Genomic DNA, 144,179 nt, shown 5'->3' with positions numbered 1-144,179 from the left:
GGACATGGATTGAAGGTCGGGATAGGATACGGGATAGTGGCAGAATGTTGCAATAAGCTAGGGAATATGGATGAAAGGTTGTAATAAGCAAATGGATAAAGACCAAAAGCTATGATGGACTAAAAGCTACAAACAAGATACGTGATGCTCATGATGATCCTCAGCCTTGTCAAGATCAAAAGGTGGAAAGGGAAACTAGACATGAGGGACAATAGGATATGAAGGGTAATGACAAGGGTTCGATAGGATAATGGAACAATGAAGGACAAAAGGATATGATAGGATAAAACCTATCCCCAAGTGCGGTATGCAAGAAGTTCATAGATTACGCATGATGCCTATTTGCCAAGTTTTCATCATGGTACTTGCCCAAGGCGCCTGTTTGCCAGGTTTTCACCAGTGGACGAATTATTTTTGCTTTACTTTTTTTTCTTTTTTTCTTTTTTTTTTCACTTTTTTTTTTTTTGTTGTTGTATTTTGACTTTTTCAATAGAAGATGGACACATGATAGGGGATGGAATGACTCAAGCATCTTTTTTTTTTTTTGGATAGTAGCCTTGAAAAAAAAATGGACCATGACCTTTAAAAGTATGCTCAAAGACATTGGTAGGATAAGGACATGGAAAAAGAGATGAAACTAAGGCAAGGATTTATGCAAAGGATTGGACCAGAGGGATGGAAGGATGGAAAATATGCATTAGATAATGGATAGGGTATTGGAAGAACTGTGCTTGAGTGGATAGAAATGTTGGCAAGATTGACATTGGCACACACCTTGAGGGGTGATGGACTGATGGAGGAAAAATGGATTTCAGATTGTGAGATTTGGATGGAGGGATAGCTTGGGATTTTGGGACATAAGGGCCCAAAATGGAAGAAGGAGGTGATGGAGGAACAAATTTGAGAGGTTTGGATGGAGGAACAAATTTGAGAGGTTTGGATGGAGGAATAGCAATTTTGGATGCCAAGTTGGATTTTTCTTTTTGTGCTTCAAGAAGCTGCTTAGGGATCCACATGGTTTTTGATTTTTCATGCTTTTGTGGTTCCTTGGAGTGCATTGCTTGCACAAGGGATTTAGGAACCCATATATATTTTGACTTTTGTTTTTGATTTTGCTCAGTGGGCCTTTGTGGCCTTTTGGATATTTCTTTTTCTTTATAGATCATATTGTTCTTTGTTTTGATATGTCGATTATATTGGACATGTTGATCCTTGAATACATGTGGATTTCTAGACTTACGAATTTTATGCTTGGCATCCAAATTGTTGGGAGGGGGAAAGGAATGCATGGATGGATATGAATGAAATGGAGTTCTTTTGGTTTGATGAAATTTACTCAAGGATGTGTGCCTTTGCTGACCTTGCATAGAGGACAAAGGGATATAAGGACCTAAGATGGATGGAAAGTATGATGGGGAAGGTGTATGTTTTGATTTTGATGGAGGGATACCAACGTCTTGAGAGTGAGTTGTGTAGACATGACCCTTAAGATATTCTTTGATATGGAGGGATTCTTGCTTATGGAGATCTACTCCTTTGCCTTTATGAATATCTAGACTTGTAGGATACTCTTTTCGTTGGGAAGAAGATGCGAGTCCATTATGAGGTGGATATGATATGAGAGAAATAATGAGATCTTGAAGTGGATCAGATTGGACCAAAGTGGAAGAACCCATTATGCATGTCGAGGGTTCATGAACATCTTGCATTGACACATTAGAATCATGAGGGGGGTCAGGATCATGAGGGGGACTAGGATTGTGTAGTGAACATGGTTCAATGACAGGCTCTTCAAGAGATGGAATGGGAAAAATAATGGGATCATCAAAAGAAATGCGATCTTGGAGTGTATATGGAGCATTAAGACAAGGAGATGGAGGAACAAAAGGATCTTGTGGAGGATTTAAAGGAATAATTTGATCTTGACAAGGAGGAAGATCATTGGAATCCTCTTTAAAGGTGCTTTTCTCTTGACTTTTAATGGGATCATCGGAAAGGATGGAAGGGATATCTTGATCTTTCTTAGGAAGTGGAATGTCAATGGGATTTGAAAGGACATTTTGTTCATGAAATGGAAGGGGATCGTTTGAGATTGGATGAAGTGGGATATCTTGATCTTGCGCGGGGAATGGAGTGTCAATAGGACTTTGGATAGGATGGACAAGAATAGGGGAATCATCATGAGTTTCTGGGAAGATGAGATCCTGGTCAACAATTGGATGGGATGATAAGGTTTCAGGATCTTGATCTTGATCTATTTTAACACGCATTTCTTTATGCTCTAAATTATCCTCTTGACATGGGGTTAGACTTTGGATATGCATGGGGGATTCTGACAAGGGATCAATGGTTTGGCATGAAGGAAATGCACTTTGAACATTTGTGATGGATTCTGGCAAGGAATCAATGCTTGAACATGAGGAAGAGGGACTTCGAATGGGGTCCTCTAAAATAGGCAATGGCAATAAAGTGCATGGTGGCATTGGGTCTTGTATTTCTAAAACATGACAAGGATGTGCATCATGAATTGGATTATCTTGGCAATGAATTATGGATAGCCCTAGGATAATTGCATCTTTGGGTGTATTGTTTGATGAGGACAATATGGAAGGTTCTTGTGAAACTTCTAAAGGTGTAGGGATAGATGCCACTGGAGAGTCAATTTGCTTGTGGGGAGATGAGGCATTGCTAGACATAATTGTATTATCTTGATCTTCCTCAAAGAACTCACTTGGTAGTTTCCTTAAGATCCTTGCAATAAAGCCACCTTTCTTTCGAGGTTTTGACATGGTTGTATCTGGAATTTGAACATGTTTTTGGTTTGATGTCATGTTTTGATATTGGACTTGGTTCAATTGTTCTGACATGTTTGAAACTTGGCTTGGTCTGTGCTGCAACCTTTGTTTTTGAATGTTTGGTTGTGGTTGTTGACATTGATATGTTGATTGAACTTGTTGATATTCCACCATTGGTTGAACCATTTGTGGACATTGTATAGTTGGTTGGACATATTGTTGAAATTGGACCATTGGTTGTATTGGTTGTATATGTTGAACAATTGGTTGAACCATTGGTTGTAATGGTTGAAAATCTGATTGACAGTAAACACCTTGTTCTTGTTGTGGAAGCACATAATGTTGAAATTGATGTTGTCTCTTTTCTTGAAATTGTTTCATCATCTCTATTTGTGAGAGGAGAGCTGGTATGTCTGATCGTTCAAGAAGAGGTCTTACATCAATTGGCTCAATCTTTGGATTTCGACCTGGAAATTTTTGAAACATTTTGGACATTTGTGATCTATTCTTCTCAATGTTTTTCACTCTTTGTTCCAATATCTCCTCTTCTTGAGCTAGTTTCTCCTCTAGTTTTTGTATTTGGACATTTAAATCATCATGATAAGTTTGATCCAAGCTATGAGACATGTAGAGATTGGATTGACATGATTGATTTCTCAATTGTGATGACATGGCTTCATAAGAAGGTTGAGACCTCATTTCAACAAACATGTCACTATGCAATGCAACTAATGGGATTGACAAATGCAACCTAAAGGATGACAATGCAACTTAATGTTTTTGTTGTTTTTCAAGATTTTGACAAAATTTTAGGGATGCAAATCTAAAAAGAGACCCTTAGGAAATTGAAAAGATGTCTAGACCTCAAAGGACAAAAGGACCAAGTGACAATAGGACAAATCAACAATGTCTCACCTATATTCTTGGATACTAAGCTAGGTTTGACCAAATGACATTGATGACAAAAAGACAAAAGTTTGATAAGGTCTAGACTTCCTAACAATGACTTAGGGTTTATCAAAGATTTGGATTACTCATGTATGACAAAACCTAGTTTTGACACTATATGCTAAGGGACAATTACTATGCAAGTGACCCTAATATGATATGATAATGACTTAAGCTTAATGAAGAAACCTAGGGTATGCAAATGCAAATGTATGACAATGTCAACCTAAGGCAAAACCTAAGGTTGAATTATGAAATGGTATTACTCTAATGCAAGAGGACACATGCAAATGAATGACCCTTATTGATATGCAAAGGAGTATGACCTAGGTGAAACTTAACCTTGGTAGTTGACAATGAATTTGCAAAATGCAAACCTAGGATGAACCTAAATCTAAGTGACATGAATGTTGAGACAAGATTTTGAAAAATGTTTTGACAACCATGTTTGAAGGTGTTTTGAACTTTTTTGAATGAAATACTCTTGTGTTTAACCTTGTTTTGAATCAATTTGTCTTGTTTTTGAAATGAGACAACTCAACTTTTTGACAAGCAAAGAAGACAAGATATTTTAACTTAGACTCAAGACAATCATGCTCATTCACACATTTCTTATGGATGGCAAGGGCAGTAGGTACTTGAGAGGTAGACTCATTATGGGATTCAAGGAGAATACATAGATGCTTGACCCCACGGGCTCCCCTCCACAGCACTCACTTCTCAGGGCAGCCACGCATCAGTCCCCATGGAAATCTCCCCATGGAAAACTTAGTGTCTCTTCCAAGTATCCAAACTCCTCCTTCTCAAGCAACTAGAAGGATTTTTGGCCTCTAAATACAAGGTGTTTAGTAAGGATTTATGTTAAGCGTTACTCCTTGGTGTCACGCAAGCATGATTGAGACATTAAGCCCACCAAGATACCAAACAAATGTAGTCGCGCAAGCACAATTTAGACCGTGAGGCCCTACTTAGATGCTGATATGAGAAAGAGTCCAAGGGTCATCACTTCCCAAGTAACTACAATTCCCACGTAACCCTTCCTTCAAAGCTTTCGCCCATCAGGTATTTATTTATAGTGAGTTAGAATGCCAGGGTATTCTAGTTGTACTCACTTTGGGTCATTCCCTTCTCACGATTGTCACTTGCTTGCAAAAGAAAGCAAATGGTCAGGAAGGCAAGCCCTCTAAAGGTAACAAATAATTCGAGCCATGAGAATGGTATCGAAGATCTGGATTTCTGATCACCCTAAGAAGGATGAGAGCATACTCTCCTACTCCAATGTCAAACTCGACAATCAAAGAAAACACACGTTCATTCCATCCTACTTAGCAAACATACTAGGTGCCTAATTATGAATTACAAACACAAAGTTTAGTTGGAGTACAAGGCAACCTGCAAAATCACCAAGTCAGAAGTTTGATTTGTTTGATCTTTGACTAGTGAACCTACATAAGATCTGTTAGTAGTTTCATTTTTGTCTTTGCCATGCGTAATGCCAAGGTGCTGCACAAAGAATCAGTACCAAAGAAAAACCAAAATGCAGAAACAGAATGCAAAACAAAGCAATTTGCAAGTAAAAACAATGCCTTTTACCTCTGTTTCTGGCCTTACACAGGTGCAGAATGTCTTACACAGGCACAGAATGCAGTAACATAGGCGCAGATCCCTTTGACATAGGCGTAGAAGTCCTTGACATAGGCGCAGAATGCTTGACACAGGCACAGATTGCTCCTACACAGGCGCAGAAGTTCTCAGAAAGCCCTGCATTACCCTGTTTCTTGGGTTTTTTACATGCAAATCGTCTCAAAAGAACTCAAAATCATGGTTAGGGGGTTAGTTCACGCCGGGTTCACCAATTAATGTGAATAGGAATCTGGAAATCATCAAAGCAAATAGAAAATTGGCCTAGCTCAATCACGAAAACTCAATTGCAATGACCAATCCTAATTACACTCAATGAAAACATGAAAACAAGACATTCAAAATGAAAACTAAGCAAACCAAATGCAGATGTCTCCTTCATGTGGCTCCATTATCCTTCTTTCTCCTTCAAATAGCTTTGTTTTGTGGATCTCACCTTCAAGTGCATGAGTATAATGTGAAAGCAAGATGACAGCATAAGGGTACTAGAAGCGTGATTGATTCGACCATGGACCTTGATTGAAGAAATTCATCCAATTTATAGACAAATTGGAGAAAAGACAAGATTAGCATGAGGAGATTCAAATGGAAATTTCAAATCAAGAATGACAATTATGACAAATTATGACAAATTGACACTTTCTATGCAAGATTGATTGATTGACAATTATGACAAATTGCTATGTCAAAATTGATTGATTGTCAATTATGACAAATTATGACAAATTTGCTATGTCATTCCCATGAAATTAGGAGAAATATAGGAGAAAATTGAAATTAGATGAATTAGAAATTAGGAAATTAGAAATGAGGAAATTAGGAATTAGGAAAATTAGAAAATGAGGAAATTAGGAATTAAGTGAATTAATTAACAATTTTTCATTTATTAATTAATTCACAAAGAGGGAGGAATTAGTTAACCAATTAAATAAATATTTAATTGTGACAAGAAGACTTAGGATAAATAAATAAATTATTTAACCTAGAGGGGGAAATGACAAACAAGGTTAAATGACTAAATCATGAAACCCTAGAAGATGAATTAGAAATGCAAGGATGACAATTAGGTCTTGATGAAAGATAATTGATATCGATTCGATCATGATTTTGAATTGACAAAGGACCAATGTTGACAAACGATTTGATTGATAAATGTGCCAATTGACGAGGAACAATGACTAATTGATCCAAATTGACATGATTGAGAAGGACGACGATCGATGACAAATCGATCGCAAGATTGAAAATGACAATGATTGATAACAAATTGATCGCCAGATGACAAGATTGAAAATGACAACGATCGATGATAAATCGATCGCAAGATGACAAGATTGAAAATGACAATGATCGATGATAAATCGATCGCAAGATGACAAGAAAACCCTAATTCAAAAGCGATAAAAATGAGGAATGCAGAAGGACTCGAAGCTCGCAAATGATAAAGACCAAGTACGCAACATAGAAGAAATGTTAATGCGATGCAAAAACCCTAAAATAAGGCAATGCGCAAATGTTAAAGTATGACTCCACAAGCGTTGACCATTTTTAGATGTCTACAGATATTATTGTAAATATATTGAGCCAACATGATGCATCACATCTAGACTTATTTGTAATTGATTTAATTGTAATATTCTTAGTGAGCCAACCTACACATTTGGTCTTAGGTTTTGTATATATGTAAGATCTCATTTGTGAGATGATAAACATGTAAGATTATGGTATGTTATTGTAGCATGGTATGTGTGAATATTGAAGATCATATGATCAGACCATAGAGAAGGTTCAAGGAAGGTATGAAGGTGTTTATCAGAGCTTAACTGGTACTAAATCTAGCATTGGAGATGCTATTTTGAGTGGTACATTATTCTAGGATTTGACCATCCTACTGTAGTCATTGCGACTCCCATTTGAGCAGTGTGCTCTAGGTGGTTGGCCTTTCTGCATGTGCAGACCCCATTTGTATACACATACTATCTGCAGTAGTATCATTTGATTGTGGGTAACGTTTCCCACCATGGTTTTCCCCTTACAAGGTTTCCACATCAAAATATATGTGTTATGTGTTGTGAATGTTGTTTCTCTTTCTGTTTCATGCATTAATCTTCACCGGTATAGATATTAACTGCTAATCTATTAACTGGCAATAAGTTTGGTTTACTAGTATTAAGTATCAAGTTTGATTAAGTTATAATTGGGTTAAAATTCATTGACAAGTGATTCACCCCCCCTCTTAGTTGCCCTTCCAGTTCCTAACAAAAACCACTAATTTTTCTTAGGGACCAATTACAAAAAAGAGGGGTGAATCCAATAGATCTAGCTTAAATCCAACAAATATAGTATTGAGAATTTTGATTAGATTCACTGGTTAGAACTTAATTCCCTCTTTTTAATTTGAAATATGAAAATGGTTAAATCAAGGTAAATATGAAAATGTTGAAGAGATCAAGCATAAATAGTGAGATATAGTCATCAAAGGGAGGCACGAACTTGGATCTGAGAGATATGTGAATATTTGGATCTATTCCCAGAAGTTCAACCTAAATTGTTGGGACTAGAATGCCTATCGCTCCGGTCCTCCGAACTTTTTGCCATCCAAAGGAGAACCTATTTGTATCTGTGTATTATGTTGATCCTGAAAGATACATCTTTGTTTCGGATCCTACACATAGTAAAGAAGAGAAAATGGTTGGGAATAGGGTTTTTCCTAAGTCAAACCCCAGTTTAGGAATTAACCTTTAATGAATAAATGCAGATATTGAAATATGTGAGATTTTGCCAAGATCAAGAGGCAATGGAAAGCACAAATAAGAGAGAACAAAATAGATGATAGGAATAAACTGTATTCTATCAAGATGCAAAATATGATCAACTGGATCATTACAAGATGTTGATTTATTGCCCGTACAAACAATGTAGATGAGCCTTCTTATATAGGCAATGCTTATGGATATGTGAGCACACAAATATGACATGTGGCTCAATAAGAAACAAGGGTAGGTAGGAAATAGGTGTGGGTAGGTAGGAGAAACAATATAATATTCCACATGAGGTGGAATGTAACAACAAGATAAGATCAACACCATAAAAGGTGGAAATTCTCCTACACACACTATCCCAATGTGGCACAAACACCCAAGTGTCTCATACCCAAACTACTATTAAATGCATGTACCTAAGTAAACTTAAGTAAGGTGTAATAATATCCAAGATGAATAATTATTTACACCAACACCCCCCTTAAGTGCAACTTAGGGGAATGCACTCAAGTCTACAATGCAACTAAGAAATGCAAGATGGGTCCCAGCTACAAGGCCATGTTAGGTACCCATGTAAAAATGCAAATGCAAGCAAAACTATGCAATGAAATCTCTCACAAACGAAGAAAGAGAGAAAAACCAATGAGAAAAAACCCTCCCCTAAAAGACAGATGATGAAAGCACATAATGCTCTCAATGATGAATCTCCTGCAAAGATGGTCCAATGATGATAACCAAAATGCCTCCCCATAAGGAAGAAAGAGAGCCAATGCTGCACCAATAATGTCAAAGTGTGACAAAAATAGGTACCATGTTGATGATGATGAATCACTTGCTGCAACAAAAAAGAAGATCAGGCATGGAGACAACATGTTGTGACCATCCTCTAGATACTCAAAAATAGCATAAATATTGGTAAAATCCAAGTCTCATGGGAGCCATGCACAAATGTGTACAATCTAAGTCTCAATTGGAGCCATGCACCAAGTCTCACAAGATATTCCTAATCTACGTGTACAAGAGTATTACATCAAATAGTCAACAATGACAACATACAAACAAGTGTGGCACTTTATGATAGTGCGAGTACAACATTACTCAAGAAAGAGCATACATCATGATAAAATATTCAAATGTAGAAACATGAAAACGATGCCACCAACAAAGAAGCCCTGTAGAATACTACAGATGAGGATGCCTCTGAATGGAATTTCACCAAGAGATATAAATGAATAACTGACCCCCCATAAAAAGATCATGTTGGCACTTGCAAATAATGAAAAAGTGGACTTTTAATTTCAATGATTAGAACTTCTCAAAATGAGATCTAAGAGACTTCAACAAATACTGCTAGTGATCTAAACTGAGATCCAAGCAAAATACAAGTACCAAATAGGCCAAAAAATGACCAAATACTGAAGGTAGTATTTCTACTTAAAATCACTACAAAAAATGGCAGATTATGAAAGTAGATGAAAAAAAATGCACTTTCAAAAAAAACGACACCTGAAAAGGAGTCCATATGAGCCCAAACGAAGCCTCCAAAGTTGTAAAAATTGGGATTTCCCGATTTTCGAACATGTATCTGAAAAATAGAAAAATACTAGACCACTATACAAATCACGAAATTCTACCCCAAAACAAAAAGAATTGCTCGAAAAATAGAGTCCGGATGAGTGAGATATCGCTATTTGAAAATTGCCTGCAAAATTATAATTTCTGGAAAATTTTCATCACGGCTTCAAACTTCATATGCCTCTAGATTTGGCCTCCAAAGTCTGATTTGAATGAAACAAAAGGAAAAACTAACTTTCTTGGACCTCCTCAATCCAATGGTGACCTCAGATTTGACCCATCAAGCTTCAATAATAACCTGCAATAGACAACTCCAAAAGGCAAACCCCAAATAACATCAAATTTCTCTCAATTGACAAACCAATGACACTCTAATGGCTCTGATACCATGTGAGACATGGACCAACTCTGATACCATGTGATATTTTTCCAAGATCAAGAGGCAATGGAAAGCACAAATAAGAGAGAACAAAATAGATGATAGAAATAAACTGTATTCTATCAAGATGCAAAATATGATCAACTGGATCATTACAAGATATAGATTGATTGCCCGTACAAACAATGTAGATGAGCCTTCTTATATAAGAAATGCTTATGGATATGTGAGCACACAAACATGAAATGTGGCTCAATAAGAAACAAGGGTAGGTAGGAAATATGTGTGGGTAGGTAGGAGAAACAATATAATATTCCACATGAGGTGGAATGTAACAACAAGATAAGATCAACACCATAAAAGGTGGAAATTCTCCTACACACACTATCTCAATGTGGCACAAACACCCAAGTGTCTCATACCCAAACTACTATTAAATGCATGTACCTAAGTAAACTTAAGTAAGGTGTAATAATATCCAAGATGAATAATTATTTACACCAACAAAATAAATAATGAAAAGATATACCTCAAATCTACAATCATTGATGATGATGTTTTTCTTCTTGAATGTAATCGCATTTGTTGTATCAAATGGCATGAACATGATAAAACCCTAATCACACACACATGCTTTCATATGAATGATGCAATTTTGCTCCACAATGGTTGAATGACGAATATGCAGGCTTGAATATATCTAAAAATGCTTGAGGATGATTGGTTCACGGATGCAATAATGTTAGGATATGTCAACTTATGATGCTTGGAGTCTTAGATTATAATGAATTAATCAAATGTCTTTATATATGGGTATCTAGGTCATTTATTGATTAGGTCGACCTCCAACATTCATGTGAAGCCACGAAATTGAATTTTCAGTAGAAAGATAGGACCCCCGCCCCATTTAAAAATTGGGCCCAATTAAGAGGGACCAAGGTGTGGGTGCCCTAGTCCTTCTCAGAAAGGGACCACAATTAGGATCTAGGGAGAAGGGCACCCTTCTAAGAAGTTCATCACTAGGTGTACATGGCATCAAAACTAGAGTTTGGGCACAAAACGAACCTAAATAGGAGACATGAGGAGGGGAGACTCTAAAGTAGGGGCACAAACATGAGGTGTAAATTGTCCTGGTGATAATTTATGATGTTATAATACCAAAAATGGCTACAGTAGTTCTCATAGATATTTCCCAGAAGCCTATGACTAAATACAAGAAGTTTCCCTACAAGGGTATATAATTAGACCCTAACAACGCTTTTTAAAGTACCCACAAATGTAATATGCATGGATTGTGTATACAAATAAATTTATGCACCACTCACAAATACTTACTATACAAAATATGAAGCACTCAAGAAAACCCTCCTCCAATCAAGAAAAATGGAATATATTCCAATATAGTAGTGAATAAGGAAAAAATGGACGTGTGGAAGGATTTCACTAATTTTTTAAAAGGATGATAGATCAAAATAATCCTAAGTAGAATCCATGATAAATATTTGTATCTCTATAAACCCTACCACATCATAATGGAGACAATTCAATCAATGATAGGACTAAGTGTACATGAGGAGATCCCACCAAATAAATTTATCAAGAATAACCAAATCACCCAACTAATCAAGATTGTTTATGATAGATGAAGTCTAGATATAAAATAATAACAAATTAATTTGTGTGGTGTGCAACTATATAAATTACACATAAAGATATTATACCAACTGTAGGTATTCTACTATGATAACCTCCACAAATGCCACCCATCAAATACTCGCAGAAGGGAAAGAGATGCATATATGTGAGGTCATGTGGTAATAAATTATGAAAAACATCTAGCACACAAAAAAAAACTACTATTATTTTAAGTGTGGAACCATTATTATATGTCTCACCTTTTATTTCATGAATGTATGGCCAACATAAATGGGGAAAATATGGAAATAATAGACCAGTTTTTGTAAAAAACAAGACCATGTTACAAAATTCAAGGATACAATCTCCTTCACCATGCTCTATTGGGTTTTATTCAAATCCCTACAGTAGTATATGCTCATAAAATAACACATATCTTGATATGGCAAGGAAATACATCAATTATAATGTTTTTTCAATTGATAAGTATTACACCACCATAAAGTCTATTGAACCAATGGTATCTTGGATTCTAAAAATTCACTATGAAGTTATGAATGAGTTAATAAACTCATATATGGTAACCAACCCTATTGAAACCACCTAAGGACCCTAAAGAATTGAAGTTCAAAAAACACCAGCAATACATGGAAAACATGGCCAAGAATAAATTTAGCAAAAACACAAAAAAAAACAAGTTGAAGTTAAAATTGAGTATACCAAAAATGAGCTAGAAGATTATAACATGTATGTACACTCCACTAAGTTCTATGAGATTACCAGTAGGCTCCCAAAAATTGCATCCATGCAATTGAGAGAGAAAGGAGATAAGAAACAAAAGGGTATGGTATGAAGAAAGTTGCCCAACACCAAGTCAAACATTGGTAAAATAAGTAATAGAAGCACTCCTATAGATTAGTGAAGAAAATAAATTGAAGAGACAAAAATAATAGGCATGTAAAAAAGGAAGCATAATCTTGTGCAAAGAAAGGAGAAGAACACACATAAGAGAAGAAACCTAAATTATTCATTGATGTTAATGCCAAATATTGTGATCTATTTGGAAAAGGAATGCCAAAAATGATAACTCAAATATAAAACAAAATGGTGGAGTCAAATATAAACCAAAATGGGGGAGAAAAATAAAGAATGGATTGAGGAAATGATGATGAGATACATGGTAGCTTCAACAATCACATTAGAAGATATGTTAGAAAAAATTTCAGAGTTAGTCTTGGTCCTTAAGAAAAAGAGGGAAACAATGATATAGGTGGAAATTGAACTCAAGGAACAACCTTTACTAGAGATCACTCTCTTGGAAACCTCAAAAAAAAATGGAAGATAGAATAGATGTAGGTCAAGAAAATCTACTCTGGTAAAAGAGTGGACAAATTAATGATGCAAAACTCTGAAACCACATAAAAATTTAAGGAATAAGTATTATAGGCCACTAAAGAGGCCTTTTGGTAATTAAGGTGGAAAAGAAATAATCTCAAAAAAAATATAATGCACCCTTTAGAGGAGATCAATAGGTCAATCAAAGGGACAAGGGTTGCTAAATGCAACTCCCCATACCTTGATAGACCATCCTCCTCAATTGTAACATCACCCATGTAGTCCATCAAGAAATTTTTATAAATTAGAGGAAAATTCTACCTATTGTAACTTCCCTATTACTTCAATTGCCCTTAGTTTGATAACAAGTAGAAATATTCAACATCTCGTCCCTCTAGAAATTCTAACCTGGAGATATTTTCATGTGACTACATGATAGGACATTCTAAAATATGTAGAAAACATAAAGGACTAGAGGGAGTCATAAGTTATCACAACTACCAAGGAATACATCACAACATGTTACACAACAATTTAAGCAGCTAGTGGATGGGAGCATCAAAAAACTCAGACCACCACAATCTATAACAATATCATAGTAGAATTGATAAAGAAAATTATGAAAGAAGAAAGAAAAAATTGTGTAATATCGAACACATAATTAGAAACTAACATAAAAAACATTATAAAAATCTATTAATAACATCAACACACTCTACCAATTCTACTAGCAATGGGAAACCTTAACTAATAATTTGAAGGGAGAAATTGATCACATTAAGCAAAAACAAAAATCTAGATAGACACGAATTGTGATTTCATGCAAGATATGTATGGAAAGGAAAGGGCTTAGTTGAAATCATACTCAAATACAATAACTTTTATATAAAATAGAAGCAATAAGGGAAAAATTAAACAAATAAATTAATTAGTGAGTTTAAGGTTTCCACATTTCATTGGCTTCCTTCGTGATATATAAAATTTGGTACTCTACTTTGAAAATGTTTTCTTTGAAATTATAATGAACGACTTCAGGATGGGAATGAGCTCTGCTAGGGTTTGAGGTTGTGTATTACTTTTTTCAGACCACATTTATTGTGGGACTTTAGAGTTTATTATGTCTCCGACCAACTTTAGCCTAGCAATTGATGTTGGTGTTGGAGTTGTTGTGACAGGCCCTCATGGTGCCTCAGAACAAGTGCCCACGTAAATTTGTTCCAAAAGTGTTTCATGAGGTATGTCCTCACCTAATGTTGTGCTTCCTATTCAAGATTTTGATAATGCCTGTGAGTGGCTTGAAAAATGCACTTTGATAGGTTATTTTGTGGGTAGGATCCCTCCTGAAAGCATGTTTCATGACTAGATCGGCAAACCCTGGTCTCCTCATGGAGTCTGAATTGATGGCATCCAAAACCTCACCAAGGGCTTCTTTTTGTTTTGCTTTTTCGAACCATTCCCATGTTGAGGCTATCCTATCTCATGGCCCATGGACCGTTCGGTCTTCTCTTCTAGTTTTCCAGCATTGGTCTCAAGAATTTTCTATCTCAGATGACAAAAAGTTGCGAGTCTCGCTCTGGGTTGAGTTCCCTGGTCTTCCTTTGCCTTTTTGGCCTTTCATGCAAACTATTGCTCAGTCTATTGGCAAAGTTATTTGTCTTGAACCATATTGGTTTTTTAATGCTCGCCCTCAAAAGAGGGTCTGCGTTGAAGTTGACCTTTCCCGTGACCTGAAAGAAACTATTGATATTCAAGTGGGTGGAAATACCTTCACCCAGGAGGTGCTTTATTTGAACCTTCCCAACACTTTCTATCTGTGCCAATCAGTGGAACACAAAATCAGGGATTATCCCTTGGCTATACTGAAAATAAAACCCCCTGTTAAGGAGACTAACTCTCGATCACCTATGGAGGAAGCTAAGAAGGATGAATGGACCACTGTAGTTTGCAAAGGAAAAAACTATGTGGATTCGGCCCAAAATCCACCCGACGGATCAAGTTCTCAGCCAATGGCGGAGACTCCTACGCAGACACCGTCTGCCCAAGTGGTCTCTACATTGTCCACTTCAGTTTAAAACCCTAGAAAGCAAGGGAAGGATTCATCTAAGGGTGTCGCACGACCCCCTTGGGTTCACACTCCACAGGCTGCATCTGTGATTTCTTCTCCACACTCTCTGTGTCGCTCTCGCAGCCCTTCTAGGTGTGCTGAGATTGCAGATAGTGGTTCAGAAAAAAGATGAGTTATTTCCGATGGGGACTCTCTTCTTGGTCTCAGTTCATATTTTTTGTGCAATAGCTTCTCCTCTCTTGGGGATGAGGATGACATGCAATATTTGTCATGAATTACATCTCATGGAATGTTCTAGGTCTCACAAACCTCACTAGAAAGTATTTTGTTAGAGATGTTTGTCAACATTATTAGGCCTGGATGTTCTCTGCCTTCAGGAAGTTAAAATTGTTGGTTTCATGCTTACTGTTGCTTGTCATGTTATTTGGCCAAATAGACTTGTTTTTTCTTCCCAACATAAAGTTGGTCAAGGTGGAGTTGCTACTCTCATTTCACCTCGTTGGCTTTCTACGGTTATTTCTCATGGTTTTGATCCCATGCAGCACGTTGTATGGTTTTTGTTGTCAATTGATAATCGTTTCATTGGGATTGTTAATGTTTATGCTCTCAATGATGCAGTTGATAGATCACACTTAGGGCGTTGGATTGCTGACAATCTGCCACCTGCAACTTAAGTCATGTGTGGTGACTTGAATATGGTTGAGGTGGCGACTGATAAGGATAGAATTTTACCTTTTCGATGGACAGTTGGTGAGAGGGAAGCCTGGTACTATATGCATAATAAGTTGGGTCTTTTCGATCCCAACACCAACCGTCGCCGCCTAGGTGGGGTCTGGCACACTTGGTCTAATTTCAGAGCTGGCTCAGACATGATATTTAAAAGTCTTGATCATGTTATGATAATTGTGCAATATTTTTTTTCTTTTTCTAAAGATCAATATCTGCTTGTCACTCCTCTCATTGATGTGATGTTGTCCGATCACTTCCCCATAAATTTTAGCATTGAATGGCAGCCAACTAGGTCGCATCCTTCCAAGATGCAGTTTTACCTCAATGCGTCTCTCCTGCATCATCAGGCCACGATGGACCACATTCAAAGGGTTTGGAATTTGGAACCAAGGCCTCATCATCACACTAGTTGGATTGTGTGGTAGAATTATGCCATTACCGCTCTACAAGGTTTCTGGGAATTTATGGTAGACAACTTGCCATGTACCGCAGGCACTCATATGACGTGACCACCAAAGATCTTTGTTTTTCCAAAGAAGCTCTGGCCTCAAATCCTTTTGACTCTAACCTACAACTTCAATTAGCCCAACTCCGTCATCAGAAACAAGTTGCAGATAAATACTCTGCCAGAGGAGCTCAAAACAAAGCTAGGTTACATTAGCTCAAGCTGGGTGACAAGGCCTCCAAAGAATTTCTCCTGGATTTTCTTGCCCATCATACCTCTGTAGGGATTAGGAAAATCAAAGAAAGGCATGTTGTTCTCACTGAGCTACCTGATATTCTGCAAGCCTTTGTCCATCATTATGAGAAGGTGTTCACAGTGTAGGGAACTCTCCGCCTAGAGCCCAAGCTTTACAAGATTGCTTAGTTGTTGTTCCCAAAAGGCTTTCCAAGTCTCAGCAGACCTTTTGTGATCTCTTACTAACCATTGATGATCTCAAAGAAGCTATTTTTTCTATGGCAGATGATAAAGCCCCTGGGTGTGATGGTTTCCCTTGCAAGTTCTACAAAGCCCTTTGGCCTTTTTTTGGTCTTGACCTACATAAGTTCTACCTTGAAGATTTTCACTCCAGTGCCTGGGAAAGATTCTTAATCGGGTAACATCAAATTTATTCCCAAGGCTGGGGATCCGGAGGATATTCGAAATTGGAGGCCTATTACCTTGCTCAATGTCCTGTATAAGATCATTATTAAAGCCTTGGCTCTCAAGATTCATCATCACCTGCCCTTGATTGTTCATCTAAAGCAGACTGGATTAATCAAGTCCAAGTTTATTCTGGATAATATTATTGTTGTTTGGGAAGAGATGGACTGGGTCAGACGCTCCAAACAATGATAAATCTTCCTTAAGATTGAATTTGCTAAAGCATATGATCACATTGAGTGGCCATTTATTTTGGCTATTCTCAAAGCTCTTAGCTTTGGCTCCAGATGCATTTAGTTTGTCCAAATATTATTCGGAGATGCCTCAGCCTGCATCACCATCAATGGCCATCAGTCTGAGGCTTTTGCTCTTTTCAGATCCATTCACCAAGGCTGTCCTTTGGCTCCTACTCTATATGTTCTTGCAACGGAGGGTTTTGGGTACTTACTTGCTAATGCTATCTCTATTGGGTGTGTCCGTGGAATCTCCCTGCCTGAGTCGCCTTCTCAACTTGTCAATGGCCATTTTGCGGATGACTCCTTTCTCACTCTCATTGAGGAAGAAGATAATGTTCAAGATTCTCTTCAATGTCTGGACACTTTTTTTTTACCTTCTGGCTTGTCCATTCAATGGCACGCGATGCAATGTTATAGGCAGTCTTTTCTTCCCACCCTGCCTTGGATTATTCAATATGGCTGGAAATGGCTTCATCATGGAGATTTTTTTTGCTTTCTAGGCATTCCTTTTGCCTTTCAAGCTTCGCCTGTGGATCTTTGGAATGTTGTTTTAGCTAGGATTGAGACAAAGTTAGCCTATTGGATAACCAAGTCTCTCTCTTTGGCTGGTAAATTTCAAATTTGTTCGAAGGTTTTGGCTACCACTCATGTCTATTACTCTTCATGTTGGGATCCTTCTAAGGCCTCTTACATGAAGTTGGAAATACTTTTGTGGGCTTTTCTTTGGGCCTCTAGTTCCGACCATCAAGGTTTTCACAGAGTTGCTTAGGAGTATTGTTGCCTTTCCAAGGAGTCTGGAGGGCTTGGCCTTATTACTACCCAAAAACAAGGGATGGCCTTATGTGCTAAATGGATCATCAAATCCTTATCTAGTGATGAGGCTTGGAAAATCCTTCTTTGGCATTGCATTCCTTCGGGATTTCCTGTCAATAGGCCAGCTTGGAAGGGGATTAGTTTTTAAACCCTACTCATTATGAAAGACCCAGTTTAGATCTAGGGTACTTTTGTTATTAAAAGCATCTGGTGTGCTTGGGAAGCTATTAAGCCTTGGCTTCGGTGGGTGGGTGATGGTTTCCGTGATGGGATTTCCATGAATCAACACAACCTCTAGTGGTCACCTCTTTTCAGGTGCAAGGATTACCGCTGGCCAAAATCCAGGGTGTTAGGGCTTTATGTTTTCACAAACGTGACATTTGAACACCTGAAGATCAGTTTTCCAAAGTTTCTATGAGTCTCCGATCATGGGATGACCTCGAGGTCCAGTTTTGTCTATCTCGACCTGATCGATAGACTTATGACCTTTTGGTTTTTGCCTTATCCTAACATTTGTTGCATAAGCTTAGCATTTTGTTTGTTAGACCTTGGTGGAAGGATTGGAAGTGGTATCTTTGGACTCCTTTCACCAGCTACAAACCCAAAATGGGTTATCTCTGGTTGGTACCTCATTTTCCTATGGTCCATATTCTTAACTAGCGGTGGCATTTGCAATCTTCTCAAAAATCCTGGAGACTCAGGTTTCTTGTTGTCTAGTCTGCCACCACTGAACCCAAGATTGCACACTTTGCTTGGTGTGTGCTTTTTTAGGGATTGCCTTTAGGTTCCATACTTAAGCATTTGAGAGTTCCTGATCCCCGATGCCCTTTTTGTGGTCACCTAGAAACGTTTATGCATATTGTTTGGTTCTGTAGAAGAGCTCAACAGTATTGGAGCTGGATTCATGATTTCTTTCGACCTTTTTGGCCTGAGCCCTTTTCTTGGCATATGGCTCTTCTAGGAGATTCGCCTAGAATCCCCTTCAAGTTTTCCTAGATATGGCATGCTTTTAGAATGGAGATCCTATTTACTCTTTAGGAAGATAGAAATACAGTTCTTTTTACTCACAACTCTTTGGATATTAATGTCAATTTTTATGCTAAAGCTTGCATTTGTAATAATATATTAATGCAGATTCAGGTACAAGTAGATAAAGTGTCTCTTGAGGTGGGCCACTTATAGGAGCTCCTTAAGCATTGGGGAAATGCCCCTTGTGCGGTTTCTAGAGTGCCGCCAGATTCTATTTCAGTTGACCGCACTCCATCCCATCATCGTCATCGTAGCCAAAGTTCCTCTACCCGACGCTCTCAGACCCCACGGTCCCAGGGTCCTCATTGCCCCTCTGGTAGGAGAGATGATGCGTGGAGGCATCGCTCAGCTTCTCCTCCACGTCATGGCTCTACCTTGGGGTGGCCTTCTACTGCTCCTATTACTTTGGCTCCTATTGCTAGTGATGGCTCTGGGTGGCCTACTACAACCACCTCCAAGTTTCATCGCCTGGCTCAGTCTATTTTGCCTCCCAAGCAGGAGGAAGGAGAAGAAGAAAAAGACCCTGAAGATGGATGGTTCGTATTAGACCCGATTCCTGGCTCCGCTGATGTATGGGGCAAGAAAGATGATCCAGATCCTCCCCCCTCGATTGCCTCTGATTTGGCTACTTGAGGAAGTTTTTTGATGAATAGCTTTGTTTTTTATTCCTTCTTGTTGTGTGACTCTCACGGGGTGATCTTGTATCCCCCGACCTTTTTTTGTGAATATGTACTTTAATATTTTTATCTAATAGAGAAGGCCTATTCATCAAAAAAAAATTGGTACTTTTCTCATCTATATTGCCTAAAATTGAGTGCATTCTAATGTAGGTCAATACATAGGTATACATCCTTCAATAAGAAAAACCCCAATGGGATGAAACCTTTATTCAACTAAAAGAAATCTTTAGGAAAATTTGAATATAAAATTAAGTCCTTTATGTGCATCTTGAGGAAAAAGATAATTTTGAAAGAGGGGATAATATTGGCAGAGTAACATCATAAGATAAAGCAACTTTGCAAAGAAGAAAAACCCACTACAAGTTGCTACAAATGGCATGTGGGGCCTAAGGTCAACTAAGACTAATAATATTAGGTATATTATAAGGGATACATCTTAAATCCATTATGCATATAGATTAAACAATGTAAGAGATAAGAGAAAGTAAAAGAAATAGAATAGAAAGTTAGATAGGCATAATAGAGATTAAAGGCTCTAGTGAGATAAGGCAAACTTGTATCAGATGATGTGTTCATACAATATACATATGTAATATTGTGGTTATTTAATTTGATATGTAATTAGGATCTATGGTTATAGTTTTGATTTATCATTGTATTTTGATATTCTACATTATATAATATTTTATCATTCTTTTATTGTTGTTAGTAGGGTACAAATACAACTCTTAAGAAGTCATTGGGTTTAGAACTCCAATCTCTATCCCATTTTTCTCACTAACATTTAGAAAGTAATATTCCTTCTCTTAGACATGTTTAAAAAAAAGGTTGAAGTGTGGTTAGGGTTATTATTTCTCCAATAGAAGTTGATAGTTCTAGGGTTTTCTCTATTTCCACCACCCTCAAAGATAACCCTTTTTCTTAACCTTGTTGAGGATAATTCTCATTTGGAGAAAGGTAAAGAGATATCAAAGGACCCATCTACTAGTTTTATTTCTATACCTACTATTTCTAGGAAGGTTCATACCAATACCCTTTTTGAAGGTTCAACCTCCTTCAATCATAGCCATGAGACCTTATTAGCTAAAGTAGGAAAGTTGGAGGAAGCCCAAAACTTACATAGTTGTATCATGAATTGATTTCAAGTCAAGGAATTTCTTGTCATGTTTGAGAATAAAATTAATATTAAGTTTAATGAGGACCTTTAGTATGATGTTAACAATATTTGAATTATCACTAATGAATGGGAGAACATCATCCAAAAACCAAGTCCCCTAGAGTGGAAACAAGAAGAGATCATAGGGAACTTGGATAAAATCATTTCCTTTAGTAAAAATACTATGAAGAATTCAACTATCAACTTTTCTATCTTGTAAAATGAACTCGATAAAAGAAAATGAGTGCCACATTGGAAGGATCTAGTAGGAGTCTACCAAATTGGCTACAAACAATATATATTTTATAGATACTAGAGACAAAAATCGAGCCATTTTTTGAAGTCCAGGTGAATTTCTATATTAAAGAGTTAAAGCCTTCCTTAGGCCTTTAAAATATCACTATAAAAGCTAGCTACCTTGTTTAATGTTTTTCCTTTTTTTTCTTGTATGGTCTATGTTGTCATTATTTTATTTTTTTTGTTATTGTTGTTCTTAGTGTAGCTATTATTTTTATGCTTGCTTCACACCTCATGGGATAAGTTCATCCTAATATTGAAGTGATATGTTGTAAAAGGGTTGGGAACACCTTATAAAAACCTCTCATGTTAACATTAATAAAAATATATAAATAAATCTTTTTTCTTAATTAACACATCAATAACCATCGATTTTATAACAAAACTTTTATGTATAAGATTAAATATTTTATGTTTGTTAATATGATTTACAACATGCACGCTAGTAAAATAATACATAAACCAATTTTCAAATAACACGCATCACTATTACACATTAATTATTATTGTTTAATAATAAATATAATATTGACGATGCATAAAAAGTAACATGAAATAGTAAAACTATAATAAATGAAGAAAAAATAGTGTATTTATACTATTTTTCATTTAATTGTATATAGTTATTTGTATGCATTGTATTTTTTGTGGTGCTTCTAAGAAAAAAAGTTAAAGTAAATGATTAGTTTTCATTTAATTTTTTCAAAATAAATAAAATAAAATAATATTATTTTAGAATGAAATAGGAATTGGGTAAGATTGAAATGAATAATATATATCTCTTTTCTTAGTTATCTGCTTATTTATGTGTTCATATATTGTTTATTTGGTTAGATAGATACTAGAAATAAAATTATTTCTAAAGTAAAAGTTAAAATGAACATTTTTTTCATTTTTTTCTTTAAAATTTTTGCTAGATTTTATGTTTTATTATATTGCTAAATAAAATAACTTTTAATTAAGAATCAAGATAAATAATATTTAAATATCTGTACTTATATATTTACCTGCATATTTAATGTGTCCACGTCTATATATGCAGTAGTTTGGCTAGCTATTAAAAAATCAATTAATATAAGTTGTAAAGGAATATATTTTCCTTGTACTATTAATCTAAGTTAATTAAAGGCATGTATACAACTGTACATATTTAAAAATAAAATATTTTTAAAGATTTTAAATGATCAAGTAATATGTGATGAGATGTAACAATCTTAAGGATGTCAATAGTCATTAGCCTCAAAGTTCTTATCTACCTACCTATCAAAGTTTTTTAATTAGATATGCTTAAGAATTTTATGAAAATTTATATTCTAGGAATAATTTGTTTCACATTATTTGAAATCTATCAAACTATAAATAAAGTATTTGCCAATAAATGTTTTAATGAGCAAAGTCCAAAATATTAATAGTAAACATGACAAACTAAAATTGAAGAGCACAAAAGCATCACTTAATTACATTTTTAATGACTGAAGTAAAAAGTATTAATAATACAAATGGAAATTTAAGTTTAAAAACATAACCCTAGACACACTTTGAAATATCATGGTACTCCAAGAGTAAAGGGTATAGATTTTTCAAAGTCATCTATGGAACAATTTAGCTTCATCCCTCATTTATTTCACTGTGAAGGGATTTAAACCTTGGTAGGTAGTGTAATAAAGGAACATACCATACCCTCACTAATTGAGATATGTAGTGTCCCTCCTTGATCCATCCTTTGTGATGGGAGGTGTAAGATATTTTGAGACTGTGCTATGATGATTGTTTGATGAGACTATGCTATGTTCATTAGAGCGGATGTATGTATGGTATGATCTATGCATACTAACCTGTGTACTGATATATTTGCTTATCTTAAGGGATGCCTCTTGTATTGGATTTCATTTTATGTGTTTGATTCTAATTGTGGTGTGAGGGGATGATATTTCCTCACTCACTTCGGAGAGACACGGGATGTCACAGTTCCCCTTCACCAGTGTGCATGTAATCGTTATGTATATTTATATTATTTGTATATATTCTTTTCTTTGTGATGTAGGGTTGCAGGTATGAGGCATCGACTCCACCTAGATTCATAGGTCTGAGCATGCCTACATGATCCCAATGGAAGTTGTGGGAGATAGCATAATGGCTCATTACTCAAACTTTAGCCCTTTCTCGGTATTAGAGCAATTTTCTTGTCTTGTTGTAACCTGATCGAAATGCCACATGGGAAAAATCTGATGACCTTGGTATGTTGTGTATGAGTATGCATTTGTGTTGCGTTTGGGTTAATTTGTCATATTGTTTTCAATAGATTTTAATTATAATTCTCTATCATAAGGTTTTGTTTAAATTTATGATAATTTAATTTAAATACATATATTTGCGTGTATAAAAATTAAATATATGTATATGTGTATATATGTGTATTTGAATAATCACTACCTTATTAATTAATTTAATATTCTAAATAATTAAATTAAAATTCAAGCATAAATAATTAATAAATTAAGTAGAATTTAAAAGATGAAATGATTTTAGTTATTAAATAAACATAATGAAAATTAATAATGAATTAAATTATAGAAATATCTAATTTCCACCCTCTAAGCAACTTCCGCTGGAAATACTTCATCAATCACAAAGTCGGGTATGCACTTGTATTTCATGATTTGATTTAATACAACGTGCTCCCATCTTGAACCTTTAATTTTCCTCTTTTAACCCACTCACTAAATCTTTTAATTAGCTACTAGTTTGGATCCATTTCTCAAATCTTTTTTTTCATTTCTAGTTTAACTCTTACTAGGAATTAGTAACTCATTGGAAATTTTCATTATAAAGAACAAGCAACTATTATCTTCTCTTACGCCACCTATTTTTAGATTTTAGTGGATTTAGATTTATCTATTACACTCTTTGTAGAGGATTTCTTACAAATTATTGATTCATCTTTGAATTATACTTAGAATTTTAAAGGCGTCCAATTTTGATGTTGATGTTGCTTTGATAATGTATATTTGGCGTTAGATTCTCATGTTGAAAGGTCTCGAATTTGTTATCTTGTTGAGATAACACTTTATAGGAACACCTTATTGGAGATGTGATTGATGATATTTCTATTTCAAAGGCTTTTAAGCCTCTTTCTATTGCTTAAAATGAGTTCCCTTCCTCACTTGTGATGCCTATTGCTTCTACTCCTTTGGTTGGTAACCCTATTTCTTTAGTTGGTGGTAGTAAGCCTTCTCTTTTTTTGTATTAGTTTCTCAATGATTAACTTCCCCAACCAGTCTTTCCTCTCCTTATGTGTCATCTCTAGTGTAAGAGTTGAAGACAGTCTCTCATCTCTATTTTATTTCAATAGATTTCAATAGTGAGGTTTCTTGGACCATTATCCAACAAAGGAAGAAAGGTCTTCCAAAATATGTCACTTAGTCCCACACTTGAGCCAAGGGTGTATGAATCGTTGTGTTTGGTTATGATATTGTTCAATATTGTAATGTAGTGGTTTTTCCTCATAGACCCATTATAGGTATTTTCATTTGATCCATCTTTCTTTTCTTCGAAAGGTTGAAGGCCCTTTCAAAAAACTCTTTTACCTAACTAAAATTCTAATGAAAAATAAATAAAATATAAGAGAACAAAAGTTAACTAGAAATATTAGTAATTTTTATAATATAAATTGGTATATTATAATATATTTTTTAATTAATTAATAGTAGCTAGGGGCTACACCTTTGTATTAAATTCAAAGAAATTATATTGTTTTGTATAAAACTAGAAACCAACAATCCCTTTTACTACACAACTAAAAATACTATCTGATACCATCTGGCCAAAAAGTCTATCTATAACCACCCATACTAATAGTTATAACAACCCCAAAATGTCTCTTGATAACAAAATGGAGATTCGACTATACACATTAAAAGCTCGAAAAATATTATAGTGACTAACACTAGATAGAGACCATTACATCGCATCATGTACTAGGATTGAACACAAGGAATCAACTTACCCTTTGACTTCGCTTCTGAGAACTCTCCCTGGACTTCACATAATAAGTTAATTGGTAAACTGTATTGTAAAAAATAAAAAAATAAATGCAAGGAATGCTTAAGAATTGAAAATCAAGGACTAAAAGAATAAAATATAGGGGATGGAGAGAGAGAGAGAGAGAGAGAGAGAGAGAGAGAGAGAGAGAGAGAGAGAGAGAGAGAGAGAGAGAGAGAGAGAGAGAGAGAGAGAGAGAGAGAGAGAGAGAGAGAGAGAGAGAGAGAGAGAGAGAGAGAGAGAGAGAGAATGCAATGCTTTGAAATTTCCTAGCTAGAAATTAGAAAGAACTTAATATTATGTATACCAACTCTTCTCAGTTCTTGTGAGGAGGGCATCCATAATCCATTGTGTGCCATTGACTTTTGTGTGAACTTTTTTGGTGTTTAACTTCCTTTCCACTTACTAAGAACTCCACAATTTGGTTTTATTATTTTGCTTGCAATTTGAAAGACAATGATGATCATTTAAAAGAACATAATTTTCAATTTATTCACATTATCTAAAATCTATTTTGAATAGTGTTGGTAGTCCTCATCATTAGATACTTGATTGATGCTAAGTAAATACTCCCTATAAAAAAAATTGGTGATAGAAGGCATAAGCTCTACTAGTCTCTTACTATATTTGTTAAAGTGCCAGCATGATCTTAGACTTATCAATAGAAACTTATGAGCTTATACCTTCTATCGCCCAAAAAAATATTGAGAGATTATATGAGAGCAATAATAGGTTAAAAGTAGGGGTTCTTCCCATAGTGTGTTGGTTAAGTGGTGTTGTTGTTGTTGTAACCACCAAGGTTCAAACCACTATTGGGTCATTGTGATCGCAAGGCTTGTGCCTTCGTTGATCCAATGTGCTCGCAAGTTTGAGCCTTAGCATTGTATGTGGGGAAGAGCTCCCCCATTTGTGACCTCATTGGTTCATAGCTTTGGGTTAAGAGCATCTCACGTGGAGCTAGAGGGTGTATCATGCTGGTGTCACTGACTACGTCAAAAAGTTTACCAAGAACTTAATAATAATAACAGTTTTAAAGTAAATAAAATTAAACTTAAATAAATAAATAAACTATTAAAGAAAAACTCTAATATTTAAAAAAAGTAACCTCTATATCAATCCTTTCTTTTGCTTATTCCTAACTTTGCTATATTTTAACTTATATTCTTTTTATTTCTTTAATTGATTTCTTTTGTTTCTATACTTTTTTTTTAATAAAGGTGTAAAAACTTTATTGAAAATCAAACACAAGAATTACAAAGAGAACCAGAGCCCCGAGGCCCCAAAAAGAATCACAAAACCAGCCCCAGATCAACCATCTTCATATCTATCCATGTCCTCAACAAGAATCTTTTGCAGGTCCTGACAATAATCCGAGGAGAGATACTCCCAACCTTCAACTTTCCAATCACTACCATGTTCCGAGGCCCACTTAGCCAGGAAATCAGCTGCTCTATTCCATTCACGAGGAATGTGGATGAAAGACACCTACTCCATTAAAGAACTAATTTGAAGAATTTGTTGAACAATCCCTATCGACTACCATGGAATCCCACACACCTTCTGCTCAGTCAACAAGTTAACAACAATTTGTGAATCCGATTCGCAAATAACCTTCCTTCGACCCAGCTCCCAAGCACGCTCTAGGGCATAGATAATTGTAAATCCCTCCATAAAGTTATTAGACTGCCACCCTTTATGCACCAAAAAGAGGAAAACCACCTCCCCCAAACTATTCCTACCAACCCCACCAACTCCAGCAGGGCCTGGGTTACCCCTAGAGGAGCCATCAGTGTCAATCTTGATAAACTCATCCTGAGGAGGTAACCAACTTCCCACCCTTTGAACCTTCTTCATAGCACGTCTACCTCTTATAACACAAGCAGAGGCAGGAGACAACTCCTGCAAAACCAACCTACACAAAATCTCTGCCTCTTCTCTACCCAGAGGAAAGGCCACCTCACATTTATCTTCCACTGTCTCCCAGATCATAACAATGATTCTATTCCACACTTGTTGAACAACCAATCTAACCTCACGAAAGATCCTCTTGTTCCTCTTGAGCCAGATCTGCCACAAAATGAAAATGGGCCCAATATACCAGACAGTCTGGAGGAAGGAGGACAAGATAGGAGGTATGCCCAAGCTACTCCAGAATTCCACCAGAGAATCTGCGTCAACACAAGGGTACTTCCACACCCCCCACCAGTAGTGCCAAATAAGCATAGAGAAGGGACATCTGAAGAACAGGTGTGAGTAATCTTCTTCCCCATTACCACACAAAACACAAATAGAAGGCCCCAAGAATCCCCACTTGCGGATGTTGTCCCACGTTAAGCATCTATTCAAAGACAAAGTCCAATCAAAGCAATTACACTTTGGGCAAGAAAAATTATTCCACAGCTATTTCCACCAGTGCACCTCTCTTCCCTCTAGTCTTTGGTTCAACAGTTCCCAATATCCATTAGCCACAGTAAAGATGCCCTTAGGATTTGGATACCAAGCAAGTCCATCCCTACCCTTGAGGGAACTACAATGTCTACTCGTCAGAATGCCATGTAACTCTGCACACTCTTCCTCCATCCCAGCAACCGGCCACTCATTAGGAGCCTTCCACTGCTCCAAATCCAGCCGCCCACACCTATAAATAGCCTTGAAGTCACTCAACCTTGACCACCCTGCCTCCAAAAACCTCTGGCATAGATTCCCAAGGTTACAAAACTGGTCAAGGATGGGGGGTATCCATCCCAAGAATCGTTACAAAAAAGGACCTCTTCCCCCCTCCTGCAAATCCAAAAGAGACCTACCTTAATGAGAGAAGCCCCCCTCTTGAGAGTATACCAAATCATTGAACCTTTTCCCTCAAGTGGATATCTAGGGATTTCCTCCATCAGGATCCTCTGCATATATTTGATGGCCAAAATCCTAGCCCAGCCTCGATCTTGCTCAACACACCACCTCCAGTATAGTTTAGCCGCCAAAGCTTCCCCAAATAAAATAGATTGCCTTAAACCAAGCCCCCTCAACTGCTCCGGGCTACACACCAAGTCCCAATTGACAATACTCCATTTGAAGCCAAACCCTTCAAGAACCACTTAGGAGCCACCTGAAGCATACATCGATAAATCGGAAGAGCCTGAACCATCAACTAAATCAGTTGAACCCTCCCAGCAAAGGATAACCACCTATGAGTCCAGTGTGTAACCTTTGTGCAAAATTTATCCAAGATACCCTACCATTACTCCCTAGGAGGGTTCCCAGGAGAAATAGGGATACCCAAATAATTCAAGGGCAAAGAACCAACTTGGAATCTTAAGATAAGAGAAATCCTCCTTTGAATAGTTCCAAGAGTGTTGAAAAAGAGGATAGAAGATTTATCCTCATTGATCATCTGGCCTGAAGCCGCAAGATAAACATCCAAGACCTTACGCAGATTAGTAGCTTCTCTAATCCGAGCAAGTCCCATAAGGGTTGTGTCATCAACAAACTGCAAATGAGAGTGCAGCTGCAAGTCATTACCCCAACTCCATCCCTAAATAATACCCAGACCCACATTATACTTAATCAGCCTCCCCAGGCCCTCAGCCAGAAGAATAAATAAATAAGGGGAGAGGGGGTCCCCCCGGCAAAGACCCCTAGAAGCACCAAACAACTCAGTATGATCTCCATTAATTAGCACAAAGAAATATGTAGACATAACACAACTCATAACCCATTGGATCCATTCATCAGCAAAGCCAAAATCCCTGAGGATCTTCTGGAGAAAGGACCATCGAACTCTATCATAAGCCTTAGCCATATCCAGCTTGATAAACATAGCTTTTTCCTTGGAGGTTGCTATAGAATGAATGGTCTCTGTAGCAATGACCACACCATCCAAAATTTGGCGTCCTTCCATAAACCTACTCTGCTCCTCAGAAATAACATTCCCCAGATACTTCTTCAACCTATCCGTAATCATCTTAGAGATGATCTTATAAATCACATTGTAGAGAGAGATAGGGCGGAACTGGCCTAACCTGTCGGCCCCATCACACTTGGGGATTAGAGAAATTAAGGTCGCATTCAAAGCCCGAAGCATCTGCTTATTCTTCTGAGACTCCTAGACTACTTCCAGTAAGTCCAGTTTGATGATATCCCAAAACTCTTGAAAGAATTCAACCAGGAACCCATCCGGTCCAGGGGCTTTTCCTTTCCTCATGTGAAAAATAATCATCTCAAGTTCTTCCAGCAAAATAGGACCCAAAAGTTGTTCATTCATCTCCTTGGTGACAAGAGAAGGAATGCAAGCAAGAACCTGATTCTCCTCCATCGATTCCCCTTGAGAGTCTTCACTAAAGAGGGACTAGAAATACTGTAATGACTCCGTAGAGATCTCCTGCAAGGATAAACACTGTTCACCTTTATCATTGACCAGAATAGGGATGGAATTTCCATGTCTTCTTGCTTTCACTGAGTTGAAGAAGAAAGTAGTGTTCTTATCCCCCGCCTGAAGCCAATCAATACAAGTTCTCTATTTCCAGTATATTTCTTCCCTAAGCTCCCACTCCTCTACAACCTTGACAGCCCTGTCTTCCTCCCTAAGCAAGGCCTTAGACAAACCATGCTCTTTGATTTCACTGGTGATGCCATTCAACACAATTTGAGCAACTTTCTTAACCTGAAAAATGTTCCCGAAACCCTGACGCTTCCACTGTTTAAGCTGAAACTTAACAAATTGCAACTCCTTGGCAAAAGTGTACATAGCAGTGCCAAAGGTCGGCCTCCCTTTCCTCCACCACTCCGCTACAAGAGCCTGCAAAGCAGGATCCTGAAGTCACATAAGTTGGAATTTGAATGAAGGAGAGCGAGCAACCCGAGCCGAGGAGGAAACCAGCTTGATGGGCCAGTGGTCTGACCCTCTCCATTCAAGAATCTCAGAACTTTTGGTCCACCCCCAACCAATCCAAAAACTAGAAACCAGAAAATGGTCCAGCCTCTCTACAATCCAATACTCCCCCACCCTCCTATTGTTCCAAGTGAACAAACCATTACCAGGCTTAATGTCAACAAGATGCAACGATGATATACTATCCTGAAAAAGGATAGAAGAAGGTTCCAAACGCATAACACCCCCCTTCTTCTCGCTCAACTCAAGGATGGCATTGAAATCTCCCACCATAATCCAAGGATGAAAAGGGACCAGCCTTCGCATACAAGAAATATGAGACCATAAGTTCTACTTACCCTGAAGATCAGTAGGGGCATATATGTTAGAAAACAAGATGAATTCTCTAGTCTCAAGACTAGAGACAATCCCAGATAACGAAGATCTGGAGGCAACCCACCAGACAGGGCAAAACCTTAAAGGGTTCCAAAGACAGGCCACCCCACCAAAGGAACCCACTGCCCCAATACACTAACACTCGCCTCATCCCCACAACTTTGGAACCAGACCCATCATACTCTCTATCGAGAGTTTAGTTTCTTGCAAGAATAGGACATCAGGTGAATGATTCCTAATCAAATCCCGAACAACTTTTTGTCTAGGGCCACTGTTCAAGCCCCTCACATTCCATGAGAGCACAATCATTTTGGAGGATTGGAAAAGTGAGAATCCAAAGTCTTTATTGACCCTGACTCAACCAAATTCTCTCCCATCAATTTGATCTTATCCAAATCCTTCTTTCTACCGACCTTTGAGATTTTCTCCAAAGCACTTTTCTTAATATCTTTCTGATGAAGACCCAGGTGAGTGGAGGGCTTATTACTTTTACCCCCAGCCGGATCCAATTTCAGAGCTATCGAAGAACCCTCCCCCTTGACCAAATTCACCTCCAAACCAGAGGTGAGGCCCAACTGGACCCCTACTGGCTGATCCATCTCCATATGTTGGCTTCCAACCACTTGCAGAGCCTGGGAAGGGTCCTCAATCACTCTTTCTAGAGCCCCCCCTGAAGCTCCTAGGTCCAAAGGGGTAAACCTTGGGTTCACCTCCTGCTAGCTAAGGTCATCCAAGGCCTCGAATCTATTAAAGGTATCCTCCTCCTATCTCTTGACCTCTTTTGTCCTCGATTCCCGTTCTTTGTCTTAATTGAGATAAAACCATCAACATCTACACCCTCGACTGTCATAGCAGCTTTTCCTTTATCAGCCCCGTGTAGGCTGTGGGTCGGCCTCTGAGGTTGGCACTCCACCGGTTTATATCTAGGTCATTTGCATTGTAAATGCCCATACTCATGACACAGACGACACCTAAATGGTAAAGTCTCATAATCTAACTGCTGAACCCAAGAATAAGAACCCACACACATATCTATAGCATCTAGAATAGGTTTACTAAGATCACTTTCAACACGGATATGTGCAAAGGTCATTACCTTTCTCCCCAGGGTTTGTGTTGAAGATCCCACTGGCTTCTCAAGCAGTGCAACAAGCATCCGGAGCACATCCTCCCGACAACATTCCACTAGAAAGCGTGGTAAACGAACCCAAACTGGAACCCTATTAGAGAGCTCCTCCGAAGGGTTAAACCCTGCATGCCAAGATTTGATGAACAACCCCACCTGGTTGTAAAAATATGGGTCTCCTTCAAAAACCCTATTGCAATCCTCCATGCAGTTGAAAGTAACCATAAAGTAGTTGTTAGCCAGCAACATAATCTCCATCTCCCCTTTCAGAGCCTAAGTCCTCTGCACCCAGTTTTCCAAAAACTGCAAGGAAACCCTTATTCCCAAAAACTTGCAATATAGCGAGTGTTTTGAAAAGTACTCAACATCTTCGGCTATCATCTCTGGAGGAATAACCAGCCTCGGCCTCTCACTGCATCTCTCCAAGCAACCATTAACCGTCATAATGCGAGAGCTACCAGCACTACCAGACCCCGAATCAGAGGAGAAAAGGTTATTGTTAAAATTCTTCATACTCTGGGATGGGGATTTTGCGCCCACCGCAGCACGAAAAATCCATGGCGAGTGGTACCTTCGAGGCCTCACCATCAATACTCAACATTAGATCTCAAGAAGAAAGGAACCCACACCCGAAAGGGGCCCGCTAGAATGAACGACACCCAAGACTCCACCCCTCCCAAGCACCCCAGGATGGAGATCCAACCGAGGCCCCCAGCCCCACTGGAAACCCTCAGCTTGCTGAAAAAACCCCCAAGCCACGCAGCCCACCGCACGACTCCCCACTCCCTCGGCTACTCCCCGCTCTGCGCAGACCTCCACTGCGCACCCCCAACACCCTGCACGCACGATCGATCACAAGCTAGGGCATCGGTGCCCTATCTCGGCCCTCTGCAACTCCCGCCCGCTCAACTCCATTCGTCCAAAAGTTTATTTGTTTCTATACTTTTATCTATATTTATGTGTTGTATTTTATTTTTTTATGTAATCTCTAGAGTAGTTTTTGAGTTATATTTTTTAACAATATACATAGGCCATACAATTTAAAAATATGTATAAATTTACATGTTCACAACATATGAAGTTCTATGATGTCCCTATAGAACTTCAGTGAAATGTTATGGGTAAACATGTTTAAGTTAGAGTCGTCTTAGAATGATTTCCTCTTAGAAAGTCTTGATGCTTATAGACATAATATTTCTACAATCCATGTAAGCCAATCTAAATGATTTTGAAAAAATAAGTGCAATTTTTTTAAACCAATGTTTTAAATCATACTAAATTATTCATCATCAACAAGAGGCAGAATGAAGATGATCATGTAGTTCGATATGAAACATTGATTCAAGAAACTTGCACACTATTTTACCAAAATCATTTAAAAGTCCTAATATTTTACCCTTATGAACATTGCCTAGATATAATAAGTGCTAAGTAGACCATTCATATCAATAAGAGATGGGTTCCTATGCACCACTACTTACGAAACATGAATCAATAATAGATCAAATGTAGGAAGAAGAAGAAACCTCTACTAACGACGAATGAGAACCAATAGAAAGTGATAGATGAAATAATTATGTTAACTATTTGACTTGATGACTATTTACTTTTTTGGGGGGACCATAGACTACTTTGTAGTGCAACTTTTTTCTATTTTGTGACCACATACTTGTTTGCTTTATTACAACTTTACTCATTTATCTTTGACACGTAATCCCATACCACCTTTTTCAAAATTTGACTATATACTTTTAACACATTTATTATTTAAACACATCCTATATGATCATCAAATTTAACATAGAGATAGAAGTATAGCAGAATACATCATACTTTAAATGCAATGAAAAAAAGGAGAATCTTTGGGTAGAAGCCAAAACCAGAACTGTATGAAAATATAGAAGACCTAACACTACACATGCAAAAAAACTGCGCATGCAAAAATTGAACATGCAAAGAAACGTAAATTAAAGTAGTTCAAATGTGAAGAGGGAATTTGTGGGCATGAAATTGTGGACCCTAAAGATATGCATTTTCTTTCTCTCTATTTTATGTGGAGCTTTCATGGTGGCCTTAATCTAAAGGAATATTTATGAAAAGACTATACTTTTTTCAGTTTACCCGTGTAATGTATGCATCTCATTTAAATTAAGCAATATATGGGGAATCTTTTGTTTTGTTCAATAAAAAAAAATATTATATTGAATGTCGTGTAAAACTTTATCTTTTTTAATTTTGTATTTATTGGAAAGAAAAAATGAATGATGGTGATGTCGATGTGCGTTTGTTAGAGAAAGAGACCACAAGAGATTTACTCTTATCTAATTTAAGATCGCCATTCAGACAAAAATGTCATGAGACTTGTATAGTTTTGTTTATAGACATCTTTAAGTTCTCTGGATTAGCAATCCATATGTACAATCAATTGGAGTCAGTAAGATACAGGTAATGAAGGTTTTTTTTTTGTAACGGTTAACTCCTTATATGCAATATATATAAAAAATGTCATGAGAGAAAATGTAAAATGCAACATTTTCACATTTTCAACTTTGTACTTATTAGAAAGCGAAAAAACGAAGTACACTAATGAAGTGGATGTTGGTTTATTAGGAAGATTACTCAAAAAATTTAAAAGTTGTTGAAGATTTATTCTTATCAAAAACTAAGATCATGTTAATTAAAAGAGATCAAAGAAACAAATGTCTAGTACTAAACAAAAATGGAAATGATCAGCTATCTATACACTTAATACAAACAAAGATGATTAATATATGATTAAAAGCACTAAAATTATATTTTTAAATGGAGAGCTAAATTTTAGTTAAAGTATTTTCTTTATGAAATTATTGGCATGCCTCTTTGTTAATGATCGAACAACAATTTGAAGGTTCCATTTAAAATGACAATTTATATAAGAATGGGGTACAAATTGATAAAAAGTTCAACCATGTTCCAAGTTTTCTCAATAGACCCAAATCTACACATAATACATTTAATGTATCTGTAATTTTTATTATCTAAAATAGAATTAATCATTCTAATCATTCTACATGTAGATTTTATTAGAGCCACTTATTTCATAAAAGAGTTCCTATAAAATAGTCTCCTATCTCTCTAAGCCCCTTTATGAGATGGCTCTCTTGATACTCTCATTTAAGAAAACCAAGGTAAATTAACATTACTATATTTTAACATATTAAATTAAATGTTGTGAGATTTTGTTTAAGTGTTTCTAGGCATTTCATAGGTACTAATGATTTCCAAAAATATAGCTAGTAAAAAGAGTGTTTAGCTTCAAGGGAAATTATTAGGTTAAGTTAGTAGAGGTGATCAAGTATGATGAGAAAGGTGGTATCTTAGTTTTGAAATTTATATTTGAGTAAGAACAATGTGAGTAGGAAAGAATTATCAAGACATTAATCAAGAGAGACAATTGGGTGTTGGTATTCAATATTAAAATTTAGGAAATGCTTTCTTAAGAAAAATAAAAACCTTAGAGCAAACTTAGTCTTTAAGTTTAAGGTATTGATATCAAAGGTTTTCATAAATAAATAATTGAGTAACTTCTAAGGAAGAAAATGAATAATACAAAATTGGAGGAAAATACAAGGCCTAATGTGTATTCAAAGAGGGCACTATAACAAAATTCCATTAAGATATTAAAAAGTTCTAAAAGGAACTAGAATCTAGATGGAGAAAGAAAGAGAATTTAGATGGAGAACTTGCTGGGTTTTTGGAAAGAACGTCATTTGGAGGGCAAGATAAAAGATGGTTGATAGTAGAATGCAAAACATAGTGACCAAGGAAATTTCAATTTGTGTGAGAAAATTTTGAAATAATAACAATATTAGGAAGTGAAGTATGTAATATTAATTTTTAGAAAAGGAGTTATTAAATTAAAGAGAGAATCAAAGGTGTTGGCACCCCATTTAGTTGTATCTCAATTTCATCTTGATATACTCTATAGGTCTCTATTTTTCTTCAATTGGCCCATTGCTAATAACCAATATGAGAGATTTTCTATATCGTGTTCCCTTGTAGAAGTGCAACTTAAGAATATTAGGAAATGCTAAGGAAGTTTGTCCAAATAAGTTAAAATGATGAAGAAATTGGCTTGTGATATTTACCTTTCCAATTGGAGCATGTCTAGTTTTCTTAGGTTGTCTTGCATGGCATTGTCTTGTTGGAAATACCCACAAAAGGAGGAAAAACAAAGTGATTTTTTCTTCGAACCTAACCTTCCCTTTTCAAATATAAGTGTCCAGTTCACTTGGGTTTCCTCATATGGCCCTAATTGGTTATATTTCCCACATAAAGTAAAAAATATAAAAAATGGTTAGGCATAGTTTTTAAGGGAACCCAACTTCTTATTGAACTTCAAATTTTGAAATTATTGGTGCAATCACTTACATTTTCTTGCAAGTCTAATTTAGTAGAATATTTCCAAGTTATTATTCATTTTGCAAGAATTGACCTCCCTCATCTAAACTTCTCTATTTCCATAGTGAACATCGATCGCACTTAGACTTTTTTCGCATCCAAATTTTTTATAAACCATATTTGAATGTGTGTAGAAGTTTGTCATCCATCTGAACCCAATCCTTACCAACTGAATATAAGTTGGTTCACTTTGAAATTTACATGAACTATATTTAAGTGGCATTATCATGGAAGATCATAATTTCATCATCAACTCCTCTTGCAACAATTCATTCCCTATTTGAGATGGATATTCTAGAGTTGCATGTCATAATTAGTTTAGTTGTTATGCAAGTCCCACATCATGATGTCATGCTTGAATCATCATTTCTTTATAAAGATTCCATGATCAATTGAAATAAACAGTTTCAAAACTTAATTTCTTATCTAATCCAGTTAGGCTTCCCCACAAAACTAATTTTCTTGCATTTTCTAGTATCTCATCCATTGCTAACATCACCATTTCTTTTGTTGATTTCATCCCACCGTATTGATATTACCATCATGTCATCCCATTGAAATTCATCCAAAACCATGATGATATTATGATGACATCATATTATCCTTTTGTTAACATCATCATCAAACCTTTCCATCTGAACCAAATATTAAAACATTATGAAGTTAGTTGATTTAGTTGAATTTTTTCACAAGTGTAGTTTGAAGGTACTTCTTTGCAAGTTTAATGTAGATAGTTTCTCCTACAATGTCATTAATGCATCTTCAATGCCTACAACTATGAGATTCAATTCAATGATAGCTATAAATTACTTTTTATATGGTTGCATGGATCCATAGAGAAAAAACAAACACTCAACTATCCAAATTCAAACATACCATTTCAGATCATGATTTTAGTATATTTTGTGGGTCATTATTCTAATTTTTTGCACTAAATACCATGAATCATTAATACAAAGGTGTGATAGGGGTGAAGAGAATTTTTTTCAAGCCTCCCAAATGATTAAATTGTATTTGGAATGGAAGCATGTCTATAGAACATTAATTAAAGTGACAACTTGGGTATAGACACTTTTGCAGTTGCAAAGATCATATATTTTCATGATTCCTTGGTACGAGTGCACATATCCTTCTAGCTTCTAGAAATAATTTACTATAAGAGATTCATTTTTTTATTAATAGAAGAGAGGATAACATTTGTATTTTATCACTTTTGACTGGGTCCTTAAGTATAGATGTTCTCTGTCTGTTATTAACAGAATAAGATCGGACCATTATCCCATTTCTTTTGTTGCTGGTTCTATAAAGGGCAAACACTACTTTCCATTTTGGTTTGAAAAAATGTGGATTTCACACCCTTCTTTGAAAGCTTCCATTGCCAAATGGTGGAATATAACTATGGATGGTTCTACCATGTTCAAAGTTGCTAAAAATTTAAGAAATATCAAAGACAACATTAAGGTTTGGAATAAAAAGGTTTTTGGAGATATTTTTGAATCCAAGAGGAAGCTTAAGGAGGAATTAGAATATATTCAAAATTCTATTCAGAAATATGGTTATAAGAATTTCTCCAAGGCTAAAGAAGATGAGGTTCTAGCCAAATTACACAGGACTATTCAAGAGAAAAAATTTATTGGAGGCAGAGATCCAGGGCTATTTGGTTAGAAGCTGGTGATAGAAATACTAAATTCTTTTATATGACATCACTGAAGCATAAAGTGGCAAGCAGAATTTCCAAATTAATTGTTGATTTCAAAATTATTGTCAAAGATGATGACATAGGTGATGAAGTTGTAAGGTTCTTCTCTAACCTCCTGACAGGTAGCAAGGAAATTGACATTGTTAAGTAGCAAGATTTGGTTGATAATATTCCTAAGATTACTGGACCTAATCAGAATAAGATATTATCTGCCACCCCCCTCAGTTGATGAAATTAAAAGAGTTGTTTTCTCCTTTGAAGGGGATAAGGCACTAGGCCCGAATGGCTTCCCCGTGTTTTTCTTTTAGGAATATTGGCACATTGTTGGGGCTGATATGGCCAATGTTGTCAAAGAATTCTTTGGATCCAGAAGAATTCTTAAAGAAATCAACTCTACATTCATTTCTCTAATTCCTAAGGTGGTTGGAGTTGATTCTATGGGTAAGTTTAGGCCAATAAGTCTATGTAATTCTTTTTACAAGATAATTTCAAAAGTCCTAACTTCTAGATTGCTTGTTGTTCTTCCCCTTGTTATCTCTGAAGAGCAAAAAGGATTTGTCCCAGGCAGATTTTGGGTTCTATAATTTTTGTGCATGAGAATATCCATTCTCTTAATGTTGCAAACAAAGAGGGATTTCTCATAAAGTTGGATTTGGCAAAAGCCTATGATAGGGTTGAATGGCGAGTTCTTTTTAGGATCATGGAGGCCTTTGGATTTGATGAGAAGGTTATCAAAATCACTAGAGAGTTGATATCTACACCAAATTTTTCTATTCTTATTAATGGATCTCCGTCCAAATTTTTTAAATCTTCAAGGGGTCTCAGGAAAGGAGATCCTATCTCACCTATTCTTTTCACTATTTTGGCAGAATTTTTGAGCAGATTGATTCAAAAGTTGAAAGAGAACAGGACCATTAAAGGGTTGCAACCCTCTTCTGCTAATTTCTTCTACACACATCAACAATTTGTTGATGATACTATATTGTTGGGATACTCTTTTGTTAGCGAAGCTTCTGCCTTCAAAGGTGCTCTCAGATCTTATTCCCTTGCTAGTGGCCAGCAGGTTAATTGGGAGAAATGTGTTATCTACTTCATCAACACCCCCTTGTTGAGGCAACAAAGGATTGCTAACATAATTGGTTGTAAGGTTGAGCTGCTCCCCTCTACTTATTTGGGTCTCCCTCTTGGTTTGGCTCCTCCAAACTCTTTCTGGAATTCTTTGATTGATAAGTTCAACAAAAAATTGGCTGGTTGGAAAGGCTCTATGTTATCGCAAGCTAGTAAGCTTCAACTTCTTCAAGCTACTCTTCAGAATTTGTCTATTTATGCTCTTAGTTTGTTTAGTATACCTGTCAAATTTACAAAAGCTTTAGAAAGAATTCAGAAAAGATTTCTTTGGTCTAGTGTGGAAGATAAGAAAAGGATTGCTTTGGTTTCCTAGGATAAAGTCTGTGGTCCTAAAAGTAATGGGGGGTTAGGTATTAAATCTATTAAACCCTTCAACAAAGATTTGTTAGCCAAACAAATTTTGAGGGCATATGGTATTAAGAGAGATTGGAGTAGGGTGTGGTTTGACAAATATATCCATAATCAGCCCATTCATTCCCTTCTCTATTTTGAATATATCCCTGTTGGATCTTGTATATGGAATAGTATGATAAAATCTATTAAAGTTGCTAAAGCTGGAGTTGGATGGGTCCTTGGTAAAGGTAACAAAATAAGATTTTGGGAGGATGTCTGGATCAAAGGTGAGCCTATTTTTAATCAGGATTGTAACCATTTCATTGTAGACTGTAAAAGAAAGTTTGGTTATATGGTCTGTAATTATTGGGAGGAGAATAAATGGGTTAGACTTGATGCGGTTTATGCTGGATTTTCTTCGCTCCAGCATGATTTGTTATCTTTTTCTATCAGTAAAGATTCAGATGATGTCTTCTTATGGAAGAGTAATCCTAGGGGTAATTTTACTGTTGCCTCTGCTTACAAAAAAATACCTACTCGGGCCTGCAACCCTATATGGACTAAAGTTTGGAATAGACTCCTCGTTCCTAAAGTTAATATGTTTTTTTTGGCTTGCAACTCACAACAAGATACTTACTATTGATAACCTGGTTTGAAGAGGATTCATGATTCCTAATAGGTGTGAGTTATGTCAGAAAGAGGCTGAGTCTGTGGATCATTTGTTCATTCTTTGTTCTTTTACCTGGGAAATCTAGGGTAAAGTGTGGACGCAATGGAAAGTTGATTGGGTTATGCAGAATAGATTTAAGGAAGTCCTTTGGCAATGGATTTTCCCTACCAAGCTTCCCATGATTAAGACCCTCTAGTCCTTTGTTCTTCCTATGACCTGTTGGCATATTTGGAAGGAGAGAAACAATAGAATTTTTAGGGAGACTAAGTGTTCTTCTCAAGTGGTTTTTGAAAAGATTTGTAGGGCTATTGAAGAAAACATCAATACCATTCACAAAAGTAACAAGCAGTGTAAAAGGATTCTAACTTAATGGAATTTGATACACAATGTCTGAAGTCTGATATGAAGAGTAGAAGAGATAATGTGGTGTGGAGGTTCCCTCCTCATGATTGGGTTAAGGTGAACTTCGACGGTGCAGCTAAAGGAAATCTAGGGAATGATGGAGGGGGAGGGGTCATCAAAAACTCTTATGGCTTTTGTGTTGCTGCAATTGCCTCTCCCTTTGGAGTTCAAAACAACCATGTGGCAAAAGCTCTGGCAATGTTAAAATGTCTTCATCTTGTTTAGAGATTCAATTTTTTTTAAAAATGGTTGGAGGGGGATTCCCTTAATATAATTCATGCTATTAAAGGTATTAGTTCCCCTTCTTGGAATATCCAAAATATCATTGATAATGCTAAAAAATTGTTAGACGCCCTTGATAGTGTGATTATTACCCATACCTTTAGGGAAGGTAATAGGGTATCTGATTTGTTAGCCAATGAGGGGGTCATTTTAATGGAAGATGCTAATTATATCAGAGAGTCATCATGTAAGAATAGAGTCCAAGAGCAATTATTTTATGACAGAATCCATGGTACATATTAATTTCATTATTACCTTTCTGGGTTCGGACTTCAATGATAGATTTTGGATTGAGGCAAATTGTCAGATGATTAACTGTCTCAGGCGTCACGATAATGAGTATAGGTGTGAAGGGCCTTATCATATTAAGTACTGGGTTAATTTGGATGTCTTAAAAGGCTACCTGAAAAACAAGATAATTACCTTGGTTTTCGATTCCAACATCTTTGTTCTTCAACATTTGGTCAGTTTGCGCTCCTTTGAGGGTTTCGACTTGAACAACTATCACATTATGGGAGGAAATCTCAACTGTAATGAGCCCACCAACTGTGATAGTTGGAAGGGTGAAAGGAAAATTTGGAGAAGGTTGCATAGATATGGCTTCACCGATTATATGGGGAAATTGCATGGGAGCAAGAAGTCTGTTTCCCGTGGTTTTGCCAAGGGCTGGAAAAATAACAGAGTTACTCTGTTTGGTCAGCCCTAGAAAGTGGATGAAGATTTGGTGGCTGAGGTGACCGGTTGCAAAAGGATGGCATCAAGTTTTATAGAGACTACAAGTTTTTAGTGGAAGCCATCAATAATTTTCCCAAAAATAAAGAAGAAAGGGCTCAGCTTGCCAAAAAGGATAATGCTTCCTATTATCTCCCTAACCAGGTAAAATCATTTTGGTAGAAAATGTTGAAAGTGTTAATGGAGTATCTTATGGTTGATGGCAGGTTTTCGAAAGTCTACAATTACCATTTTGTTATCCTTAACCACTTTCGCCATGACTCTAAGATATCTCTGCCCTTCTACTTGGCCTCCTCCCTTAATGACAATCTGGCTAACCATACTAAGAAACCTAATTCCTACCCCATTTCTCACCAAGGTCTTATTTTGTTAATATATAAGCATCTTAAGGGTAAAGTTAAGTCTAATAAGAATGATCCCTTTGTGGAGAATGTCCATATTTTTGAGGATTATGACGATTCTGACTTTGATGAGGATTCTTCTAATCTTCCTCCTAAAAAGAAATCGAGGTTAGTGAAAAAGCTAAAGAAGACACTGAAGAGAAGGTTGTTTCTAAGCAGGAGTAGGAGAAGGAGGTGGAAGAAGAGGCAGAGAATGAGCAGGAGAAGGAGGGTGAGGGTGAGAAAGGGGACAAGGTTAATGAGCAGAGAGAATAGGACGTTGAAGAGTCAGAGGTGAAGAAGAATCCCTATGATTCGGACAATAGGGATGATGCTCAACATAATACGGAGGAGGGCAACCCTAGGTCTGAGGATTCTGCCCCGGATATGGAGAATGTGGATTCCATTCTGAATGCTGCTAGAAACCACACTTTGGAAATGTTCAATTTCCAGAAGTGGGTGGTTGATAACATCACTAGCATTCAGGAAAAATAGAGAGATGGATTTCAAAATTAATAATTTGGTTAAGGATATCAACATTAAAGGTAAAGAGGATAATGCAGAGGATACTAGTGCAACAGAGGATGAAAAAGAAATTCCAGACTGGCTGGAAAGTGAGATTATAAAGGGAGATTTGAAGCACTTGGAGGATGTGGTGAGGACTCTCATAGAAAAGGGTGAGTCTGATAATGATCTGATAAACAATCGGATTCAAAAAACTGAGAGTGCTTTGAGGAAATTCATTGAGTATAGTTTGGTTGTGTTGAAGGTGTCCTCTCAAAACATGAATGTGTTGGTTGCTTGCCTAAAGAAGGATAAGAAGAATAAAGACACTGTGATTAGTGATGACGAGCCAACTTCTAGTTCTGTTCAACACTCCTCCAAATGTAGAACTAAGCAAAATGCAAGCGAGTTGGAGCTGAAGACCAAAGGCAATCAATAGGTGCAGGAAAATAAAGACCTGAAAGAGGCAACAAATGTGATGATGATGCTGGTCAAGGATGCACAAGAGACTATAAATATTTTTACTTGAAATGTAATTTTGTTTTAGGTGTGCCAGTCTCTCGTTGGCCTTTTGTTGTTCTTTTCTTTGGCTATTGTCTTTTGTGTTGTTCTTTTGCAGCCTTTCTCTCTTTGTTCTGTCTTCTCTAGTTTCTCTATTGCTTTTCTTTTCGATATGTAAGCGGGTTTTAGGTCCCTTAAAACCTATTTTTCCTTAATCAAAAACATTCGTATTGGAGAGGGATGCGATAGAAAGAAGAAGCATTGACAAAACGATGGGTTCACAATTTTAGATTTAGGTATTACATTTTTGTTATTGTAATTATTTGAGTTTATCTCAAGTATGAAATAATACATGTGACAGTTGTAGATTAAGTGATTAAAGTTAGATTCAACCTTTATTGTCTCCTTGTGTATGGTGTACATTTTAGACATGTTTCTAATTAGTTGGCTAGCTAGATGACTATAAAAATCTATGTAAATATTTTGCAAGATATCTTCTTAGAACAACAAAGAAAATGTATGGATATGTTCATGGATTAATAACTAGACTCATCTAAAAGTACATGAAGCTATCAATTATTATTTTGAATGTATGTTTTGAGCCTAGCTTGCTTGTGCAATCTGAAATACATAGTCTTTTTATATTATTTTTACTAAGTTAACACCTTGTTTCATTTATAACATGATTGAATAATTTAGAGAGTTTTCTTCCAATTAGACAAAGACAATAGTCTATTATTTGTACTTTCTCCCCATCATCATCTACACAATCAAAGTACATCAAATTTAGAAAAAAATATATTTTTATTAGTTTAAGTATATTCCAAATTCTGTGACTGAATGTCCATAACATCAAGAGGGGCTATCATAAAACTCAATCATTGAAATTTATGCAATAAATCATCTATTTAATAAGGTACATCATATTGAATTTTGCATTTAGCACATAGACACAAATTGACAACCAAATTAGGGGTGCACTATGCATTGAGTATGATTTGTCTCAAGGTGATTGTTGCATTCATGTAGTAAAATATATTATAGTACCTTAGGGAAACTGTCTTTGGTCTTGCAAAGTTAGAAGTAAATGAGGTCTTACCCACCTCAATAATTCCAATCCTAATTTTCCCAACTTGAATATAGGTTTTGTGATATTTTTCCCAAGCATAAAACCCCTAGCACTTGGGAGACTATCCAACCTTAGATATTTGGGGTCCACAACTAGATCACCAATAAATTGGTGTAGTTTCCAAGGATATGTTAACTAGTAATGGTTTGTAGGTTTCTTGAACTGCACATTTTGTTTGGGAAAGTTTGGCATCCCTTCAACATATGTTGAAAAATTGGTGATATTTCTAGGATGATACTCGCATTTTTTTTTTGAAGACCTTTGCAACTCAAAATAGGGAGGCACTCTCTTCAAGTGTTTGAATTATTATATTTTTGTTTCTTCCAAGTGAAGAGTGACAACTCTATTTTAATCAACCCAAAATTAACAATTAGATTAAAATACTTTGTGATGGAGGGAAGAAGGCAACCTAAGAACTTGCAAGAAGAAAATGTATCTTCAACTAATGCATGAAGATATTCATCTTGGGGAGCTTTAAGTAATGCTAAATCTCTTAGAGATGACTGCCAAAAAATTAATCTACAGGTAAAAATAATTCATGCCTTGATTTTAGAAAGCAAAACATATGCACTTTGAAAAATTAAAGTAGTAACATAATTAAAAAATATAAATAAATTTATAGGTTTGATTGTAGAGAAATAAATGATATGGTTGTTGTTAGAGGGGACATGGATATATATTGTGTTTATTATACTATTTTCTAGCCTTCCCCTTCTCCTAACACATCATATAATTGTAGTGATGCACTAGATAAATTGTTACTTCAACTTATAATTGAGATACAAAATTAAATGGAAACTAATGAGAAAAAAAAGGCTCAATTAAAAAGAAATCATATGCTTCTTTATATCATGAATATGGATAAATAATATAATGCAGAAAATGTTGGCATGAGTTACATAGATGAAGGAACATATGATACTGACCTATACCCTATTCCTCATAAGATATCATGAAATCAAAAATATAAAGATAAGGTGTCATGTCACCTTTAGAAAGAACAATAACAACTTCTTGAAAATATTAGATTGAGTGAAGCTCAACTTGCCACCCCTAACAATCCAAATGCCCTTTTTAATGAGTAGTGAGGAATGTCTTCCTCATGAAGAGGATTATTTTTAGTATTGTGAGGAAGAGGATGAACCTCCATGTTACTCATACATCCTAGTACAAAATTTAAAGAATGTAGACATCCATACTTGAAAACAAGTTGAGGATAGATGATCTCAATGAGCTTGAAAAGATACATTAACAAAGGGTCAAGGACCTATAATCAAAGAGGTGCCCTACTACTATAGATAAATGAGTTTCTCTATCCCCTATGGTTCTACTTTATTCCATTTATAATAGTTTGACCTTTCTTGGGTTAATTATGAAAGGAAAATTATGAGGGCTTCATTCTACTAATAATTGCCTAGGTCTAATAGGTTGATCTGTATTGTTAGGAAAATGTTGTCTCAACCTTGCAATTATAAAAGGTTATTGTTGATATATGATAAAAAGGGGTTACAAGGAGGATACCCCAATTGTGAGGTCTAGGAGCTACATGCCTCAAGAAGGGTTTGGTGGTAGTGTCCTCGAAAGCCGCATTTTGTGTATATTTTATTATTGTAAATTTGGGTAATTTATCATTAGGTCACATATCTAATGGTAGAGATTACGTTGGTTTTTTTTCCCTTAAGGAAACCCTACTTTATGAGGGCTTTATATTGCAGCTAGACATTAGTGATGGATTTAGAGATTCTGATAGTTATTGAGTTGCCTTTGAATCTCTAGGCGGTGATACTCTTGTGAAAAGCTTTCTCTACAAGTATGTTATAATCCTCGTGATTTTTGAATAATTTATTAGATATCTTTTGGAGAGATTTTTTTTCTTCAAAAAATATTTTCCCCATGTAAATAATTGTGTTGTGGTATGCATGATATTTTTATTTAATTTTTGTAATTATTGACAATATCTAAAATATTTTCCACTAGCCTCCTCTCAATATTACTCTAGGAAGATGTCCCACTACCTTAGCTTCCATACAAGTGGTATTAAAGCTTGATCACCTCTTTTTCCAATTGTGGGTTATTGGTTTTTTTGAACTAACCTAGATTTTAGCAGGTTCTTCTATAGAAAGTAATTTGTGATCTTGTTGCAAGAATCTTTAGATGAAAAATTCATCAAGGAGAATAGAGGAAGATAAGTTTTTTGGTAATTACTTTGAGATGTGGAAGCTAATTATGGAGGATATATTAATAGAGTGAGATCTATAGGATTTTGTTGATGAGAATGTTATAAAGCTTGTAGATGTTACTTTGGCTACTCTACATGATGTTATGGACCATAAAGCTAGAAGGGTCTAACCAAATTATTCTTGGAAAACTCTATTTAAATCAATGTTCATGAAGAGAGCTCTATAAAAAAGCTATAGAAACTTGGTTAGATGTATCAAGCCAAATCTTTAGTGAATAAAATTTTCATGAGGAATAAATTTGTATTTTTCATAAATTGTATACCCTTACAATTTCAAACTCTATTTTGGGCCCTTATTTTAGTGTGCCTCCTCTTGGGTCATTTCAAGCCTATTTGGGATTTATCACATCCTATTGTTATCATATGTCAACATTGAGACTAGATCCTTTGTTCTGGACCTTGGTACTTTGCCACTACCCTTTATAGTCCATTTTTGCATGGACTGTGGCACCTAGCACCCTAGTCCCTCCAAAAGGGGCCCAAATTTGAACTCGTGCAAGTGTTAGTTTTCATCATTTGTGATCCAATTCCAATATTTTCATTTGACTATTGGAAGTTGGCCTAAATTGAGAAATACCTTGAGAACCATATATAAGGCAATCATTTATCATTCATAATCATCAATTCACAATTTACAATTTCTAACGACCAAACATTTGTATTCATTCAAGACCAAATTTGACTACAAGGAGAAGTAAGCTAAAACAATCTATCTTCAAGCTTGATTTCATAATTGATTATGTTATGATTTATTCATGTTATTGCACCAACACTTGGAGGACTTGTATAAAGAGCATTGCATCACCATCATTATCAAACCTAAGGTATAATCTTCATCATTTCATTAATGATTTAGCCTCTGCCTTACCAAAGGTAATCTCTCCTTTTACATCATTATTGATGTCATGGAGGTGAGAACACCAACAAGAGTTTGTCTTAGGAATGCCTCTTTCAAAATAACCATTTCCCCTTCTTACATTGGTGTAGGTATAGATCTAACAACATAAAGTTGCATATTTGGGCAAAAAAGTTTGAGACACAGTGTCCTAGACTTTGAATAGGCAAAAAATCCTAGACTATGCCAATTACCTCACTTATCTGACACTTTTAGGTTAAACTTTGGAGGGATAGAACTGTAGAGTCTCCTGATCTAAAATTTGAAGCCTCGGCTAATGAAGAAACCTGCAAGACTAAGGCATCAATCTCCATAGTTTGACACTTTCAACTCTAGATTTCAATTATAGTTTCTTCCCTATCTCTTGATTCCAAATCTACACTTTGTTTTTTTTTCCAATCCTGTAATAGTTTGTTAATTCTTAATCTTGTCAATTTTCTATCATTTTACCCAGCCATTGCATTTTCATGTCAAACACACTCCTTAAAAAATGGAGCAATTAATCAAAGTGTTCAAGTCTCCTTTTGGACAAAAAATGTTACTTGTTGGTTGTTCCCCAATGAAGGATTAATGAACATGGAAATAGTGAATAAGATCTTAGTTTGCACTCCTAGGCTAAGACTCTTATTTCCAACATTATATTTTGGTGAACTAGATCTATTTTATGTGTGCATTACTTTTGATTTTCAAATTTTTAGATTTGATTTTTACAAGAATTTTTTAGATTTAGATGCAATCATTTACTTGCATTCGTTAATTAATCACATCATTGATATTTATTTGTTATTATTTAGTAAGTAAATTTATTTCATTCAATATCTCATTATGTGCTTAAGTAATTAAGTTTTTTTCACAATGAAGCCATTTCATGGATGAAATAGTTTCTTAGCTCTTCTTATGATCCTCCGTCCCTCTCCTAAAGATCCTCCTATCCATAAGGATATTTTGATGCAAGAGGATGATGATCCTAGCACCTTTCTCAATGCTCTTCCTTCTAAGGATGAAGGATTGACGTATCATGTTTCTCCCTCCCAAAATTGGTCCTACCCATGAGGATTTTGTAGTGAAGGAGGATGATACCATTAAGATTTCCCTTAATAATACTTTGCCTACAATTCACTTTAATGACATATTCTATAAATGAAGTATTGATGAATCATGCTTGTCCCTTTCCCAAAATTTGTCCTACTCATGAGGATATTTTGGTACAACAAAAGGATATCACAAACAATGTTTCCAATGCTCTTTCTTCTAAAGGTGAAGCTTTAGTGAATAAAGAGTCCAATCAAAGTCAAGTCAATACAATTCATGGTTTCAATCATGTGAAACCTTAAATTGTTATCCATCTTCATCAACATGCCCCTCAACCCCAAAATAAACCAGTCATTGTTGTTAAAGGTGTCAAAAATCCAACTAGACCTCCTATTACTATGTAAACTTTGTAAAACAACTCACTCAAAGTAACAGGATTAATCAACAACCTAATTATCATGTAGTAGCTCACACATATATTACTCGTAACAACAAGCAAGATTCAAATGTTCTTCCTACTTCTCAACCTTTCTTCTTCCTCCCCTCATCTTTCACAACATGCTAGTAAGGAGTATGATCTTGTTGAGTAACTTCATGCTACTCTAGCTAAGATCTCCCTTTGGAATTTGATTCAAACTTCACCTACATATCTGAATATATTTGGGTTCACATCTCATTAGATTTTGTGCCATGAATGCTTTGTACTTATAAAAGCAATGATTTTGTCTCTATGGTTTTGGACAAATTTTCTAAAATGACCCATTTTCTCACTTGCAAAAAATTTATTGGTGCAAATAGAATTACTAATTTGTTTCAAAGAAATTGTGTGTTTGCATGGATTGCCAAACTTTTTTATAAGGATGCTATATTTCCAAGTCACTTTTGGAGAACCTTATTAAATAAAGTTGGATATTAAGCTACAAATTAGTTGTATATATCACCCCAAACTTATGGGCAAATACAAGTAGTAAATCAAAGCTTGAGATATTTGTTGTGAAGTTTGACTCACAAAAATCCAAAGTAGTGGGATCAAATTAAATGACACATGCTAGATTTGCATAGAACTGTAGCACTAATAGATCTTCAAGTAAATCTCCTTTTCAAATAGTTTATGGGGAAAATCTAAACGAGTAGTGGACTTGCTTGAGTTATACATGAACAACCCTATTAATCTAATTGCAAAGAGTTTTGCCAAACACATTCATGGTGCATTGGAAGATTAGAATCATTATAGTCCACAAATGAGTGATATAAAAAAAGTGTTGATATTGTATTGAAGGGAAATGAATTTTCAAGAGGGGGAGATGGTTGTGGTGTAATTGTAGAAAGAGGGCTACCCACAAGGTTATTATAGCAAGCTCAAACCTAAAAAATGGTCCTTGTCAAATCTTAAGGAGGCTTGTTGATAATGCCCATCTAGTTGAGTTACCTAAACACTTAAATACCAATCCTATTTTCAATGTTGTAGGCATTGACCCGTTTCAAGATGGTGTTGAAAGCATAGAAGTTGTTGAAGTCGAGGAGTATTGGGCAAAACATCTACCCTAGAAAAGAAAGAAAGTTGAACAAGTATTAGACACAAAGATCACTAGTATGAAGGTTAAAGATTATTTGACACATTTTGTGAAATGAAAAGCTTCTTGAACTCTTATAACTTTTGGGTGATAGAAGAAGAATTACTTGGGCATAACAAGAATAATGTTGTTGAACTAAGAGATTATTATTTTTAAACAAGGAGAAGTTAATAACCCACTCTCTATGGGACTCATAGACCAAATTATAATTAAAAAATATTTAATCATCTTTCTTATTTATAAAAATAATTGAAAGGTATAAGCATATATATAGTGAGCTGCTGGAGAAATTTTTAGAAATGGTTCCTTAGTGTAGTGTAAAAAGTTAGTTTTAGGGAGAAATTTTGAAGAGTTTTTGGTTGGGGTAGAAATAAACCATGCGTCTATTCTAGCTCGAAAATGACAGTACAGAACCGATTGACTAGCCTGTTCCTAACATGCTGTAAGAAAGATCCGTTTTGAAGCCAGAATAACTACAACCAAAATACACATGGAGAGGAATCTACATTGAAGTTTCCATCAAAGAAATGTGTTACAGATAAAAGAAAACTGCTCATGATTTGTGGAAGTATTTTGAAAACATTTTCCATTAAATTAATTTCTAGGTACAGCTACTATTCCCTGACTTTAAATGTTGGTTTTCTGAGTTCGTAACTCTTTTAGCATGGGATTGGTTAAGTGGATTTGCCAGGTTTTGCTCTTCTTTCTTGTGTAGCTTCACTAGATATTATGCTGGTAATGCTTCCTGGATTGTGGTTCATTATTTTTTTTAGTAGGTTATTAAATTTAGCATCTCCACCTAATGCCTGCTGTTGGTGATTTGTTGAGCATACTACCACACAAAGGCTGAGAACCACGTTTAAAGGTTTTGCGTATACCTTTCCCCCCTTTTCTGTCAATTATTAAATTCAAATAATGCAGGTACTTACAAAGTTGTGATTCTGATGAATCTTTTTCTAGGGTTAGTTTTTCTAGGCAATTATAATCTCTGATAAATTTACCGTTTTTCACGAACAAATTCGTTCTAGAGTATAAGCACGAGGCAAAGAGATTGATATAAATTGGAGCAAAGAAGGTCATTCCTTACAATGACTTGAAGCTGAGAAGTCAATATTTAATGAGTCTCGCATCTTTAAAGAACTAATGTCCTCATTAAAAGATCCTTTCTCGATTCTTTTTATTGATGATGATGAATATGGAGTAACCATAGTTACATTTTTATATCAGGACATTTTTATAAGAGACATAATGTTAAAATTTAGTGATGAGCTTATGGTAAAATAGGACCTTGGTAGGCAAGTCAGCTCCCGTACCAGAAGACATCTGGAATTATTTTGAACTAATTTAAACCAATGGGTTTTTCACTTCAAGGAGGAAATGGAGATCAGTCTGCAATGAAAGCCTCGACAGAGCAAAAATCAGAATAGAGAGATCCAATTTTAGTTCTTCCATTGACTAACTATTCCAGTAAAATAATTTAATATTTAGTGGAGCTGCGTAAACATCAACTACAAACCTAATATAAAATAAGCATACTCCATCAACTGCAAAATAGATTACAATGCAAAACACTTAAGATGCACAAATGTGGTTATGGGTAAAGCCAATAGCAAAATTTTACAAACTGAGAATCAGGTTTTTCAAAACTTATATTCGATTCGGAAATGTCCAAATTTAATAATTTTTTTACTTTGACTACAAAATTACAAATCAATTTAAGGAATTTTATGTTTTATATACTTGCGTATATTAACTGTTCCATTTCTGTCTACAACCATATTAGTTTCTTAATAACATGAACCTTTGTCTCATGACAGTCTTCTGGGGTATTAGTTTGGAAAGATACCAATTTTGGACATAATGTGGGTAGTGACTTCATGCACATGTTCTAGCAAACTCTATTATTTATATAGATTTTTAATAGCTTTCTTTTGGTAGTAGAATTATCATCGGCAATGTTAGAAACAATACCAGAGAGCACAAAGGAATAATTAGAAGCAACGAGTCCCCAATACTTGACTCCTGGGTACATGTTCATAGAAATGAGCACGGCCAATCTCCAAATACCCAACATCCAATCCTTGGATTAGGATTCAGCCTTATGCCACTAGAAAAATGAGAAGCCAGACAAAAAAAGATACCAGTAAGTTCCTTATTTTAATCCTTTAAGGCCATCCCAGTGGCTATAAAAAGGAGATAAAGCCTTGAGCGTGTGAACATCTAAGAACTAGTGTGGTCTAGTACTGTGTTCTTGTTTCCCTTTCTTCTCTGCTCACGATCCTCTTGTTTGTGGACTTACTGTAATAATTATGTAATGTCCCCGTTAGCGACTTACCTTGGTTTAGTCCTGAGTCAACAATTCTAACTCAATGTGAGAATTATAAAATATAAATTCATCAATTTTAAAGAGATTTTATTATAATGCTTAATTTATAATAGTAAGAGTAGTTTTAAAGATAGAACTTATCTTGCGGAATTTGTATCGAGGGGAGCTTCTAATTCCTTATTGCCAAGCATATTGATTATTATGTATGGTGTCTTCTTCCTCATAAAGATCACTGCATATTCCCGTCTATTCTGCGACTTCAAGTGCCGCAAATGACCTCCCTGATTATGGGCCTTTGGCCTTCCTCACTTCGAGCTCTTCCAAACTTGATTCCGGTAAAGGCTTTTTGAAGAACAATCCGATTGGATTAGAAAACGATAGATAAATTCCACCGAGGATAAAAAAGAAGAGATAGAGATGCTCCTTCTGCCACCGCAATGCCAAAGGCAACTACTCTTGGAAGAGCGAATCCAAAATGGATAAGAGAATCAAAGATCGACTGATTTTATGATTGATGGACTGTGAACGAACTTTATCTTATATCTTTGTGCAATGGGAGGGGATACATTTTGAGAGACATGTCTCTTCTCTCCATAATTGGTCCGCACCTCTTCATAACTACATTGATCATACTAGTGATTTATGTTATCACCTCTTTAATCGCTGCCACATCTTCACTTATAAATATTGCTCATTAGACAACTAACAACCCAATTAGGATAATCACTGGTTTATGTTATTGTGACTTTATCGACTCCTTTAAATAATTCTCCAACGATGTCCTATAAAATCGTAGCTCTCCTTGCATTAATCGTTCTTGTTCTCCTTTGACCAGTTAATGAATATTGATTAATTTGCTTATGTAGATTCACTGCCTCTATTAATTGATGCTTTATCTAAAACATATCCAATCAGTGTTGGCTGATTTATCAATCTTAATTGCTTCTGCAAGTGCTTCATCGTATGGCTTTATAAATGGGTATATTATTCCATTGCATATTAATATTCAATCTCGTTATCGATTCCTGATTGTTATCACTCCCTTATGAAGGCAATGGCTATCCGATATTGTCCTCTCTAATTGATATATGTAAGTTTATGTCGTTTATCCATAGCATGGTGATACGTAAGCTTCGATTGGAGAGTAAATGCTTCATGGATATCCACATAAGTTACCTTTGTTCAGACTGCCACCTCTTGTATTGAGGTTAACGTCTTCATTAATTATATTGTCATCGTATCCAATTGTATTGATCTCCCATATAGAATGCCTTGATCGATACTTTCATTTATAGTGCTTATAATCGTTCTTCTTAGATATTTGGGTGTACTGAGTTGATGCCGCATATGATATTGCTGTCCATATTATTGAGTATCACTTACGTAGGATTTTATTACCCTTAATGGTTTGTCCCGATTACTATCCAAACTTCGGTGCTTTCCATACGAAACTTTATGAGTGCCATGGGAGCTCTTGTCTTCACCGACCACGTAGCAAGGAAACCCGTAATTGAATTGTGGTAGCCGTATCTTACAAAGGATTTCCGTAATATCTTATTTCCTTACTACTATATAAATAGGTTGCTTCATCCACGGTATCACTCGGTTGTTCAATATTCAGTGGTAAGCAAACTCTATTATTGTTTATTTCTATAAACAATAAGTGATCAATATATGTAGTGTTATGATATTTATATTCTTGGATTTTTGTTTTTTATATAAGGGATTGACATACAATGCGATTGCCCAGTGCAATACGCCCCTTGTAATATAGTCCAGGTTTAGCGTTGATTTATAAGGTATTGAAATATTATAAGAAATTCGTATTGTATATTAATATTGGTTCTATTTATGGTATCATATTAATACGATATTATTCCAAATAATAATTATAATGTATTTTGACAATTTATGTTATATTTTATATTTATTAAATAGCACGTTATATGGTAAGTGTAATATATTCAATATATCTATTTTATGTTTTAATAGTATTTTATGGTAAAACTTCTTTAATAGTTAATATAATATTAATAATTGAATTATGAACGTTACATTAAAATAAAACAATAATAATAATAATCATAACAAATAATAAACATTAATAATCATATATTAGAGGAAAATCGTGAAGTCTCATAAATGAGACGATTTTCCAATATCATTAAATGTTAATTTATAAATGTTTTAATTATCGTATTTATTTAATCCAATGTCCAAAGAGGGGTTATGACAAATTAGTATGGGAGTAAGGAAAGTGTTTATCCAACCTTAATATAGTGGTTAACTCTACAAATATTGCCTAAAGCTAAATGGATTAAGAACAAAAGATAAGGAGCTTAATTCTTACACGGTCTAGAATTGAAAATTTATTGTTGAAAACATTTCATAATGTAATTTGAATAGCACAAAAAACCCAAATAGCTATGATCCTGCACTATGGTCATTTGCTTAAAAATTATAATTATAACAGTAAATTGGAAACAAATATGTGTTTTATCTACATTGCCAATCTTAAAATTCAACAATACCAAAAGTAGTTACTTTCAAGTGGACCTGAAGATGTTGCTGGCTATATATAAATTGATAAAAGCAATCTCAATGAGGAAAAAGCTTAGTGAAGTTGGTCTTAATCAATTGGGATTTCAATAACCTCATAGATTGCACTATGGTCCTTTGCTTAAAAATAATAATTATAACAGTAAATTGGAAACAAATATGTGTTTTATCTACATTGCCACTCTTAAAATTCAACAATACCAAAAGTAGTTACTTTCAAGTGGACCTGAAGATGTTGCTGGCTACATATAAATTGATAAAAGCAATCTCAATGAGGAAGAAGCTTAGTGAAGTTGGTCTTAATCAATTGGGATTTCAATAACCTCATAGATTGCACTATGGTCATTGGCTAAAAAATTATAATTATAACAGTAAATTGGATACCAAAAGTAGTTACTTTCAAGTGGACCTGAAGATGTTGCTGGCTATATATAAATTGATAAAAGCAATCTCAATGAGGAAGAAGCTTAGTGAAGTTGGTCTTAATCAATTGGGATTTCAATAACCTCATAGATTGCACTATGGTCATTTGCTTAAAAATTATAATTATAACAGTAAATTGGAAACAAATATGTGTTTTATCTACATTACCACTCTTATAATTCAACAATACCAAAAGTAGTTACTTTCAAGTGGACCTGAAGATGTTGCTGGCTATCTATAAATTGATAAAAGCAATCTCAATGAAGAAGAAGCTTAGTGAAGTTGGTCTTAATCAATTGGGATTTCAATAACCTCATAGATTCGGCTTCCATATTCTTTATGCCTATTGCAAACCCAAGCAATCTGACCATCATCTGTGTACCGGACTCTCCATAATCCAAACTTCTCTGCAATAGCTTTTCCACTGATGCATTTTTGGGTTTTCAAAAAGTCTACCAACCACTGTTGAGCTGTTCTGAATTGATTGAGATCTAAAGGCCTATAATTGATATCTCGAGATCTATCGTTGATGCCTCTACTCCTGGTTTGTTCAATTTGATGAGCTACCCTTCCAAACATAAATGATGATTCTGCCAATTTGGCAACTTCCCTGCTTAAGTCAGGGACCATTTCCCCCATCCCTGCTACAACATGAGCACCTACCTTGAGGGCAAAGGTGAGCATTTTCATTAATCCATTCACATATGGGACAAGGCTTTGTACGGTTCTATTATCAACTTTCATTAGGTTGATCCCAGGTTGGCCATCGACAACATGCATTTCACGCCTGTATTCACATAAGAGATGCAGTTGGAGTGCAGTCATACCTGAAACGATGTCTGTAACCAGCCTTTTGGTGAGATTCCCATCATCTCTTGTAAAATAAAACATGTGCGGCACTTTTCTCTCTTCAAGCTGAACTGAAAAATTAACCAAATTGTCCATCTTTCTATGAAGTTCCATTAGAAGGCTGTGTTCATAGTATCTCAATCCTTGAATTTCTTGCTTGATGTCTTTGAGGTCTTGCTCAATGATTTTAAGTCTTTGCAACACCTTTTCAACTCCTTTTGCAATTCCAGAAACTGTTGGTGACACAGAACCATCCTCTTCTTCATCTTCCAAACTCGGTTGTGAACTGGGAATGTCATTTGCAGAAGGCACATCCAGCTCAACAGCAAGCCTGTAAAGATCATGATATCGCCTCTGCAATACATCCCTGAAATCATCCTCTGAAAGCAGATCCCTTGAATAATCAAATCCAGATCCTAGGATTACTGACCTTCCATCTACAATTGCGTTCCAAGTATGTTGATAGTTATACATACTCTCAGCTGGAACTGAAAGTAGCTCTTGCTTCAGATGCTCAATGAAAATAAATTGGTTCTTCCGATATCTTGGTGGTATGAGCTGTTCTGCACATTGTGGCCTTAAAATGCCCTCAATGAGTATTACTCCTTGACAGCCTGCAGATGAAGCACAGAGTCTTTGAATGCTCTGAATAACAAGATGGTGCATAACTTTGAGTGTCTCATTATAGTCTTGTGATGAACAAGCAAGGACATCTATGTAGTAGCCCATTTTGCCCCCAAGTTCAACTCGGATCTCAATGCCATTGATAATTATTGAGATAAGGTGTTTTTCAAGCTTGTAAGTGGCACTCTGTCTGTTGCCTGATCCCAAAATTCTGTTGTGAAGATGCACCTGTGACAAAAATAAAAGTGATGTTAGAGCCAAGAAGATGCAAACCCTTCTAGCAAATGTTGATATAAAAATATATGTTATTGCCTGCATTCTCCAATATAGAAGATAATCATCATTGAAAATTCACCATTTGGATAATCTCTTTGCATTTTGACACCACCCAACATTTCCAGTTAGAGCTATTACCTTGTTGCTCAGTCCATGTTCTTCTCAGCAGAGGTGCACTTCAGCAGCAGCATATTGCAGCTAGCCTAATCCTCTTCCATAATTAGAATACTTTTCTGATTTACAAGTCTTAACACCTAGTAATGTAAGATAGGGCACATGCATGCAGATCTAAGTTTAGATTTTTCTTTTTCACTAGCCTTCTATTTTAGATTTAGAAGTTTCAATCTGCATGCATACCCTCAGCACAGAGGCTGTTTTGGATTTAGAAGTCTACGTTTAGACTTTGCTTTTTTTTTCTTAACTCCTATACTTCTTCATCTATAAAAGTTGCAGGGGTGTAATTGATTAATTAATTCCAGTATTGAGCTAGTGCAGCATTTTTTTTCAGATTTAACGAGAAGACACTTCAGGTTTGAGAATTCAATACTAAGTATTGTTGTGACGTTTTCACACATCACCCCATTGCAAATGGGGACCCCCACTCTTTCTGCTTTTTAGGTTAGTTGTAGAGTCGTTAGCTATCAGCCTTTGCTTGGAAGGGGTGCAATGTCTCGAGTGGCTAGGAGGCAATCAAGTCAAGTCTCTCTCTTTTGGATGAGGTAAGGTCAGTTAGTTCTCAAGGCTTAGGAAGTAAATGTTTCATTTGATCATCATCTTGCAAAATCAGAAATGAAGTGCTGAAATTTGGCTAAAGCAAATTGTTTTAGAAAGTCAACTTTTGGAGGGAAGGATAGGCTGTAAGTCCAAATCATCATGAAAAGGCTCAAGGAGAAATAAGTTATCAAAGTTGGCATTTCAATTGCTTCCTTTGACATTGGAAATGTGCGACTTAAGGATTGAGTCACTTCCTTTGCCATTGGAAATGTGTGACTTAAGGATTGAGTGACTTCCATTGCCACTGGAAATGTGCAACTTCAGGATTTTCCACTTTGACACTGGAAATGTGCGACTTAAGGATTTTCCACTTCCTTTGCCACTAGAAATGTGCGACTTAAGGTATTCCACTTCCAATGAAGGGCCAAATCAGCAGCATAAGTGTTTTTGAAAACTTCCTTTGACCCCTCCAATCAGCGACTTAAGCATTTTTTTGCTTCCTATGAGACTCCAAATCAGCGAATTAAGGGTCTTGATCTCCAAAAACCGCTTCTAATCAGCAAGTTATCACTTCCTTTAACCTCCCAATTGTGCGATCTAAGGATTGGCTCTTCCTTTGCCACCTGAAACCAATGGAAATCAGGTCTCTCCCAGGCCTGAGACATAAAATCAGATGTTTCCATGATCTGAAAATTCATTTCCAGATCTAGAGAAGGTAGTAGGAAGCCTGATTAAGTACTTTTTGCAATGTCTTGATTCAAATTATGTTTGTTTCTAGGTTTTGAAGCAGGGAGAATGAACATGCAAAGGAATGTGAAGAGGGTCAAGAATTCAAGGCATGGAAGGCTCATCAGCTCACATACAACATGAAGATTTCACCACATAAGCAAAGACAAGGACCCAAGGAAGACATTGCAACACTTCAAGTCTCAAGCTTATGCAAGGCAACTGACGGTATCATCATCAAAGCACTACAAGGCAGGAGTGGGAGTCATTTACACCAAGGGGAGAACAAGAGGACCCTAGAATTGGAATGAAGGATTTCCACCACATGAAGAAGATAATACTATAGAATGAAGGTCAATGCATTCAAGGTAAGAAGGAAGGTTCAAGCATAAGCATCACAAGGTCTACATCAAATGCAGCACTAAGGCGGAATTTCCAAACGAGAAGATGAAGGGTGAAACGATCAAGAAGAGATATGTTGGAGTAAATAATTCATATATTAATTATTCACTTAATTGCATTAATTCACTAAATAATAAATTATTTAGTTAATTAATTAATTACGAATAATTAATTAATATTTATCTCTATGCATAATGCAAACTAGCAAAAAGCAAACTATGTTAGGTTTTCGAGAGTTTCATGCATTAATTAGTCTATTATGCTATTTATGCATATATGACTGATTCATGCATTGTGTTTCAAACTCTCAGTCTATCTTGTAGACTCCACCATTTAGGCTTTCTATCTTTAGAGTTAGATTTCTTTGTAAAGATGTCACATCCTTCATTGTAACTCAAGCAATACAAGCAATTCAATCAATTTCATTGTTATTGTCTTCAATTATTTTGTTGTTCAATTCTCTCTTTATGTGTGACAAGTATTCTTGCAGAAGATAACTAGGCTTGTTGGATTCGCATTTCACGAATTCTAACATGGTATCAGAGCTCTAGATCTTAAGATTTATGTTCGCTTTTTTTTGGATATTATTTGCATGCACAACAATTGTTCATCTTGGGTTAATTTGGAGTGCACAATCAATTCTAGAAGGCTTGAGAAAGTCAGGATCGCCTTTTGTTTCACTGAAATCGAATACACGGAGTCCATTTTGTAATGGTTCGAAGTTCAAGGGTTTTCTCTATTCCAAAGGGTACCTGAAAATTTGAAGCGTTTTGGGCCCAAATGGACCTCGTCATTGGTTTCAGAAGGCTGATTCCATGAATTTTGATATATAATTTGCCTATTTTCGGTGACACGGGCATTTGGGGCATGATTTTTTATTGACACATTTTTCGAGGCACGAAAATCCGTACGGCCGTACCTGCACCTACGTCAGAAATATTTTCAAAAAAATCAATTGGCTGCAAAAGTACATTGCATCAGTGTTGACAACGTCAACAGTACAATCAGCATGCACGACCCTTTGAACCCTCTTTGTGCCCTAAAAGAGGTGTTTTTTTGTTTTGACCATAACTTGTGTTGAAGAAAATAGCTGCGATAGAGATCTTTATTACTGTTTTTCGTCTCTATTTGCACTTCGTGTTTCTTTTCTTTATGCTAGGTAATTGTGCTTGAAGTATTCTACGCTTCTATGTCCGTGTTGGTGTATCTTATCGTGGTTATTCAATTGTGATGACTGGGATTATGTGACCTGGCATCTTCTTGTGGCTACCATTACTATTATCCATCTTGTTCCACCTTGGTGTCTACTATTTTTCTTTCGTATCTCCTCCATCATATTTTCTAATGCTATGTTGGTAATTCGTCTATGCTTATGTGACTGTCGGTGATGTAATTGAGCCTTTGTGACTGTCGGTGACTTCTCATCTCCCATCATGAAGACTTATTTGTATGCCATTTGATATATTATATATCACGCTCCTTTATTGGCACTTCTTCCTCTCCCGACAGATTGATTCTTGTATGTAGGTCTATGAGCTAAGGAGTTCGATCATCATTGATGTTCTGAGTATTCATTTGTATATTCTGAGAAGTCTAAATTCTCAGTATGGTGTAAGGATTAAAGTCATATTGTTGAAGTGTGTTGTAGAAGTGAAATGTATTTATTTGATAGTATCTCAAACTGTTTGATAGCAAGTAATGGCTATCATTATTTGTACCGGTGATGAAATCTCAATAAAAGTTTTATTTTGTGGGTTGGGTTTTTCACCCTCAGGTGGAGGGTTTTCCCAGGATAAGGGCATGTGTATTTGTGTTTTTTTGTTTCAGTTCTCAATTTATTCTTATATTCTGGTTCAAATTTAACATAGTATCAGAGCGGGTCTAGAAGATCGATCCAGAACCAAATTTTTTTCAAGTTCTTTATTTCTCTCAGTTGTTTGCCTAAGTCATTCATTATGGTGAACAGATTGAAATTAGAAGATAGACTAGATGGTTCGTCAAATTTCTCTTCTTGGAAATTTAGAATTTTGATTACTCTAGAAGACAATGATCTCCTTGACTATGTCTCGAAAGATGTAGAAGAACCTTTTGCTGATGCAGAGAAAATTCAATGGAGAAAGAATAAGACCATGGCTAAGAAAATTCTGATTGACTTTGTTAAGGATCATCTGGTGCCTATCATCTCTAAGTTGGATTCAGCTAAGGAAATGTTTCAGACTCTAAAGGACCTTTATGAATTCAACAATACCAGCAAAGATTTAGCCCTGAGGCGTCAACTGCTGCATGTGAAAATGTCTAGAGGAGAATTTGTTACTTCTTATTTCATGAAGATTTCTGAGTTAAAAGATCAGCTTAGTGCGATTGGAGATACTTTTGCTGATAAAGATCCGGTTATGTTAGAGATGAATGGACTTCCCAACTCTTGGGAATCCTTCATTCAAGGCATTAGTGGAAGAGATGATCTTCCTAAATTTGATAGGTTGAGGGCAGATTGCATTCAGGAAGAATGCAGACAAGAAGTGATCATGTGCTAGCTGCTCACACTTCTAAAGGGAAAGAAAAGAAAGGTAACTTCAAAAGATTTAGAGACAAGAATTTTGAGTTAGCCCTTGATGTCAAGAAAAAGAGAAAGGACCTTTCTAGAATTTAGTGTTTTAGGTGTGACAAATTTGGTCACTTTGTCAGAGATTTGTGTTTCAAGGTCAAAGCCTCATGCAACTGCTGCAAATGTTGAGAATTCTTCTCCTCAAAGAGAATCAAGTGAAAATTCTGAGGGATTCTTATTTATTTCTACACTTTCTAGTAATATTCCTACTAACAATGATATGTGGTTGATAGATAGTGGAGCATCTCATCATATCATTGGTCTTCGTGAACACCTTTCTAACTTGAAAGAAAAGGATTCTCATCTTCAAGTTATTATTGGTGATGATGCATGCTATTCTGTGAAGGGTGCTGGTTCTACTTCTTTTCAATTGGACTCTGGTATTCCTCTTCATTTAAGTGATCTTCTATTTGTTCCTGATATTAAGAGGAATCTGATTTCTATTTCTGCATTAGAAGACAAAGGTTATCATGTTGCTTTTGCTGATGGAAAAGTACTTGCATGGAAGAAGAACTCAAGTATTCAATCAGCTCATGTTATTGGTGTTCGTCATGATAGTCTTTAGAAACTTTCAGCTCATATCATTCAAGTCTTGGCTCATGATTCTTCAAGTTCAAGTGAGTTGTGGCATAAAAGATTTGGTCATTTGAATTTCAGAACTTTGTCTGCAATGGAGAAGATTGTCAATGGTCTTCCAAAGTTGAACCAAAATCATGAAGGTGTTTGCAAGGGGTGTGCTTTAGGTAAGAACATTAAGAGCACTTTTCATAGTAGTGAAAGTAGGGCAAAGGATGCTCTAGAATTAGTTCATTCTGATTTATGTGGACCTCTGTCAGTTGCCTCTCTTAGTGGTTTTTGGTATTATGTCACCTTCATTGATGATTTTTCACGTAAATGCTGGATTTACTTTCTTAAGTCTAAAGAGTCAGATGAAGTGTTGTCCAGATTTAAAGAGTTCAAAGCTCTTGCTGAAAATTTATCTAGCAAGAAAATAAAAATTCTTAGATCTGATAATGGAGAATATGTTTTTGGTATTTTTCATAACTTTTGTGTTGAAGCTGGGATTAAAAGGGAGTTTCGTGTCCCTTATAATCCTCAACAAAACGGTGTAGCTGAAAGAAAGAATAGGACAATTGTTGAGGCAGCAAAGGCTATGATTAATGACCAAAGTCTTCAAACATTCCTTTGGGCCGATGCTTGCAGGACAACAATTCACATTCAGAATCATAGTCCTCATCAGATTCTAGACAACTTGACTCCAAAAGAAGTTTTTTCAGGTATCAAACCAGATGTTAGTTATTTCAGAATCTTTGGATGCCCTGTTTATATCCATGTTCCAAAAGAGAAAAGATCTAAATTAGAACCCTCTGGCAAAACATGCATCTTTGTTGGCTATAGTGAATCTTTAAAAGCATATAGAATATACATTCCAGGACAAAAACAGATTGAGATCAGCAGAGATGTTTCTTTTGATGAAGATGTAGCTTGCAAGAAATCCAAAGAATCTGTCATTGAATCTGATAAAGAAGATTTTGAGCTTCCTCAAGATCTAGAGATGGCTGATCCGAATTCATCTTCAAAGATTCAGAGGGAGAATCTAGATGTAGTAGATCATGTTGATTCTACTAATCTAGTTGTTCCAGCTGATCCAATTGATCCAGTTGACTCTATGGTTACATCAGCAGGTCCTAGTAATAGTTCAGCTAATAAGAAAATACCTTTGTGGGCTAGACACACTATGGAAGATGCTGAAAAATATGCAGCCCCTCGTGGTACTTTCAAAGAAAGTAAAAGACCTCACAAGTTTGCTGGCTATGTATCTTTGATGAGTCGTCTTAGCATCTGAGCCTTCAGGTGTTGAAGAAGCCCTAAATTAGAAAGTATGGAAAGATGCCATAATGGAGGAATATCAATCTATTATGAAAAATGATGTATGGGACATTGTTCCTAGGCCTAAAAACAAATCAGTGGTTTCTTCTAAGTGGCTGTTCAAAATCAAACATGTAGTTGATGGGAGTATAGAAAAGTACAAGGCCAGATTTGTAGCCAGAGGTTTCTCCCAAAAGGAAGGCATAGATTATGAAGAAACCTTTGCATCTGTAGCACGTTACACTTCTATCAGGACTATCATAGATGTTGCAACTGTTAAGGGTTGGAAACTTCACCAAATGGATGTGAAAACAACCTTCTTGAATGGTAAAATTGAAGAGAAGGTTTATATTGAGCAGCTAGAGGGCTTTGTTATTCATAATAGAAAATCTCATGTATGCAGACTTAAAAAGGCCTTATATGGTCTTAAACAAGCCCCTAATGCTTGGTATGAGAGGATAGATCACTATCTTTTGAGCTTGGGCTTTCTAAAGAATGATGCTGATCCAAACTTATACTTCAAGGTATGTGATGATAAAGTGCTGATTTTAGTACTATATGTTGATGATTTATTCCTCACTGGTAATGATGATCTCATTGTCAAATGTAAGGAGTTAGCTTCAGAATTTGAAATGAAAGATCTTGGTTTATTACTTTATTTCCTTGGACTTGAGGTATGGCAAAGACCAAATGAAATTATATTGAATCAAGGAAAATATGCAGTTGATATTTTGAAAAGATTTGATATGTTAGAGTGTAAGTCTATGGTGACTCCTATGGAAGTAAATATGAAGAAATTACATGATGATGCAGCAACTTCAGATTTAGTTGAGCCTACTATGTATAGACAATTAATTGGTTCTTTAATGTGCTTGGTTAATACAAGGCCTGCTATATGCTATGCAGTTATGTAATGTTCCCAATTTTAGCCGCTAGGCTAATAGGTGATATAAGGAGGAATTAATTAAATTAATTTCTTATAAAGTCATTAAAATAAATTAATTATTAAAAGTGACTTTATATTTAATTAATTTAATTAAAAAGTGACTCAAGTATAAAAATTAAAATTAATTAAAAGTCACTTAAATAATATTATATAATAAAGTGTACCTACCCTCTTCTAGAAGGAACCTCGTGAAGGGTGATGAAAAAGGATAAATAGAAGAGGATGTTAGAGGATCAGCAGATTTAGGATTGGAGATTGTTTGGATATGATGAAATGACTGATGCATGGCATTGGTTGAGTCTTTGAGGATGCAAACCTTCAACAGATTTGAGAGAAGGGCTGGACAAAACCCTAGTTCTTCATTTTGGGAGTAGGTTCATGACGGGATCTACATTAGTGCCTACATTGTGAAGTCGTCTTTTGAAGAGAAATTTACAGTTGAGAGAGAAAGACATTGCAGTCTTTCTTACTGTGCATATTGAGTTTGTTATTAGAAATTTTACTTGCTGCTATAGTGCCGCGCTACAGTGATTTGCTATAGTAAAATTGAAGAGAAGGGTTGGACGATATCAACAATATTCATCCTAGACTACTTTGGCGATATCCTATTGGCAATTTTGGAGATAAATTGAAGGCAGATCAAAGGGAGAATAGTTTGTTGTTGACAGAGGTTGCAGACCTCTTGGAACCCATGTTTTCACTTATATCTTCCTATCTATGCTTCGATTTCACTCTTAATTGTTTGCAGATTCAAGGGTAAGCATAGGCGATACTTTTGGAGGCTTTATTTGTTTGGAGAGGCCGAGCTAGCCCTAGTCCGCCATCTACATAACCCTCGACTTCATGCTTTAGTCACTCTTCCTTGCTCAAAAATCATCAAAGGTGGAAGGCGCTGTCTAGGAGGAAGAATCTGCTAGGAGTGAGGGCAATTGAGGAGACATATTAATGAGTTGCAGAAATAACTCTGAAGACAACTTCATCAGCAGCAGATCGGCACCTGTTATGAGCCATTTTTGCATTGATTTTGATCAAGACCTTTGGAGTTTAGTGCTATCCTCTAATGAGAAGATCGGGCCTATTTGAGGAGGAGTTTGGAGTATTATCAGGAGCATATCACAGTGTCCTCAAACTACAGCAGGGATTCAGAATTACAGCAGTTTGACAGTCACATAGGAGGGCCTATTCGGCACTTGGGGAAGTTTGTAGACCACCATATTGCTTCCTACCCCACTGTAGATTTACCAGGTTCATTTCATTGAATTTCAGTTTGTACTGACTTTAATGGCTGCCTTTGTCCTCAGAAATTAGTGTCGTGTGTATGGTCATTCAATGAAAATTACTTAATAGACTTGTATGATCATTTGCAATTGAATTTAAGAAGGAATAAGAATGTTCTTGAATACATGTTTATTTGAGGTTCTATGTTAAATGTTTGACAAATTGACACTTGGCTGTAAGTGCATATGTAACACTGTAAATTCATCCCTATGCATTGGTTAAGGGTCTAGAGTGTCATTTAAGCATTTAGATGACACTTTATGCTTTGTAGTGTTGATTTTCAAGCATCGGAAGCCATCTATAGTCATTTAATAAGGACATATTAGACTGATATAATAGACCAGCAAGCTGGAAGGCTGCATATGAAGTGTTCAACAATATTCCTTGGGTTAGAATACATCATTTTCTACACCTATTTGACCAAGGGATATTACAAGTTAATACCTTGAGTCGGTTCATATGTGAACCAAGGCATATTCACCTTGTGGCAGCCAAACATATTTTGAGATATGTACGCGGTACAATTGGACTTGGCTTAAATTTTTTTTCGTATGTAGAGCTAAACTTGTAGGGGTTTTCTGATACAGATTGGGCAGGCTGTGTGCCTGACTGAAAAAGCCCTTCAGGTTGCTATTTTAACCTAGGTTCAGCTATGATTTCTTGGTGCAGCAGGAAACAATCTTGTGTTGCACAAAGTATAGCTGAAGCAGAATATGTTGCAGCTTGTGTGGCTGCAAGAGAAGTTGTGTGGCTTCGAAAAGTACTTGCAGGCTTGTTTGGGCAGCCTTTGGAACCTATTGTGATTATGTGTGATAATCAAAGCTATGTGAAACTTTCAGTTAATCTAGTATTTCATGATAGATCCAAACATGTGGAAATTAAATATCATTACTTGAGAGACATGGTTCAGCGAAAAGCAGTTGAACTCAAGTACATTTCTACAGAGGAGCAGACTGCAGACATTTTCACCAAGCCACTTCCGAGAGTGAAGTTCTCTTACTTTCGAGAAAAGCTTGGTATGGTGGAGAATGATGCTCTTACTGAGAGAGAGTCTCAGCTTCAGTAATATATTGCCTGTGTTTAATGAGTTCTTCTCTACGAGAGAAGTTCTAGTGACATCCTTGATTAATGAGTTCTTCTCTGTGAGAGAAGTTCGAGGTGAAATCCCTTGATTAATGAGTTCTTTGCGAGAGAAGTTCAAGGTGAAATCCCTTGTTCCACCCTCTGGGAGTAGTGTTGTGACCATTTCACACATCGCCCCATTGCAAATGGGGACCCCTACTTTTTGCTTTCTAGGGTTTGTTCTTTAGGTTTTTTAGGGTTTTGTCAGTTAGCCTTTGCATTTTGAGTGTCGCCAAGGGGATCACCTGGATAGCAGGTTCTGCTTGAGTTAGGTCAAGTTGGTGAGTGATGAAGTCTGAAAGTCCTGATCCTGAAATTTGGCTAAGTTTGAAAGTCCTGATCCTGAAATTTGACTAAGTCTGGAAACTGAAAAACCTCCAAAAACTAGATTTTGCAATATAACTCCCGGAGGTCTGAAACCACTCTCAAACATCCTGAAAGTATATATGGAATATAACTTAAGTATAAGAGAACTTATACTTAAATGTTATATTCCATAAAATTATCCTGACAGAGAGTTCAAAAAGTCAAATTTCGCTCCTGACCCTCTCAGGAGGTCCAAAGCGAATCTCGCCCCTGACCCTTCCAGAGGGTCCAAGGCGAAAATCAACCTAAGACTCATTCCTGGCCTTATTTGACCAAATTTTGATTTGCAAAGCATTTTGTTTGGACTTTGGAATTTATTGAACACCTTGAAGAAAATGATGAATTTTGGCCAAGATTGGGAATTTCGCTCCTGACCCTTGCTGAGGGTCCAGAGTGAAATTCATTGTAGATTTAATTTGCCAACTCGCTTGAATTTGAAACCTTGTTCCTGGCCTTGAAAATGATCTTACCTTGCCCTGTGAAGTGATTTGAAACTAAAAGATTGAGCAATTTAGCCTAGATTGTAAATTTCGCTCCTGACCCTTGCTGAAGGTCCAGGGCGAAAATGTGGTTCAAGTTTATTTCTCGCTAATTTTGGCTAACTTGTTTTGTGCAGGGTTTCCCGGAGAGAAGATTGGACGTTACTGGATGCATTTGAAAGTTTGAAAGTTTGAAAATTGTTGAATTTTGGGCAACAAAGATAATTTTGCCCCTAACCCTTACTGAAGGCCCAGGGCGAAATTCTCCATGAAGGTCATTTTTAGCATTGTTGTGGTCAAGATGAGGTATTAAAGGCAAGAAGAGTGGTGGAATGAGCATGATGAAGCCCCAAACCCATTTGAAGACCAAAGGATGAAGGAGTTTTGCCTAGAGAAGGCAAATTCGCTCCTGACCCTCTCTGAGGGTCCAAGGCGAATTTCTTGTGGACACACTATTTTATCCCTTGTTGGATATAAAAACCTATTCATAGCACGAAACAAGATAACATCTTCCTTAGCCAAGGAATTTCGAGACGAAAAGTGAAACAATTTGATCATGATGGCAAAAAGCGCTCCTGACCCTCACTGAAGGTCTGGAGCTTGATTTTCAAATTTGCACTGTTCTTGCAGGATCAAAGTGATTTTATGATTGGAAGAGATCAAGGAAAGCATGTTCTATCCGTTGAATATAATTTGAGTGGTCAATAAAGGAGGAAATCAACCCAAAAAACAAAGGGCGCTCCTGACCCTTACTGAAGGCCCATGGCGATTTTTCAAGATTCTCCTCTTTGTTTGAAATTTTGAGGCAAAACCTGACTTAGATAGGAGGAAGAGATGATGTTTTATACCTTAGAAGCAATTGGGAGTCTAAAGAATAAGGAAATATACCAAGAAGCAAAAAAGGCGCTCCTGACCCTCACTGAAGGTCCAGAGCGATTTTTCTGAAAGACACATTATTTTATCACTTGTTGGGCTTAAAGATTTATTCATAGCATGAAAAAGGAAAGTTCTTCCTTATCAAGGTGATTTCAAAGGGAAAGGTGAGAGAAAATAGCTTAAATTTGCAAAAGCGCTCCTGACCCTCACTGAAGGTCCGGAGCTAGATTCTAAAAGTACAATTTTCTTGCAAGGACAAAACAAGTTTTGTGATTAAAATAAGTGGAAGAGGGTGTGTTCTATCCGTTGAAGATAATTTGGAGAAACAACAAGGCATGGACAAGCTTAAATTTGCAAAAGCACTCTTGACCCTCACTGAAGGCCCAGAGCAATTTTTGCAAAAAACTACAACTTTTCTTCAAAATTGTGCTAAGGCAAGGATGAGATAAGGCAAAAGGACCCCAAGAAACTTGATGAATATTATATTGCCTTTGAAAATTGAGGATTTTAGTCACAAAATAGAAAATCGCTTCTGGCCTTCACCAAAGGGCCAGGTCGAAATTTGTGGTATCCTTCATTTTCTACATTGCTTGAGCGTTGAAACTTGAAATTCTTAACGAATTTACCAAATTTGCTAATTTTGAGCCCTTTGGAGATTTTGAATCAAATTCACATTAAATTAAGGCATTTTGAATTTAATAAATTAATTGTTAAGCCTTGAAATTAATAAAAATTCCCTTGGAGGTATCTAAAATTAATTTTGGATTTAAAAAAAATTAAAAGTTGAGCGCACAAGGCATTATTTTGCCTTTATTTGACAAGTCGGCCTACTCCTTTTGAGTTTTTATTTATTATTTCACCTTTTATTTGCTAGGTCGGCCTCATGGGTAAGTGGAAGGTGAGCGCTCTATATATTGGAGGTGTTTTTTCACAATTCAAATCATTCAATCATCCTTTCAAGTGCGAATTTGGAGAGCTAATTGAAGGTGCGAAATCTAGCTGGAGTGGAGACTAAGGAGGGCGAAATTCATCTTGAAGGCTATTGGAGAGGCGAATTTCTTGCTAGATTGGAGGATAATTTCCAGATTTTTTGAAGGTATTTGAAGGCGAATTTCCAGATTTTTGAAGAGGCTAGTGGAGTTTATTCTTTTCCAAGCTAGAGGAGGCGCAATTTGTTCAAGAGAAGGCTTTGATCTACACTTTGCCTAGCGAAATCTATTTTTTTTACATCATTTCTTAGAGTTTAAAACTCAAGAGGAGGTATGGCAAAATCATCTTAACACCCTTGTTCAAGGTTTGATTTTTAGACATTTTTTAGAAAAGTCTAAGTATTGCATGGTTAATTAGGCAATGATAACTCAAGATTTATCATGAAGTTTCCTAATTAAAATCTTGAATCTTCCTTTTAAGTTTAATTTCTAGACTTCAAGATATACTACTAATTTTGAAATGTTGTGTAGGTATCAAGATGGCGACTCCAAAGGCTGGAGTATCTACAAGTCGCCCGACTCTCACCAAAGAAGATCAAGCAAGGATAAGGGCGACCTCCTCCAGCCTAGCATCGACAAGGACAACCTTCTTCGATCCAGCATCATCAGGATAAGGGCGACCTCTTCTAGTCCAGTATTCCAAGGCGAGGTACATCATCATCCTGCAAATCATGGACACAAGAAGTCAGAGAAAAGGGTTCGTTGAAGAAGCAGATAGTTTCAGAAGAGTTAATTAAAGCTAGCTTCTCAGCAACATCAAATTGGCATCAACCAAGTGTCAGACGAGTTGGCATCCTAGTCATCACTTCTCCAGTCAGTGTGGTCCACCTCAGCATGTCCAAATTCAATGTACCTAACTCATGGAAGGTGGCACAAACTTCGATGTACCTACCCCAGCTATCTATTGGTTGAATTTTCCAGAGAGGACATGTGTCCAAGCAATACAATTTTATCATTGGTCAAGCATTAAATGTTATGTAATGGTTGTAACAAACCCTAATTAGGGTTTTCATTATTGAATCTTGGCCATTGATCTCAAATTGATCTTAGCCATCGAATTATATTAAGGGCACTATATAAGCCCTGACTCTTCATTTTGTAAAGGCAGTTAGAGAGTTAGAAAGAAGGTAGATAGAGAGTAGTTAGAAGGTGATTAGCTAGTTGATAGAATAGCAATTAGAGTAGAGTAGAGAGAGAAGGCAAAGATTGTTGCCAAGATGTTGTTGTAAGAGACTTGTAAAACTTCATTGAAGAAATGGTGAAATTTATGGGTCGATTCGACAATTTGCATGGTCTCTATACTTCTCATATTTGATTTCATTAGATGAGTGGAAGAAATGTGCTTGATTGATGGTGAAATTCGTATATCCATACTACTAGCAGTTTGTTGATTGCAAACTTGCCTTGTGTAGTCAACTGGAATCATTCAGCTTAAGCTTAACTTCAATTGTCGCTTCTTCATTGATATGCATCAGCTTGATGGTGTCTATGCCTGTAGTGATGATTTGAACATCATAAAGCTTTCCTTCGAAGATCGCACTAACCTTGTAGAGATGGTCCTGTGATGTCAAAACAAGACTTAGATAGAATTTCATCAAAGATCATTCATTGCTCTTACATTCTTAGTGTTAGGATTAGATCCTTTCCTCGCCCTCGTCCTTTTTTCCTTTTTTTCAAATCTAAGGCAGTAAAATCCTGTGTTCCAACAATATTCGAAGCAAATCAGACGTTCAATCATCAAGTGTAAGTCCCCTTGTGATTCCAGCAAATCACATCGTACCACAGAGAGCTTATCCACACGTAGAGATCCTACAACAAAGAACCTTGAAGTCATCCCGATTGATCCTTTTCTCGACATCTTCAGCAATCGGAGACTTTATTCAAGAGAGGATAAGGTACCTTTAGGTATTTTATTCTGTGTTTGGTCGTGTACAAAATACACGTCAACAAGTAGCTATGGTGGAAGTCATATGTATGAATTTTATTTTTGTTTTCATTCACCTTCTAGGAGTAGCTATGGTGAATACTGTTATTCTGAGATCACAATTTTTATTGAGAAAAATCTGTGTTGAGATTCCGTTGACATTCTTTGGTTGCAGCTGTGTGTACCTGTCATGTGATCACAAATTGAAGATCTCTCTCTTGCTAAGAGGGCATGTTGAAGAAAATAGTTGTGATAAAGATATTTATTACCGTTTTTCGGCTCTATTTGCACTTCGTGTTTCTTTGCTTTATGTTGGGTAATTGTTCTTGAAGTATTCTGCGCTTCTATGTCCATGTTGGTGTATCTTATCGTGGTTATTCAATTTTGATGACTAGGATTATGTGACCTGGCATCTTCTTGTGGCTACCGTTACTATTATCCATCTTGTTCCACCTTAGTGTCTACCATTTTTCTTTTGTATCTCCTCCATCGTATTTTCTAATGCTATGTTGGCAGTTCGTCTATGCTTATGTGACTGTCGATGATGTAATTGAGCCTTTGTGGCTGTCGGTGACTTCTCATCTCCTATCGTGTAGACTATTTTGTATGCCATTTGATATATTATATATCGCGCTCCTTTCTTGGCACTTCTTCCTCTCCCGACAGATTGATTCTTGTATGTAGGTCCATGAGCAAGTTAATGAGCTAAGGAGTTCGATCATCATTGATGTTTTGAGTATTCATTTGTATATTCTGAGAAGTCTAAATTCTCAGTATGGTGTAAGGATTAAAGTCATATTGTTGAAGTGTGTTGTAGAAGTGAAATGTATTTATTTGATAGTATCTCAAACTGTTTGATAGCAAGCAGTGGCTATCATTATTTGTACTGGTGATGAAATCTCAATAAAAGTTTTATTTTGTGGGCTAGGTTTTTCACCCTCAGGTGGAGGGTTTTCCCAGGATAAGGGCATGTGTATTTGTGTTTTTTAGTTTCAGTTCTCAATTTATTCTTATATTCTGGTTCAAATTTAACAACTTGAGCATAAAGAGGTTTTTTTTGGCAAACCATATATCGTTGGAAAGCTCTTTCCGAGCTCTATCCAAATATGGAGGTATTTTTTTTTAATTTTTTTTTTCTGATTTTTTCATTTCGCAAGTTTTTTTGCCATTTGAATTCAGAAATTGCTGTTTGCACTCCCGGGGGCATATCTTGTGCATCCAGACTCCGTTTTTCACAAATGAGATATCGTCGGAAAGATGATTCAGAGCTCTATCCAGATCTCAGGTCCATTTTTGCAGATTTCTTACCAGACCATTGTCTCTTCCTTCTGAAGTCAACGGTGCTTTTTCTGGTCCTTTTCTGTCTTCCTGTGATCCGAGCTCCATCTTTCTTGTCTCAGATCTCTTTTTTTTAGCATCATGGAGAATAGCATTTAGATTCAGTATACCTGTCATACCTCTCCCTTGTCAACATTATGGGGGGGTTTCTACTATTGGTGCTAATGCTTCCTTGGTTTCGCGTTGGAGTTAGCTATGTATTCAGGACTTGTTCCTATGGACTGATATCATGAGGATCTGGTAACTACTGAGAGGGGGGGTGAATCAGTAGTTAAACAAATCTGAAACACTTCAAAAACTTGTACCGATAACTACTCAATCAATCCTTTAAACTGATTTACCAAACTATTCACTTAAGTGTTCATCAACATGCAAATAAAGTAATGATATCAAATCCACACATCAATAATGCATCACCACATGAACACAAAGATTTTTTCACGTGGAAACCCAAATGGGAAAAACCACGGTGGGAATTAGCACCCACAAAATATTTGCACTCTTTTGGAATTTGCTCGGTTAAAGGCCTAGCTCGGTTAGGAGCTTTACAATATGCCCAGTTAAGAGAAAACCCTATTAGGAGTCACCCGGTGAAGGGATTTACAAATAAAAGTTGTTAGGATCTACCCGGTTAAGGGATTTCAAACTACTGTAACTGTTAGGGAACAATAGGGTAAATGATCTGATCACAACACGTCCTTGCTTGCTAGTACAGATCTTTTCCAACTCAGTCTCTACTACACACATGCAGACTCTTCAATCTGGTTCAGCACACTCTTCTTCTCAAACCACCAACACAAAATCTCTTCTCCAACTTGACCTAAATACACTTTTCAACTAGGCCGATTACATAACCCTAATCACATTCAAAATACAATGAATTTACAATAAGCGTGGCAAAACAATCCGCCAAAATACATTACAGATCATTACAACAAATTTCAAGACAATTTCCACTGTTGAATGATCACCGCACATCGATTTGATAAGCAATCAAACCCTTGTCACATTCTGTTAAGCACTTTGTTGTTTCCCAAGAAATCCGATCCTTGTACGTGCTAAAACATCATCTTATCATTACACACGGTTTATGACACGCCATCACTAAGTTATGAACATGATAAGATCCACCGCCAAACCCAAAATCATTATCGGTTAAAGATCTGTCACCGATATACATTCATCTTCATAGAGTTTATGACAGTCAATCATAACTCACTCAATACTCCGAATTTGCTAATGTGGTGTGAAACATAGATGAATGTTCCTGTCTTAAACACTCTTGTAAAACCGCAACGCCTAATTCTTCACCACTCATCCATATCGGTGTCTTGATCATCACATTGTTCCTGCTTACCAGTTTACAACAACTTGGCAGTTTTGTTGTCTAACTCATTCCTCTACCAGTTAGGCTTTACCAGTAGGCCTAGATGACTTAGATGACTCAACAAACATGGTTGCCATCAATGACAACACAAATAAAGTCATCAAACAATTTACATCATCATCATCTAGCCAACAATCTTCATCAACTTTACCAACTTTACCGGTTATGCCAACAATAACTTTACCGGTCATCTTCTCATCTCATCAACATCTCCATATGCCAATAATATCTCCATTATTGTCATCATCAATTATGCCAACAATATGCCATTATGTACTAGGAGATGCAACACGGCCATTTACCCATGCATTTCATGAGATGGAACACTTACCATATCGACACTCTTGCATTCCTATTTTTGGAGGTTCTTTTTTCAGCATCATAGCAATCATTCTACGACAGTGTTTGTAGCTTCTTCATGCTTGTTTTTTGTTTCTCTTTTGGAGAGGAGTTTTGTTCCCATTTAGGGTTTTCTCCTTTGCTCCATTTTTGAGAAACTTCCATGTTTGTTTATGGGTACCTCATTAGGCTTTATGCGAGGACCCATCTTGCATTCATCTTTGCATATTTTTTTCCTATATCTTTTTGGCCTCTCTCCCGAGTTGTGCATTCACGGGGGGTGTTGGAGTAAATAATTCATATATTAATTATTCATTTAATTGCATTAATTCACAAATTATTTAGATAATTAATTAATTACGAACAATAAATAAATTTTATCTCCATGCATAATGTAAACTAGGAAAAAGCGAACTATGTTTAGATTTTCGAGATTTCATGCATTAATTAGTCTATTATGCTATTTATGCATACATGACTGATTCATGCATTGTGTTTCAAACTCTCAGTCTATCTTGTAGACTCCACCATTTAGGGTTTCTATCTTTAGAGTTAGATTTCTTTATAGGGATGTCATATTCTTCATTGTAACTCAAGTAATACAAGCAATTTAATCAATTTCATTGTTATTGTCTTCAATTATTTTGTTGTCCATTTCTCTCTTTATGTGTGATAGGTATTCTTGCAGAAGATAATTGGGCTTGTGGGATTCACATTTCATGAATTCTAACAAGATATGCCTCATTCATCCACACATTTGTGATGAGTTACAAAGATCAATCAAGCTAAGGTGGTGCCTAGTCATCACTTATCCAATCACATTATTTCAAGCTAAGGCGTTCAGATTCAATGCACCTAACTCATCCATCAAAGAGATAACTACCACATGTGGGCACAAGGTTTGATGCACCGACCGTCGTCATCTATTGGTCAATTATTCAAGGAAGGACATGTGTCCCATCAAATGTAATTTTGTCTTTGGTCAAGAATTAAATGTTTTGTAACAAACCCTAATTAGGGTTTCTATCTTTCAATCTTGGCCATTGATTTGGATTTGATCATGGCCACTCATTGTAATGAGAGCACTATATAAGGCTCCGCTCTTTCATTTGTAAGGGTTAATAGACAATAGACAATAGTCAATAGTCAATAGAAGATAGATAATAGGAAGTAGTCAATAGTTCATAGGAAATAGTTAGAGTAGAGAAGGAAGAGAAGGCAAAGATTGTTGCCAAGACTTTGTTATAAGAAGCATGTAAACTTCATTGAAGATATGGTGAAATTCGTATGTTGATTCGACAATTTGCATGGTCTCTACTTCTCATTTGATTTCCATGTTGTTTAGATGAATGGAAGAACTTTGTGCATGATAAATGGTGAAATTAGTACATCCATACTACTAACACCTTACTGATTGTAAAGTGCCTTGCGTAGTCAACTCGGTTCATCTTAGCCAAGCTTAACTTCAATTATCACTCTTTCATTGATATGCTTCACCTTGACGATATATATGCTTGTAGTGGTGATTTGAAAATCATTAGCTATCCTTAGAAGATCGCCCTAGCCTTGTGGAGATGTTCGTTGCATGTCAAAGCAAAGCTTAGTTGAGTTCCACCAAATATTGTCCATTGCTCTTACATTCCTAGGATTAGATTAGCTTTCTCAACCCTCATCCTTTTTTCCCTTTTTTCAATCAAGTTGATTTCCGCGTTCCAGCGATATTCAAGCAGTCAAGTAAAACATAATTACACCTTGTGATTCCAGCAATATCACATCAAAAAACTAAGTCTATCCAAGAGCACGTCAGGACCTAACATCTAGAACCTTGGAGTCATCCCATTTATTTTATTTTGTGTTGCATAGTGCATAAAAACACCATCAATTGGTATTTTCTATTTCTTTTCAGTGTGATGTGCTTTCAAAGTCTTGTATTTAGAATCAACATTTTTAGGAGTTGTCAAGTTTAACTTTCCGAGTTTATAGGTTTTAACTTTTTGAGTGTAGAATTTGCTTGCCATGGTTTGAAATTTTTTAGCATGGTATCAAAGTGAGAGAATTTGAAACCTCCAAGGTTTTAGTGGATGTAAAGGGATGCTGCTTGTGAGAGGGAATTGTTGGAGGGTTTCGGCAGGTGCGATGCCGAAGCTTTAGTTATCGAAGCCAATCTATTCTTGTAAGAGGTATAAGGTCCTGTAATAGGTTATTGGGTGTGATGCTCAGGATCTTCTAATTATTGGAAGATTGAGTTTAACCTAGATAGGTGGCTTATTTATGTCAGTGTGTGCTATGCTCAAGATTCTTCAGTAATTGAAGAGATCTAGTCTTGTGAGAAGTTGTAGGGTTGGATGCCCAAAGTGCTCCAGTGATTGGAGTGTTTCTGTAATTGTGATAGGTTGCTGATCTGAGTTATTCCTGGCCAATGTATTTGGTTTTAGCATGTTTTAGGAGTTGCAGGTATGACTAATCTTGGTCTTAGAGAGTATGATTGTCTAGAGGGCACTTCCAAGTTTACACCTTGGAAGTGCGATTTGTAGATGCTATTCAAGGTTGATCTTTGGAGTTTTAGGGAGACAAAGGTTGCAACTCCTATTGACCTTGTTTAATTGGTTGGACATAACAAAAAGTTAATCAAAGCTGAAGAGAATCACCTCAGATTTGGTGAATAATCTTTTGATGCATCAAATTGTAGAGAAGAAGACAACAAAGGAGATGTATGATGCCTTGATCATTATATATTAGAGTGTGATCATTTCTTGCAAGATGCTGCTAAAGTGCAAGCTCAATGTCACACACATGAGAAATCAATGCATAGTGGCCAGTTCTTATGAATATAAATGATCTTTGAAATCAATTTGCTGCTATTAGGATGAAGGTGGAGAATGATGAGTTGGTGCTAATAGTTATAAATGGGTTTTCTCCATCTAGAGACCCATTCGTTCAAGGTATTTGCACTTGTGAGAAGCTTCGCTCTTTTGAGAAGCTTTGAGATGATTTTATCTAGGAGATTGGATTGGGGATTGTTTCACTCAAGTGGAAGACTCAAAACCAAGCTTTCGTCAGAAATATGAGAAATGGTGGTAAGAAAGGATGACTTGGGAAGGGTCAAAAGGGCAAGTAGGAAGAGACAAATTCTTAGGACCAAGGGAAGAAAGACTTGGAAAATGTGAAGGGTTTCAAGTGCCACAAGATGGGCCACTATGCACCTTAGTGTCTTGAGAGGAAGAAAGCCAAGTAGCAACAAGAAGAGTTTCTAGGAAGTGTAGAAACTTCAAATGGAATAGATGAGTTAGGATCCAAACTTGAGACAACTTTTCCAATGGTATCATTTCTACCCACTAATAGTGTTCTAGTGTAGGGTGGTATGTGTTAATGATTTGTAGCTTTGGTCGGAGTAAAACTATCATATTCATGATTGATCTCTATTACTGATCATAGTCAGCATGATTAGTAATTAGGAAGATATCATTATGTATATATGCACATATATATATATAAGCACATATATACATAACTTAGAATTGTATTATATGTAATTGTTAATCATTCTGATTATGAAAAACGATTATGAGAATCGATTATATAAACTAATCGTGTATTAATCCACTTTGATCATATAAACCGATTAAGAGAATCGGTGATATATATACTAGCATTATATTAAGTCGATCATATATATAAAACGATGAAGAGAACTAATCATTATCATGAGATTCGATTATGTATCAATCTTATATTAAAGATGTTGTTTGATTATGAAATTAAATCGCTGTCTAATCACAGCCAATTAATTTAGAGGAGCATGCCTCGACGAAGAGGCATGACTCCACGCGAATCTGATTCACGCGGAGGCATGACTCTTTGAAGACACGGCTCCTCCAAATAATATATATGTGGAGATGAGTATCGATTCATGGCAAGTAAAAAAATCGAAAGTGCAAGTCAAAGACATTGATACTCAGATATACACCAGATCAAGTTGAATTCATTTGAAACATTAGTATTCATCTCTCATCAGCAGTAACAGCAATAAAGAATAAAATTATAACTCTTCTACTTTCAAAATCTGATCAACATTAACATGGTATCAGAGCTAGTGTGAGGAAAGATTTGATCAGATTTACAAGAAGAAATAACTAACTTCCATTAAATTTTCTAGAATTCTATATTCAACAAAATGGTGAATGGAGTTAGACCCAAGGATGGTCTTGAAGGAGCTGTAAATTTTGTATCATGGAAATTTAGGATGATGCTCACACTAAAGGAACACGAATTGAACATGTTTGCGGAGAAGGCTATACCCGAACCCGATGAAGAAGACAAGAAACTTCAATGGACAAGAATAACAACAAAGCCATGAAATTACTGGTGGATGGAGTAAAAGATCATATCGTACCTATTATCTCAAAGTTAAATACAGCCTATCTAATGTTCTCAACTCTAGAGAACATGTTTGAGATAAATAATACTAGCAGGGCTCTTGCTCTGAAACATCAGCTCCACCATATCAAGATGAACCAAGGAGAAACTATCACTTCATATTTCATGAGGATAACGGAGCTAAGGAACCAACTATCTACAATTGGTCACACATTCGATAGCAAGGAGTTAACCATGCTGGCACTCAGCGGGCTTCCTACCTCTTGGGAATCATTTATTCAAGGGATTAGTGCACGATCCAAACTTCCCAAATTTGATCGATTAAAAACCGACTGCATACAATAAGAATCAAGATTGATCACTAGAGGGATTGGAATAAACTCTACAAATGAAGACATGCAAGTCCTAAGCTCTCAGTCACACAAAAGAGGAAAGAAAAATAACTTCAAGAAGAAGAAAGGCAAGGACTCAACCGGGAAGCGTTCATTCAAAAGGAGAAGGGACCTATCTAAAGTTCAATGCTTTAGATGTGATAAATATGGTCATATTGTTGTAAAGTGCCTAGATAGGCCCAAGCATCAAGCCTCAATTGTAGAAGTCAGTAAGGCCAACTCAGATTCTGAAAGACTTGTATTCTACTCAGCTCTCTCCAGTCAAGTATCTACCAGCCTTAACACCTAGGTAATAGACAGTGGGGCACCCCGACATATAACAGGGTTTAGAGAGCACCTAGACACCATGGTAGAAAATTCTGATGAGGAAGTCACAATTCAACTAAAATTAACTAAAATCAGGCATCTCCCTTAAAATAACAAGTGTACTATTTGTGTCGGGCATCACATGCAACCTGGTTTCCATATCAGCTCTTGAAGACAAGGGATACAAAATCACCTTCATGGATGGAAAAGTCTTAGCCTGGCCTAAGAACTCAAATATCAAGAAGGCACACACCATCGGAGTTCGACATGGGTGTCTATACAAACTTTGCACCTCTCCTTCACAAGTACTTATTCATGAATCTTCTAACACTTGTGAATTATGGCATAGAAGATTAGGGCATCTTCATTTTTGTGCTTTACCCTCTATAGAGAAAATGGTGACAGGGATACCTAAGCTGACTCAAGAACATGAAGGAATCTGCAAAGGGTGTGCCTTAGGAAAGAATACCTAGGGCACATTTCATAGTAGTGAAAGTAAATCCAAAAATGTATTAGAAATTGTTCATTCTGATTTATGTGGACCTATGTTAGTATCCTCGTTAGGAGGATTTTTGTATTATGTTATTTTTGTAGATGATTATTCTAAGAAGACGTGGATATATTTTCTGAAGTGTAAAGAGTCTGATGAAGTCCTTACAAGGTTTAAGAAATTCAAGGCTCTAGTAGAAAATATATCTGGTAAAAGTATTAAGACCCTTAGATCAGATAATGGGGGGAATACATCTCTGAAAACTTTTAAACTTTTTGTAATAATGCTGGGATTAAGAGGGAGTTCACTATTCCTTACAACCCTCAACAAAATGGCGTAGCAGAAAGGAAAAACAAAACTATAGTAGAAGCGGCCAAAGCCATGATGCATGACCAAAACCTTCATACCTCATTCTGGGCCGAAGCCTCTAGTGCTCTTGTGTATATCCAAAACAGATGTCCACATTCCTTTCTTGATGACAAAACTCTTGAAGAAGCATTCACAGGAATCAAACCTGACATAGGTCACTTAAGAATTTTTGGCTGTCATGTTTACATTCACATCCCTATGGAGAAAAGATCTAAATTAGAACCCTCTGGAAAAAAGGCAATCTTTGTCGGGTATAGTGAAACTTCTAAAACCTATAGGGTCTATATTCCTAGTCAAAGACAAATTGAACTAAGCAGGGATGTAACATTTGAAGAGGATATTGCATTCAAAAGATCTAAAGATGTTAATGAAACAGATGATGAATCTCCTCAATACAGTGAAAAGGATCACTCCTCTAAGATTCAGAGGGAGACTAATGAATCAATTGAAGGGAACAATCACATTGAACCTATGGACTATACTGACGAACCTAGAGACACTAATGTGACTAAGAAAAGACCACTATGGGCCAGGAAGATGATTGAGGAGGCTGAAAATTATACAGCTCCAAAAGGAACTTTCAAGGAAAGTAAAAGACCGAATAGATTCTCCAGCTATGTTGCACTAATGAGTGAAATCATAAATTTAGAACCTTCTAATGTTGAGGAAGCCTTCCAACATCAAGCCTGGAAAGAAGCCATGACAGAAGAGTATAAGTCTATTCTCAAGAATGATGTCTAGGACATTGTGCCTAGGCCTAAGGACAAATCAGTGGTGTCTTCTAAGTGGCTTTTCAAAATCAAACATGCAGCAGATGGAAGTATTGAAAAATACAAAGAAAGGTTTTGTTGACGTGTATTTTGTACACTATCAAACACAGAATAAAATACCCAAGGGTACCTTATCCTCTCTTGAGTAAAGCCTCTGAATGCTGAAGATATCGCGAAAAGGATCAATCAGGGTGACTTCAAGGTTCTTTGCTGTAGGATCTCTACGTGTGGATAAGCTCTCTATGGTATGATGTGATTTGCTAGAATCACAAGGGGACTTACACTTGATGACTGAACTTCTGATTTGCTTTGAATATTGCTGGAGCACAGGATTTTACTACCTTAGATTTTTTTTTAAAAGGAAAAAAGACGAGGGCAAGGAAAGGATCTAATCCTAACAGAATGTAAGAGCAATGAATGATCTTTGATGAAATTCTAACTAAGTCTTGTTTTGACATCCCAGGACCATCTCCACAAGGTTAGTGCGATCTTCGAAGGAAAGCTTTATGATGTTCAAATCATCACTGCAGGCATAGACACCATCAGGCTGATGCATATCAATGAAGAAGTGACAATTGAAGTTAAGCTTAAGCTGAATGATTCCAGTTGACTACACAAGGCAAGTCTGCAATCAACAAACTGCTAGTAGTATGGATATACGAATTTCACCATCAATCAAGCACATTTCTTCCACTCATCTAATAACATGAAATCAAATATGAGAAGTATAGAGACCATGCAAATTGTCGAATCGACCCATAAATTTCACCATCTCTTCAATGAAGTTACAAGTCTTTTACAACAACATCTTCGCAACAATCTTTGCCTTCTCTCTCTACTCTACTCTAATTGCTATTCTAATCACCTTCTAACTACTCTCTATTCACTAACTCCTTTCTAACTGCTTTCTATTTATTTTACAAATGAAGAGCCAGGGCTTATATAGTGCCCTTAATACAATTCGATGGCTGAGATCAATTTTAGATCAATGGCCAAGATTCAATAATGAAAACCCTACTTAGGGTTTGTTACAACCATTACATAACATTTAATGCTTGACCAATGATAAAATTACATTTTAAGGACACGTCTTCTCTGGAAAAATCGACCAATGGATAGCCGGGGTAGGTACATCGGAGTTTGTGCCATCTCCCATGAGTTAGGTACATTGAATCTGGACATGCTGAGGTGGATCAATCCGACTGGAGAAGTGATGACTAGGATGCCAACTCATCTGACACTTGGTTGATGCCAACTTGATGTTGCTGAGAAGCTAGCTTTAATTAACTCTTCTGAAACTATCTGCTTCTTCAACGAACCCTTTGCTCTGACTTCTTTTGTCTCTAATGTGCAAGATGATTGATGTACCTCGCCCTAGAATGCTGGATTGGAAGAGGTTGCCCTTGTTGATGTTTGATCGAAGAAAGCCATCCTTGTTTATCCTTGCTTGATCTTCCTTGAGGAGACCGTCCTTGATCTGGCTTGATTTTCCTTGAGGAGAGCCTTCCGACTTGTAGATCCTTCGAGCTTGGGAGTCGCCATCTTGATACCTACACAACATTTCACAATTAATAATATATCTTGAAGTGTAGAAATTAGGATTCAAAAGGAAGATTTAAGATTTTAATTAGGAAACTTCATGATAAATCTTGAGTTACCATTTCCTAATTAACTATGCCAAACTTAGAATTTTCAAAATAAAAGTTCAAAATTCAAATCTTCAATAATGGTGTCAAGATGATTTCGCCATACCTCCCCTTGAGTATTAAACTCTAAGAAATGATGCAAAAATAGATGAAATTTGCTAGGCAAAATGTAGATCAAAGCCTTCTCTTGAACAAATTGTGCCTCCTTTAGCTTGGAAAAGAACTCCACCTTCCACTAGCTTCATCATATCTGGGAATTCGCCTTCAAATGTCTTCAAAAATTCTGGAAATTATCCCCCAATTTAGCAATGAATTCGCCTCTCCAATAGCCTTCAAGATGAATTTCGCATTTAAAGGAATGATTGAATGATTTGAAATGTGAAGCAACACTCCTCAATATATAGAGCGCTCACCTTGATTCTTGTTGAGGCCGACCTATCAAAATAGGCCTAAAAATAAAATAAAATAAACCACCAAGAAGAAGGCCGACTTGATAAATAAAGATAAAATAATGCCTTGTGCGCTCAATCTTTAATCTTTTAATTATTTAAACTAATTTTAATACCTCTAAGATGTTTATTTTGATTATTTCAAGGTACAAAATTAATTTATTAAATTGAAATGCCTTTAATTTAATGTGAATTTGATTTAATCTTCCAAAGGCTTCGAAGTTTGCAAATTTGGCGAATTTTAAGAATATCAATGCTCAAACAATGTCAAAATGAAGGATATCACCAATTTCGCCCTGGACCCTTGGTGAAGGTCAGGGGCGACTTTTCAGTCTAGACCTTGCATACCTCCTTTTTTTCGCCCAAAACTTCATCTAGACATTTAAATGGCATTTTTAATTGAAGTTTTGAGTTTGATTTCATTTGATCTCTAGGAGGGAAGTGCATTAGGACATTTTCACCCTGGACCCTTGGAGAGGGACAGGAGCGCCTTTTCGCTTTTGTCCTCAATCCTTCATCTTTTAATTGCCAATTCTCATTGTGGGGTAAGCGATGATCCCCTTCCTTCATTCAATGCATGCTTAACTTGTTACTACAAGGTAAAATAGGCTCTCCCAAGATTTTCACCCTGGTCCTCCAGTGAAGGACAGGAGCGCTTTTTGTATTTTAGGCTAGGATTCTCAAGTTTTGAAGTCAAATCTTTGTTCACCATGCTTTAGAAGATACTTTCCAATCTCGCACAACCTTGCCTTAGCATAATCTCGGAGGGAAATTGTTGATTTCATAAAAATCGCCCTGGTCCTTCAGTGAGGGATAGGAGCGCTTTTGAGTCCTTGTGCAAATTCTTGATTGTTTCGATCCTCAAATTACCCTTAAGGCATAGGACATCATTCCCCATTCCTTCTTGAGTCCTGGAAACAAAAATAGCATTTCAAAATGTAAGGTAAATGGGCATATTTGGAAATTTCGCCCTGGTCCCTTGGAGAGGGACAGGAGCGCTTTTGCCAATTGTCATCAAAATTTGCAACTCTTGCATCTCAATTCCTACTCGAAGCTTTTTAAACATCCTTTCAAACTTGTGCCTTGGCCTAGATTTGTCCAAAATTGGCGAGAAAGGCTAGATAACATGTTTTTCGCCCTGGTCCCTTGGAGAGGGACAGGAGCGCTTTTGTAAATTCAAGCTTGTCTGTCCTTTGCTAGCCTTCCAAATTATCTTCAATGGGCTAATCATGCCTTATTCCATTCACTTCAATCACAAACTTGCCTTGTCTTTTGCAAGAAATTTGCACTTTTTAGAAAATCGCTCTGGACCTTCAGCAAGGGACAGGAGCGCCTTTTGTCATCTTGGTATATTTCCTTGCTTGTGGACCACTCAAATTATATTCAACGCGCAAATCATGTTTTCCTTGATCTCTTCAAATCATAAAATCATTTTGATCTTGCAAAAATAGTGCAAATTTGAAATTCAAGCTCCGATCCTTCAATGAGGGACAGGAGCGCTTTTTGCCTTCTAGGCCAAAATGCTTCATCTTTCATCATGAAATGCCTTGGCTAAGGAAGATATCATCTTGTTACACGCCATGAATAAGAGTTCAAGTCCAAGAAAGGTCTAAAAATGTGTATATAAAGAAAATTGCTCTAGTCCTTCAGTGAGGGATAGGAGCGCTTTTGACCTTCTAGGCAAAAACTTCATCATTTCATTGTCTTTAATCAAATTTGGATGCTCTATCACGTTCATTTCGTCCTCCGCCATGCCTTTGATGTCTCAATTTGACCAAACAAGGTCAGGAATGACTCAAATAAGCTTTTTCGCCCTGGACCCTTGGTGAGGGACAAGAGCGCTTTTGCCTTGGACCTCCTGAGAGGGTCAGGAGCGAAATTCGACCTTTTGAACTCTCCGACAAGATAATTTTATGGAATATAACATTTAAGTATAAGATCTTTCTTATACTTTAAGTTATATTCCATATATACTTTCAGGATGTTTGAGAGTGGTTTCAAACCTCCAGGAGCTATATTGCAAAATCTAGTTTTTTGAGGTTTTTCAGTTTCCAGACTTAGTCAAACTTCAGGATCAAGACATTCCAGACTTAGCCAAATTTCAGGATCAGGACTTCACTCCAGCAGGACCTGCTATCCTATTGATCTCCCCGACAGCACTCAAAAATGCAAAGGCTAACGGACAAAACCCTAAAAGACCTAGAAAACAAACCCTAAAAAGCAAAAAAGTAGGGGTCCCCATTTGCAATGGGGCGATGTGTGAAAACGTCACAACAGGTTTGTTGCCAGAGGTTTCTCTCAAAAGGAGGGTATTGATTATGAAGAGACATTTGCTCCTGTTGCCCGATACACTTCTGTCAGAGCTGTGATTGCTATTGCTGCATCAAATGGATGTAAAGACTTGTTGATGTGTCTTTTGTACACATGCGAACACAGAATAAAATACCTAAAGGTACCTTATCCTCTCTTGAACAAAGTTTCCCTACTGGCCGAAGGATCAATCGAGGCAACTCCAAGGTTCTTGTATGTAGGTTCTCTACGTGTGGATAAGCTTCTCATGGTATGATGTGATTTTGCAGGAATCACAAGGGGACTTGCGTTTGACTGCCTGAACGTCTGTTTTGCTTTGGATATTGCTGGAACATGAGATATTACTGGTCCTAGATTTTGAAAGAAAGGAAAAAGGAGAAGGGTTGAAATGGGATCTATTTCTAATACTAAGAATGTAAGAGCAATGAATGACCTTTGATGAAATTCTAACTAAGTCTTGCTTTGACATCCCAAGACCATCTCCACAAGGTTAGTGTGATCTTCTGAGGAAAGCTTTACGATGTTCAGATCACCGCTACAGGCATGGACACCATCAGGCTGATGCATATCAATGAAGAAGCGACAATTGAAGTTAAGCTTAAGCTGAATGATTCCAGTTGACTACACAAGGCAAGTCTGCAATCAACAAACTGCTAGTAGTATGGATATACAAATTTCACCTTTGGTCATACAAATTTCTTCCATTCACCTAATAACATGACCATTTCTTCAATGAAGTTTACAAGTCTTTTGCAACAATATCTTGGCAACAATCTTTGCCTTCTCTTTCTACTCTACTCTAACTATTCACTATTAGCTAACTATTCTCTATTCTCTATTCTCTATTCTCTATTCTCTATTAACCAACTATTCACCCACTATCAACTATTAACCTTTACAAATGATGAGCCAAGGCTTTATATAGGGAGCCCTTTACAAACATACGACTCTGATTGATTTAGAATCAATGGCTAGGATTACAAGATAAAAACCCTAATTAGGGTTTGTTACAACAAACTTCCTTAGCCAATGAGAAAATTACATTCCAAGAGTGAGGACCAATAAGAAGCAGGGGTAGGTACATCGAAGTTTGTGCCGCCTCTGGTAAATTAGGTACATTGAATCTGGTCACGCTAAGGTGGACCAATCCGACTGGAAGAATGATGACTGGGATGCCACCTTATCAGACACTTGTAACTTGGTTGATGTTCAATTTGATGAAGTTGAGAAGCTAACTTTAATTAACTCTTCTGAAACTATCTGCTTCTTCAACGTACCCTGGTACCGACCTTGGTTGATTCTCCTCTGTCTTTGATGTGTTTGATGAATGGAGTACCTCTCCTTGACTCCCATTTGTCTGATGAAGTTTCCTGATTGTCAAGTCATCCTTCTCCGAAAGTACACCTCCGCCTGGGAGTGCTGGCAAAGCCTTTCTTGGTCATCTTGTGATTCCTTAGTGTGGCGAAGTGAAGGGCTTTGGAGATAGCTGGCAATTCCTTGAACACCTTGAGTCTTCCAATGCTTCAAAGCACCTTGAGTCTTCCCTTTTGCCTATGGAATGTCCTTGACGATGATGGACTAGACGTGGTCGTTCTTGATGATGCTGGACTGGTTTTCTCCATCTGCAAAATAAACCAAAAGGTGATTAAGTACATATGACATATTCATTTCAACAAAGCATTTTCACCTTAAATCGTCAACAAGAAGACTTTAAAATGAAGTTCGTTCAAAATCCTTCCCAGGGACAGGCCCTATAAGAATTTCGCCCTGGACCCTTTGGAAGGGTCAGGAGCGAATTTTGCTATTCTGCCCAATTTAGACCTCTTTTCAACATTATCTCACAACTAGCTCTTCGCCTGGCCCAAACAAGGTGAAAAATAGGAGTTTCAAAAGATTTCGCCCTGGATCCTCTAGAAGGGTCAGGAGCGAATTTTGTACTCCAGGATAATTCTATCACTTGCTTACTCCAAAATTCCTCCCAAGGCAAACATATGATAGTTTTTCTTCCTCCAGAGCCTAGGGATCCATGCTTTGACCTTTATCATGAGCAAGTTAGGTGAAATTGAGGATTTCGCCTTGGACCCTTTGGAAGGGTCAGGAGCGAATTTTTTGATCATGGACAAAACACTCACTTCTTTCACTCACAACCCCCTCTAAGGCATGCTTGAGGCAATATTTTAAGCCCAGTCACCCTCACCAATGATTTGACCTAACACAATTTTGAAGGAAAAATGAGATTTTGTGAATTTCGCCCTGGACCCTTTGGAAGGGTCAGGACCGAAATTCAAGTTTTAGGCTTGATCTTACACTTCCTTTACCTCAATACACTTTACAAGGCAAGAATACATCACTCCACCTTCAACCATGCCATAGGCATTAAAGTTTTAGCTTCACTCAAGGAGGAAAAGGGTGGCTTGAAGAATTTCGCTCTGGACCCTTTGGAAGGGTCAGGAGCGAAATTCAAGTTTTAGGTCTCAATTCTTCATCTCCTTCACTTCAATTCATCTTGCAGGGCAAAGTAGCATCATTTCAACCTCAACCACGCCTTAGGATCCAACGTCCTGACTTGACACAAGGAGGAAATAGATAGTTTGAAGAATTTCGTTGTAGACCCTTTGGAAGGGTTAGGAGCGAAATTCATGTTTTGCTTGTCTTCTCCTACCTAGCTCCATTCTTTTTCACTTTCTATACTTGGACTCTCATCCTTGGATCCCTCTCCCATGCTTGCAACATTTTGCTTGACCTCAAAATGACTAGAAAAGAGAATTTCGCTAGAAATCATAGCCAGGGACAGGACCTATTTAGGATTTCGCCCTGGACCCTCTGGAAGGGTCAGGAGCGAATTTATTCCTCTAGCCCAAAATCATCATTTTTGGAGACAACAATCCATTCAAGGGCAATCTCAAGGGCTTCTATCATCTTTGTCTAGGCCTAGCTTGGCACAAATATGAAAGGAATAGGTGGATTTTAGAATTTCGCTTTGGACCCTTTGGAAGGGTCAGGAGCGAATTCATGATTTGAGCTTATTTTCTCATTCTCTCAACTCCAATCCACCTCCAAGACCAAGGATACATCGCCTCACTCCTATCTAGGCCATAAAAAACAAAAACTTAACTTGATTTGCAAGGAAAATTGGTGATCCTAAGAATTTTGCTCTGGACCCTTTGGAAGGGTCAGGAGCAAAATTCTTGATTTGGCTCAATTCCTTCATGTTCCTGGATCACTAGCAACTCAAAGTTTTGCCCAAGGACTTCTCCAATCTTACCCCATCCTGACCCACACTTGACTTAGCCTAAAATTGAGAAAAAGGGGTGGTTTTGGGGAATTTCGCTTTGGACCCACTGGAAGGGTCAGGAGCGAAATTCATGTTTTTAGCATATTCCTTCATTCTTTCAACTCCAATTCACCTCCAAGACCAAGGAACAAGGTTTTAAGCCCAAACAAGGTAAAAAATAAGGTTAATAAAGAATTTTGCTTTGGACCCTTTGGAAGGGTCAGGAGCGAAATTTCATTCTTGGACAAAAACCCTCACATTTCAATGCTTTCAATCACTTCCTTAGGCAAGAACATGTCCAAACTTTCACAATATGCCTTAGAAACTAAGATCTTAGTCTAAACAAGGAAGAAATGGGTGCCATCCAGGAATTTCACTTTGGACCCTTTGGAAGGGTCAGAAGCGAAATTTCCAATTTAGGTTGATTTCACATTCCATTGTCTCAATTCTCCTTCAAACTTGATTTATCCAACCTCCTTTCACCATAATCAAGGCAATCCACCACCAAATTAGCTCAAAATAAGGTCCTTCTAGTGCTTAAGGCAAAACAGAGGGTCAGAATGAGGATTTCTCTCTGGACCCTTTGGAAGGGTCAGGAGCAAAATTCATCCTTTAGGCAAAAAATCTTCATTTCTCTTGGCAAGAGTACATCAATCTATCCCCACTATGTCCAAGGAACAAGGTTCGTAGTGCAAACAAGGAAGAAAAAAGGTGTTTATTGAGGATTTCGCTCTGGACCCTTTGGAAGGGTCAGGAGCGAAATTCCTAGTTTAAGCTCATTTCACACCTCTAGCCTCCTTTCCTTGCCTTGGATATATTTTTTCAAGACTTCTCCCATCATCTCCAGGCCAACTTGCCTCTCACTCAGCTCAAAAATCTTCATTCTCAAAGCCTAAGGCCAAAATTGAGGATCAAATGGAGGAATTTGCCCTAGGCCTGAGAGATGACACTAACTCACTGACTCACTTGAACTCAAACAAGACACAATTCAGCAAAGCTAAGCCAAAGGAAGACCTTGAAAGAAACCCTAACATGGAGCGTCAACTGACTCACCCTAACTCCAACAGAGCCTATTATCCAGCGATTCCCCTAACAGCACTCATCTTGCAAAGGCCAACAAACAAAACCCTAAAAGACCTAGAAAACAAACCTTAGAAGGCAAAAAGTAGGGGTCCCCATTTGCAATGGGGCGATGTGTGAATACGTCACAACAAGACTGCATTTCTAAATGACGTAATAGAGGAGGAAGTCTATCTGGAACAACCTGAAGGATTTGTAGTGCATGGACAACACTCTCATGTTTGCAAATTGAAGAAAGCCTTGTATGGGCTCAAATAGGCTCCTCGAGCTTGGTATGAAAGGATAGATCACTATCTATCAAGACTTGGCTTCTCAAAGAATGATGCAGATCCAAACCTTTACTTCAAGGTAATAAATGGAGATATGTTAATTCTTATTCTTTATGTTGATGACTTGTTAATCACAGGTGAAGAGCATCTCATCATCAAGTGTAAACAAGACCTTGCATCCGAATTTGACATGAAGGACTTAGGGCTTCTACACTATTTTCTCGGTTTAGAAGTATGGCAATGGACTGATGGGATTATCCTAAATCAAGGGAAATACACTATTGACATTCTGAAAAGGTTTGGAATGATGGATTGTAAGCCTATGTCCACTCCCATGGAAACAAACTTACACAAGTTAAGAGAGGCAGCTGCAAGTTTTGAATCAGCAGATTCCACCCTCTAATGGCAGATGATTGGATCGTTGATGTATTTGATCAATACTAGACCAGATATTTGTTATGTTGTGAATGCACTCAGTGAATTCATGTGTGAACCGAAGCAGTTACATATAGTTGCAACAAAACACATCTTGAGATATCTTTGTGGAACAATTGGATATGGCTTAAAGTATAAAAATGTAAATCTAAACTTATATGGATATACAGACTCAGATTGGGCTAGAAGTGTGGTGGATCGTAAGAGCACATCAGGGTGCTGCTTTAGTTTAGGATCAGCTATGATATCCTGGTTTAGTAGGAAGCAATCTTCAGCTGCTCAGAGCTCCACAAAAGCAGAGTACATTGCGACATCTATGGGAGCACGAGAAGCAGTATGGTTGAGAAAACTCCTTGTAGGATTGTTTGGACAATCCTTGGATCCTATCATCATCCACTGTGACAACCAGAGTTGTATAAAGCTTTCAGTAAATCCAATATTTCATGACAGATCCAAACGTATTGAAATACCTTATCACTATGTTAGAGACATGGTGGAGAGAAAGGTAATCCAGTTGAGGTATATTAGTACTGAAGATCAAACAGCAGACATTCTCACCAAGCCTCTTGCCAAAACAAAGATCGAACACTTTAGAGGTAAGCTTGGTATGATTGAAATGTAAATTCTGAGATTGAGTCTCAACATTATTATTGTGCTAATATATTCTTAAGATGTTTAATATAAACACTTTTGTCATTTCATGACTTTATGGGCCCCTGTGTGCATCATCGTGAAGTGACGACTTCTGAATGAAAATCACTTGTATTCTCTTGGTAGTTATTGCAAAGTGATGACTTTACAATAACTTTACTATCTTTCATGATAGATATCATATGGTTGATATCTGTGAACATGTCACGATAGTTCATATCTCTTAAAACAATAATAACTAAGTGATGGGCATCATGGAGATTGATATCTATGTGTTGTATTACTGAGATATGTCATGGTGGATGTTAAGTGTTTTAATATCCGTGGATATGCCATGAAATTTAGATCCCTATGGTAGGCATCATATGGTTGATGCTAGTGCACATACCATATTGGATATTGTGAGCCATTGGTGAATGTCATAAGTGTTGATATTCGTAGACCATTGCTCCTGATATCATGAGATGATCTCTTCACCACTCCTTGTGTGATTCTTCTGTGTATACTTTATAATCATCCTCCCTAGCTAAGAGGGAGTGTTAATGATTTGTAGCTTCGGTCGGAGTAAAACTATCATATTCATGATTGATCTCTATTACTGATCATAGTCAGCATGATTGATAATTAGGAAGAATATATATATATATATATATATAAGCACATATATACATAACTTAGAATTGTATTATATGTAATTGTTAATCATTCTGATTATGAAAAACGATTATGAGAATCGATTATATAAAGTAATCATGTATTAATCCACTTTGATCATATAAACCGATTAAGAGAATCGGTGATATATATACTAGCATTATATTAAATCGATCATATATATAAATCGATGAAGAGAACTAATCGTTATCATGAGATTCGATTATGTATCAATCTGATTATGAATCGATCTTATATTAAAGATGTTCGATTATGAAATTAAATCGCTGTCTAATCACAGCCAATGCATGCCTCGACGAAGAGGCATGACTCCACACGAATCTGATTCACGTGGAAGCATGACTCTTTGAAGACATGGCTCCTCCAAATAATATATATATGGAGATGAGTATCGATTCATGGCAAGTAAAAAAATCGAAAGTGCAAGTCAAAGACATTGATACTCAGATATACACCAGATCAAGTTGAATTCATTTGAAATATTAGTATTCATCTCCCATCAGCAGTAACAGCAATAAAGAATAAAATTAAAACTCTTCTACTTTCAAAATCTGATCAACATTAACAGCATGTAGACAGTGAAGCATCAAAACTTCAAGAATGTGAGGATGGCATGCAAGTGGAGTTGGGCAACGACGCCACTTAAACTTCAAAGTCAATAAGAAGGCATTTAAACTTCAAGAATGTGAGGATGGCATGCAAGTGGAGTTGGGCAACGACGCCACTTGTTAGCTACTAGATTGGGCTCTATCTCTTTCTGCTTTCCTTTCGTTGGAGTAATTAGGTAATCACCTTAGTAATTAATTAATCATTCATTAGTTACATAGGCAATCCATTACTTTATTCACTTAAGCTAGACTTAGGAATGCTTTTTTATATTTAGATTAAGCTAATTATAGGCTATATTGTCTCATAGCATACGATGAGGACACTTGTCATAATCTAAGTTAATCCTCACCTAGGGTTTTATCCTCTTTCTTTTATAAACATTCATTGTAATCATTGTAATCGATCCAATTGAATCTTGATTAATTCGATCAATCAATACAGGCATATTAATCATGCTTTTTTGGATAGGTCTCTCTCTCAAGGTTGTATGGCACTTAATCATGGCTTTCCCTTTCTAGATGTGATAAGCATTTTGGTTGAAGTGATTTCTAGGAGCTATGGGGTTCACTATCAACTCCTACACCTTTAACGAATATTTTTGAGCTAGATGAGGTTTTGTCTATTCTTGGTTTAATGAGGAGTCTTCTTTCAGTTTCTTGCCTAACAAACGTACAATATATTGTTGATTTGATGGTCAATAAGTGATCATTAGAAAACATAGCCTTGAACTTGGTCGAGTTTTAGCTAGAGTTCAAGATAGTGGCCTATGTAGGCTACTTGTTAATCCATTTAAGCAAGTATTGAAGGATGTCATGGAGTGTCCTTTTACCTTTGCAAAGATAATTTCTAAACTATTGTAGAATCAATAATTGATTCCATGCATGCATTTGACAAGAGTATTGAAGACAGCCAAGACAAATTTATTGCTTAAGGTTTTCCTCCAAAAGAGGGAGTTGACCTTGATGAGATGATTGTTTAGTTGCTTAAGTATCCTCTCAAAAAGAGGGAATTGATCTTGTTGAGGTTTTTGCTTGTGTTACCAGAGATTTTTAAGTGCAATCATGAGATACCCATGAATTCAGATTGAAGAAGGCTCTATATGGGCTGATGCATGCACCATAAGTTTGGTATTACTCTTTAAAGATCAGTAAGTTTTTACTCAAGTTGGGATTTTCCAAGTTTGGTGCAAACTGATTACCTTTATTTGATGGATCTGACTCGCTTATATTGGCCATGTATAATAATGAGTTTGTTATTGTAGTAAGTCCTAAAGAATTTGGTATGAGAAGAATTCGACTCAAGAAGTTGACATGAAGGATGAAGGAGGTTGGCAAGTTACTAATGAAGTTTTCCCAAGGAAACTCAAGGATGCATCCCTGTTTTCAGTACGTTCCAAGATAGGGGGATGCCTAGGGAATGTCCCGTAGCTGTCCCCAAAATTTGGTAAATCACAGGAAATGTTCCCGAAACAAGGGGACGCGGTAGGAGACTAGAGGGGATGGTTGGGGACGTTTGTGATGTCCCCTAAACATCCTGGGGACAGCCAGTTGTCCCCTTCAAAAAGTGACATTAAAGGATGCAGAAATGAATTTTGTTTTGATGTTGCCATACTCATTACACCTTTAGAGATGGTGACATCTGTATAGATGGCAAAATTATGGCCGTTTTTTTTATCTAAGAAACCATGAAGTGTAGTTCCTCATTTTCTAGTAATGTGACAAAATATGTCAAGAGTGCTATTGTTGAAAAGTTATGAAAATGGTCTATATTCATTTAGTGATTTTTCACTCACCCTCTTGGACATGTCCATGCTAGTATTTCTACTCATCTTTTTGTGTGCAGTGTGCTTTATCTGCTTATTTTTCTAATTTTAGCCATATTGTATATTTTCGGGAAGGTCTTGCAATGTAAATTCTGGGTAGAATTTTCATCTTTTGGTTCTATTTTTGTGTTTTTAAAAAAGCAAATCTAATTCTATTTGACAGTCTGAATTTTTGGTTGTGTGATAATATCCTTTGTTTATTGGGGTTGCAAGGTATTTGCCACTAAGCTTGGGTGCGTTATAAATCATTGAAAAGCTTATTTAATGTACCCTATCATGGTAGTTCATCTTATGATCTCAAAATTCTGGGAAGTAACAGGCAGCAAGTTTCAACTAAAGGAAGAGTATTTTGCTTCATTTGTTAAAGGATCAGTTCTAGATGCATAAGCAAACTCAGAGTGATCAGAGTGATGTGTTATGTTCCATTAGCAGTCTTTTAGCAAGTATGATAGTTTGTAACTTGTAAAGTATTGTTTAATATCATATGTATATTGACAATGAACTATGAAAGCAATTTGAGTTAATTTTTGACATTGTCACATTTGCTAATTTGTTTGACTTTGACTCTCATGTGAACACTCAATTTGACACAAATGTTATGTATTAAGGTTGTTTAATGTATATATGAATGATTTATCAATGTTATCAAATGAATATTTAAAATTTTCCCTATTTTTTATATAGCCATCCCCAAAAATGGCCCGAAAAACTGGGAACTCGGGTTTGCGTCCCCCTGTCCCCTGTCATCCCTGTCCTGGAAACTTGGGGTAACATAGAGTTTTCCTTGTACAAGGGATTTGCACCTCAAAAATTTTGAAGAGATTTGAGAATACATTAGGGAGGAGTAATTCAAGGTTATATTTTTTCAAATTCACAGATGGTCAACTTGATGATGATGGTCCTAGCAGAGGGAAGACTCAAGATGCTACGGTAGTATCTTGGCTTGGTGACACCTTCCTAGCAAAGATGAAATGTTCAGAGTTTTTATCTAGTTGCTCAGTCTGTGTTCTTCTCAGCAGAGCCGCACTTCAGGAGTGGCGTACTGCAGGGAGTGCATGATGTGCCAACCTCATCCTCTTCATGAACTAGAATATTTTTTTGATTTAGAAGTCTAATGCTCATTATGTAGGAGAGGGCACATGCACGTAGATCTAAATTTAGATTTATCTTTTTTCTCTTTTGCTAGCCTTATATTTCTGAGTTAGAAAGCCTCTATTTGTGTGCATGCTGTTTCAGATTTAGAAATCTAAGTTTAGACTTTGCTTTTTCATTTTTTCCCAGCCTTCTTCATCTAGAAAGGCAGAGATGTTAGTGATCAGTTGATTCCAGTTTTAACTAGTGCATTGTATTTCTTTTTCAGATTTAATTTCAAGACAGTTGCGGATGTTAGCTTTTCTGTATGAATTGTTTGCAGATTCTTGTATTCAGAACCAGCAGTTTTGATAGGAATTATCAAGTAATTTTCTGAGTGCAGAATCTGTTTACCATGGTCTGAAAATTTGACATTTCCAGTGCTGGTCTTATTGTCTTTTTAGTTGAGAATGAACAAGAAAAAAATGTAAAATTGAGCGAAACAACATTTCCAAAATCTGCTTCCAACTAATTTTATGAGTTCCTAAAGTCTGCAGAAATCATTTCATGTTATTGTAAGAGATTTCAAAGTTTTGTGTCATTGCCAACCCCATCATTTTCTTACTTTTAGATCCCTTCCGCATTTGGTTTTGTAAGGCCATTTCCCATTTCTAGGAACTTGTGTAACATAATTCGATAATCAAAGTAACAGGTGCATTCACTAAACAAGAAATTAGGCAAAAGAGTGTGGATTTCTTAGCACCATGCTTCATATTTCCTTTGCGCTGAAAGGTCTGAACTGTTGGGAAGCATGATGCAGAAGCACACTTAGTAGAAGATCAATTACAGCTGTGGTTAAATGGCTTATATATCCAGTTCAGTAAGTTCAATTGCAATGAGACAGCTTGGTGCAATTCGGTTAGAAAATCAGTTCTTTTATTTTGAATTATTTGAATTCTGTTGCAAAGTTTTACTAATATTATTTGAATTCTTGATTAATTCTGCTGCTTGGATTGGAAGGCTCCACTGCAAGTCTGTTGTGTAATTTCGTTAGCTTAAAAATCCTACAAGCTGGCTGTTGATACATTAAACAACCTTCTGGAACTCTTTAAGCCTTTTTTCATAACTTTATTCTTGTCATTATAGAGAAATGGGTGCCTCAAAATATAGAAAAATGTCTATGCTGTACCTAAATGACTAGGTTAACACAATGCTTTAAATGTTGTTATTCTGCATATACTCAAGTTTGCACCCTGATTGGCCTTGGAAATTTAGTGAGCAAATGATGAATATGATTGTTTCTCCTAATTCTTGCCTGTATCCGAATTTGGAGGTTTTTAATCATGTGAATTGACGGACTTTTGAAATAGATAAGAATCTATTTAAATAAAGTAGTAGCAAGGTTTGAATTTTGGAGATAATCAATTTTACAGGTTAGTTTATTGCAGACTAATTTTCATAGTCAAATGCACTTTCTATACTAAGTTGGAGGATTTAGGCATGATCTGGCATCCAAACCTTCTCATGAGTATCAGATTTCAGTAAGGAAAACATCAAACAAATTTTTCAGTTTTTAGAGCAGTCAGAGGTTTTCTACGAGAGCAAAATTTTAGATTCCATTTACATAAGTTTTTCAGCAATTCCATTTCTGAGTTTAGGAGCATCCATCTTGTTAGAATTTTTTGTTTGTCATTGATGTGAAGTTTCATTAGATGTATTCATACTAATACTATGCTACAGAGCCTCTGATCTTTTCAGTTTTTGATGAAGTTGCAGAGATTTGTGAGTAATGATTACATCAATTTGTGAAGGTTTTAGACATCTTCAGAAATTTATAATCTGCTTCATGGAAGTCCACAATTTAAGCCTGTGGATGGTTAGTTATGAGGAAGTTGAGTAGTTGAAAGTAGTTCTAACTATCTTGACAGTTAGTCACCGATTTGGAGATAGTTTTCTCTCTTTGTTGAATAAAAGTTGTATCTTGTTTCATAAAGGTTCGAAAGAAATAGGGAACTAAAAAGATATAATTATTTTTCAAAGGTGATTAGTTGTAATGGAAAGTTGACAGTTGTTAGTTAACAACCAATTCTAAAGTAGTTTACAGGTATAACCAATGGCAACTTACTACTAATTCCCTAAAGAAATAGTAAATCAATATATATATGTGATGCCTGAGTTCGATGGAGGTGTTGTTGATGTGATGAGTACGTTTTCTATATTTCTGTGAGAAAGAATACTTACTTTGTAAAGAGATGATTTACAATGTAGTCATGAAATGGAAGACCTTGTATGGCTGTGATGAGTCTTATTGGTGTCCAATGCTATAAAAGAATTTGAAGAATGTCTTGTACTTCATCAGTGGTTCGAACTAAAGAAATCTGTATTACAAAAGGTGGCTGACAGAGATAAATGACACATATGACTAGGTATTGTTGGTTATATTTTGTTTCAGATATTCAAATATTGTAGAACTATAATAGATCTTATTGCAGACTTGGTTTTTTATCAATATCTTCAGAATATCTTACAAAGTGTTATATTCATCTCTGATATTATAACAGTGACAGTTGTTTTTGTGAGTTTAACTTTCAGATCATAGCATGTGACAAATAGCAGTGGAGAGAGAGGTTCTTTGCAGATCTTTATTTATTTTCAGAGAAACAGAAATACACTAATTTCCACTATTGTTTTCAGTGTATCATCTTGCAGATATACAGAGATGGTTGGTAATTGTTCTTAGAGCATCATCTTGCAGATTTGTAGAAACGTTTGATATCTATTTCAGTGCATCACTTTGCAGATTGACAAAAAGTGTGTTGTTTTGAAGTGGTGGTTAAACACACTGTAGCTATATTGCTATTAGAGTTGGTGCTCATTTGTATAAAAGTTGGTGCTTTTAAAATAGGGGTTTGGTGACTCGTTAGGATTGGTGCCCTTAAAGATTGTAATTCATTTTAATTGTGAGGCTGGATTAGGATAGCAGATCTTAGCAGCGTTACTCACCGTAGTTTTTCCCATCTTGGGTTTCCACGTCAAATCTTGTCCAGTTGTTCCTTGTGTGATTGCTTTGCATTGATATTTCAGTTTCAGTTTAAAAGCAATTTTACAAAAGGATTTAACTGATCAAAAAGCTTTAAAATTTATTTACTACTAATTCATCCCCCCTCTCAGTAGTAAACCTGTGTTCTACACATCTCTCGAAGCTAGACAACAATAAAGTGTCTATCAAAGTGGGCATATTCTTTTGTCAAACACATTCAGTAATTTTGAACCCATTCTGAAAGGCTTTCCTTTTCAAGATACATCAATATACCATTTACATAATAATGGTATATTGAACTCGAAATATTGCCTAAACTTATATGACACCATTTTGAAACATATCTATAAATAATAAAAAGGTGAGAAAAAACAATATGTTGATAGAATTTATAATAAGGTATAAGAAGGTAGAAAATATTGCTAATTGTCTCAATAGAATCTTCATCCTTAAAACAATTTTTCAACACTTCATATTTATTAAAATTCAATTTAATGAAATAGAAAAAAAATCAAAACGATTGATCCAAATAATCTTGAAAGGTTTTATATTTAATAACAAGAATGTCTCTTAATTTCATAACAAATAAAAAGTTACAAAAGAAAAACTCTTAATTTCTAATCTCCTCTAATAAATTTAATCTTTATTAAATATTTTTAAAAACTAATCTCAATTAGTGGTAAGCACATGAAGAAATTTCTTCTTAAGTAATCATACATCCTATACTTTCTATTTTATAAGCAACTCTTCCTTTTAACCTATTTCAATTTTTTTTCTAATAATTAATTTTGAAAATAAATTTTAATAAAATAATTATATAATTTTTATTAAATCACAAACACACATAAACTTGTGTGTAGAGATTTGTAAATATATATAGTAGCAATGCATCATATATTCGAGTTCATGAACTTGTTTGATACATATATGAGACTTGATGTGAAAAGAAGATTGGTTAATACAAACCATGTAAGGACATTTGATAATTTTGTAAGTTTTTATTTGTAAAATATTTATGCTTATAGTTTATGTTCAATCCTATATTTCTTATTTAACTAAAAAAAAAAAATTTAAAATTATTTTAAAATAAAGAGTAATTTCAAATTAATTAAATGATTTGTTGCAACAATAAATTGTCAATGACCATCTTAGTAACATAATATTTTATTAATTAGTTTATTAATTAAACACTAAATCATTGAATATAATCTAATATATTTTATAGAAGTAATATAATAAATACTATATATAAATGAATTCTATGAAATATTTTTTATTCAAAAAATATCTCAAAATGTTATAATTATATACTTTAAAACTTTGAAAATTTTGATTAATCTATAATAAAAATGATAATATAGAGCAACACTCTTATTATGAGGCAAACGTTTAATCTATTGTTATTTTTTAAAATTTAAATTAGGTTTCGAAGAGTCTAATCATTGAAAAATGCATTTATAGTGGACAAAATGATATATTGTCCTCTTATTTACAATGTTTAACACCATATATATTATGAAGGTATGTAATATAGATACCACCTTCAAATTGGATTACTTTGAAAACCATAAACTTGTGAAGCTAAGTTATCTATCCAGTATGTACTTTTTTCTAAATTAATCATTTAAGTTAGTAACGGGTCTTGTTAATAGGGGTTGATAAGATAACACAATTGCGAGTTGATTTGAAACACACAAATGTAAAGAATCAAGTTTTGTAAGAAGATTGCTAATTCAAATATAATGGAAGAACGTATTTGAACTTTATGCCAATTCAAATGTATACCTTGAACATGCTAAGGAGTAGCAAGGATCAACAAGATGTATCTATAAGATAGTACTAAAAGCAAGGCCTTCACAATCCATGTTTCCAATGTAATTTATTGCTTTCTCAAGCATCAACCCCTAATATTTATGGATTGTCAAGGACCGCAACATCTTAAAAGAGGCTTGAGGTGCGTTCCACAAGTGACCAAAATGATTGGCATGAGTTTTGGATCATCCAAGTCCTAAAATAGATCTACAAAATGTTTGAATTGACCACAATGAAAAATGGAAGATAAGGTGGGTTGCTCTCAATATTGTACACGATAGAAAGTAGTGCATCTTTGATAAGACATGCACTACAAATCATAAATTTGAATTGAGCATAACTTATCGGGTAATGCACAAGATCACCTTGGCATCGAATAGTATATCTACAAGATTTGAACATGATCAACCCCTCGTTTGCTTTGCATTAGACCATGTAGTAGGCACCCCTAATAATTCAAGGATGCATTTATTATGCAACAAAACCAAGTCATTTTATCACAAACAAATGTATTGAGGACTAAAACACAACTTGCTCCTCATTATTATTAAAAACATTAGAAAAATACAATAGGAGTTCACACTCCCAAATCATTGATATTGAAAAAAAAGGGCTATAAGAAACAAGTTTATATGTTTCATCACCATAGTCATGAAATATTATGTTTAATATAACAATTGTGTGAAATTTACATGTACATAGGAATATCTTTTACATAAACAAAAGAATAAGATACACTCATATCTATCATTGCATATGCAACTAGGTAATGCATGCTATAATGGTTATGTTATTCACATCTAGTACATTAGATCAATCATATGGTGGGCAGATACCCCTTATTAGATGGCATTGTCTTTGATCACAATGATCCTTTGGCATACCCCAATTCCTCTCTTTGCATTTTGTCACCTAAAATCAACCTTTTAATTAGTTTTGAAGGGGAACTTTTCAATAAGGTGGATGCCAAGATTCTTAGATCAAGTTCTCTAATTAACTCCAAAAATACTCACATCCACATAGAACAAATTGACCAATTATATTCCCTTCAAGTCCCTATGTTTATAATTGAACCTTATTAGAATTGACTTTGATTTGTGGAACTTGACCTATCCTTGAGCCATAAGTTTAGTTTGCTAATCTATTGTATCTAAAGACCAACATTTATCAAGCATTCCTTGATCAAATGAGGCTCATGCAATTTTCAAGTGTTACTTGATTGATCTATGTCAATGCATACACTAGGCACCATATATAAGCTAGGCGAGGAAGTAACTTTTTCAAGAAGGTTTCACCTTGGCCCATTTAAATCTTATATCCCTTCTCTTCAGAATGCTCACCCATTTGACGTGGTTGCTAAAATGAGGGTTGTCAAGTTATTAATTTTCTTTAGTTCAGGTTTTCATTGATTTACTTGATTTAATAAGCAACCTTCAACATTGTTTATCATGCCAAATAAGAATTCTAGGAATTGCAAGATTATTCTATAGTATAAATGTTTTATTAGAATTTAATGCTTTCAACAACACCAATTTGTTGAGGGGTGCTTGGAATATTAAGATGATGTTCAATCCTATTTTGATAGAGATAATCCTCAAGTTTTTTGAATTAAACTCTCCACTATTTTCTTTTTAAAGAGTATTAATTTGAGATTGATCTTCATTTTCAATTATAATGTAAAACTTCTTTAAAAAATTAAAAACTTGAGAATTCTTATGCAACAAATAAATCCAAGTCATTTGATTATGATCATCAATGAACAACATACAATACATATGTCTCTAACATAAGTTACTAGTAAGGGCCCACAATAAATAGAATGGATGAGTTACAAAATTCTATGAGCTCAACAAGTTAAACAAGGAAAGGCTCTCTATGTTGTTTTTACGAAAGTACAAGTTTCACATGTTTCAATTGTCTTGGAAAAATGGGAAAGATAGCAACACCATTATTTTGCATGATGCAAATACCATCATAATTAACATGCCTAAATATTTCATGCCATAAAAGACTAGTACAAAAATTACCTTCTTTAGAAGGTAAGAAAAGCTCTTCTAGAAATGGTTGAACCAGCTTTGAGTTTTACTAACCTGACATCTTTACAATTAGTAAATGTGACTTGATTATATTTCTCATTTTGACTACCATTTGTCCATTTTTAGATAAAATGGAGTGGCCACGTTGTTGAATCAACACTATAAGGTTAAATCACAATTGAGGAAGATACAATGCATCATGAAGTATACCATCTAGAGGGCCAGGCAACTTGATTTAAATAGTTCCTTTTCCAACAAGCTTGAGACTAGTTTTATTTTCTAAACTAGACAAGACTACAAAAACATTCATGAAAATTCTCAAAATAATCATGCTAGAATGTCATATGTTGGGTGGCTCTAATATCTAATACCCAAGCATCATGACATGATGCATTCATTAAAGAATGGTAGGTATAATTTGTTATGGAAAGTAAAAATTCATCATGAACACTACCACATAAAAATTGGGCTACTCTTGATGCTTTATCATCATGATGGGTTTTATATGCTATTTTTGCATTCATGGGCTTCATGACTACCCTTTTAACCACATCATTTTCTATACAAATGTTGTCTATCATTTGAGTTGTTATTTATCATTTGAGTTGTTATTTGAAAGTATCTTTTACTATTTTTACATCTTCATCTATTCTCCCATTGAATTCAACCTCTTCCTTGATCATTATTAATTTTCAACTACCTCTATAAGAAAATATTTTATTAGGTTCAAAATAGACATGGACAAAGGACTTGATGAAGGATTATCCAATTGGGCAACCTAATGCTCAAAACACATAAAGAAACTTAATGAAAAAAAGATACATGAAACATTATTTTGATTATTCGTAGTCATAAAAGTTTATAGATTTCCACAAGGGCTTTATAACATGAGGTAATTGCTTCTAAGGCATATATAGACACAACTGTATGAATCACAAAATTTGATTGATATTATATTATAACTTAATATTTAATTATCCATAAAGTTGGAGCTAGAACTAATGTGAAGCTAAGAACTCAAATTTGACTTCAAAGATCATGAATGATTCTTATAAAATGTGACTTCTAGTCTTAGGGTTGATCTCTATTAGCCACAAAGAGGTGCAAAGCTCAACACTTGTGTAATGTGCAATCAACCAAACATGTAGAATATTTTTGTTAAATGAATGTGGTAATGATGGACTAGTGAACCTCATTGTGTTTCATACTATAATCTATTATGGGTCTAACGAATCTAAAAATGTGTCCTTTTGTTTCCACACCCTTTAGAGATGTGCAACAAGATTCAAATAAAGAAGCTAGGTGTTATTCAGTGATAGTGAATCTAGAACTAGAATGTGCCTTTATGGTAATTTTGGTAATCAAAATCTCCTAGACATTGGATTTGATGTTGTAGGTTAAATGTAAAACATATTTTCCAACCAAAATATTAAATGTTCATTTGTGATGAAATGTAGAAGGATTTGTAGTGCTTTAAAGGTAATGGTTGGAATGTTATTGAAAACTTGCAAATACATAAAAATAAAGATTATATTTTTTTTGGTGATGCAAGATTACTCTTCCCCTTTAATATCTATTAGTTTTTCATTGTGCTATGATTTTTTTTATTTTGTTATTTGTGGCAAGAATCATTGCTTCTTTCTTTATTATAGTATGAAGATCACTCCTAGGTTTTTCCACATATGGTCTTCTACTAGACTATATTGATATCGATCTCTCTAGAGCATTCCTCCTCTTCCTCTTTGTTAGTTTTTTATGTCCTCAAACATTTTTTCTATTTTTCTTTCCACTATTAGGGCTAATTTATATTCTTTCTCTATTGTTTGGACATTCAACAAATCATCTATTTTTGGATTGATCCCCTTAAAACATTAATGTACCTTGCTACATTCTCTTGGCCTTCATTATGGTGACTTGATTTAATTTTTAGTTTATAGTGTTCTTTAATATAATCATTCATAGTCATATAATAATGGATTTTCAATACTATAAATGGTAATTCATAAGAATGAACTTAGATTTTAACTTTTTCACCATCTCATCCCGTTATCCAATGCTATTTTTTCTATTTCTTTTTTACTAGATTTGTTTCCACCAAATGACATGTGAACTTTCAACATTGTCTTAGCCAATTTCATCCTATTTGGATCATCAAATCTTCATACTCAAAATATTCTTCTAAATTGTTAGACTAATGAGGAATATCTACTCTAGTATTCTCACCAATACCTGGTGTAGCTATCAACATCTTATCTTATTTGTCATCTTCTTCACATTCAACTTTCTTAGTAGGTCCAACCTCTTGTTCTTCACCACTCTCATCATATCGGGGGTTACAAACTTCTATATGGTCTTCTTCAAAGGCATCTATTCATATCTTCATTACTTTCATCATTTTAAACATTTATTCCATCTTTGTAGCAAAATTAATAATACCTTGTCATTTTTGTGGATGCATGTTCTTTAAATTTTATGCAAACTGCCTCAAGTTCTTTAGGGTTTGAAATGTTAGAATAATGATGAATATCTACTCTATTATTCCCATCAATACTTGATATAGTTGTCAATACCCTTTCTTCTTTATAATCTTCTTCGCTTTTAGTTTTCTCAATAGGGCCAACCTCTTGTTCTTCATTGTTCTCATCATTTTGAGGGTTGGGACCTTTTCTAAAATCTTTTTCAAAGGCATCCATTTATGTCTTCATTGATTTCATCATTTCAAACATCTTTTTTAAATTTTTAGTAACAAATTACAATTTTTTGTCATTTTGTGGAGGCATCTTATCTTCAGATTTGATGCAAATCACCTCAAGATGGTAGTATATCCACAACCACCCTTACAAATTGTCTCACAATTATGCTCTATTTACAAGTTTTTTTATATTCTCTCAATTTGGTGTTATTTTTACAAGCAAAGCTTGTAGGATTACATACCTTTCGCTTTGATACCAATTCATGCAATCATGAACAAATGATCTAGGTTTATCCAACCATGCAACATAATAATCACATGCACAATGGAACTCAATAAATCATTGATACCAACCACACGATCCTTTTTTCTTAATACTCATAAAAGTTTATAGTTTATTGTATGGGATTTAGAAATGAGGCCTCAACCCTCAATAAACACATGGGCACAACTATTTATGGATCATAGAATTCAGCTAAAATTACAATACATTAATTTCTCAATTATCCACGAGCATGGAGCTAAAACCAATGTCAAGCTAAGAAAATTGACTTCAAATAATCATGAATAATATTATAATATAGCAATTTATAGCCTTAGGGATTATCTTTTTTGGCTATAAGGAGATGCTAAGTCTAATGCCAATGTACTATACAATTGACTAAATATGTAGAAGGAATCTTATAAAATTAATGCAATGATAATTGAACGATGAATCTTGATGTGATTCAAACCATAAGCTCTCCTATGTCTAATTAATCTAGAAACATTGCCCTTTGTTGTTGCATGTTTCAAAAAGATGTTGCAAGCTTCAAATAAGGAAATTGAATGCTATCACATTATGACTGGTAGTGAGTTTGTATTGGAATGTGCCTTTGTGGTGATCAATGTTCTTGAAAATTTGATGTGATATTATAGGCTCAATGCTTTTAAAAATTTCATGTGACATTGTTGGCTCAATGTATAATATATGTTGTCAACTTTGATGTCAAAATGTACATGTGTGATGAAATGCAAAAAGATTTGTAGTGCCTCACTAATGAGTTGAATGTTTTGAAAACTTTTAAACAAACAAAGTGAAAGACAATACTTTATTGGGTAATGTAAGATTGCTCTTATAGCCTGGGATGCTTCTACATCATTAGGATGCTTGTCTTTTTGTTGAGTGAAACCAATATTTGTACTAGTGCTATCAAATTTCCTTCCATAAACTTTTTCACATTCTTCCAAATTTTCAAATAGGTAACCAAACATGATGAATTTCAATTGATTACTTGCTTGTAGATGTTCCAACTAAGTAGAATTAATTGGAAGAAATGTCTTTTTGAAGGCTATAAGTTACATCTAACTTTCCACCTCTAATATCAACATCTTGTTTTATGGCTCACATTTTAGAAGCCAAACTCATGACATCACAATTCTTCAATTTAAGATTGAATACCTTCAATCGTAATTCAATGAACTCTAATTTTAAATGAGAATTAGATAAATCTTGTAATTTTTTAAGGGCCTCAAATGTGTTGGAACACATCTTCATTGATAAAAGTTCTCATCAAAACTGGGGCTTTAGGATTTTAATATTGTCATTTTTTCCTTCCCTTTAGCAACATTTGGTGTTCTAGGATGGGTGTCTCATGACAAATAGTATGCCACAAATTATCCAAAATAAGAGTGTTTTTTACTTTTATGTACCTGTATATCCATATATCTTTTTTCAATTAGAATTTCATCAACTATTATCATATTAAGATCACACTATAGATTGTAAAAATTACAAAAAATTTCTTATTTAAATATATGCCTTTAATTTTTTAATAAAAAACGAAAGGAAGGTCTTTAAAAAAAAAGAAAACTCTAATATGCTAGTTTCCAATGTTTCATCAAATAAGCATAAATTAGTCTTTCTTTCACTGCACTCCTTGCAAAGAAAAAGAAAAATTGTCACCCGATAAGCATAAACAATGATTTACTATGAGCATAATATTGTGGACTTCGAGAAGAGATTGAATAGCATTAATGATACTCTCCAATCCATTATGTCTCTTAGCCACAATATTATCAAGACTACTACAAACTACATGAATACCATGGTGGTGAATCTTGAAAAGGGATATCAAGGTAATTTAGTTGTGGATTTGGATTTGGAGAAGGAAAAAGGTAACGAGGAGTCTGAGCAAGAGGACTTGTGCCAATTTGAAGAGGAAGGCAGACAAACCCCTGCAGGATATCTAGGATTTGAAGAAAGTGGCTCAAAATATGAACCAATTGGAGGCGGAGGTTGCTGAGACTTTGAAGAATTTGGCCTAGCTCCCTTTTTCTTTCCTTGGTTTCTATTGGGTTTTTTGTTGGTTTTTTTTTGGTGCTGGGTTGTCGATGCAACATTTTGTTTAATTGTTAAGCTTTTCATGTCTAATTTGTGACCTTCTATAAAGGGTTTTGGGTCCCTTCAAACTTGTTTTTTTCCGTAGTAAAAAACCTTCATCCCACCTTTAACTATCAGCCACTGCATTTGCATAGATGAAAAACACTGCCTTGTAAGATTGATAAAAAGTCAATGAGCCAACTACTGCTTTATAATATTTTTATTGATTTGTTTTGCCTGTTTTGTGTACCTTTTCTCTCATATTTTTATGCTTTGGGTAGATGTGAGTCTTTTGATATAGCTATCAAATGTTACTATGCTTTAATGCTTAGATGTCTATATTATAGTGCTTGTACTCTGCTACCACTGTCAGGCCAGGATTGATGTAGGTTAGAATTGTATGATATCATTCATGAAGATTTACTAACGGTAAGTAGTCAATGTATATTGAGTTGGTCTACTAGTGAAGAATTTGTATTCTTAAAAAGGGGTCACAATTTCAAATCTTGTGAGGTAAGATATATATGTAATCTTAAAAAGGGGTGCATCTGGGGGTTTGATGATAGTTTGGAAACCTTCCACTGTCCACATTGAGGGAGAAGCTTCCAATAGAAACTGATTGCTTGTGAAGGTCCTGCTCCAACATTCAAATGTTTCTTTTCTATTGCTTAATGTTTATGGGCCTCCATCCCTTGTTCTCAAGCGAGCTCTATGGTTAGACCCGGATAGAGTGATCTCTCAACTCCAAGATCAAAATCTTCTCATTGGAGGGGACTTCAATGCTATCAAAAGCTTTAAGGATAAAAGAGGAGGTATCTCTAGACTTGGTAGATCCCAACATGATTTCAATGATTGGATTGACATAAATGGTCTCTTTGAGATAGAATCAGGAGAAAGTGCCTTTACATGGAATAATCGAAGGCAAGGTTTTAGTAACATAGCAAAGAAAATTGACATTTTTTTTGGTTGAGTGATACTGATTCCTTCCCCTTCTCTTTGGAGTGCTTTGTCCTCCCCTATTTTGGTTCAGATCACTATCTGCTCCTTCTTTCCTTTCATGGCGATTCTACTTTCTCAAAGTCGCCTTTTAGATTTGAAAATATGTGGATGAAGGATGCCAATTTTCTAACATTGATTAATCAATGGTGGAAAGAAGTTAACTTTGATGGATCTAAACTATTTGTTTTGTATCCAAGCTAAAACATGTTAAAAAACAACTGCTAAACTGGAACGCCTCACACTTTAAGAATATCTTTGTTGCTAAAAAGAATTTGGAAGCCCAACTTGAAGATTTGAATGAAAAAGGTCATTAAGGATGGAATGACACAAATCTATTTCTAGAGGAAAAGCAATTGTTGGCTGAATATGAGGATATTCTTCCCAAAGAGGAAATTTTCTGGAAACAAAAATCTAGAGAAGGATGGCTTCAAGATGAGGATAGGAACACCAAATACTTTCATAATGTCACAAGGATTTGAAGGAAAAAAAATAAAAATTCTAGACCGAAAATTCAAGGTAACTGCTCTATTGTTGATCCAGTGACCATCAGAAATGAATCTATTCGATTTTTCTCCTCTCTGCTCAACAATGAAGCAAGCTTGGATCCAATTGAGCAAAGGAAGTTGCTATCTTTGATTCCAAAAGTGATCACAGAAGACCAAAATAAAATGCTAAATGCCAGCTTCATAGTGGAGGAAGTTTCAGTTGCTCTCAACCAACTTCCCTTTGACAAAGCCCTGAGGCTTGCTGGATTTCTGACTGGTTTTTTCAAGAAGTGTTGGGAGATTCTTGGGAATGATCTAGTAGAGGATCTGAACAATGCCAAAATATTAGGAAACCTTCTAAGAGAAATAAATAACACTTTCATAGAACTTATTCCCGAGAAGGATAAAGTAATTCGCTTAGAGGATTTTAGACTGATTTCTCTCTGCAACACTATCTACAAAATCTTTTCCAAGGAAATGACGAATAGGCTAAAACCTCTAATGGATAGCATCATTTTAGAAGAGAAGACTAGTTTTGTCCTAGGGCGTTCGATCCTAAATGGGGTTATTGTGGCTCAGGAGGCAATCCACACCCTTCAAGACATGAAAAGGCTAGGCATGATAGTGAAATTAGACATTTCTAAAGCATATGACAATGCGGACTGGCACTTTTTATGCAAAATTATGCAAGCCTTTGGTTTCAGTAAATAGTGGATTAACTAGGTCTTTGAATGCATTTCCACGCCGAGATTCTCTATTCTACTTAATGGTAAACTGGAGGGCTTCTTTTCCTCTTCCAAAGGCATTCGTCAAGGTGATCCAATTTCCCCAATTCTCTTTTATTATAATGATAGAATCTTTGGGCAGAGCTATAACATCTAAGCACTCCTCTAAGGAATTGGAAGGTATCAAGATTACTATTGATTTCATTGCCACACATCAACAGTTTGTGGATTATAATCTTCTGCTTGGATCTACAAATCCCTTGGAAGCTTCCCATTTTCAAGAGCTTCTGGACTCATATGGTAAGGCCTCAAGCCAGGTGATAAATAGGGATAAATCAAAAATCTTTTTCTTTTCCACTTCAGTGCCAATGGAGAATAGAATTCTAAGTATCTTTAACTATAAAAAGGGTTCCCTACCCTGCAGTTACTTGGGAATCCCCATGGGTAGGGGCTTGAGAAATTCGTACTTATGGAATCTTTTGAAGATAAAATTGGACCAGAGGATCAATTCTTGGGAGGGGAAATGGCTTTCTTGGGTGGGAAGATTGATAATGCTTCAAGCAGTTATCTCAACTATCCCCATCTATCTTATGTCTTTTTTAGCTCTCTCTGCAAGAATGAACTCCTTTATTATCCAAAAAATGAGAAACTTCTTCTGGCAGAACACAGAGGAAAATCATAGAATTGCCTAAAGCCTTAGGTGGACTGGGTGTTTGTAATCTTCAGATCTAGAATACGGCACTAGGAGCTAGATTAGTCTGGAAATTGCTTATGGACCCCAAAGCAAGATGGGTTAGAATGATGCATTTGAAATATGTAGTAGCAGGGGAAGCCATCAACATCATGCGGGCATCTAACCATCCTAAAGAATCTCGAATCTGGAACTTTATTCTAAACTACAGAAATCTTATAGCTGACTTTGTTTCATCGGATGTCTATGATGGCTCATCATGTCTCTTTTGGGAAGATTCTTGGGGTGGACTTTCGAGCATTGATAGTCTTATTTCCATTCCAACAACTAGGCAATGGCTTAGACATCATTGGGGGATTTATATCAGAGATTATGTTGTCTTCTCAAAGGACTCCTCCTTCCTTGGCGGAATTGGAAGAAATTGGAAGGCATGTTAGGATAACCGGTGAACAACTAAGAGGGGGGGGGAGGGGGATTAATCAGTTGCTAACAAATTATGTGAATTAAAGCACTTAAAACCTTATATCGGTATAATTGATTAAGCATTAAAGCATAAATGAAAACCAGAGAATCAATACCATGCAACCATAACACATAACACCATGATTTGTACATGGAAAACCACAGTGGGAAACCCTACCCACAATCAAATGATACTTTTACAGCAAGTATATGATTACAATAGGGCCCTGCACATGCAGGAAGGCACACTACCTAGAGCGCACTGCTAATCATAATGGAGTCTCATTGACTGCAAAGATGTCAACCACCTCAAGATGTTTGGACTACAATCCAGAGAGAAGAACTGTCAGTAAAAGTATCAAACATGCTAGATTACAGCTCCGGTTAAGCTCAATACCAGAGGTCTAAAACCTCTTACATAAACCCAACTCGATCACCTATGATCGACCAAATCCTTTGCACAAATGATTATTTCATTATTTGCTCATTTCCATGATACTTGATCTACAATGAGATCTTACATACATTTATACCAACTCGGGACCTAACCAATTAGGTCAGCCACACAAATGATAATACAATAGATCCATTACATAATCCTAAAATAAAATCATAAAACATGTCGGCCTAAGGCCAAGCAAACATCATCCAATCAATAAAACATCCCAGAAGCACATCGGAGGATCCACCAACACGTTACATGCAAACAGGTCCATAACCTAGATAGCACCAGACCTAAATTAGATCTACACACGCTAAAACAATGACACCAATCAAACGAGGCACAAACACGATCACCATCAACATCCTGAATCCCTTCTAGAAGCTGCACCAACACCACTTATGCATAACATCAAAGATCTTCAATGAAGCATTATTGGTGAAACCCTTATCGGATCAATAAAGCAAGCTTACTAGAACATAAGATAGCATCTGATCATCAAGTCAATACCAACTGACTGAAACATACTTCAAAAGCATATGAACCATCCATACAAACATATTCCACCAACCAGATCATACTGGTGGCAATCAATTGATTATCTTCCTAATCCAATCCACCTACCGGAAGTCGGTAACCAACCAAAACAGCAAGTGTTGACATCAATGACAGAACATTAATGCAACACATAATCAATTCCATCATATGGCCAACAATCTCCCCCTTTGGTATTGATGGCAACACTAGATGTGAAAAACATCCAAGTGCCAAGAAAATGCCAAACAAGTCTCCCCTAATGGAAGACCGCCAACAATCTCCCATGAAATGATATAGCAATGAAGTTCTGAACCAAAACTGAAACAAAATGACTAAATACCACCAAACACTGCCAAAGGAGTACAATCAATAAATAGCAATGGTTTTTCACATAAATTCCTCTCCCTTTGACAACAATGCCAAAGAATCAAACAGAATAAATAACTCTAAATCTCAAGGCTGACTACCTCCTCTGAGTAGTAGCACTGATTCATCAATTCGGAGCAGAAGGTAGCTCTGATAATGCATATCGGACTGATGCACATCTGCATCAATTAAGTCTCTACGAAGGGGTAGAAACCCCCAATCTGTCTCTTAAATACTCAAATAATTCCCGAGATAAAGGTTTAGTGAAGATGTCTACTATCTGCTCTTTAGTGTTCACATAAACCAATCTGACTTCTTTTGCTTCCACCTTTTCCTTCAAAAAGTTATACTTGATTGATATGTGCTTAGTCTTGGAGTGAAATACTGGATTCTTTGATATGCCAATAGCTGCAGAGTTATCACAATGGATAAGTACCGAATCATTACAACTCACACATCTGCTTTATCCATAGAACTAGAGTACAATTGGTTGCGGCTATAACATATTCAGCTTCAACAGTAGATAAGGAAATGCATGACTGCTTCTTGTTGATCCATGAAACCAACTTCTTCCCAAGGAAGAATGCTCCACCGAAAGTGCTCTTCCAGTTATCAACATCACGTGCCCAATCTGCATCTGTGTATGCACATAAAGTAAAGTCATCATCTTTAGGGTACCATAAACCATATTCAGTTGTTCCTTGCAAATACCGGAATATCCTTTTTATTGCACTTTCATTATTTTCTCTTGGATTACTTTGAAATCTTGATACAATACTGATTGTATTTATTATATTTGGTCTAGTCTGAGTTAAAAATAGCAAACCACCAATCATGGATTTATATCTTGTAGAATTTACTGAAGGGGATACATCCTTAAGTGATAATTTTTCACTTGTAACCATTGGAGTACTAACCAGTTTAGAATTTTCCATACCAAATTTCTTCAACAATTCCCTTAGATACTTAGTTTGACAGATAAAAATGCCTTTGTCAGTCTAAGTAATCTTCAAACCTAGAAAAAATCTTATTTCTCCAGTAATAGACATTTCAAATTCACTCTGCATATTATCATAAAATTCCATGCACAATTTTTCTTCACCTCCAAAAATGATATCATCAACAAATACTTCAATAATCAAAATATCATAATTAGTGATCTTATAATATAGGTTACTGTCAGCATTACCTTTTATAAAATCAAGCTTCAAAAGATACTTATCCAACCTTGCATACCAAGCTCTAGGAGCCTGTTTTAGTCCATATAGGGCTTTCCTTAATCCGCAAACCATATTTTTGTCATCTGTCAGTAAAAATCCATCTAGTTTCTCAATAAAGACTTCTTCTTCAAGTTCTCCATTCAGAAATGCACACTTAACATCCATCTGATAGACCTTGTAGTTCTTATAGGCTGCATAAGCAAGAAATAGTCTAACAACTTCAATTCTAGCTACCAGTGCAAAAGTTTCACCATAATCAATTCCTTCCTTCTGAGAATATCCTTTGCAGACCAATCTAGCCTTGTTTCTTACAACTTGTCCATCCTCATTCAATTTGTTTCTAAGAACCCATTTAGTTCCAATAACATTCTTATTTTTAGGTCAGGGAACTAAAGTTCAAGTATTGTTCTTTTCAATCTGATCTAATTCATCTTCCATAGCTTTCATCCAACATTCATCTTTACAAGCTTCAACTAATAATGTCGGTTCAATCTGAGAAATGAAACATACCTCTTCATTTGCCAGTGTTCTCCTTGTCATAACTCCCATGTTTTTGTCTCCAATGATTTGATTTTTAGAATGATTTAGCCTTACATACCTTGGTATTTTCTGATTTTCAGGTTCTCTGTGCTTCTCTTCAGTTACAGTCGATTTTTCTAATGATGTCAGGGTAACTGGTTCAGTATTCAGTTCCGGTATAGGCACTACCGGTTCAGTTATGATCATTTCCAGTGCCGGTTCACAATCATAAGATTTAGCTTGGTCTTTGTACTGCTCATCCACTTTCACATTAGCACTCTCCACAATTCTCTGCAATCTTTTGTTATAACATCTATATGCGTTGCTTTTAGTTGAATAACCAAGAAATATTCCTTCATCACATCTAGGGTCAAACTTTCCAATGGAATCATCTCTTTTGATATAACACTTACTTCGAAAGATTCTGAAATATTTAAGAGTAGGTGAATGACCAAACCATAATTCATAAGGGGTCTTACCGGTATCTCCTTTGATATGAACTCTGTTGAATGTATAAACTGATGTACTTACTGCTTCTCTCGAGTACATGCGAGGCAAATTAGCTTCCATCATCATGCTTCTGGCTGCATCCAAAATGGTTATATTCTTTCTTTCCACAATGCCATTCTGCTGAGGTGTCTGGGGTGCAGATAACTGTCTCCTAATGCCATTTTTTTCACAATAACTGTTAAACTCACCGAATGTGAATTCACCACCTTGATCTGATCTCAGACACTTTATTTTCATCCGTGTCTTTGTCTCAACCATATCTTTAAAGATCTTGAATTTCTCAAAGGCTTCAGATTTCTCCCTTAGAAAAGAAACCCACGTAATTCTAGAATAGTCATAAATGATTAACATGAAATATCTATCACCTTGAAAGCTTCTTGTATTAGCAAAACCACATAGGTCAGTATGAATCAAATCAAGAACATCATTAGATTTGCCAGGTATTCTCTTAAAAGAAGTTCTGATTTGCTTACCCATTTCACATTCTTTACATATCGGATTGCGAGGCTTCACAATATTAGGTAAATCTCTAACTGCCTTAGTTGAACTGATCTTTACAATGCAATCAAAATTTACATGACACGACCTTTTATGCCATAGCCAACTTTCATCAATATGTGAATCAAACGTGTCTTTTCATCGGAGTTGAAATGAAAGATGTTACATTTTGTCTATGTATTGGTTACAATCTCCAAACCTGATTTGCTAATGATTTTGCACTTTCCATCCTTGAATTGTAATTGAAATCCTTTGTCTACCAACTGTCCTACACTCAAAAGATTATGCTTCAAACCTTCAACATAATAGACATTATCAGTGTCATGCTTACCATCCAATGAAATGGTTCCTCTTCCTTTGATCATGCATGCCTTGTTATTACCAAATCTGACTTGACCACCATCAAATTCTTGCAAGGTTAGGAACTTTCCTTTGTCACATGTCATATGATGAGAATATCCACTGTCTATTACCCATTCATTTGTGTCTTCAACTTTTGTTGCAAGGGTCTTTTCCTCATTCTTGATAACTAGTTCCAGATCATCTTCTTTCATAGCATAAAATACCCAGTCTTTTCCATTGTTGGATCCACTAGCTGAATCTCTTGTCGGTTCTTCTTCCAAGTCATCAGTTACTCCTTCCTCATCAACATAGTAGCATGATTTTTTTTTGTATTTCCTATACTTATGCTTGATCTAATATTCAGGGTTAGGCTTAAAATAACTTCTTGATCTTTCTTCCAATTTTTGAATTCCTTTCAGGACATCTAGATGCAAAATGACATATCTTATTACATGCAAAACATTTGAAAGGAGATTTTCCTTCATACTTAGTTCTTGATGGACCTCTAGGTATCCTTCTAGCAAATAGGGCTTCAAGTTTCTCAAGCTCTTCATCTTCTTTTCCGATCTCTTCCAATTTCTTTTCATACAACACTTTCCAATCTTGCTTGCCGATTGATGATGTAGATGCCTTAAATGCAGTATCAACCTTTGTAGCTCCAAGAGGACCAAATTCTTCAAGCTCAAAAGCAGATATCATCCCAACAAGAGTATCTCTATTGACAAAAGAATTAGGCATGGTTCTTAGCTCATTAATTGCAGTTACCTTCATCTTATATGTCGGTGGCAAAACCCTTAATACTTTTGAAACGATCTCTTCCTCGCTCAATGATCCACCAAAACACTGAATTCCCAATACAATTTCATTAACCCTTTCCATGAATGCATAAATCCTTTCATCTTCTTCTGTCTTCAAGATTTCATATCTTACCCGGTAACATTCAAGTTTTGAAATTTTAACAGTAAGATCACCTTCATTCAGAGTCTCCAACTTGTCCCAGATAGCTTTTGCTGATGATTTGTCTGATAGTCCCATGACTTGTTGATCTGATAGGGCACTTAAGAGGGCTTCTCTAGCTCTGCAATCATTCTCAATGTTCTTATCCAAGTATGTCGGTGCAGGAAGGCCAGATGCCGGATTATGAGGAGTGTAACCATTCTGAGTTATTTCCCAAATTTCCTTTCCAATGCATCTTAAATGAGTCTCCATCTGAATCTTCCATACTCCATAGTTTGTTCCATCAAGTCTAGGGCTATCCTTCCAGAAAACATGAGTTGAAATATTAGTTGCCATAAGATCTTCCTCAAGCGGTTAAGCTTCTGCAAAAAGAGGACTAGGCTCTGATACCAATTGTTAGGATAACCAGTGAACAACTGAGAGAGGGGGGGTGAATCAGTTGTTAATAGATTATGTGAATTAAAGCAATTAAAACCTTATACCGGTATAACTGATTAAGCATTAAAGCATATGTGAAACCTAGAGAATCAATACCATGCAACCATAACACATAACACCATGATTTGTATGTGGAAAACCTCAATGAGGAAAGACCACGGTGGGAAACCCTACCCACAGTTAGATGATACTTCTACAGCAAATATATGATTACAATAGGGGCCTGCACATTCAGGAAGACACGCTGCCTAGAGCGCATTGCTAATCACAATGGAGTCTCACTGACTACAAAGATGTCAACCACCTCAAGATGTTTGGACTACAATCCAAAGAGAAGAACTGTCAGTAATAGAATCAAACATGTCAAATTAAATTTCCCGTTAAGCTCAATACCAGAGGTCTAAAACCTCTTACATAAACCCAACTCGATCACCTATGATCGACCAAATCCTCTGCACAGATGATTATTACATTATTTGCTTGTTGCCATGATACTTTATCTACAATGAGATCTTACATACATTTATACCATCCCAAGACCTAACCAATTAGGTCGGCCACACAAATGATAATACAATAGATCCATTACATAATCCTGAAATAAAATCATAAAACATGTCGGCCTAAGGCCAAACAAATATCATCTAATCAATTAAACATCCCAGAAGCGCATTGGAGGATCCACCAACACGTTACATGCAAACCGATCCATAATCTAGATAGCACCAGACCTAAATTAGATCCACACACGCCAAAGCAATGACACCAATCAGATGAGGCATGAACACGGTCACCATCAACATCAGCATCCTGAATCCCTTCTAGAAGCTGCACCAACACCACTTATGCATAACATCAAAGATCTTCAATGAAGCTCTGTCGGTGAAACCCTTACCGGATCAATAAAGCAAGCTTACTAGAACATAAGATAGAATCTGATCATCAAGTCAATACCAACTGACTGAAACATTCTTCAGAGGCATATGAACCATCCATACAAACATATTCCACCAACCAGATCATACCAGTGGAAATCAACTAATTATCTTCCCAATCCAATCCACCTACCAGAAGTCGGTAACCAACCAAAACAACAAGTGTTGACATCAATGCAACACATAATCAATTCCATCATATGGCCAACAAGGCCTTCCGCTTTCCTCCACCGAGTTAAACCAACTTTTTGATACAATTAAGGAAAGGCATTTAGTCTTCAGAGAAGGGAAGATGCCTTAATTTTGATCCCATCCAAATCAGGCCAGTATAGTGTCAAGGAAGGATACAATGTTCTTGCAAATCAAGGGGTTTCAGAGGACATAGGATTCCCCCAAAAGCTTTTTTGGAACAGTAAAATTATCTCGAAGGCAGGCATCTTTGATTGGTTGGAAACTAAGAAGAAAATTCTCATAGCGGAGAGATTCAGAAAAATGGGATTTGAGGGCCCATCCAGATTCATCCTTTGCAAAGCGCAAGAGGAAACTATAGACCATCTGCTTCTAAATTGTCCATTTTCAGCAAAATGCTAGAGATGGTTATGCGCCAAACTTGGATGAATAACAACACTCCCAAATGCCATAGTATCGCTTTTTCAAAGTTGGCCAATTAGACCAAAAGATGGCATCTTGAATCCCCTGTGGGAAATAACACCCTCCTACCTTGTTTGGGAGATCTAGAAGGAATGCAATAGGAGAATTTTTTAAGGCAAAGCAAGAAAGCTTGAATCGGTTTTATCTTCTTTGGAAGCTGCAGTTATAGAAGTGATAAACAATAGGCTAGTTCTCACTCCAAGCTCCAATAAAGCATTCACGACATGGGATGGTACAATGAGGTTGAATTGGAGTGGTATTAAAATTCCCCCCTCCCTTGGGATGAAGTCCAACGAAATAAGCAAAGCAGCTTGGTCTCCGCCTCAGATTGGGTGGCTAAAATTGAACTTTGATGGAGCGTTAAAAGGTAATGCATGTACTTCTGGGATTGGCTCTGTGGTAAGAAATCACAGAGGAACATTTATAGGTAAGATGGCAATGCCTATCTCCCGGGATACAAACAACATTGCATAATTCAAGGCCCTTTTATTTGGATTAACAAAGTGTTCCAAAAGAGGTATCAAGAATCTAGTAATTGAAGGGGATTCAACAATTGTTATCAATGCAATCAAATCTTCAACTTCTCCTAGTTGGAGGTTGCGAGCACTATTGGATAAAATTTTAGTGTCATTATCTGAGTTTGACAACTACTCCTGCAAGCATATCTATAGAAAGACAAACATGGATGCGGATGCTCTTTCCGAGATTGCAATTGATGACTCTAAGTTAAGTTGGTGGGCAGATGACCTCTCTAATAACTCGCTCTAGTAATCGAAAATGATTGACTCTATCTTACTCACCCTAGGCTCGACTCCCTCTTCAGTTTGAATTTGAAAATTAGATACCCGTTAAGACATCTAATGGCTTCTTGTTTTTTTGAATTAAATCTTCTTTCTTTTCCTGCAGTAAGTAAGAACCGCATTGGTATTAATGACTTGGAAACTATGGTCCTTTTACTGCTTAGTCATCGTCCTTAGCAATGATTTCTGCAGTTTGTGTTGGAGCTGTCGAGTTGGATGTACTCGGGTAACTCTGTCTAGTCATGGCTTTGACGAGCTGGAAACTATGGTTCTTTTTTTGCCTAGTCATCGTTCTTAGCAAAGATTTCAGCAATCCGTGTTGGAGTTGCTAAGATGGATGCACTCGGGTAACTCTGTCTAGTCTTGGCTTTCTTGGCCACTATTTCTGCCAGAATATGAAAGAGCCTTTGCAGATCTGGCACATGATCTTTAGATGCTGGAGATCATTTTTCTAACATCATTAATGATCTAAAAATTGGCGTATCTTTGAAAGAAGAGATGATGTCATCATAATCTGACAATTCCCATCGAAAGGAAATAGAGCGCCACCTTCAGTATGTGGTGGGTCGAGATGTCTTGTTGGTATTTCCCTAAGGACCATGCATTTAATTTCCATATTTTGAAAAGATTTTCTCACCAACTTTCCTTTTGGACTTAACCTCTCGAGGCTCTTAGCATTTATGACTATTGGGAAACGCGAGAATGTTGGGCAGTTATCAATGACATACTCGAGGCTCTTTTGCCTCCTGGTCTTCTTTCAACTGCAGAGAGAGTTTTTCTTCTTTCTGATTTTCTAGTTCAAAATGGAAGAAGCTCCCTTTGGCTTCATAGAGAGAGCCTATCCAGAACCAATCTCTTGCTTGGGGTGGACACGCCCATATCTCTTTCTTGCTCAGGTCGTCAAGTCTCTTTCAGAGAAATTTCTGATTTGAGATTCAAGAGACTCCTCTGGATCACAGAGCCATCGGTAATTCTTGCGGTTAAGGTAATCTTGGTAGTGGACACTTGAGTAGGAATGAGCATCCGCGAGACAACTCCCATATTTCTTCAAGGTTCGTGGTTTCCCTCTTGACAATCGAGTCCCAAAAGAGCAAGTGTTGGCTTTGACTTCCTAGCTGTTTGAGCAGGACGTGTTGGAGGGCTTGGATATTGTCCTAAATCGTGCCATCATTGGCACCAGAATGCCCTGCCCAGGAGACTTGATTCTTTTCTCCATTCCTGGAGAAACCATTAACTACTACCCATTTCTCCTTGACCTCAAAGGTCCTGCATTAAGGCGTCATAGGGCTTTCGTTGCAATGGCGGTCAGGTTCTTTGAATGGAGACTATTGGGTGATGAGCCAAAGAATGCAGATAGAGAGGATGAGTTCTTACACTTCGCCAAGCTCAACGGTATTCTTCTGCCAAAGCCAAAACGTGAAGCTCATGCTGGAAGAGGAAGAGGAAGAGGAAGAGGACGAGGGAGATTGGGAGGGTCCGGAAGAGGCAGGGGGCGACCGAGAGGCAGGGGTCGTGCTCAAGCAGAAGAGTCAGCTTAGGGCTGCATGTTTATTTTGACAAACATATATGATTTTTGCTTCATTTTGCGAAGTTCTCCTTAATTTTGTAGAAATTGATATCCATCTTTGTTTATAGTTTCTAATTAGCAGCTAGGAAGGCTCTAATACTAAATTATCAGAATTTAGAGGCTATTTGGTTGCCTCTCTTTATAAACTTGTTGATACTCTCATTGGCCCCTCTTTTAGCGTACTTCAAACATTTTCTGTTTTGGATATGTACTTGCTATAATTTTAATAAAAAATCCGTAAACTTAACCGTTTACCAATAAAAAAAAAGATATATATGTAATCCCAGATTACTATAAGCTATTTGTAAATCCATAAACAGACCATAAAAGAATTCATTACCATTTCATATTTTCTTTTAATTTTATTTTGCCAATTTCAATGTCTCTTCTATCTCTCTTCTTGTGAGACTTTGTTCACTGCTTTGCATTTGGGTTCAACCCTTACTGTGTTTTGATAAAACAGCAAGCAAGATGTGTATGTCAAAAAGACGTCATCAAAGAGGAGGTTACCCAAATTGATGTTAAGCCGGTTTAGGCTTCATTGAAACTGAAACAGGCGATTTTCAAGAGATGTGAGAAATCCAGAGGATGCAAATAATTCAGTCCACCCCAAGGGCATTGAACCTAATAACGAGCAGCTTCTCAAGGTTGTTTCTGTAGTCCTTTTGCAATGCAACAAAAACTGTAGGAAAAAGGGTCTGTAATAATAGCATGGAAATTCATTGAGAAAACTTACATTCCTGAATAGGGCCTTGTTAAACAAGACTTCCTAATACCAATTTGAAATCTAGAATGAGGTTTATAGATGCTGCTGTTTTCAGGTCAGATTTGTTGTTAAGTATTTCGGAAAAGAAGAAATGACGCTTAAAATTTCAGCACAGATATCATTGCGAACCCTACCTACTGTGTATTTCCTTTTGTGCCTTGCCAGAAAGAAAGGTCATCTTGAAATTCAATCAATGTTGATATTTTTTAAGAGTTACCATGGGTAAGAACAAATTACTCCTATAATCATTTTCATTCTAGGAAGATCTAAGAAATTTAGTTTAATTTTAGTTTTTCTTTTTTTTAATCAAAGACTAAACACAACAAACCATACCTGCAACTTGGGGAAGAATCCAGGGGTTAGGAATGTATGATTTGAATCATCACACTCCAAATGGCGACCTGCGTAGATGCAGTCTGATACATCTAGTTGCCATTTTTGTGGTTTATTTCGACCTTCCTCGAGTATTGCAGGAATGAAGAGCTTTGAATCAGATTTACCAGGATCTTGCTCATAGCAGAGTTCCAACTTCAACATAATCCTTACAAGGTCACTTGGGTGAACATTATCGAAAATTTTTGGCCCGAATCCAGGCACTGAACTCTGTAATGACTCCCTCAAAATGACCTCCAATTCTTTCCTAGTTGTGAAACCACTCTGCTGCGAATCTGAGGTAGATTGGCTTTTGCTGCTCAATCTTACTAGGCGTCCAAGCACTTCCTCACAAAACCACTCACAATTGACAATGATGAAGTCAAGCTCCTGAAAATAGATTACTTCCCCAGCTTTATGCAAAGAGCTTGCCACTGCTCTCCGCCTTTCTTCAACCTTGCTGGGGTCATCATATCGCTGTGTTCTTAGTGATGGCACCTTAATTTGACAAAGTTCTCCAAATTCTTCCCATCTCATTACTGGTTTGTTGTTCTCAGATTTCCATCTAGATAAAAGAATTCTCAAATCATCACATACTTGGTAAATTTTTGGAACCCTTTCTAATATTGTCCTGGTAATTTGCTGCACATGACGAGCAACTTTATTCACTGACCCAGATGATCTTGCATCGACTGAATAAATTGTTGAACATAATTCAACAAAACCTGTGAAACGGTCCCTGAGCCTGTAAACACATTGAACGGCTGATAAATACATTTCTGAGCTCTCAGAACTTTTATCAATATGAGTGAAAACCACTGTCACATGAGGCAGAAGTGATTCTGCTCTTCTGGAGTTTGATACGACAAACCTTAGCCAGTATACCAGATCTTCTTCAATCTCTTGATTATTTTTGGGCTCTCTATTTTCTGGCTTTCTGAACAGACTGCATATTATCAGGAAAAAGGATGGGCTTCCTTGGCCAGGAAACATGAGATCATGAAAAGCAAGGAACTCATGCTGACCTGCAAGGTCCCAAATTGAGATTCTAGTATCATCATCTTCCACGACTTTGATTTTGATTCCCTGAGTTCTTCCAATGGGTTCTAATGGGTTTGCAAATGTTTTAATTTGGTCTACTGTTGGAATTTTCGCTCGAGCATATGTCTGCAATAGGGAATTGCATAGGGTTGTCTTACCTGCAAGCAAAATCAGGTTTGTTGGTCATTGTGTTGTCCTAAATTACACTTATAATGATTCTTGATATCTGATTTTTTTATCATTGATTGATGCGATCAGAAACTTTGAATGGTTCTTTGCAGTTTAGAAAATAGAATTCTTTAAACACACTCTCAGCTTATTTTGAGCCCCGAGGGATCGTGTCTGTTTTTGTCTCAAAGATAAATATTCTTACAAGGAGTCATTGCATGATAAATATTCTTCCAAGGAGTCACTGCATGATAGTGTATATACATTGGAGACTCATAGTAACAACTAAAAATGCAGAATAAACCAATTGTTCTGTCATTTTCGAAATGCATAATTATAACAAACAGAAGACTGTAAAATACTTGCCTGCAAATTCTTGTCCACAGAGAAAAACTCTCACAGACTTGGGCACTATCTTTGGCATGTCCCTTAGCAAATTGGCTTGGGGTTCAGCACTGGAATTCTGTCGAAGTCGTTGGTGAACATGATCAGCTTTTCCAGATGCTTGAAGAGGAGTGCCACTCAGATCTATCTCTTCAAGCCATATATTCACTTGCAATACATCCATTATGGCTTCCAGCACTGCATCTCCCGCAACTCCTTTACATCCCTTAAAAATCAAAGCTTTCAAAGCTGTGTTTCTCTGAAGGGCTTTGAGAATTTTGATGAAATCAGCAGCACTCATGCTCTCATCATCATTCACAGAAAATTTAAGCAAACTCTGGTTTGAAGAGATCATCTGCACTAATGCATTTACTCCAGAACCACCCATTTTGTTCTGAGGCCCGCCAATGGACAAAGACTTCAAAGAAGTATTTGCTTGCGCTTGGCCTGGTTTGAACCTACTCAGAGGGCAGAGTAAATGCTCAATTCCCTCTCCCCCAAATGAGTTCCTTTCAAGCTGCAAGGACTGCAGGCTCTTGTTCGTAAACAAAGCAGCTGCAATGCAATAAACACCCTTATCACTCATGCTTGTATTCGACATATTGAGGTGCGTCAGAGTCCTATTTTGCTCAAGAACTCTCCTGAGCTCTTGAGCACATTTAGAGTTCACATGGTTTCCACTTATATCTAGATTCTCTACAGTAGTATTCCGCACCAGGGCACAAACTATCCTGTAACAGCCAGAAGTGTCAATCCTGTAAATCCTCAAAACCTTATTCAATGGAATCAACTCAACCACCTTGGCATGCTTTGCTTTGCTCTCTTTGTTCCATACATGAAGCTCCAAATTCCTATTCCTTCCCAAAGCAGCCGAGACCAGGGGATAAGCTGTAATTGACTGCATATCCAATATGGTCAGAAACCTCAGCCTTGAATTCACTTCAATCATTTTGGCCATTTCTTCGGCACCTCTTGACCCAATTGAGTCTTCCCAGATCTGCACTTCCTCCAAGCTCTCATTGATCTTTAAAGCAGAAGCAATGGCCGAAGACCCAGAAGGACCTATACCGCAGTCAGAGAAGTTCAACTCTTTCACAAAGTCATTTGTCTTCAACATCTCTGCAATGAGTTTAACTCCATCTGAACCAAGATTACATTGCTGAAAAGACGCCCTTCTTAGTGTTGGGCTTCTCATGATTGCACTGCAGAGCTCATTTACTTCAGGTAGACTCCACCTGAGTCTGTTGAAATCTAAGGATTTCAATGCTTCACATTCATTCAGAGCTTGGAGTAGCTCAAAAAATGAATCATCCTTCTTGCGGAGCTCTGGAATGTTGATGTTCAGCGACCTATCAGTGTCATAAAACCCTGAAATCTCTGAAATTTCAGACAGCTTGTATAATGACAATGTTTCCACAGGAGGCTTGTGGTATTTGATTGCATAGATTGCTGCCTCTAAGCCTTCAATAGTACTTGAACTGGCCATCTGATCACTTCTTCTGACCAGTACAAAAATTACACCATTAAAAAACCAAAATGTATTCTATACATGCCAAGGATAAGGCTAATATATGTAGGCGATATACAATAATTTTGGAACTGTTTCTTTATATGTTCATAAAGTTGTTGCTGCAGCATGAATATTATTGCTATACAGATTGGAGGTGAAGAATGACACAGACGTCCATAGAGGTACAACGAGTGTGGAAATTTCACCATTCTTTTCCGTGATTTTGAAGAAACCATGTGAAAGCAGCACAGTTGGTCTAGAAGTAAGCATCCAAGGCTGCTTTTTTCCCCCTTGTTCAAAAAAGTGAGGTGGGTCCTGTCTAAACTGTAACGCAACAAAATACCAAATGTCAAAGTGAAATTATAATTCTTCCCAAAAGCTGCTTTCGGCGGCAATGGACCATGGAAAGGACTGTCAGATTTTTTCCAATTTATCACCTTTACATATTTTCCAGGCCATTGTTTGGCAACTAATTCTGGGATTATGATCTACCTGTTTTCATTCAATTGAACTACTAAAACCATAAATATATAGAGAGAGAGAGAGAAATGCTCCCCATACATTGGCACCAGTCAGATTCAAGTCTGAATTGGGGTTGGTTGTGAATGGTGTTAAGGCATGATGTGGAGATTCTGAATTTTTTTTTAAATAAAAATTTGGTAATTAAAAATATATATAAAATTATAAGGTTGAAAAGGACATATTCTATATATTATTATTATTTAAATATGATTTCATAATAAATTTGATAAAATAATTTGAATCTATTTTTATATATTTAAAGGTGTAGATGGCAATTGCAGATTAGTCATTTCATATCTGAAAATTTAGATTCGCTCTTAAATTAAAAAGACATTGTAGATTCAATTTCAATATCTAAAACCACAATGCAAGTACAAACCCTTAATTTCTAAATTCAAATTTTTATCTTAGGTTCGAGCCTACTCCCTACTAAGTGTCACTTGTCAACTTTAGTGTAAAAACATTGAATTTGCATGCTAGGATGCTATATAAAAAAGAAAATCTTAATTCCATGTTAAGTATCAAAAGATAAGGGAATCTAATTCATACATTTGTCATGCATTGAGCTCATCATAACATCATTAGTTATTATGAACATTTGCATGATAATGATAGATTAGCATACTACAAGATTGCTTGGCTTATCTTTGACCTTTTTCTAAGCATTGAATAGTTTCAAGGAGTTTGACTAGTTAAGCAAAATCCTTTATATATTAAACTCCAACAATATTTGTCGATGATTGTATGATGAAAGAACAAGGATCCGGTCAACTACTGAGGGGGGGTGAATCAATAGAAAAATTGATAAACTTTACCAATCTCAAAATCAATCTCTCAAAGTAAACTTAGAACTTTCAATGCAATATCATTGTCAAGATAAAAATTGTCAAGTTAAACCGGCTGACTGTTACAACAAATTAACAGTAAACAACTTATAACTCACAAACATCCAAATACTTTTACTGACATAAGTAAAACTTCATTTCATATTGCTGCCGAGTATCATGACTTATCAAAGTGGATTAAGTAGTTAAGAAAATCAACCATAGAAAATATAACCACAAAAACATTCACCACTTGACACAATATTTTTGATGTGGAAACCCAAATGGGAAAAACCCACGAGATAACTATCTGAACTCTTCTGAAGTTCGCCCTGTTAGGAGCCAAGTATGTTAAAGCTTTTACAAAAAGTTCTGTTAAGAACAAATCCTGTTAGGAACCACTCGGTTAAGGGATTGACTATAATGTCTTGTTAGAAGCAATACCCTATGAGGAGTAACCTTTGTAAAGGATTTAGAATCCAAGCTAATGGATCACCTTGTTAGAGGATTTGAATAGCACAAAGCTTGTTAGAGCTTACCCGGTTAGGGGATTTCAATCTGTTGTAATTGTTAGAAAACAACAGGAGTTTGTTGATCTGTTTGAATAGCACTACACTTGCTTGTTCAGATCTTTTTTATGCTCTTATTTGCCTTTACTTAGACTACAAATACATCATCCAGTTCAGCAACCACACACTCAACTAAAATTTTGTCAACTCTGAAACTAAACAACTTGTCGACCTTATAAACAAATCAACTAGGTCGGTAACACAACAAAAACCTAATTCACATAGAGATTAAAAACAAGTCGGTTCAAGTATGACCGTTGGATTACATAACAATCTCTACACATCATTCAAGAATGCTTGGACCGCTCCTTGATCATTGCTTCATTGAACTTAGTAACTCATCACACGCTTTGCATTACATGCAATGTACTTGCTCATTCCCAAGACAAAAACTGCTACCTCAACGTGCCAAAAACACTTTGAAACTCTCTTCATACAATATGCATATGTGTCATAATCATTACCACTCACCATCAGATCATAAACCAATATAACCAATTCACCAGACTTAATCGGTTAGGGTTTATCAAAACAGTAGGTAGGGTTTACCGGTTCAACTCTTCAATACTTAGCAATACCAGTTCACTCCACAAACTTACCTACCGGTTATAGTTTCCTTCACTAGCTCTTCCTACCGGTTACAAAACAACATGACAACAATATCATTATCAGTTTAATTGACATCAATGACAACATAACATTTCATTAATGCAATCTTCATGCAAATGCCAATAGTCGATACCACTCATACCACTCAGTTTGCACTCATATATTCAAATACTTTGAGGCAAACATATTTTAGAAGATTAAGAGCACACAAATCAAATCTGTAGATAGAGAGGTCAAATATGTGAATTAGGGATCAAATCTACAAGCACACAAATCTTTCTACAACACGAAATTGAACTAGAGTAGAAAGAGAGTCAGCTAGTATCCTATTAGAGCATTACAAACACATATGATCACTGAGCATTGATTGGGTAACTAAGCATAGTCCACAAGTTATATTATCCAAGCTATATGCGAACCTAGGTTCACATTTGTTGGGAAAATGGTGTCTCAACCTTGCATTTGCATGAGGTTACTATTTACAGTAAGTTTTCTCTTGAGCATGAAATGGTGCTAAATTCTCCCCAAAGCTTTGGATTGGCTAGATAAGCATGCCAGTAAATTTCCGTCACAAGATCACAACTAGTTTTGAAGATATTAAAGTTTTCATTTTTGAGGGTGCACTAAAATGTTTAAATTTATTTTTGAGGACTTTAGACCCTATGAAACATCCTGAAATGTGGGAGTAACCAGCGTAGTAGGTTACAAGGTGATAGAGCACTTCACAAGCTTTCCAGTGCATCAAACAGTTCATCAATCTGACACTCGGTTCACAAATTATGGCCTCTGGAAGTTTGGACTCCTGTAATAGGAAATATAAAATTTGCATCGAACACATAAATGAGTCGTAAAAGGGAGGAACACGTGGTGATGTGTGTTTTGACACTTCATAGGGCATCTAGAATGGAGATATGGTCGGCTCTATTTTATTGGGTGGTTTTAGCTCATGGTTTTGTAATACCGTTTGACGGTTTCTTATATTGTATCTCATATATATGAGGTGTGTGAGATAGAGGTTGTGTGTTAGAGTCTTATGGCTATTGAGTTACCTCTGAGTTTCTGATTAGTGGTGCTCCTGTGAAGAGCTTGCTCTACAAGTATATTGTAATATGTTATTAATTGTTGAATAATATATTGAGTTGCTTTTGAAGTGTGGGGTTTTTCTCCCGAAAGGGTTTTCCCCACGTAAATCACTGTGTTGTTGTGTTGTGGTTTGCATGATATTATGTTTATTTATGTTAAGTTTTTGTAGTTGTTGTAACAATCCATACAAGTTTTGCATTACCCTCCTCTCAAGGTTAGTGTAGGAAGTTGTTCCACTACTTAACTTCCTTACAACATTCCTTCTTTGTCATTTAAAAAAAATTGCTTATATTTAGTTAGTATCTCAGCTCTTAATTCTAGTGTAATTTATTTGTTAGTGCTTCATTGCTTTTAATTCCTTACCATAAACTTCTTTGAAAAGATACTTGCTATTTCTTTTCAATAATATATGAACAATGTTTATAATAGTTAGTGTGAATGGCTTGAAAACTCCAAACATATTAGGTGTCCACATTGATTGAGTAAATTACTATAATCCTAAGGTACGTTCCTTGAGTGGGTGAATTATTAAGGGTACGTGTTGTGGATAGCTTAAGGACTCCAAGCATGTGAGTGGCATATAATCTGAGTTAGTGAGTGAATAAAGAATACTAATAAAAATAGATTGGTAGGAATAACATCACCATTCTTAAAATATATTAGCAATCACACCATAGTGTACAATGGATACATCAAATAGTTATGGAAGACTAAATAGCATTTTTTTAATTTTCTCTACATATAGTGGTTCAATACATGAGGTTGATTGTCGTTAAGAAAATGAAGTGTGTGTAATTAAGGTCTTGATGGGAAATTGACAACTTTGAATTGATTGTTCATCTACTTATATCAACTTTATATAATATATAATGTTAAAAATTTAGTTAAATAAAGATATATAAGTATTATCTCTCTCTTGATCTCTCTCAACCTCCCTTCCTTTGTTTCTCTTTCTCCTTCCCTCCCTTTCTCTCTCACACACACTCTCTCTACCTCTCTAGATCTTTATCTCCCCCTTTATCTCGTTGTCCCTCTTAAAGCTCTTTGAGTTATTCGATCTAGGTGAAAGAGCTTAGGCTACTCACAAGTTTACCTTTAGATTATCTCTTCATCTTCTAGCTTCCCCTTGCAACTCTTTTTTCTCTCATCCTTGTGCTCTTGAAACAAACCCAAAGAGACATATATTCTTGTAGACATCTCTCTCTCTCTCTCTCTCTCTCTCTCTCTCTCTCTCTCTCTCTCTCTCTCTCTCTCTCTCTATATATATATATATATATATACCACTTTCCCTAAATAGTAGCCATAACACAATGAAATCATCTTCAAAAAATATAATTGAAGTGGATTTAGACTAGAGCTTAGTTTTCTTTTTCTCTCTCTCTTTCTCTTCATCTATCTTTCTCTTTACCTCTCTCTCTTTTATCCTTGCATGTTGTTCCCTCTACATCTATATGTAGACACTTAAATCTAATTAATTTTATTAATCGAATTTAATCGCCTTTGTCGCATTTATTGATTAAATAATTGCATTATTTAATTGATTAATGTCTTCCTTTTGGCTAAATTAATTTAATCGATTAAGCTGCTCCAATTAATTTATTAATATATCTTATTGAGTATTTAATTAATTAATTCCTTCTTCTTTCTATTAAATAAAATAAATACATTTATTCATTTTACTAAATTCATGTATATGTATATGCAAACACTTAAATTTAATTAATTTATTAATCGAATTTAATCGCATCTATCATATTTATTGATTAAATAACTACATTATTTAATTGATTAATGTCTTCCTTTTGGCTAAATTATTTTAAATAAATACGCTGCTACAATTAATTGTTAATTAATTAATGTATCTTGTTGAGCATTTAATTAATTAATTCCTTCTTCTTTTTATTAAATAAAATAAATACATTTAGTTGTTTACTTAATTTGTGTTAACATTTCTTCTTAGCCTTTTAAATTTGAATTAAATCATTCAAAACTATTCCAATTGGAGCACATGGCTCCTAATATTTAACTCCCCTCTAACTCATCCTAACCCACCAACTAACCCGTGGTTGCTAACCAACCTTATCCCACATGTGTGCATTCCTCATTTTCTAAATAAATTGGTAAAAGAATCTAATTTGGGTGTTTCCTTCCCAAATGGACATGTGGCCTCTCTTCCACTTGTCACCATGTGCATTGACACTTGGCCTCAAAGAGAACAATTGTCCTCAAATCACCATTTCCTCTACCACTTGGCTTCACGGGAGACTATTGACACATTTTGAGGCATCCTCATCCCTCTTTCCATTTCTATTTAATCCCTCCATTTTTCTTCATAACTCACCCACTTTCAAATGATCAAAGTGTTATAATGCCATTTTGCATCCATAACCAGTTTAGGTTTCATATTTGCACAATCATGAAGCAATTTCAAGCACCCTTGTCAAAGTGAGCACACATTGAACCAAGGACAAGTGAATCAAAGGAACTTGGGATTTTGCATTCTTTTGCTCATTTCTTAACTTCTTTGTTTCTTTTTTAAATGTTCAATCATGAGTGTTTTCTTTGTAATTTGTGTAGTTTTAAGTTGTTAATTTCATTTTCAATTTGTTTAGCATACTCACAATTACTTGCACACAATATGTATGTATATGTGTATGTGTACATACATACACATATACCTATTGAGAGTTTTGCAATAATGATTTTATAAAGTAGAAGTTAAATGAAATATAAATTATAAACTATTTAAAAGTAAAGACAACATATGTTTTTGCATTAGGAGTAGGAGGATTTTTTTAATGTGGTCTATTTAATTTTGCTCTAAATGTTGGTTGCATGTCTATATTCAAAGTAGAGACATGGAGCAAATATTTAATGAATTTGATTTGATTTTGTTTTATATGTGACCTTATTCCTCCCTTATGAACTATCATTCCCTTGTTTTTTACTAAAAGTGTTTTGCACAAAATTAATAAAATAAATAATATAAAAATTAAAGTAAAGAATATAGATAAAATAAAATAAATAATTCTAAAGAAATAAAATAATTAGAGATTATATCTCTTTGTATTTTTTAGATAAATGTATTTAAAATATCTATAATAATGATAATATGTATTTAAAATATCTATAATAATTATTGATTGAAAAAATTTAATAAGTTCAAAAATTTTCATAATATTTTCTTTCTCCATACTAATAATGGGGATTTATGCATGCTAGGAAAATGAATTATTTAATTCAAGTTCAATGGATAAGTTTCAACTGCAAATAATTTGTTAGAAATGATATTAGCATAAATACTGAAAAAGAGTTCTTTGTCTACTACAAATATTGGTATTACTCTAATTTACATAGTTATTTTGTATTAGTTATGTAATGTAGATAATTATGCACTCTTATTATTTCATATCAAATTGCAAACCCACTTTAGCATTCTCTTTAATACCATATTTGAATTCACTTATTTGCACTAAAGGTTTTGCCCGCATTTGAAGAGCACGATGCCCTTCCAATCCTTACTTTGAATATATGTGCAAAATTAATTATAGGATTTTCCTTGGATGATAGTGTGTCCTGCATAGATTCACATGCTATGTTGGTGCCCCAAAAAAATTTAAAATTCAAAAAATATTTTCTACGTGGCTTATTTGTGACACCTAAAAACTTTGAAAATGGATGAATGCAAAACATGATAAATACAAGGAAATCAAATGTATACCTCAACTATCTCCATGCTCCTAGATGTGCTTGAAATAGAATGCATCTTGATTCTATTTGATTTTATTTTTGATAACGATGTGGATTTCTCTATAGTAAAACCAACATAACCTTGCTATGGTAATGATAACAAGATGAAAAAATGATAGCACGATCTTAATAGTATGTTGATGGATAACTTGATTAGGTTGAGAGTTTCTAGATATAGAGTTCTTAAGAGTCAAAATCAAGGGCTAGGGCTGATTGAGGATGGATGACTAGGATTGATGGAAAATTAAGGTTTGACTCAAAGTTGTAGTCATATGACAAGTGTCACATGATAAATAGTATCTAGGGTTGAAGGATATATTAGGGCGACATCCTTATGGTAATGGCTAGGATTAAGTACTTAAGTTTGAGATGGATGGATAGAATATAAAATCAGTTTGACTTTTGGGGATGTGTTTGGGTTCAATGAATGGGGACAAGGCTTAGTTAGACATGTGAAAGGGACACTTTTCACATGATGACAATTTTACATTATAATCCACGTGAACAAGTTGGAGGACTAGGATTAAGTCTAAACAAGGATAAATGAAAAATTAATTAAACAAATAATAAAATTTATTTCATTAATGGATATGATTGAGGCATAATAATTAAAAAATATTAAATATATATTTAGTTATCATCTTAGGATAGGCTAAAATTAGGTGTGGCTAGGTAGGGACAATTTTAGGTGTCTACATTTTGTCACTCTTTGATATAATGTTGGGACTAGGAGAAGTAAACATTGTTTCAAAGAGGAATTAAATATAGTGGGTAGGATAAATGAGGAATATGAATATGATGACTCGATCATGAGAATGGATTAGGAAGGATGATGATGATTCTGTAGGATGATGCCCCCTCAAGAGGATAGGCAAGTTAAGAGAATTCAAGTATGCACTCAAAATGGAAAGGAAAGATGATGGCTAAGGATAAAAAATAGATAAAATGGAAGATGAATGGGATGGAAGGGGATGAAATGGGAGATGAGCAGGAGAGAAGAGATGTATAAAATGAGATATCGGTTATGTTGGTATGTTATGAGTAATTCTAATATTTGATATGGAAAAGGAAAGTATGCACCATGGTATAAAGAATCAAGGTGTCAAGGTAATCTTTGAAGGGAATTGATATTCAAACAAAATGTGTTGTCCTTGTCCATACTAGACACCACAAAACCTTGTCAAAATATGTGAGAACGGTAGGCTTGGAGCATAATTGTACTATTGAACAAAAGGTATTAAATGACCTAGAATGCAAAGGATGAATGGTCGTGCGAAAAGCTATTCCAGCATACACAAGACAAGTAATTGTATAGTAGGATTATAAGAACGTCTCATAAACATAGAAAATAAAAAGATGCCCCATTATACACCAATTAAAAAACACCTAGGCATAGAAAGATCAAGGTGACCTCAAGTAGGTGTAATCATGGGTCAAAAAGATAAAGCAAAATATAAATTGAAACAAAACTGACTAACAAACATGTCATGTAGCCAACATGTCTCTTGCCAACAATAGGATGATGTGGTGATGATGATTATGCCAGACTTAGGACCAAGGCATCCATATGGGCATGGATGATTGATTATTTGGATAAAATGATGGGCAAAAAAGACACAATGACTATTTAATATTCACCAACTAGGCTCAAGTGTGACTTCATGATAAGGTAAAATGTTTGTGTGGGCTATTTTTTATTATTTTTAAGTGTCAGTATGAGGATCTCCAAAGTTTATTATGGGGGATGGTTTGGATAAGATGGGGTGGAAAGAGGCAATGTGGAAATGTTTTTATTTATTATAATATGAGAGATGGAACCAATTGAGGGCAAAGTGCATGAGACTCATTTGAGATGTGAAGACCTATGTGTTGAATACTTATAATGTACAATGACTTATCCTTGACACGTTTTAGATGTAGTTTCTATATCCAACAAAGAAAGGGGGAAATAAAACAATGGGATGGAGTGATATGACATAACCTATGACACTACATGATGAGAAATACAAGCCATTGTAGCTTAATTATGAATGGGTGGATGGATGCTATTTTATTATGATATGGAAAGATAGGAGGTATGGGGGAGAATGATATCCTAAGAGATGGTAGAAGAGAGAGTATTAAATATGGCACATATAACCAATTTTTCACAATGGTAATTGCCCAAGGTGCCACCAAAGTGGTTTTCACCATAGTATGGATAATTTTTCTTTATCATTTTTTTTCTTTCTCCTATTTTTTGGGATTTTTTATTTGATTATTTTATTTTGTATTATTTAGCAATTGGGATAACATGATGCTAAGATTAATGCAACATATTGTAGACGTTGTGGATGATTCTGGACAATTTGATGTGATTGTGCTAAGGTAGAACCCCTAATATGTACACTATCGATACCTTTATGTGTTTCACATAAAAGAGTTTGGGCAATCATTGTAGTAAATAACTTCAAGAGGATTCCATCAAAGGTCCATTGAAATGATATATTTCTAATGGGATGAAGTGAGAGAATTAATAAAATATTATGGAATGGTGTAATATATGTGAGAGGGTTGGATTGTGAAATGATATGGATGATGGAGACTTAGATTCAACAAGTTCACTCTTTGGCTTATCATTTTTAGTGATGCCTCCAATTATTGTTAAAGGTGGAGTATTATAGGAGATTGACTTTATATGTTTTTAACATACTTTATTATTTATAAGATTTTGAATCTTGACATTTTGATTGGGATATGTATTATAGGACTTTTCTTTGTTTTTCATTTATTGGCTTGATTTTGGATATTTGATTGACAAAAGATTTTGGGATTTTGTACTTTTAGCGATAGCCTTGTTATTTTGAGATATATTAAGAATAGGTGATACTTGTTGATCCAAGTCTAGGGAATTAGAGGAAGTGTAGGAGTTGGATGAGATGGTGAAGATGTGTGAATCTTGGAAGAATTTTGTAGAAGTTAATGAAACAACCATTGGAGCCAAGAATCATTTGCAAGCAAAGCACCTATCAAACAAAGGAGGTCAAGCAATAACAATATTCTCAACGACCTAAGAATTTTTTATTGATTGCACAAAAGAATATGATTAGAATGCAAGAATCCTTATAAAAGGATGAATGACACCCTAGATGTGAAACCCTAATGCAAGATTAAATTAGCTAGTGTCAAGTGTCACGACCATAATGATTGAGACAACTTAAGATATTATTGGCCTAATTTAATAAAATAAAAAAAGCACCTAAGTTTAGTTCAAGTGAAAAGTAATTAGAAGGTTTGATTAATAAATAATTAGATAAAGTGTTCTAATTAATCCAACATATTTGATGAAATATTCATGGGCATTCTCATTAGTGTTATTAATATCAAGGGATGTTTACACACTTTTAGTGGATTTACACTTATGATTAGTAGGCACAATATTAGTTATACATAATGTAAGTCATATTCAATGTCTTTGAATTTAGCCTTCATTTGAGGGATAAAGTTGGAAGTGGATGGAGTGGGTGAAGCTTTTACTGAGTAAGGATCAATGTGTGAGGAAGAAGATGCTTTAGTATTGGTAGAACAATGTTGCAAAGGTCCATTACTACTTTCCAAGAATTTGCAATATTAAAAAGTTTGTTGGTCAGCAACTACTGTGACTTAAAACCATTGTGTGGGAATTTGATGCCTTGGTGATAATTGGCTATGAGCAATTAAATAAATATTTTATATTTATTTAATGATTATTCTTCTATTAAATAATTAATTTGAAAAGATTAATTTATTTAATTCATTAGTATTTAATATTCTTCTATTAATTAATTGAGTTGAAACATTTAATTCATTCATTCATTACCCCTTTTCTTCTAAGCCAAATAATTAAATATTTAATATTTAATTATCATCCCTTATCATATTTGTGCACTACTCACTATCCTATAGTTCCATTATTAAATAATTTCATAATTATTTAATTACCACTTTACAACTCATCCATCATGTGGCTAATTTAAATCAATAAAATCAAATAAAAATAAATCATTTATGAGCCACTTATCTCCAGCTCCCATATTTATGAATAAAATGTGTACGTGCACATAATCTTTGAAACCTCCCTATTTTTGCTCCAACACTCCTATATTATTGGAGGAGGTTTTGTCAACCTAACCCTAGTCCATCTCCACTTGTCCCCCTATCCCTAAATATTCTCCAACCATTCCTAGATTCTCTCAGTCTTCCCCTCAGTCAAGGTGAGATGAGTGACACTTGTCTTCTCATTCCCCCTTAATCTCAACCTTCTGCTTCTTTCTCATAGCCATCCAAAAAAGCAAGATTTAATCATGATCGTTGATCTCTGCCACCTAAGCTTATGCACTCAAAAATCTATAAATAGAGGAGTTCTAGTGCATTTTGAGCCCAATGTACAATAGTCTAAGTTAACTAGGAGTCTTAATATTTGGATCCGTGAGTTCATTTTTCTAAGAATTTTAAAGTTTTTGAGAAAATTAGCATAAATAATTTTTCACATCATTTTAGCATATTATCACATAGCTTTTGCATATCATATATCAGTCCATTCCACACTTGCCATCTTGGAAGATACCAGTGCTTGTCTGAGAGCAACATCAATCTGCAACCAAGAACAATGGGGTTAGGACACAATGAGACATAATCCATGAAGGTATAATTTGTTTTATTTACTTCATTTCATGTTGTTTCATTGGTTGAAGCTTGAGTTCCTGTAGTTTTTATTTTTCATAATGGATTAACAAGTTGCGGGTCAATTTTGAGGTGAAAACTTAAGTTGACACAGATTGCATGGCATGGATCCATGGGAGGCCAAGAAGGATGTTGTAAGGGATATCAAGGTCTGAAATTTGGCATGCGGTTTCCATGGTAACGAGTCAAACTTGTATAGGGAACTTTATGGCACCTTTAGAGTCATGCACGGCTTCATCATAAGCATGAATATCAATCTTCCTTTTAAGATCAACAACATCATTAGGATATCCCAATTGTTTTACAAGGTTTAAGGTACAAATGTTAATCCATGTTCCATCATCTATTATGACATGTTTGATCTTGGTTTTATGAATGAAGGCTTCAATATTAAGTGCAAAATTGTGAGATGAATCAATGAAAGACAAGTCTTTATTGGTAAATGTGAGGTATTGTGGATAGTATGGGTGTTCTACCATGGCTTAAAATTGATAGACATTGATTTATTAGGGACATGAGACTTGAAGAGATTTCTCTAGAATGTTTTATGAATAGGTAATGTTTGAAGTGGCCCTAAAATGGATATTTGTATTGGTGTTCTGCTTAAATGGTCAAATATTTTTTTGTAGATGGGGTATTAGGTACAAAGGAAGATGAGGCATAATAAGATGGACATAATGTGTAGTGATAGAATAATTAGGTGCTTTAATGGTGACAATATCTACTTGAGTAGGATCTTGTTCGATACATGACCTATAAGAAAATCAATAGATTGGGCATTGACATTATTATTATAGGTATGGGGGCACTAGTGTAAGATACAAAAGAAATTACCATGATTATGTTTAGGAAAAGGATTAATATTATACACTTATAAGTATCCATTAGGGGACTTATGATCATCAATAGGAATCTCTCCTTCATCAATGAGATCTTGAATAGAATTTTCAACTCTCATGTAGTTGGAGTTTTATGATCTCTAACTCGATTTTGTTCACAAAATTCATGTTCCTTGTACCAATGTGGTTTATTTATGTCATCACTAAATGGTTTTATAGTTGGAAGGTGGATCAAGTTGGCTTGGACTAGTTTGTGGAGGATGGTTTTGATAGGTTTGTCACATCCCTTATCAAAGAATTTAACTATTTATCTGTCATTGTGTATATGTGAAGGTTTATACAATGACTGAGGCAAGTCCCCAAATAGCCCCAAACATTTTTCCTCTACTATGTGAAGGTTTATTGGAATCATTCAACTACATAGACATTAAGCAAAGCACCGAGTTGGGATTTTGAGCTTATTTGTGTGTCTCTTTCTATTTGCAGTTTGCATGAGACTGCAACATGTCATGCAAACATTTGTGTGTCACAATGTTGTCATTGGCCGCTCTATTGTCCTTGGTCAAGAAACCCAAATTTGGATTGAAAACTCTCTATCATCCACATTTTCTATTTCTATAATTATAAACTTCATTTTCCTTATCTTTAATTAGATATTTCTAGTAGTTTAACTAGTTAGAGATATATAGATATATGTAGTTAAATTGGCTCTCAAAGGAACTTAGTTTTTCTTTTGTAAAGTCACATTTCTTCCTTACAAGAACCATCTACAAAATCAACATGGCGATGTTAGTGATAAAATATGCCCCCGACAATTGGTTACATTGTAGGATATAAGGGGTTGAAGGGGAGGAAAAAACTTAATGAAATTTAAATGTGAGCTAAGCATGTAAGAATGCAAATTATGTATTGTAATTATTGTAAATAGATAACTAGATAAAGTAATTTGAATAATAATCACAGTAAGAACATAGGTTGAAGATAACATCAAGGAATGAGGTTACTTCCAACTGTGGAAAAATGATGAATGGTGGTGTGGCCCTAGGAAAAACCATGTGAGTGCATAAGGCACTAGAAAAATTATGCACCTTCAATGGTGCAACATGAGCACAAAATGGTAAAAATAAAGACATATGTCCATAATGATAATGGATTTCTCAATACATGGAATAACACATCGTTGATAAGTCACGAGAGGCTTTTAGTGCCCCTAGTGCAACTCTTAGAACATTGTTAGATAATATAAGTGGAAAGGTATAAATATTAACATTATTAGTAGGATAAAATTGTCATTTCTTTACCATCCATAACCTTTGTCATGTTGAAATTAATATGATTATAGAGTAAATTATCTACAATCTAGATTAAAAATAATTTATGAATGCTTATTATCTTCTCCAAATTAAATAAGGTTTTTAAATGTTGGTGGTCATAATATGATTCTTTGAAAGATGAAGATTATGCCACATCTTTGAAAGCTCCAATATGTAAGGCTTTGTGAGTTCAAATTCTTTGTAATTATAGTGTCATCTTCTACAACAAATATTTTAGGTCTTTTTGAGATACCTTACTAACTTCCAAGGCTATACTATTTTCATCTTCTATTAATCTTCCAATGACCTTTTCTTTCTCTAACTTTTAAAATCTTCTCTAGGCAAACATCTTCAACACATTCCAAGCAAACAACTTCTCTTCTTGTCCATACTCCTACTCTAATACCATTTGATGCAGTACAAAGATGGGGGGTTTTGTCAAACAACCCATTCATGTAGCCAATACAACTCTTAAAACTCTCTTACCTCAACATACAAGCAATTTGAATAACTTTATTAAATATTCAATTAGATGTCAAACACTTTCAAAATGCAAAACCTTGCAATAAATAATAAATCTATTCAAATTGATTTCCATTACAAAATTTGACTACAATGATTTAAATAAAATGGAGTCTTCTTAAAAATCACACAAGAGAAAAATAAATTAAACAATATTTAGGTGATGCAAGATTGTCATACACCCCTGGATGCTCTAGCATCAAATGCATACAAATATGAAAAGCTCGCAACTGATATTCTACTATTTAAAATATAATGATAGTCAAATAGATAAATGACCAATTATTTATGAACTCTTATAGCATAAACATCAAATGAACCAAGAAGAGAAGAATAACATAACATAAAGCCTAGTATAATCAATGCACATATATAAACATAAAGAAGAGAACAAAGACTCTAAGATAAGAAGAAACATAAAAAAACATAATAGAACAAATAGAACAGGGGTAGAAAATCAAAAACCAATAATGACAATAGTATAGTAAAGGAAACCAAAATGAGCACCCCCCTCAAAACCAAAATAGAACAAGCAACATCCAACACATTTATCACCCCAACCATAGCAAATAATATTATAAAAAACAATCCTTATAGTACTTTTCATTTTGAGGGAAAAAATGATGTAAAGTTATTTTATCCTTGTTTTTTGTTAGTTCGATTTGAATTTGGCCGCTTAAGTCTTGAGAGAGTAGTTGATTTCGAGGTCTAGAACTTAACCTTGATTGTGTTTGGTACTTGCACAACAAGTTTTGAATAGACTAACAGTAGTGTTTAAGATCTCTTTTATTTTAATTTGATCATTCAATGTCATTAAATTTTGTTAAATAAAACCATGATCACTTGGTTGATGCCTTGAGCTTTGCATCACTTGTGATGTTTTAATGAAACAACACAATAAATGTTTGTGCCACATTACATTTGATTGAGTACCTATAAGTTGTGTGTTGCATTCTATAATCAATATATGTGATAAAGCTTTTAGGTTGTAAATTGAATTAGATTAATTTTTAACTAAATGGTTATAGTATCCCACTTAAATAATTTCAATTTTTTCTTAAACGGGGGAGAGCTCTAGGATGGTTTTTTTCTCTGTTAGGGTTTTTTGCATTTTTCTACATATCGCTTTTTTGTGTCTATCTTTTATTACACACTGCAATTACTGTGGAACTTTTTAGGTTTTTTATTGGTCATGGCCAACTTCATCTTAGCAGTTAATGCTAAAGGTGATGTTTTGGCATATGTCATGAATGTCTCCATCAAACAAACAACCCCAAAAAATTGTTCTGAAAGTGTTTAACAAGATATGCCTTCTAATAATCCCCCTAGTGTAGTTTTACCTGCTCCGAAATTTGATTATGCATATCAATGGTTAGAGCGATTTATACTTATTGGGTGTTTTGTTGGGAGGATCCCCCTCAAAAGCATGCTTCAGGATTGGGTTGCAAGGCATGGACCTCTCATGGGATCCACCTCGTTGGCTTCCAAAACCTTACCAAAGCATTTTTTATATTTCGTGTTGCTAATATTAACCATGTCCAATTCATTTTTTAGAATGACCCATAGTATGTTAGGTTATCCCTACTTGTTTTTTAGCCCTGGTCCCGAAACTTTTGTGTCTCTAATGAAATGAAGCTTTGGGTCCTAGTTTGGGTTGAGTTACCAAGTTTTCCTTTGTCATATTGTTGTCCCTCTTGGTCATTGTCCTTGATGACATAACACTAACTTCTGGTATGCACCAATCTAGTATGCACCAACATGACATTGTGTAAGCCAATATAAGACATATCATTTGTATACTCACTTTATATTTAGACTATGATGTTCTTGAGACAGTTTGGTATTTCATTATATAGTGATTTTCATGATATGCTTGGCACATTTGGTCTCGGGATATATTTAAGTTGTGGGTACTCATACTCATCACAGTGGCATTTGGTTTGGTATTTCAATTGAGGCATATTCATGTTTACCTTAATGGCTTCCTCATGTTCAATTTAATGGCCTCTTCATTATAGTTCTTTGATGGTCACTTGATTGGGTATACAAGATTATGAAGCCTATTAAAGTGCATATATCTTGCTTTGATCTTGGATATATATTTGATAAGACAGTAAAGGTTGTCTCAATGTTCATTAGTATCTTGGAAAAGTATTTTATATGGCATATCGTGTGGTATTATATATGCTTAAATGTGCAAGTGCAATCTCAACCCTTGATAAGGTTGCATAGACTTGCCATTTTGAATCCTCCAATAAATATTTGCATGCCATATGATCTATTCTATATAGCATTGTATGGGCACGGGCATTTGCTACAACAATTTGACTTCATTTCTAATGGCACTCAATGTAAAGTTTAAAAGGCTTTGGGCATGAAACTTTTTCCAAAAGCATTGAAAGGTTAGAAGGATAATATCATGTTGGGTCACTGTAATTGACTAGGCTACGAGGGCATACTATTTGTAAATCATCACATTGAAATTCATTTTGAAAAGGGATCGGTCACTAAAGCTATCAACATGACATTGTTTGCTATCGATATTTCACTTAGAGTAAAGGCATTTCATTTGCTTGGGTTCAATCTTCGAACCCTAGATATTGTTAAATAATTTGGTTGGATTGTTGTTGGTCTTAAAACTCTAACTGACAGTGCTAGAGAATAGCAGTGGATATTAGAAGTTATGGTTTCAAAGATGGACAACAATGGCAATTTTGAGACAAAAATTTTGTTTCAGTTTTTTTTAAGGATTGCAGTTTCTAGTATTTTCGAAGGGTTACCAGGTGTTTTCGTTGCCTTAATACCTGTTTTGTTTTGAAAAGAAGTGGTCGGGTTTTCGTTTAACCAGTTTAGGGTTTGTAACTACTTGCTTAACTTGTGTCTCATTTTCATTAGTTTTGGTAATATCTCCTTTTTGATATAGTTTTCACTTACCTGGTTAATGATGCTCAAGGGTTTTGTAGTTCTTATTTTTATTAATTCTAATGCATTTGTATTCTTGTGGGAGGTTAGTGTTATTGTCTCTGTCCGTGAAGAAAGTTACATCTAGTTTGGTTTTTTTTTGTAATCCTAGTTCGGGTTCTTGACTAGGGCACGAGGTTTGATTGTTAACTATTGCAGTAATGTAAATGACTACTTTTAGTTTAAACCCTAGTTGTGTTATGGGTTCTTGCCAGTTTTTAAGAATATCTTTTATGGGTCAGTGTATAGTGATTAAGGGTTTGTTATGTAACTCTAATCTGGTTCAACCCTTGTATAGTTTTTGAGAAATCTTTCTTTGGTTATGTTTTAATATTTTGTTCGAATGTGCACTTTACAGAGCATTATTCTCTTAACCCAGATTTGTGTGTGTTGAACAAAACTAAAGATTATCTTTTTGTTATTTGTTAAGAGATCTACAGGATAGTTATGGTTTTAACAATTGATTTTCAGTTTAAAAACCATTGAACACTATATTTGCAAAAAGTTGAAGACATTTGAGAAGTGTGGAAGTGCAGTTGATCAGAAAGATAAATCTTTTATTACTGTTTATTGTTATCATAGAGGCATCTTTCTTTAGTTTTGTATCTGAGCTCGAAAGCAATGTTGAGAAAAGTTTTGTAAAACATTTATTGTGCATTGTGAATTAGATTCGCTACATTATATTACTATGTATATTTCACATATGCAAAATGATATATTGTATGTGAATTGTAGTGACATTTTGTAAATTTCTTATGAATCTCAAGTGATGCGAGATCAGAAGATGTTGTAAAAATGAAACATAGACGATACTCTGCATTTGTATCAACACTATGAAGATATAATATTGTTGAATAGCCAGTGAGGCACATTGCCAGTGAGACATATTGTAGCCAATGAGAAATTTTCTTAATTAAACTAGTGAGGCATTTTCGAGTGGTTTTTATTCCCTATGAGGGTTTTCCACTCAAGAAATTATGTGTTATGAGTTTATATCTTGTTTGTTTTGTTCTATTTATGTGCTCTGGTCATGAGAAGTATTCATTTTACTGTTTATTGTTGGTATGATGATAAATGCATAAAACTTTAGTATATCATATTGGTTTAAAAAGAATTAAATAGTCATTTATATTGTCTCATAAGCCCTTCTTATTATCAGATATCTTCATTATGTTCAACAAATGTTATTAAGTCATCTTGTTGATTCTTGTCAATGTTCAAACAAGTTTGCATCACAAAGTTCAAAGTATGATTGTCACAAATTTCAAATGAATGCCTTGTTTAAAGAAGTTAAGGTAAAAAATTAGGTATATTTAATAAGACACTGATTCACCCCCTCCCCTCTCAATGTCTTTTTACTCCAACACTTATTGGTATTTTCTTTCTTCCATTGTTGTTTCCCTTGGGAAGGTTGGTTGCATCAAACCATACCAATTCTATCATGCTCGACCCCATAAAAGGGTATGTGTTGAGGTTGACTTGTCTTGTGACCTCAAGGACACAATTGATATTTAGATAGGAGGTATTGGACACACCTAGTGTGTGCTCTATCTGAATCTATCCTATACATGTTTTCGACGCCAATCTGTCAAGCATAAGATTAAGGATTTCCCTCTAGCAGCTTCAAGAGCTAAAACCCCTCCCAGGGTTATAATGCAGTGTCCCTCCCCGATTCATCTTTTGATTTATGCATCGATAGACTTATCTAGACTCTTGTGTGATGTTTTGGTTGATACTTAAGACTTTAATTATATCTTAGATGCTTATTGATGATGCTAGACGTTTCATATGGATATTGATATATGGTGATTTATATTAAATGATGATATATATTTGGTTACTATGATGGATGGATTTACATTTGATGATTGATATGCACTCATTGTTCATGGATGGATTATATTGCTTATAAGGTTATGGTGGAATCTTGATTATGCTAACCCCACTTCATGATTATATTGGATGAGATGATGTTGTGTTGATTGTAACTGTCTTACGACTGTATTCATGATAGAGACAATATCATATCACTCATTACAAGCATGATATGACATTGTGATTCTCTCTCACTTGCCTGATCATATATGATATATGTTATTGTATATGTTGTCTCGTGGTTGTGGTGGTTGTAGGATTGTAGGTACTAGACATCGACTCCCCC

General features: G+C 35.7%; 1 protein-coding gene across 1 annotated transcript; it reads right to left on the bottom strand.

The window, feature by feature from the left end:
- Positions 1 to 54,999: 54,999 nt before the first annotated feature.
- Positions 55,000 to 124,778, bottom strand: LOC131062894 (protein TORNADO 1). The gene is made up of 3 exons (XM_057996634.2): positions 122,798 to 124,778; positions 121,184 to 122,421; positions 55,000 to 56,595 (listed from the first exon to the last, which is right to left on the bottom strand). The coding sequence occupies exons 1-3, from the start codon at positions 124,299 to 124,301 to the stop codon at positions 55,183 to 55,185; spliced, it is 4,155 nt and encodes a 1,384-aa protein (XP_057852617.2). The 5' UTR covers positions 124,302 to 124,778; the 3' UTR covers positions 55,000 to 55,182.
- Positions 124,779 to 144,179: the final 19,401 nt, after the last annotated feature.

This window comes from Cryptomeria japonica, chromosome 9, assembly GCF_030272615.1.
Source record: "Cryptomeria japonica chromosome 9, Sugi_1.0, whole genome shotgun sequence".
Taxonomy (NCBI): domain Eukaryota; kingdom Viridiplantae; phylum Streptophyta; class Pinopsida; order Cupressales; family Cupressaceae; genus Cryptomeria; species Cryptomeria japonica.
Note: the sequence above shows the minus strand (reverse complement) of the source record. Positions and strands in the feature narration are given on the sequence as shown.

Coding starts and splice junctions, on each gene's coding strand:
- LOC131062894 (XM_057996634.2), bottom strand. CDS start 124,301: ATGGCCAGTTCAAGTACTATTGAAGGCTTAGAGGCAGCAATCTATGCA. Junction 122,422..122,797: donor CTGTGGACAAGAATTTGCAG/GCAAGTATTTTA, acceptor TTTTGCTTGCAG/GTAAGACAACCCTATGCAAT. Junction 56,596..121,183: donor GATTCTTCCCCAAGTTGCAG/GTATGGTTTGTT, acceptor TTTTTGTCACAG/GTGCATCTTCACAACAGAAT.